We start from the raw sequence: 133,467 nt of genomic DNA, 5'->3' as shown, positions 1-133,467 counted from the left end.
TTAACAAACTAATAATGAGGGCTGGAAGTTTTTGCCGATTGCAGTATTTTACTGCTGATCGTGGAGTAGCTTTAGGGAATGTTGTGTAATACTTGCTTCCTGCTGTGAAGAGCTGGACACTTAGCATGTAATCCATCTGGTCCTGGAGAGCTAAACTGTGTTCCTGTCAAGTTGGAATTCTGCTCTTTGAACTATTAATAACCAATTAAATGGTCAGATAGAACACTGCTCAGAAAAGACTGCAAACAACAGTTGAGCTGTGCTTTTTCTTTGTGATCTGATACCATTTGCTATCTTCAGTGAACAGCTGACATGGTTTCACTTCTCATCCTTTTTTAAAAAAAAATACATACAGTATTTTTTTAAAATACATACAGTATTTTTTAAAAATACAGTATTTACAAAACCCTTTGTTAACTTGTTAACTTGGATTTATTCTGAGCATTTGCTTTCCAGGCATCATCTCCACAAACCCAACTTCCTATATATGCCGTTTGGTGCCTGTCCCTCTTTTGACTTCATGTCATTTGATTTTCTGTTTTTCACAAATTTTTCAGGATAACCACAGTGCCCTGTTTTTATAGGCATCCATTTTTCCTCATTGGAATTGGTTGTGATTGTTTCATTTCAATATTTCATTTTTAGAAATTCCTACCCATCTTTTTCCCATTAGTTTATTTTGTGGTATAGTCTGGTCTGTAAGTGCTCCGAGTACATAAAAATAATGTTTTTTAAAGTTCAAAACTCAGCTTCATTTTTTCTTAACATCAAAAATTCTGGCATTAGATGCTCATTCCCATCCCCAGTTCCTACTCCTTATATTTGCCTACTACATTTTACCTAATGATTAAAATCAAATCAAAAATACCTTTTGAATCCCCTTCCCATTCAAAAGGGAAGGCTATTTTTGATTTGATCCTAATCATTAGGGAAAACTAATAAGTAAATAAGACCAGTCAATAATATAGGTCTTTTATTTCATAGAACGGGTGTCAAACTTAGGTCATGGCAGCATCACGTGATGTATCAGGACTTTCCCCCCTTCACTAAACCAAGTGTGGACGTGGCCAGAGTGTGATGCATCCAGCCCACAGGCCGGGAGTTTGGAGCCCTGTCATAGAAGGTCCAGGTTTAGCAGGGTTTGACATCCTCTTACATCTCTGATGGAAAAAAGATAGTCAGCAAGGCAGGCAAGAAATCTTGGAAGAAGCATGTTTACAGGGTTTGTCTCCCAACAGACGTGAAGATAATGAAATGCAGGTAAACCAACACATAGGCCATGGAGGACATGAGAAGAGAGAAAGAGACAAACAAGATGCACCATATTTCTCTACTCGTCCAATACTGTTTCTCCAGATTTTGTTTCAAACATTGAAAATGTCCTGGATTTCAATTCTGCTAAACCTCAGAATGGTGTGGCAGAACCTCTGAGGCACAATATATTCACAGATAGTCCTCCACTTCCGATCACAATTGGGACTGAAATTTCTGTCTATAAATGATACCGTTTATAAGTGATACAGTCATAAAGCATGATGTCATATGACTGCATTACTTAGCGATGGCAATCCCAGCATTCCCTGTTGCTGTCAGTAAGCGAATTCCACTGTTCATTAGCCTACCACCACCTCTGTTTTTTAGTCATCTTGCACCCTGCTTTGTGGGATGGCAAACAACCCCAGAACTGCATGACTTAGGGACTTCTTGGTGTACCGTATCTCTGTGGTGTTACCACATATATCTTCCTATCTAGCAGAATGTCAGTCTTATGATTATACTTTCTAATAATGGGCCCCTCAGAGTAAAAGTACTTCTAATCCTAGGGGTATGTTAGACTGAACCCTAAGCAGCTGATCAAACCTTTTTAACTGCCTTTTCTTTCAAGTTATCCTTTCATGGGAATATGAACCTGTTGGATTGTTGTTTCATCATTGCTCTGCATACTTACACTTGCTGATTATTTTATATGGCAGTTCTGCCCCTCATTTATTTCAAACACATCAGATTGAGCCCATTTTCAAATTCTAAAGCTGCAATAATCAGAAAAAAATTGCTTTCACTGATACTGAATGAGCCATAACTGTCATTGTTTCTGAACTTAACCAACTAAAATTTTAAATCAAAAATAGGGAGCCTTCCAAAAAATAAAAATCAGACTGAAGACAGTCTTTGTTCATTTACCATCATTTATTTTCAGAAGAAAGTTGTTGCTATGCAATTTATTTTGTTTCATCGTTTTGAAAGATTTGTCAGAATAACAGAATAACAGTGTTGGAAGGGACCTTGAAGGTCTTCTAGTCCAACCCCCTCCTCAGACAGGAAACCCTATACCAGTGATGGCTAACCTTTTTGCCATCGCGTGCCAAAAGCGGGGGGAGCGCAGGGATGCCGTGCGTGCATGTGCCCACACCCATAATTCAGTGCATCCTGCCCCACCGTGCATGTGCGTGCGACCCCCCGCGGTCTCCCTGCTATGGCACGTGATGGCACAGTGGTACCGGAAGGCCCGTTTTTCGCACTCCCCAGGCTCCAGAGCCTTTCTAGGAGCCTGGGGAGGGCAAAAACAGCCTTCCCCAACCCCACCAGAGGCCCTCTGGAGGCTGAAAACAGCCCATTTCCCAACTTCCAGTGGGCCCAGAAGGCCTGAAAATCAGCTGGCCTGCATGTGAATGTGTGCTGGAGCTAAGCTAGGGCAATGCTCGCGTGCCCACAGATATGGCTCCGTGTGCCACCTGTGGCACGCGTGCCATAGGTTCGCCATCACGGCCCTATACCATTTCAGACAAATAGTTGTCCAATCTCTTCTTAAAAACCTCCAGTGTTGGAACATTCACAACATTCACTCCATTTCTGGAGGCAAGTTGTTGCACTGATTAATTGTTCTCTCTGTTAGGAAATTTTTGCTTAGTTTAGGTTGCTTCTCTCCTTGATTAGTTTCCATCCATTGCTTCTTGTCCTGCCTTCAGGGGCTTTGGAGAATAGCGTGACTGCCTCTTCTTTGAGGCAATGCCTTAGATATCGGAACACTGCTATTATGTCACCCCAGCCCTTCTTTTCATTAAACTAGACATATCCAATTCCTGCAACCATTCGTTATATATTTTAGTTTCCAGTCCCCTAATCATCTTTGTTGCTCTTCTCTGTCCTGTTTCTAGAGTCTCAACATCAACAAATGTCAGTTTAAGGTGAAACTGTCTCAAACATCAGTTTTGCTTGTTCATTTTCAGACTAGCCTCTATTGCAACTGAAGCCAGCTTTTAAAATAATAATACATTTGTGTTTGGATTAGCATTCTGCCTGGCATTCCCAAAGGATTATAACACATTAAACAGATGCATGAGAGAGATTAAAAAAAGTAAATAACCTGGTTATGAAATATATGGGGAGCTCAGTTGTTTATCATTGTGCTTTTAAGGAAAGTATGAAATGTAGAAATCAGTAACAAATCTCATTCACGTTAAGTCCAATTCCAAATGATAGTGGATACATTCATTTAGTTTCTTGCTAACAATATGAAGTTCTTTAGATCTGTGGCAGAATATAATACCTGTACAAATAAATAGATGACAAAATGGCTTGCTATTACTTTCTTCCAGGATTTTTTTATTAGTCTAATCATGGATGGCACTTTTTCATTGTGGCTTCTCACCCAAATATTAGGTTTGCCTCTGCTAGATTTCTGTATTAGCCATAGTTGGCTAGGTGTGTTTCCCTAACGGCAGAAATCAAGGCATTGTGAATATGCAGACTGTAACCCTGATATTAGAAGCCTGCTGTAGAATCAAACCATTTCCACTAGTAAAGTTTGGCTCTTGGTCATAAAATGCTGAAGAAAGAAAGTTAGAATATTTTTACAGGATAATAGAATAACAGAGTTGGAAGGGACCTTGGAGGTCTTCTAGTCCAACCCCCTGCTCAGGCAGGAAACCCTATAGCATTTCAGAAAAATGGTTGTCCACTCTCTTCTTAAAAACCTCCAATGTTGGAGCATTCACAACTTCTGGAGGCAAGTTGTTCCACTGATTAATTGTTCTGTCAGGAAATGTCTCCTTAATTCTAGATTGCTTCTCTCCTTGATTAGTTTCCACCCATTGCTTCTTCTCCTGCCTTCAGGGGCTTTGGAGAATAGCTTGACTCCCTCTTCTTTGTGGCAACCTCTTAGAATCTAAACAGGATAACTGAAGAAATGTCTGTAGCAGTTCTCTGTTGAAAGAGAAGATGAAAAGGATTACTGTATGTAAGTATATTGTATATTTTTGTTCTCTGGCATGTCTATCAAATTTAGTCTAATTTTTTATTACAGGAGATTGGCCAAGATGTTAATCATATTGACATGATTGCTTGGGGCAGTAAGCAATTTCTCTGCAAAATAATTTGAAAGTGAATACAGTAAAAAGGTAGTGTCCAGTCTAGGGTGTGGTGCTTATCTCCGTTTCTTGGCTGAGGAAGCCAGCGTTGTCCAAAGACATTTTCTGTGGTCATGTGGCCAGCATGGCTATACGGAAAAGGCTCATGGAATCCTGTTGCCTTCCCACCAAAGTGGTACCTATTAATCTACTCAAATTTGCATGCTAGGTGGGCGGGAATTGGGCAAGAACAAGAACTCACCCTGTTGCATGATGCCAGAGATGGGATTCAGCTAGTTTGGGCGAACCAGTTGTTAAAATTCTGGCCAGTTCAACGAACCAGCTAATCCCACCACTGGTTGGCCCCACCCCCGCCCATTTTTCGGGCTGTTTTTCAGTTGTTTTTGGGCCATTTTTCAGGCCGTTTTTCGGGCCATTTTCAAGCCGTTTTTCAGGCCGTTTTGGATGTTCAGTAGTAATAAATAAAGAGGGAAATTGAGTCAAAGGCCTCAAACAAAGTACAATTTCCCTCTCTATTTACTATTACTGGACATCCAAAACAGCCTGAAAAACGGCCGAAAATGGCCCCAAAAGCAGCCCGAAAAAGGCCAAAAAATGAAGATTTCAAATCTTCAATTACCTCTCTTGAAGCTGTACAACAATCTGGATTTGAAAGGGGAAGAGGAATTCATAGCTTGTGTGGACACACACTTCAGGCCTCTCAATTCCTCACATCCATTGTGCTTTTTCCTGCGCCACTGCACAAATCTTTTAAACATTTGCTGGCAAACACAAAAGTGAGCCTTCACCCCAAAGTATATTCCCCCTTCTGAATTTGGATTATTACACAACCATATGAAATAGTATAAAATCGCACTACTAAGCACAGCAACAACTGGAATGTAGCAAAACTTCGTGAAAAAAATTGATATAAGTTCCCATATCCCTTATATAGATTATGTTGAACAAATGTTTGAGTTCAATTGTGGTTGTAAGTCGAGGACTACCTGTATTTCAGTCCCTTCAGAGATCAATAGTCTATTTAGTATCAGACCTGAGAAATAACAGTGATGCTAGGAAAAGGAATGGAAGAGAGAGCAGGTAAACTTAATTCATAGAGGAAATAGCAGCCTGCCATAACCTGGTGCTCTCCAAATGTGTTGGCCATGCTAGTTGAATAGCCTGGGAACTAAAGGCCAACTCATTTCAACTTGATGAGAAAAGGCTCCCTAAACAATTTTCACATTATGGATGAGGCGGGAAGCATGCTGTGATTAGATTGCTTGATCAGGAATTGTGCTAAGGTTGAGCGAAGATGGAGAATCTTATCCCATATGCATTCTGGATTTTGACAGGATGGATGAAAAAAAGAGCAAATGGTGGTATTTGCAGATGTGCTTGGATTTGCAGAGTGGGGGGGGGATGGGGATATTTTTTTTTAAATCAAAGAGATTGGTATTTTTAAAATCAAAGAGCCTTCCCTAACCTTAAAACTTGGCTGCATTCAATGCTTAAGAACCATGTGCCAGTTTTTAAAATTTATTTATTTTTTAAAATTAGAATGCAGGATGTCACTTGATAGTGAGATATGCGGCATATAAATTAAAGAAATGTGTAAACAGGCCACCTAGCACAAAGATGGCTGGGTATCAGCCAGAGAGAGATGAATGACCAGCTAATCATATCAGAAGCAGTTTGATGTGTTATTGGATGCACTGGACGTGGCTGAGCTTTCATTATGGATAATGTTAGATATAGATCAGAATTACATGTAAATGGTCTGTAGCCTTTTAGATTGTGTGCCTTCTGAATGGATTTCTGTTCCAGAGAAAAATGGCTTTGTAGACTTTAAATTAAACCAGTCTGGTTTCTTCCTGGAAAATAAATCATGAAGAATTATGTCTAATAATTGTGCCTAACAGATCATGCATGCCTAATTAAGCCCATGATTTTTCTCCTTCAAATGTATTGTTCCTTCTTGCATAAAGTATAAAAGTACAGCAGTCTTAAGAATATTAAAAATAAGCTAGCTGAAAACATGAAGAGCAGGCTTGCTATTTGCTATTTGCATGAAATGAATAGCATTTCACTGCAGCTAAGTAATAAATTCATTTAAGACTCTTTATTTATATGGCCAGTGTTTGCTGCAAAGATCGAGCATAAAGATTTTTTTAAATCTTTATTACAGAATAAATTATAGCATAACAGGCATAGAGTAATTTTGTCTTTGAGGGAAACTATACAATATATAACATTGTCTAGCTGAGTCTGTTTTTAAGTTTCCTGATGCTGTCACCTACAACTGTTACTTTCTGCTTTCTCTTTGGCCCTTGTGTCTGTCTCCTTTGTACCAGCTGTGACTACAAAGTCTCCATTCTGTCATTTTGCAGAACAAGGGAGTTTACCTCAGTGATGGGCTGCTGGTGGTTCGGATTGGTTCAGGTGAACCGGTAGTTGTGACCTGTGGGCGCCCCCACCCGCCCCACCCCACTGCTATGCCGTCCTATTTAGCCACGGTTTTTAAGCCATGCACATGTGCACGTTTATATTTTCTGTGCTGGGGCAAACCAGTTGTTAATTCATTTGCCGCCCACCTCTGGTTTACCTGTATGTTTCTACAGAAAACCATACAGTACAGAATTCTGAATGGCACCTCATGGTTCCTTATTCTGGTATCCCTAATTTGGTTTAGTTTGTCGTAACACAATATTGGCTATTGTGAATTTTAAGCCATAATTAATAGTTTAGTGTGATATGAGAAGCGGGATACTATCTTTTTTTCAGTCTCTGGCTTCTGCTAACTATGGCTTAGCATTATTATGAGGCCAGCTATTAAATATTGTATTGAAAAGATTGGCTGATAAAACCAAACTATGCATCTATGCCTTTGCCAATGTTTGGATCCAAGCTTAACTATAATTCTCCATCTACCATCCCATCCTTCATTAGGTAGAAATGAATAGGGAACATAATCTTCCAAAAAAACCATAGCACTGTTGATTTCTCATAAAATATATATCTTATATACCTGTTAGACAGATGCCTCCAATTTCCTAAAGTGCTATGAGCAATGATGGAATTTAGGCTTAAAAAACGTTAGAATGTATTGGAGTAAAAATACAACTTTGCTTGGCTCATTTGAACAGCGAAAGTACTTTTGCAAATAATAGCTTTACAAAAGTGAGAATACTCATTCCGCTCCTGAGCCATTTTTGGTTTGACCTTCTCAAGGTTACCATCCTTGAAAAAGAGATAAATCCCTTGAGCAGAGTAAAAAAAAAAAAAAAAAAAAAGAGCTTGAAAAGTGAATTGCTCTCTTGCTGTGGTGCACTTTTCCTGAGACTTGTGTTGAAATTCAATAAAACCTAAAGAAGGAGAAAAGAAACCTTGACAGCCTTATGTCAAAATAAAATTACAGGGGGACTGCTGTCTGCGTACAGTAATTTTCTTCTTTTCCACATCACTGATTTTAAAAATGCTCTGTCTCTCTTGCAGGGAGCCTGCTGCTTGCACAATTCAAAAATGCAAATATCTGGTGAGAGTGAAGGAAGAATGTAAGAATATTCCACATTTAAATAAAAGTCTTAATGGTAAAAAGAGTTGACTTGAATTAGATATGACCACTCATATTTGATTAAGAAGAAGTGTCCACTGGCCACATGGTGGGAGTGTTGTCTAGAGGTTGGACAAAATTAATATTTCTTTCCATGTTTAAACCACTCCAGTAACCAAAGACTGTAAAAAGAGGACTAAGGTAGTGCTGGATTACTAAGGATGGGTTAATATCCACTAGAAGAGCAATTTGGAGTATATGGTAGGTTTCTTTACCAGTTTTGAATTTTTGAAGGGACTGGAAAAAAAGAAAGGACTAGAGAAAAGGACTAGGAGGGGCATGATACCAGCATTCCAGTATTTGGGAGGTTGCCACAAAGAGGAGGGGGTCAATTTATTTTCCAAAGCTAAGGTGACCAGACGTCCCGCTTTTGGCGGGACAGTCCCGCTTTTGAGCAATTTGTCCCGCGTCCCGCGGCGTTTTAAAAAAGTCCCGATTTTTCATTCTGCTCCTGAGTCCCGGCTGCCTCCTGAATCCCCGCTGATGGCTAGAGGGAAAAAAAAGTCTTTAAACTCTTGCCGCGGGGCTTCAAAGGGCCGACCTACAGCTGATCAGTGTTAAAAAAAAAAAGAGCAGACCCATGCCTGCAAAAATAAAAAAAACAGCCCCTGTTAACAGCTTCCGCTAGGTTAATTAGCTGCAAAAAGCTGCAAAAAGTTCCTGGAGCAGATCCCCCCCCCCCCCAGCTATACTGAAAACAAAGGCGAAAGCGAAACTAAACCTACAACTGACAAAATGAGGCAGAGAGAGATTTCTTTCTTTTTCTTTTTCTTTTTCCTCACCAAAAAAGGTAGGTACAAAACTGCAAACAATGGGAAATTTTGGGCAAAAGAGGAGAGTTCAAGATTTTAAAACACAAAAGAAAAAAAGCTCTATTTAACTAGGGAATTGTAATAATTGAGATACTATTAATAATTGTATATTGTGTTGAAAGCAGAAATGGTTAAGTTGTGGTTTGGAGGAATATATGGGGGAAATTATTTGGTTTATTATTATTGGTAAATATAATTAATTGATTTGTAAGAAATTGGATTGCATGGAAATATTTGGAATATTCATGTTCATATTGATTAATATACAAAAAAGATAGTTATATAACTAATTGATTTATATTAAAATGTTGAATTAAACAACTGTATTACATAATTACATAATTAACCAATGTGAGGATGGATATAAAAATAGATGACAATGGGAAGGGGTATAATATAGAATAGAAGGGAAAAATTGAATTTGATTAAGATTAGAGATGAGGATGAAGGGTAATATTGTTTTTTTAAAAAATAGATGAGGAATAAATATGGCAAAAAGGAAATATAGAAATTGTAAATTTAATTGAAATGACTAAACGCTGTTTAAATTTGTGAACCAGCCAAATATTCTGTTCAAAGAAAATACATTGTATGTTTGTATGTGTGTTTCTAATTATTGCTATTTATTCATATTTGTTCTCTTTTATTCTTTAAAGTTTAACAATTCATTCTTAATCTTAATATCTTTATATTTGCTTGGGGTTGGCTTTCTTCCCTTTCATCTTTTTTATTGTACAGCAATCTTTCTCCTCAAACCTACCACCACTCTCTTTTCTTTCCTTCTTACTTTCTCTTCCCCCCACCCTCTTTTTCTCCTCCCTACTTCCTCTTCCTTTCTCCTTCTCCTCCTCTCTTCCTCCCTCTCTTACCCTCACTCCTACTCTAATTTCCATTCCTTCATCCCTCTCTATTGCTGTATCCTTTAATGCATATGGACTACTCAGAGGGCTGAAAAAGTTATTTTTGACTGGTCCTCACACTTTTGACCAGTCCTCGAACTTATGACTGTCCTCACATTTTACATTTTTGCCCTATCTTGTCATCATGGTGAAGAGAAGCAGTTGTGAAATGAGTCACATGGTTGTTAAGAATGCTGCACGGGCATAAATGTGAGGATGGTCATAAGTGTGAGGACCAGTCAAAAGTGCGAGGACCTGTCAGAAATGACTTTTTTCAGCCCTCTGGTTAGTCCTTTTGTGCATATGGACTATTCAGAGGGCTGAAAAAGTTATTTTTGACTGGTCCTCACACTTTTGACCTGTCCTCGAACTTACGACTGTCCTCACATTTTACATTTTTGCCCTATCTTGTCATCATGGTGAAGAGAAGCAGTTGTGAAATGAGTGACATGGTTGTTAAGAATGCTGCACGGGCATAAATGTGAGGATGGTCATAAGTGTGAGGACCAGTCAAAAGTGCGAGGACCTGTCAGAAATGACTTTTTTCAGCCCTCTGGTTAGTCCTTTTGTGCATATGGACTACTCAGAGGGCTGAAAAAGTTATTTTTGACTGGTCCTCACACTTTTGACCAGTCCTCGAACTTACGACTGTCCTCACATTTTACGTTTTTGCCCTATCTTGTCACCATGGTGAAGAGAAGCAGTTGTGAAATGAGTGACATGGTTGTCAAGAATACTGCACGGGCATAAATGTGAGGATGGTCATAAGTGTGAGGACCAGTCAAAAGTGTGAGGACCTGTCAGAAATGACTTTTCAGCCCTCTGAGTAGTCCCTATACACATAGCCATGGCCACCCGGTCACATGACCAGCTAGCCACGCCCACCCAGTCACATGGCCTCCAAGCCACGCCCACACAATAAGTCACGCCCACAATGGTGTCCTTCTTACCAATGTTAAAATCTGTTCACCTTACCCTATACACATAGCCATGGCCACCCGGTCACATGACCAGCTAGCCACGCCCACCCAGTCACATGACCAGATAGCCACGCCCACCCAGTCACATGACCAGATAGCCACGCCCACAAAATAAGCCACGCCCACAATGTCCCTCTTTACCAATGTTAAAATCTGGTCACCTTATCCAAAGCACTAGAGGGCAGGACAAGAAACAATGGATGGAAACTAATCAAAGAGAGAGAATTAAGGAATTAAGGAGAAACTTCCTAACAATAAGAAAAATTAACCAGTGGAACAGCTTGTCACCAGAAGTTGTGGGCGCTTCATCACTGGAGGTTTTTAAGAAGAGACTGGACAGTCACTTGTCTGAAATAGTATAAGGTCGCCTGCTTGAGCAGGGAGTTGGACTAGAAGACCTCGAAGTCCCTTCCAGCTCTACTCTGATTGATTGATTGATTGGTTGGTTGGTTGATTGGGCTTGATGTCAAAAAGCAAACTGGTTTAATGCAATTAATGGAAGCAACAATAGCAAAAGATTTCCATTACGTCTAGTGACCAAGGTTAATGGAAGTCCTCATCTTCAGGTCAGAAGCTGACAACGCAGCTTCTTGTTTTAAGGATAGGCTGTCATGACATATTTTAGTTGTAAAACTAAAATGTTGTAAAGATATTTCTTTACTTTATTGAGGACCCAGTTTGTGGGGGCAATAAGCTGACTTTGTATAAATATACAAAAGGATGAAGGCTATTGCTGAGCACATTGTAAGCCGCCCTGAGTCTTCGGAGAAGGGCGGCATATAAATCAAATTTAAAAAAAAAAATGCAGAAATATCCTTGCCAGGATTGCTTTCTTTCCACTTAGGTGGGACAAGAAAGAAGATGTGGGACAATGTTGGCCCCCAAGAGTTATGCCATTTTGGACATCATTCTTCTCCAGAGGCTATCTCTCCAGATGAAACCAGTGAAGAATCTGATGAAGAGTAACCCACCGAGAAAAGAAGAGGACGGTATGGACCTCTTGATAGAACTGGCATAGAAGTTAGTGATTGCACAAAAAACAGGTATCCAACTTTACTAACGTGATCTTAATCATGTACTCTGTGGCCTAATTCCATGCATTAAAGCTCTAGCACCATATTGCTGCTCTAAAGATTAATAGTAGAGGCTTACTTTAAACAGATAACGCAAAGATGACTTAATCGATGGTAAAGTTGCTTGAGATCATTAATTATTATTTGTATTATTACATTCAATAGCTTTTGAAGATCTGAATTCAGCACAGGTCTTTGCTGAACAGTTGTAAAAGAGCTTGGCTCTCTGTTCCTTTGGTTTGGGGCAGAGTGTGATATCACACTTCCCTTCTGTAGATAAAACACTACTGTTGTGGTAGAAAAACCTGATAAGCAGGCCTCACTGAACTGATGTCATGTACTTTAGGGGCTTGCCTTCAAGGAGCAGCTGGTGAACAGAATTACTATTTTAGTTTCACAATGAAGGATGATATCCCAAAGTAGTGTACTGAATTTATGTATTTTTTTACCACTCCCAACCAAAGGTAGTCCTCGACTTACAACAGTTCATTTAGTGACCATTCAAAATTACAACGGCACTGAAAAATGTGACTTATGACCGTTTTTCACAGTTACGACCTTTGTAGCATACTCATGGTCACATGATCAAAATTCAGATGCTTAGCAACTGACTCATATTTATGATGGTCGCTGTGTCCCAAGGTCACGGAATCACCTTTTACGACCTTCTGACAAGCAAAGTCAGTGGGGAAGCCAGATTCACTTACAGGTTACTAACTTATCAACTGCAGTGATTCACTTAACAACTGTGGCAAGAAAGGTCATAAAATGGAGCAAAACTCACTTAACAAATACATCACTTAACAACAGAAATTTTGGGCTCAATTGTGGTTGTAAGTCAAGGACTATCTGTACAAACTTGTCAATGAAACCAAACAGTAAGAATCTCCCTTAATACAATCCTTCCCTGTGTTCCTATACAGTATTATACTAAGTTAATTAAATCAAATTGTATGAGTTTGCACAACTGCTTGTGCCACAATTTAACCATATTGTTTGGGTTCATACAAACTAACTGACCATATTTAGTCCATTGTGTTGTACAAACATAACCATCGATTAAAATATTTTAAGCCGTTATCCTGATAGTTCAATTGCATCATGCTCATTTCTTTGTTTTCCTTTCCACTAATCAATTTAGTAACTTTTTCTTTGAATTGTTCTGTCCCTCCCAAAGAATTCAATCACTTAGTGATGGTTCTGCCTGCTTTAATTTATTTGATTATTTGCAATCTAAGTTAAATTAGTTGCATTCTGAGCTGTTATTTATTTATTTATCTAATTTGCAATCACTTTTGGCCTAACTAATATCGGAGTCACCCTGTGTCAGGTAAAGGAAGGCTAATCTTCAGACCTTTTGTTTTCAATTGAAGTGAAAGTAATACACACATAGCCAGGAACTGCTATTTATGCCTTCTTATTTTTCAGAAAGTCTAATGGCTACTTAACTATGAGATAAGAATGGAGGTGTGGAGAACTTGCCAGACTGCAGCTAAGGTAAATTAATTTTTTTAAAAAGGTAATAGTAACAGATACAATGCAGCAATATGTCATAGGTGAGATAGAGCAGCATCTTATTTAGATTAAACCTGGATAACAGTTTTGGTAACTGCAGGAAATTGCTCATTACTTCATGATACATCATTCGATTCTAATAAAATATTTAATATATTTGTGTTCTGCCTTTTGGCTGACAGAAGGTCAAGGTGTCTATATGACATTTAGAGTGTGATACAGAGCTATGATTTTTTTTGTTTTCAAAATGCAGTGGTGATTTTTGAAAACATGGATGCAGGATGGTAATAATGGCAAAGATTATATAACCTTTTCTGTCCGGTCCTGTCCTATTCCTATTCCTATTCCTATTCCTATTCCTATTCCTATTCCTATTCCTATTCTATTTTTTATTTTTATATCCTGTCTTTATTATTTTTCTTCCTCCTATTTTCCCCACAACAACGACCCTGTGAAGTGGGTTGGGTTGAAACACAGATATTGGTTTTTTTTGCCTTTGGTCATAACTGTTCAAAATGTTGCTTTTCAAGGAGTTTATGGAAACTAGAGAAGAGACTAAAATTTCTTCATATGTGTGCTCCCTTATACCCAGGGCAGTGGTGGATTGCCTCCGGTTCGGACCGGTTCTATAGAACCAGTAGTAAAACCGGCAGGAGGCTCTGCCCACCGACCCCGATGTCATCAGGAAGCTAATGTGCATGCGCATAGCCCCGTTTTGAACCTGTAGTAAAGGTAAGTAGAACCCACCCCTGACCCAGGGCCAGCAAATACATGGATCCTTGGTTTTTAGGGCCTGAACAGTCTGTATGATTTGATTTTTGCAACAGCAGTAAACACCCAATGAAAGTTTTATTGGGGTCATCCACAAAGGGAAGTAAAAAAAAAACAAAAAACACCACAAGATCCTGACTGGTCATATTCCTGGTACACTGTTCATAAAGATAGATACTTAGTACTGAAGCAAGAGATGATAAACCCAGACTATTATTTTTCTAGTCCATATTTGTCAGATAATTTTAGAACTGCTAATTATTGAATATCCTTTGTAGATTTAACTGTTTTTTTCTATTTCTATCACACCAAAGATATTTGTGCAGATTATCTAGAAGTTCATAGAAGCAATCCAACCAAAAGTATTATAATTGAATTTATTATTGGAGTTAAGCAAAAAGCACAACACGTAGTACAGTTTAAAATATGGTCCTGTCAGTGCAACTTGATCTTTTAAGTTTTTACACTCTTAATCTTTACCTGACTTCTTTTATTATTAGGCCATATAAAATTAGCAGATTTTTCCACCAGCTGTTTGTCTTCAATTCTTACTAGAATAATTTGAAACAAAAAATTAAGCCTTGGTAAAATGTTCATTTTTACTGTTGCAATTTTTCCAAACATTTTTCTTTATCTTAAGATACCTACCGTTTTACTTTTACTTTACTTTTCTGGGAATAACTGTTGTCAATTAAGCATTATTTTTTGTAAAATACCCAGATTCATTAATTCTAACCCGTTCTTTGCTAAAAACACAATTTTTCATTTTCAGATAGGTTCACAGGACATTCCTATGGCATATTTTGAGTTTTGTTATTAAACTGATATTGAAATAATTAATTATGCTTCTTTGTATATTCCGTAAATAGTTCTAAAAAGTCCTTTAAGCAGATAACTATAGATGGAATATCTTCTGCATATTGTTGTAAATGGTTTTTGACTAGATAACTTAATTCTTGAAATTTTATTTCCTGTCATATTTTCTTTGCCAATAATTTTAATGTCAGTAGAAATCAGAAGGGAGAGAGAGGACATCTTGATTGTTCCTTTCATTGTAATACATTTTTATGAAAAGCCCAATTACTGTTTACCAAGTAAATGGGAGATTATTTTACCCTTAGACTATGTTTTCATTAAACAGATTTAAAACCAAGTGCTGCATTATCAAGAATAAGATAAAAGTTTACTTTACAGCATGAGAACTAGAAACGAAGAAAGCATTTAGATATACAAAAAACCTTACAATGAATGACAAATAATTTGAATTATACAAACCAGTTTAAAGATAGAGGCCTGTCCTTTTTACATGTCTTGTGTACATGAAGCTGGTAAGAAAGAGACAGGGCTTCAACAGCATAGTTACAGTTGCCACCTTGCCTTTTTTTTTTTTAATTACCCTTCTTGCATTCATTCCTGATAATATATAGTGTATGGAAAATGTAGAGCGCAATCATATTAATAATCATCCCCATTCTCAAAATGAACCTATACAGGTAGTCCTTGACTTACGACTCAACCCTTAATGACCATTCAAAGTTATAATGGATCCCACCCCCAAAGGTTATTTACAACCCAGTTCTGAAGTTCTGATGGCTGCCCTCACATTTCAAGTGCTTGGCAGGTGGCCCACATTTATGGCCATTTGCAGTGTCCTGTGGTAATTTGACAGTGATTTACTAGATTTTTGCTGAAAACTGGCAGTTATTTCCAGTTTTTTTTGCCAAAAATGCCCTATAATGAACAATGGATTTGCTCAATGACCTCAGCATTCACATAACAACCACTGCTAAAACAAGTTGTAAAATAGGATAGGTAATGTGATGGCAGGCTCCAATACAGCCATAAGTCAAGCACTACCTGTATGTCTGTTGCTCTCAGTGGTGGCTTTATTTAACCATAGTTTGTGGAACAATACATCATGTCCTGGTTCATGGATAAAGCGCCCCACACCCAGAAAGACGTGGAACAAAATGGATGCCATTGTGCCATTCAAAAATTTAGATATATGCAGGTATTTTCTGTCAAGATATGAGAGGAACTGCCAGAAATATTAGGTGGAACTTTGCAACCAAGTATGGCTTCCTATAGACTCTTTAGTATGGAAAGCATTCACAAGAAATTAGGGTTTTTTTTTCCTGCATAAGATTAACTTTGGACAATGGCCATAATATTTGATTTTACCCAGTTGTAACAGTCATATGCCAGTCTAGTCAGACGTAATTTCCACTAATTGGCTTCATACACTTCATGTAGTCATTAGCTTTAAACTATGTCTAACTATGATTATTGGCTTCAGATATTATGCTAAATCAAAGGCAGGCTATGGATTAGTGTGTTACATGAAGCCAACCAATTGTGATTTCCTTAATGTAGCATCACTAACAAAAGAGTAATTTAATGAAGTACGAAGCCACTAGTTGTGTTAACGCAACTCCCTAAGCATAATTGTCTAATCCTACTAAGGCAAATCTCCTTTTAATTTGACCTGGTGATTTATGGTCATATCCACATGGATGTCTAGGCAGAAGAATAAAAGTGATGGGCCATTGGCTTTCTCCAGGATGTTTTGCTTTGCTTTGTTTTCATTTTCTAATCCAGTTTACAACCATAGGAGTTCCTGATGGTCACCTGTCTTAGTAATATGTTGATCTTACTTAATTTCTTGAGATCAGCTAACAGTTCCCGGAAGCTGCAACCCAGCCGGTTGTAATTAGGGTAGATTTAATATTTTATAGTTGATTAGGTTTACACTGCATAATAGCAACCATAGCATATTGTAGTACATTGTATGAACACAGGCATTAGCTCTATCTACACAATATACAAAGATATAACTTTTGGATGATTAGTGTAAACTGTCATATGTACCTTATTGTGCATGTCTTGGTGTTTCTAGACAAGATAGCAAAATGTTTTGATCCATGCAATACCATACATTGCAAAATGTCAGGTAAAGAGCTTCATGCAGCTGGTGGTAGTATGGAGGGATTCGTCACTGAACTTTACAATGTAATGCATCATGTGAACATAGCCATGGTTAACTTGCAATTGGGTGGCTGGTGTCTCAGTGTATTGTACAAATTAGGTTCATATCGTCCATTGCAGTTGGTTAAACACAGCTGTTATGTTCAAAGCAGTCTCTGAATACTGTGTAAGTAGTACATCTTCAGTTGATTTCTACTTTTAGTTGAGTATTGCTGCATATTAAAAAGCTGGTATAAATTTCCTTCAAGAATTTAAGGGGGATCTGAATTGTGGAAGTGCCCAGTAGAGACTAAGCACGTTCAGTAGCCACGGATTTAAAAAAGAGGGGAAATTGAACTGATGGCAAACAGCGAGAGACCAGTGAAAAGCAGGGGTGGGTTGCTCCAAGTTTGCCTGGGTTCGGGCGATCCTCTAGTGAAGATTCTATGCAGTTGAGCGAACTCCCAAATCCCACTTCTGGGTGGCCGCTCTCACCCCTCCCCTCCCCTCCCAGAAGTCTCCATGTGGCCTGTTTTGGATGCCAGGTAAGTGTAGGGCCTGCGTAGAGGCTTGGGGAGGGTGTAAAATGGGCCTCCCGGAAGCTCCGGAAGGCTGGAAATGGGCCCATTTCCAGCTTCCGATGGGCCTCTGGAGCCCAGGGGAGGCTGTTTTTGCCCTCACAGAGGCTCAAGGAAAGCCTCCGGAGCCCAGGGAGGGCAAAAACTGGACTTCCCGGAAGTTCCGGAAGGCCAGAAATGGGCCTGTTTCTGGCCTCCAGAGAGCCTCCAGAGCCTGGGGAGGGCAAGAATATCCCCCCACCGTGGTGCAGGAGGCTGACTAGGCCATGCCCACCATGGCCACACCCACCCAGCAACCGGGCAGAGAACACGTTGCTAAAATTTTTGAAGCCCACCCCTGGTGAAAAAGAAGGTAAGGAAGACTTCACAATTTCCTGACAGCCAGAAAGAATGCCTGGAGCACAGAAGGGAGACAAAAAAGAAATTGCTGGAGTTGTCCTCTTTTGGCTCAGTTTTGTGATCCTTAAAGAAATGAAGAGTAAAAATGCGTAAAAATATGTTGTAAAGAGTAGAGCTTAAAGAAATCCTACAAAATTCACACTTTGCCAGACAGTAAGTTTCTAGGGATAGTTACCTTTTACTTTTATCCTTCCTCTCTCCTCCTTTAGGTGCAGAAAAGGGATGAGGGTTTGGCTAAATTCTTGGTTTATCTCATGCATAATCCCTATGTAAGTGAACCTTGTTTAGGTTTTGGCTAGGCATGATGTGACAGTTCATGCAAATAGAACAAAGATTGGTGAGTGCTCTACAAAGGGATTTACTCTCGAGTTCTCATTTAGCGTGAAAAGCTTTTGTTTGTAGAAAGTTTTTTTTTATTTTTATTTCTCATAAACATACATAAATGTACAATCTCTTAGCCATTATTAATCATACAGAGGAAGGGTTGTGAAATAAGGGAGATATGGAATGATAGAAGAGCAACCCCAGTATACTTTAAATTTTTAGGATGAAGAACGAACTAATAAGAGCCTTGATGGTACAGTGGTTTAATGCACCCTGTTATTAACACAGCTGCCTGCAATTTCTGCTGGTTCGAATCTCTCCAAGGCTCAAGGTTGACTCAGCCTTCCATCCTTTCTAAGGTAGGTGAAACGAGGACCCAGTTTGTGGGGGCAATAAGCTGACTTTGTATAAATATACAAAAGTATGAAGGCTATTGCTTATTGCTTAACGCATTGTAAGCCGCCCTGAGTCTCCGGAGAAGGGCAGCATATAAATCAAATTAAAAAAAAATAAAAAAATATGAAAGTTAAAAGATATGTATGATTAATAATAGCGTGAAAAGCTTTTGACTATAGTTTTGCAAGTGATCTGCATTCTATAGTCGTCCATTTGAGCCAGGGTGGCACAGTGGTTAGAGTGCAGTACTGCAGGCTACTTCTGCTGCCAGCTGACTGCAATTTGGCGGTTCAAATCTCACCAGGCTCAAGGTTGACTCAGCCTTCCATCCTTCCAAGGTGGGTAAAATGAGAAGCCAAATTGTTGGGGGGAATATGCTGACTCTGTAAACTGCTTAGAGAGGGCTGTAAAGCACTGTAAAGCGGTGTGCAAGTCTAAGTGCTATTGCTATTTGCCCTGTATGGTAGTTTGGAAGGGACTGTGGCCGAGAGGCATTTTATGTTCATGAAGTACAGTTCTTCTGATCAGAATGCCATCCTTAAGCTTCTTACAACATTAAAGAATCTCACTTCTACTTCAATATAGAGAGATAGAACCTAGAGGTTTCTCCTGAGAATGGCTGCTAAGAAGTAGCAGCACATGAGTGCCAGTGTGGCAAACTGTTTTGAGTGGTTAGGACCAAGCAAAATTCAAATTTCCCACTTAATTATAAAGATCACTGATAACTTTGAAGCAATCGTTCCCTCTTAGCTAAGGCTCTCTTGTTTTAAGGAGAGAATCGTGTATCTGCAGTCTCACGTTTTCGGAAAGAGCTGAATGTGTAATAAAAAATTAGACAAAACAGACAAAAAAAAAGAGTTGGCGATTCTTTATTTCCAATTTTATTAAAACATTCGAATAAAACACATTTTTAAAAAATTAAAATGTTTAAAAGGATTGTCTTGAATTTTTTAAAAAATTTGTCCCGATTTCTTCTTCCAATGGGATCTTCATGATAAAACCTGGAATAACAGGAGTTAATTATTTTTTAATAATCTCAGAATGGCTCATACCACTCCCCCAAACTGCTTGCAATCTGTCAATGTTGATAAAGGTCCAAAACAAAGAAGAAGGAAGGGGAGAAACTTAATTATTTATTGTTTAGCATATACTAGTTTTGAGTTGTGAAAAGAATCCTGCCCCCGACACTATTATTAGTTTATTTGAACAAGAAGTCCTAAGCTAGGGAAAGCTATGTCAAAACTCCAAGCAATGATATCCACAGAGTGTGTTTATGCCATGTCCACCATTTTGCAAATTGTAACATATACTACCGATGCTGAGACTCTAAGGCTGCCTTTCCTAGCACAGCCTCTAGTCCCATTTTCTTGTATCGTAGGCAAAAAAAATTGCTTTTCTTGCTATCCTTTCACCATTCACTTTGACTACATTGGTACCATTTCAAATAGGAAAAAATGACTAGCTTCAGTACTTTGCTAAACATGTGCTAACCAATTCAGTTCTAGCTTATTCAACAAGCTATCACTAAGCTAATGTAAATTTAACCGTGTAGCAGCTCAGATATAATGGGAAACTTTATTATTATTAGTTATTATTATTATTAGTTCAATTTATATGCCACCTTTCTCCGAAGACTCAGGGCGGCTAGCCCTGAGTCTTATAACCTCTCACCACATTTAACCTCTATTATGAGCAGTGTTTGGCTGGTGTCAATTCACATGGTAGTCTGTGGTTCAATTTCTTGTGGTACCAATATTATTGGCTCAAAAAAAAAAATTCACCTCAAAAGATGAGCCTTTTTTGTTGCTTGTTATAATTAACTTAGATGGCCTTTGTAATGGCCAAACAACATTTTTTAAAGTGCCATCTCCCCAGAGAAATACCTAGCTTTTACAATTACTCATTAGCAATGAAACTTGTTCGCTTTTGTGGATATATAGGCCTTAAACAATCTGCACCTCAGTATGTCTCAAGGAAACCATGGTTTATAAATCACACTGGATTGCCTGGAACATCTCAAGCTAAAAATTAGAAATTCTATAATAGATTATTTAATTCTATAATATATTACCCTTGAAGTTGTAGATTCTACTTTCTCTGTTCAGAATAGCTATCAGGAAGAAAAATATGAGCATCAGTAATTGTGTACGTCTTAAATTAGCCTCTTCTAACATTCTTTTTCTAATAATAAAATAAAATAAAATAAAATGGACTTAAACAGTTCTCCAAATAACAGTAGAGCAGCTTTCATTCATGCAAATAGGACTGGAATGATACAGTGCTGGGATTCTATGCTTTAATTTGTATGGAAGATTAGATATGCAATTCCTTCTTCCAAAATAGAAATTGACCCTAGGACAACTAATATACTATTTGATGAAGAATTCCCTCTCAGAGTCAATAGGAAAAGAAACAATATCCAGAGATTGAGAGAAGCTATATTTGACATATCATAGATATGTTTGATAACATGTTGGAACAAATATGCTCTGGGGTAGATATAAGGGTATTCCTGTAAGGGAAATACTATGTGGGACGGGGGAAGTCGAAACAACTTTCCATGTAATTTTTGATTGCCCCCTATATTCAGACCTGAGGAAACACCAACTGGGCAGGATCTTTTATACCAGCACCCCTAAGTCTAAAGAGCACTTTTTGTGATATTGTTTGTTTGGTTCCAACTTGCAGTTGGTAAAATGGATTGCTAAATTTGTGGTAAAGTTGATGGGAAGGAGGACAAAGTTGGTGCAGCAAAATACGGTAGATTGTAAGAATGACCACTTGATCTAACAATGTAATTTTAATAGCAGTTAACACTGATTGGGTAGACACAGGGGCGACATTATAATATAATTTTAATTATATGTAAATGGTATTTTAAATGATTGTATTTTATCCCTATTTTATTTTAGATCGTATTTTATTCTAATTGTATTTTAATTGCGAGTTATTCCAATCTCACTTAATTTGTTTTACCAAACCTTTGTAATGATTTGTCTTTGGAATTCTGCACTTGATATGGCCCAATGGGCTAATCAATAAATAAAATTGAATTGAATTGTTTGATAACATGTAGACATATTTGATAACTTTGTTACAGAATCAATTCTTCAAAACAACAACTATCCAAAAACGACTGATGCCTGCCAATACTGACTCTTGCTTTGTTCGTCTTGTTTCCACTACTTTGCATTCTATATGCAGTTGCATTTGTAGACGACTCAGAAACATGTTGTCTAAGCAAAAGCATTTTTAGTATGCAACTTACACCCATTGTAGTATTGTACTATGCTTATTCTCCCTCCATTCCCCATAATATGGCATATTATTACATAGGTCTTTTACACCACAAAACATACACCCTGTTGACATAAAAAGTTGATTGTCCCAGATTTAAGAAACGCTATTGACCTTGCGTCATTTGTTAAACCATTTTGATGCTGAATTAACAGGTGAAATAACAGGCAAAGCAGTTGTTCTGTTGACTCACCTCTTCCCAAAAACAAAAAGAGGAGCAGGACATTTATCAGCATCTTTAGAAAAAAAGAAAAGTAGTAAACAAGTATTCGATGCTGTTTGCATAATTACATAGCCGGGAAGCTCTCTTTTGGGTTTTGCCCGAAGCGCTCAAGTTGATAAGACATGAACTACATACTCTCATGGGATAGTTATGCTTAATGGCACTATTAAAATTATTTTGCCAAAAAAATCAAAAGCATTCTAGATACAAACACAAAAATATTGTTTGGATCTTACCCATTGGTTCAGAATCTAAGAAGCAGGGATAGCCTAAGCAAAAAATAATAGGAAGGGAAGACAGCGAGTATAATACTCAAGCTCCAGTCAGGAGAAAGATGGAGGTGGAGTTGTTTGATCAGTTTCATTAAGTCTCAGGTCTACTTAAGCTCTTTCTTAAACCATTGTTCTTATATCAGTGATGAGTGACCTTGCTGTTCTTCCCATCATCTAGGGCAGCACCCCTGCATGCTGTTTTGAACATTTTTCTCATCAAAGGACAACACTATACTTCATAGAGCATTCCAGACAAACAGGTAAAGGATGCTCTCAAGTTTTCATATTATTTAAATCTAAATTTGTCTCGATGGTTGCAATTCAAAAGTGGAAAAAGACCTCTTGGCCTAAATCGGCAGGAACACTTAATCATTTCGAGAAAGAGATCTGGTTCCTTAAATCTGTTTTAAAATGGGGTTTCCAAGAGGGAAGGAGTTACTGCTTTGTCGTAAAAAAAAAAAGTGTTCAGTTCAATTATAATGTGTTTCAATTTCTGGAAATTATTTCCAGAAATCCATATTTCTGGAAATAAAAACTCACCAGCTTCCCAGTCTTCCTGCGAAGGTGGGCATTGCGCGCCAGTTACCTCTTTGATTCCCATGTTTAGATTGGAAGCTCCTGCAAGCAAAATGTTCAGAAACAGTTATGAACAGTGATATTGATATCAAGCAGTTATGAACAGTTATGTAGAGTGATAATTTAGTTCCCGGGCTGAGCGTGTCTCTTTACGACGTTAGAGCTTATGTTTGTGAATTCACATAATGAGATATTGAAATTCAAAGCAACTCTGTTGCAAGGCAGAGCAAAGGGTAAGATCCTGGTCACTGATAACAGATCAGATCTGATAACCAGTATCTTTATTAGCTTTTAAAAACAAGCTCTTGAAATACATAATTTTGTATAGGCTTTTAACTGCAGACTACAGTTGTTAATTTTAATGATTTTACATTTGCTTTACTCGCTTTTAATGAAATGTTTTTAACGTTGATTTTAAATGTACAATTCATTTTAAACTTTGATAGCTGCTCTATCAAGTTAAATGAATAAAAATAAAAAAGGGGTCGTTTTGTGAGGAAGAACTTGCTTTGGCATCAAATATGAAAATTAATGGAAGCTCTCCATTGTCTCAGGTGAGATCCCTTCTTAAATACATAAACATTTCTTGATTATTTACTGAGAAAGGAAAGGGGAACAGAAGAACAGCTTCTACTTTGTACAACAGATAATTTCAGACACATCTAAGTCAGGCAGTCAACATGGGAATTGGACCATTAAATCTTCTTCCAGGAACAAAGGTTCAGTACTGCCCACTTTATTGCTTCTTGTCCAAGTTTAAATGTGGGGGAAAATATGTTAATTGCATATCTTTTTTACTTCTGTTTGGAGGAACATTGCATAAAATATTCCTAAATTTCATTTCATAAAATCAAAGAACAGAGGGGAATCAAACCCTTTTCCAGAACGTTACTTATTCTACTTAATAATAGTGTATTTTGTATTCTTTGCCCAGGAAAATTTAATTTTATGGCATGTACAGAAATATAGAAAGTGGTCATCTTTCTCTGTTTGAAAAGTTCATTGAACCTCCCATGTCTCCTTGTAGACTCCCATATAATGCCAAGGTTTATATGTAGCTATTGTAATCTTCCTTCACTTATTTGACTGCATTATATGTCAGTCATGTTAGCTTTTCACTTTTCTTTATCTTTATCTTTTTATCTTTTATTTGATTTGTATACCGCCCTACTCTCGAAGGACTCAGGGCGGTGAACAGCCAAACAATAAAATATATAGATACAAAAAATTTAAAAACCAGATAAAATCAAATTAAATCATTTTGGCCCAGACAGATTAAAACACCCCAATAATTTAAAAACAGATTTTGATCTTCTTATTCGCGATGTCTAATTTTTTAAAAGAATGGACTCGTGATCATTTAAAAAAAAATACTTTTCATACCTGCATTGCTAACTATAAATTCATTTCTTCTCTTTGTACCTTATTTTACAACCCATTTGAATATTCAGTGTATAGTTTAGGCAGTGTTATTTATTTGGTTGAAATATTTGGGGATGCTGATTTCTGTAGCCAGCATAACTCTCATCTTAATTCACAAATTTTTGTTAACAACATAACCTATTACACCATGCAAGAGTCACAGCGAGCATTCAAGCAGAAAAAAGAATAAAACTCTTACCATTGGACACATCCAGAGCAATTTTATTCTCACAATTTTCAAGATGGAAATTGAATTCTTCCTTGGGAATTCTATGGCGAGCATTATAGGGGCATGTTGCTAGTTTTTTAGCAATCTTCTCATTGTTCTAGGCAAAAACAAAACAAAACCCAAGAGATGATTATAATGTAGAAATTATGGCTGTCTCCAAAATCCTGTCATCAGTGATACTGCAAGAAATATGTTTTTGAAATATAAAAGATACAGCAGAAAAGTAATTGTCAACCCATTTTTTTTTAATATGGAGGAGCCCTCCTGGTGCCACGAATATCTCGGGAATGGAAAATTAAGGGATTTAGCAATCTTTTGACACTTAACACAATTTCCTAAGGAGCAATGGCATGTGGAACATGAAAATAGATCTTGGCAACAGGAAATTTCAAGATTAAAAAAAAATCTCCCTACTTTAGGAAAAGAGTTTAAATTAAATCGAACAATTGACTGTTCCAAGGAAACTGTATGGGCTTGCTATGGCAAGATCGCAAAACAACACCAGTATAAATTTTCCATATATTTTTCATCCACAATTTTACTGAATTAACATTCTGCTTTGGAACCTGCAAAATGTTCTGTTGTAGGCAGTTGTGAGTTTTCAGGAAGTGGTACGATTTGGAACAGGCCTGTTTTGTGTTTTCATTTTAGGTCTGCTTTGTGTTTTCACTCCAAAAACTCACTTGGAATGAGTTCTGCTTTGATGTTGACTAAGAAAGAAGAGAGAACAGTTCAACATTGGGGACAGCACATCAGGTTGGAACTTTCGGTAATTAAATGTTTTGAACTTCTCTCTCTTTAGTTTTGTCTAGCTTGGCTTTAAATGTCAACACACATTGCCTATATAGCACATTTCATTTTCTCCTTACCTCCTTGCACTTCACCAAGTGATAAGGGAAACGGCTGGCTCTGATCTGATGGTTTTTGTCATAGGGACACTGAACCAGCCGTTCTGGATCCATGAGAGATATGCTGGGTGGTTGTGCTCCTAAAGATGATGAAAAATAAATTGTTGAATAGAAAAGTACTATTAAATAGCAAGATACTCAGATGCATATGCTAAGGCTCAGTAGAAAGCATAACAGATAAAAAAAAGCTTTTTAATGTCAATATTAAAAAGCCTGTAGTGAAAGAGCCTGTAGTACAGTGGACTAAAGCACTGTTATTAACAGATTAACATCTGCTGCTTGCAATTACTGCAAGTTCAAATCTCACCAGGCTCAAGGTTGACTCAGCCTTCCATCCTTTCAAAGGTAGGTGAAATGAGGACCCAGTTTGTGGGGGCAATAAGCTGACTTTGTATAAATATACAAAAGTATGAAGGCTATTGCTTAATACATTGTAAGCCGCCTTGAGTCTCCGAAGAAGGGCGGCATATAAATTAAAGCAAAATAATAATAATAATAATAATAATAATAATAATGTCTAAAACCGTCCTAATTATTTCTTAAATTCTAGATATTTAGAAATTTTAGAAACCATGAAACCATGTTGTTCAGCAGCCTGTAATTTATCTTATTATGCTGTCCATTTTAAAAAAACACAAGGATGAACCCTTGGATTTAATACATTCAGGTTTTATTTAGGAAAGTTGTTACTGCTTCAGTGCCTCCAGGTTGTTGCTGCAGCCACATATTCCTCATTTTGAACATTCAGTGACGTTTACAGGCATTCAATCCCTTACTTCCTACCCCACCTAGTAGTAGCCACTTGCCTACCTGCTGGGAAAGGAAGAGACTTGTGCAATCTTCCTGGCTGATGCCACCTGCTTCCCTGATCCTTGCAGCTCCTTTTGTGCATCCTATGAACCTTCCCTGATCTGCAGCCTTCCATGAACTTTCCTTGACCTATGCATCCTCTGTGACCCGTACAGCACCTCTTACACACTCTATGACCCCATCCACGACTGACACTGCATCCATACCTACCCAACCTAGACAATACTTCTTGCACACCTCCCTGCCCCCTTTCTGACCTCGCCTACTTAGCACCTCCTGTGCACATTTGTGCACTCTTCCTGATCCAAACAGCACCTCTTGGGCACCCCTGTATACCATTTTCGACAAACACTCCTGGGCATCCCCTCGCTCTCTCCCACCTGGCAGCAGCCACTTATCTGCCTGCTGGCCTTGTACATGCAACTTATTGCTAGCTTCCTCACTGACTTTCTCCCTGCAAGCTTCCCACAAGCAAAGTTAATTATGAAGCCAGCAGGAATTCTATGGAGGGAGATATGGAGGAAGGGGGAAAAAAAAAACAATGACAGAATGACGGGAGGAGGGAAAAAAGGAAGGAAGGAAGGGAAGAACTGGAAGGAAGAATTTCCAGTGCTTCCTGCCAGTTTCCCATAAGGTCAATGAGAAGGTGGCAGGAAGTCAGAAGTTGCTCCCATTTCCACTGCTTTTTTGCCCACCTGTGGTCATTCTGATTTCTGTTTAGATAAGAAAATATCCCTGAAACAATCCGATGGGGCATAGGTGGCAAATGCATTGCTAAAACTCTTGTTCCCTACAACCTTCAACTGTGCATCATGGGGTAACAATTTTTGAACCAAGCTACCTCAAATTGGCTAATTTAGAGAATGTTTTCAAAATCTGGGGCCTCTGGGCTCTCATAGGATTGAAATTTGGCAAAAGTTTATAAAACATTTTGTGCTGTAAAAATGATCCTAAAACAGTTTATGACATAGTACAAAATGTCATAAAACATTTCCTGTGCTGAGGTTTGACTGTGTTCAGCTTGGGCTATTTTCAAGACAGATGCATCTCTGTATCACAACTTTTCCAGTCAAGGCCGTATATTAGATGATCTATCATTGTTGAAGACATTGAGGAATCTGGTAAGGAACTGATGATGACCCAACAGGGCATGGATTGTCTAATGATACCTAAGCCTATTATTCAATGGGTGGTTTACAAACTGCACTGACATGGATTTTAAATAATTGGTTGAATAAGCCATAATAGGCTAGATTTATAAATCATGCTAAGCCATGTGATTTGTTTGGCCATGTATTAATCTCACTATATAAATATCATGTCAAAACTGTTGGGATTGGTTCAGTTGGTTCATTTCTGGTTCACTAAATCAGAAATCAAAGTAGGGTTTATAAAGTATAGTGGCTTTGCTCACATAGCAAGCTAAACCATGCTTGATATTGGTTTAAATGGCATAGAAATCAGTATTCTCATATCTTTTTAATTGTTCCCCAAACATATGCAAGTTGAGTAAATTAGAAATTCCCCATTTAATTTTTTTCCAAAGCTACTTTTTAAGGGGGGGGGGCGGGGGAAGGCTATGAATTTTCTTGACCATGTTTGCACTATCAGCTAATCTGCAGCTGTTTGGTTAATTAGCCCTTGCTCTGGGTTCACAGTATATATCTAGCTAACTATATTTTTCATAGTTTGAAGCATGAATCAAACAATGTTTAATTCAACTAACTAGATTTAAACAAATTTTATACTAGTAGAACATAAGCCACATCATAAGCTTACAAAATATTCGTTACAGTCTGAATTCTTTTTAGTATGATGAACACAGCCATTAGGTTCCTTCACAGATCCAACTCAGACTAGATGTATTTATTTTTTCATTCCGTAATGTGTAACGGGGGTGTTATTTTATTGTGTTGTAAAAACACAATTTTGTTTTATTCCCCAAACTGGCTTACTATGATTGATGAAACCCAGTCACAAACTTTTACTTAATAATTAAAGCAGTAACGAAGAACAAAAGACTTACTGTGTGACCCCCGCTTTCCAGCTTATTCCTCCACAGACTGTTAGCTGAATTAAAAAATGAAAAGCTTAAGTTCTCACATGTGAAAAAAGGGAGGGGGCATTTCACATTGCTTTTTATTTATTCAACTTGTATATACCCACCTATCTCAAACAGGTGACACCCTGGCAGACAAAATAATGAAAACAAAACACAAACAAAAAAGGAATTAAATATAAATATCAACCAAGAGATATCTGTTGTTGTCAACATAGCCAGGAAATGTAGCCCTTAACTCCAGACTTGGGCACATAATCACATCTTCAAGGTCAATAGTTAATCTCAGAGAGACACGGCAGAAAAGACATATCATCTGGTCCCCACCAGCCAAATTTCCTTGGCTGGCAGGACGCATAGCATGCCTGCCCTGCAAGACCAGATTGAATGGGTAAAAGCAACTGGAAGAAAGTGGTCCCTCAACCAAATACAGCCCCCTAAAGCAGCAGTCTTGCATGTCCCAAATAACCAACCTGTGTAGCTCAGTGTTTCACCAGCTGAAGCTTCTGAATGCTCTTCAAGGGCAGGCCTATTCTATAAAGTAGCTGGCCATTAATGGAAACACCTGCCTCTCTCTCTGCTCAGCTAAACAATTGGCTAAATTCAAATAGACACAGGTTTCTCCTAATAGCAGTTGAAATGTAGAGTGAACCAATGGTGGGAAACATGGTGGGAAACTTTCTTGAAGAACTTTCTGACATCATTGTGTCCAAGGAAACCATTGTATTGCAAAAGGTGGGGGACTAAAATTGCATTCACCCTTGTCTATCTTTAAAAAGTATTATGGGCACTTCAAAAATCATTCATGTAAAGAAGTTTCTCAATTACAGAATAATAGTGATAGTACAAAACTATTGTAGATAGCACACTGGTTAATGGCTTTAACTAGTTCCTTTCTTACTAAAAACCTAACAATGTGGCTGACTAATTTGTGGCCCAGTGGTCTAGCTAATGGTTCAAGGTTGAGCAAACCCAGGCAACTTCATTAAGTAAGCCATGGATCAACTAACAATGGATTGGGTTGTTCATTGTTTGCTCTTCCCTCAAAATTTCATCTTCATTTTGACTCAAGGCCCAGAGTTAGTACTGTAAGTCAAGCTAAAAGATTCAAAACTCTGGCTGTGCAGAACAAGGTTTTTTTTTTTTTTTTTAATGCACTAGGAAGAGATTCATAGTTGGGAAAAGGATCCCAGTGTGAAGAAAAGCAGGATACCTTGTTTGACGTGTACAGCAAGGATAACTTCCAAGCTAAGATTGGCAGACATCCCACCTCAACTCTTTCCATTTGTACTGGTTCTGGGTAAAGAAGGGGCAGAGACAGTAAAGAGAGTACATCTGTTTAGAGTAATGTTGCCAGAGCCATGAACTCATCTGTTTGTTCATTAGTACAATCGGCATAACATAAGGACTCTTGTGCTCTTCCTTGAAACCTCTTGTAATCAAAAGGAGCCTGAAAAATCCTTTTAGGGCCAGTAACCTTTTGGCAACTCTTGTTCAGGCCAGCGAAAAAACCCATTATACTGTAGCAATTTGGGTTCCTGGTTTGCAGTTTCCTTCTTACCTTGAAGAAGAAAGCTTGAAATGGGGAACCTCTCTGTTTTCCCCCCTATTATCTTTCTTTTGTAACTCTATACCGGGTTTCATGACCCTTAGGTTTGGTTTGGGCTGGTTGTGCCTACGAGTCAATTTTTGACTCCCAATGACTTCAAGACAATGTTGATGACTGGTGACTACCTGGACTAGTCCTACAGTTTTCTTGGCAAGCTTGGCTCTCTTATACAGTTTAGTATTAGGTGTTTGGTTATTAGAGAACCAATTTGTTATGCTATAGCCAGGCTAAAAGCCAGGAATCCATGGTGTCTAGTCCCAGCTGGGTGATCTTGGGCCAGCCACTCAGCCTTAGAAAGGAGGCATGAGCAAACCACTTCTGAAAAACATTGCCAAGAAACTTCAGGGACTGGACCAGGTAGTTGCTAATTGCTAATGTTAACTTTAAGGCACAAAAAACTCATGATACAATCACCTAGTTATTGTATTCTCATGACATAATCCTGGTTACCTAAATACAGGAAGTCCTTGAAAAAACTATAAATACAAAAATTAAAAATGATTAAAGGTAAAGGTAAAGGTTCCCGTCGCACATATGTGCTAGTCGTTCCTGACTCTAGGGGGTGGTGCTCATCTCCGTTTCAAAGCCAAAGAACCAGCGCTGTCTGAAGACGTCTCCATGGTTATGTGGCCGGCATGACTAAATGCTAAAGGCGCACAGAAAGCTGTTACCTTCCCACCAAAGGTGGTCCCTATTTTTCTACTTGGATTTTTTACGTGCTTTCGAACTGCTAGGTTGGCAGAAGCTGGGTCAAGTAACGGGAGCTCATCCCGTTACGCTGCACTAGGGATTTGAACTGCTGAATTGCTGACCTTTCAATCGACAAGCTCAGCATCTTAGCCACTGAGCCACCGCATCCCCTTAAAAATGATTAAGACAGAACAAAAAAGAACCATCAGTGGCAGGCAATCTTATAGGCAGTTTGGTCCTGGAGTACTGTAGTTATTATTAACATAAATACCCAGGGAAATGAGCATGGCTTCAACTGAGCCCAGAATTTATGTTGTTATTTGTTAAGCGGGTTTTCCCCCCATTCTACAACTTTTCTTGCCACCTTTGTTACGTGAATCATTGCAGTTGTTAAATTAGTAGCACCGTTGTTAAGTGAATCTGGCTTCCCTATTGACTTTGCTTGTCAGAAGATCACAAAAGGGGATCACATGACCCCGCGACACTGCAACCGTCATAAATATGAACCAGTTGTCAAGCATCCAAATGTAAGACACGCAATCATGGGGATGCTGCAATATGCAACGGTCATAAATGTGAAAAATGGTCATAGGTCACCTTTTTTTTACTGCCGCTGTAACTTTGAATGGTCACTAAATGAATTGTAAGTCGAGGACTATCTGTGTTTATTCATTTAACCCATGGGCGTTGGGGATGGGTGTTCATGGAGATATCCCCTGTACAGCAGGTGAGTTCACAAGGCTAAAATGCGAATGACTAGACTGTGGTTCATTATGTCATATTATAGGAACAGAGCAGTAGTAAGTAACAAGCTAGACAGAAGTGAAAGAAGCTGTTTAACTGCAGGAAAGGTTAGCAATGTGGCTTTGCCTCAGAACTGCTCTGCTCATTGAGCAGCCTGGTTACAGGAAGTCCCAGCCTCATAGGGGAAGCTGCATTCTCCACTGCCAGAAGAGGAAGCGTTGTGGTGAAGTCTGCACGATAAGCTGAAAGCCCCAAGAGCAAGTCGTGCCACAGGAGTTGTGGCCGGGTGTGGCCTGCTTTTGAATTTCTCCCCTCATCGAGCCTGAAGCCCCAAGGGGCGCTGCCGATTCCTTGGGAAGATGTCCCTGTCCTCCGTGTACGAGCACAAATTTGCCGAGAAGCTGACAATTCTTAATGACAGGGGCAAAGGGGTGCTCATCCGCATATATAACATCAAGAAGGTAGGCGCTGATATGTCCCCGGGGCAGGTCATTCTGCTCTTCGGACAAAGAGGTTTCCAGCTGATCCTAAGGAAGGAATATAGCAATGTCTGGGGTCTATAAAGTGGGGGGGGGGGTGTATCTGACTGGAGCCTTTCTCTGTTTTGTTCTCCTTTTGGCTTACGGCAAAGGTGGGAGGCCCAAGTAGCTGTAGAGAAGATCTCCTAATAAACTTGGTTTTGAGGAAACTGGTGGATAGAGGAAAAAATAGTGCAGCCTACAACTACCACCCAGAAACACTAGCTGAAAGAAAGATTAAGAAAGGAATGGTTCTTATACAGCAAGTATATGGTAGTCTCGATAAAAGGCCCAGGAGCACTTTTTAATTTTTAATTGAGTGATTCTTAGGTGATGCTTTAGAAGAAAACAGTTTGATTTTTTCCCCCCTTGTTGATCTGCAGCTTTATTCTAATTTTCTCCAGCTTCAGACTAGCTTTCCTTCCTGTATCCTATTCTAACTCTTCTTCTAGACCAGGAAGAATATCCTTGTCATTATTTAAGTAGTTCTCACAACACATTACACTGAACGTGATTTGGTGTGCTTTGAGAATCCAAGCCTGGTGATTGGTTTATGGTTCACTGTGTTGTGTGTAGCACAAACTTAGATAGTTGGGTCAATGCTGTAAATCATTGGTTAAATTGTTGCACATAGTCCTTATGCAGTCATTTTCTTCCTTCCTTTCTAGTATCCCTGCTCAGATGATATTGATTCAAACATCACATTGATAAAATGGTTTGTTTTGGTTTAGTGCAGAGGTGGTGAACTATGGCCCCTTTATGACTTAGGGACTTCAGCTCTCATAATTTCTGAGCCAGCATGACTCAAAGTCATAAATCATAAAAGGGCCATCGGTCCCCACCCCTGGTTTAGTGTTTTGTTAGCGCTTATATTTCTTTTTAACATAAAACATGGGTTTATGGCTTTCTATGTTAAATTAATCCAGCCAACTGTGGTTTACTCAAATTATGCCTTAATGCAGTGTGTGAACCTAGTTTGTGGTTTTAACATACTGCTTTTTCTGAGCTGTCTTTAATGCCTACATTCTATTGTGGCCTAATGTTCCCTCTATCTAAGCAGGGACTGCTTCTCACTTATGATGTCTATAGTGCTCAGTGACAGAATTAAGATTATATTTTAAAAGCAGAGGATAGTGTGCTAGGATTTTCAAATGTTTCACGCGTGTCCCAAATTTCTTCAGAAGAGCCTAAAAGCTTGACAGGGGATTTTCTATTTTAACAAAAGTCCTGTGAGCTAAATTTAGAGCAGCCTCCCCCCCTCCCCCCCCCAAGATGATATAATCCACATTTTGGATGTTGTAGTTACACATATCTGGAGGAGATGAGACTCTGGAAAGCTCCCCGAGAAAAGGAAACTGACCACAAATTGACTATGGATGTTTGGACCAAATGTGGATTTAAGCTAATATGCCTTTGGAAACACCATCCCTTGAACTGCTAAGCACTATACCTTATTCTTAGCTGCTTTAATTAATAGTGATTGGAGAAGGCTTTAAGAGGAAGGAAGGAAACAGCAGCTTTAGAGTAAGTAATTCAGATCAACATACAAGAAGCCAGCAGAAGTAGTTGCTTCCTCTTCCTGTTTGGAACTGTTGGGGGAGGGCGGTGACATCTTATGCAAATTAGATTGTGCACCCATGTTTACATTCCTCCCCACCCCGGTCTGCTGGCTACAGACCGTATTTTGATAGCGATCGTAATATTTCTTTGTGACATAGCAATTATCTCCCATTGTACTAAATGACAATATACAATTCTTAATACAGTTAAGAATTTTGGGGAGTTATATATGCTATTAGTTCTTGTTTCTATCAAGAGTTTGCTATCTGATTTTGGTAGATTAGTGTTGCTCAAAGTGTAATTTAAGGCTGATGCATCATCTCAGTGTCCTTTTGCAGTCTTTAGGGTGGGTGGGGCTTCTTTCAATTCTCTTTTTTGGGTTGTTGTTTTTTTACTGGTAATTTAGGGGCCAACTGGATGCTTTAGCCTTAATTTAAGGCATCGTTTTCTTCATTTAATTATTCCTTTACCCCATTCCATTAAATTGTGGCCATGCAAAATCTGGTGCTGACTTTGAGACAAGAGAAATTATGCACTTTTGTGCTAGAAATATCAGGATCACATATAAGTCCTGGTTGAGAAGATTCGTTGCTCAAGCTTATACACACAAAACTAGTACTAAACTGGTGCCAGATAAGGGTCAATGGCATTCAAGACGGGTTGGACTTGGACTGTTTGTGGGAACATAGTGACTCTAGGCTCATGACTCACTTAACTCCACCCCTCCCAGCTCTGACTGCTCTTCTCCTGCATTTGCTGTGGTTTAATGTCATATGGAGATGGAGAGGCAGAAAGAATTTTAGGATGCTAGGAATCTAATCTAACTGTAGTTTCTCTTGCTTGTAGGAATGCTTTCTGCTTTCTCCACCGATGTTCTGGCTGTAAATAAAACAACTAATAGACATTTTAAATCTCCATTGATCCCTCACCTGCAGGGAAGTTAAGCTTAATGTGCTATTTCTGAAGCATTTTTAATGCTTTTGAGGACTGTGTAATAGTGTCCTCTGTGACACATATGCTTTTAGTGTTGGTTTGAACAACACATCTGGAGGGGCCCCAGCTTGAGAAAGGCTGCATTAAGAGTACCACTTTGGAGGGTGTCATTTTAATGGATTGATTCATGAACTTCTATTAAGTTAATATCTTAAAAGGGGACTCATTTGCCTGCGCTTGGTAATAATTGACCAATGATATTGAGGCAGCTTGTTCCATTTCCATCAAGCCATCAAAACCTCAAAGTAGGAGCTAAGGGAACAAAAGATACAGAGCTGACTTTTTTTTTTTTTTGTTCCCTCCACCTTGCTCAATTAACCATTGAAAATAAATAAAGAACTATTCAAATGAACAAAAGCTGGAGAGAAAGAAGAATGTCCTGACAGCAAAGATGAACCAGTCCCTTGAAAATCTGTTTATCTATTGTTTTTCCTGGCAAATAACATTGTTCATTCCCATGTGGGTTGTTTTTTTTTTTTTGTTCTGCCATTTCTCATTTTCATTTCTAAGGAAAGAAAGAGATTAGCTGCATGCTGCAGTGAGTGTGAGATTATGAAAAGCTTAATAATTATGCACACAAACAAATGCAGTTTTGACTTGGCTTTGTTATCTTTGCAGACATGCACGGATTTCCAGACCAAGCTTCCTTTCCTCACGGAGAAGACAATGGAGTCCTCTATCAAATATATCAACAAAAAGTTTCCCAACTTGGACACACGGAGCAGCACGGTGGGACCCTGAGTTTAAAGCAGAGTAGAAAGTTGAACAAGTTATCCTCTTGGAAAAGAAAGACACTTCCCTGGAACTGTCTATGGCAGGGGTCTCCAACCTTGGCAACTTTAAGACTTGTGGACTTCAACTCCCAGAATTCCTCAGCCAGCAAAGCAAAGCTGGCTGAGGAATTCTGGGAGTTGAAGTCCACAAGTCTTAAAGTTGCCAAGGTTGGAGACCCCTGGTCTATGGAGATTCTCATTCATCCAGGTCATGGTTGTCCCAGAAGTGCTTTTTCAAAAGGCAACTGGACTTTGTTTTTCCCTTGAAGACGTTTCGCTTCTCATCCAAGAAGCATCAGAGCTGAAGAAGCCAGTTGCCTTTTGAAAAAGCACCTTGGGGGGAGGGGGAGGGCTTCCCTGGAACTGCCATTCTAGTTTCAGCCAGAGCAATTTCTGCATGCAGAAAACTGCTACCTTCCTGACTCTGTTTTGACAACCGAGTTTTTTTACTCTCAAAGTTGGCTTTACAGCAGTGAAAAGGGAAAAGCAATATTAGCTGTTCTGCCTTCTTGTAATACGTGTGAAAATGTATTTCTAAATCATACTCAATAATCCAGTATTGCCTAGCTCTCATCAAACTCAAACTTAACTTCAAAGAATTTTTTAATTATTATTTCAAAAGCAATTTTTTTTAAAAAAGATTAATTTTGAAATACCCTAGTAAGAAGAAAAAAACACCAAGATTCAGAAACAGCAAGGAGTTCTCTACTCTTTGCCTTAAGTGGGGGGCCCCAAGCCCCAGGCCTCGGTCCATGACCAGGCCACAGACCATTTGGAACCAGGCCATGAAAGTGGTGGGTCAGAGTGTGTGCACATACACATTTCCACTTGCATGAGTGACGGATGAACACCGTTTGCACAAATGGAACCGTGCACGCTTTCACACTTACCTGTCACTTGCACAGAAACATCCCTTCTCCCTCCCTCACCGCTCAGCCAAGCCAGGAAGGTTGGGGACCACTATCTTTAGTGGAAAAAATGGGGATATATTAAGGCTGCTGGTGCAGAGCTTACCCACCACCTTATGCCTGCTTTTTTCCCTTCTTACAGCAACACTTGGGTCCGGTACACAAAGAGAAAGCAGATATTTTTCGGGCACTCACTGCCTACTATCAGACCTTTGTGGATGTAATGGAATTCCGGGTGAGTGTTAAGCCAGAGTTAGATCCATGCTGTGTGAGGTTGAGTCTTTTGCATTTGCTCTGTTTTAATTAGGGGAAAATTTTTGTGTTACGTAAACAAATTTATGGAGAAATATAGAAAACACAGAAGCACTTTTTCTCACTCTTGTGTTGCACTTAAAGACATGATGGCATGTACCAATGCCATCCATCCTATTTTAGGAATCCTAATGAGTCCTGATCAGTAGGTAAATTGTATTTGGAACGTAAGAGTGGACACTATTTTGTTTTAATGTGCAACAATACTATCCTTTCTTTGGAAATAAGCTCCAATGAATCCATTGCATTGACTTCTCACAAAATTAATCTTGGATTGTATTGGTAATATTTTTTTGACTATATGGGGATTGCCTTCAAATCGTATGACATGGATTCTGTTGTAGCAAATAGCAAGACAAGAGCACTTCGACTGATATACTGCTTTATAATGCTTTACAGCCCTCTCTAAGTGGTTTAGAGAGTCAGCATATTGCCCCCAACAATCTGGGTCCCCATTTTACCAACCTCATAAGGACGAAAGACTGAGTCCACCTTGAGCTTGTGAGGATCGAACTCCTGGTGGTTGGCTGAATTAGCCTCCAGTACTGTACTCCAACCACTGCGCCACCACGGCTCTTATTATCTAACATACCATTTATGTTAGCTGAAACTGCCCCCATATTGATTAATTATGGGAGCAAGGAGAGAGAATCAAGTTCTCTGTTTTCATTCTGGAGATGGCAGAATTCTATAGCCTTGAGCTTAATATGCATGGTCCAAACTAAATCAGTTTCAGTGACCTGCAAAACAGGCCTGTATCATGGCCACATTGTTTACTTGTTGGAAAATGTTAAAATGTTAATCACAAATTTCTGGCCTCTTACCCCCACCCTATCCAGTCTTGAATAAAGTCATATCAGTTTTCCCATAAAAGTCTGCTTATTGTGGGTTAAAATAAACCAAATAAATATTTTGGTATCTGAGTAAATTATAATATATTGTTTGTATCTCATAGTTTGTTGGCTTACAAAATGGTTTCTAGATTAAAAAACTAACTTGCAGTTCTAAATATGCTTGGGGTAAAATTGGGCTTCTAGCATGTTGGCCAAAGTATGCTCAAACTGACTGACATTGTCTTTACTGTTAGCACAAAATGCTGCATGTGATTAAGGAGAGACTAAGGTTCGTAGGCCAATTTATTATTATGTTCATTTGGTTTGTTATGAGGCATATGTACAATTGTACAATTGGCATGTAAATAAACAGGGATAAAACTTTCCCATGCTTTAAAGCTATAAAAGCACAGAATTTCCTCCCCTCTCCAAAAAAATCTTGAATGTTCCTATAACAGTGATGGCTAACCTTTTCCAGACCAAGTGCCCAAAGCGTGCACATGCGCCTGAACCTCCAAAATGCAATACGTGCATGGCCCCACGCATGCGCGCATGCCCCCACACACGCCCCGTGCATACGCGGCAGGGACCCGAAGACCAGCTGGCCGGCGGAAGGCATGCGAGCATGCGCGGCATACCTGAACTGTGGCAAAAGCTCACGTGCCCACAGAGAGGGCGCTGCGTACCACCTCTGGCATGTGTGTCATAGTGGAAATGAAAAAGTAGTAATGTTTACAACTATAGATTGGCCAAGAAGGCAAAGATTTGTCAGTCTTGGGTAAAATTAGACATGATTCATGTAGATTTATTTATTTATTTATTTATTTATTTATTTATTGTTTGTTTGTTTGTTTGTTTGTTTGTTTGTTTGTTTGAAGGGACTCAGGGCGGTGAACAGCCAAGAATTAAAATAACATACAATATAAAAGTTAAAAGAATTAAAAATAAATTAAATTAAACGGCCGCCCCAATTTAAAACCCCTAGCAATACAATTAAAAAACCCCTAAAACCTATTCAGGCCAGGCCGGCTTGCTGAAATAAAAACATCTTCAGGGCCTTACGGAAAGTGCGGAGATCAGGAATCAGCTGTATCCTTATTTTAAGGATAAATAAGGAAGGATATAGTAACAAGGCTGAGCCTCTAGCATTCAAGGCTGGAAGTTTTGAATCTCCATTTTGAAAAGCACAATAGACAGATATACCCTGACTCTGATCCTGTTTTGGCATAGCTGCTTGTAGTTACTACTATGCATTTCTCCCATAGGGTATCTCTTCTACTGTCCTCCCCCTAGTTTTGATGTGTAAGAGAGATAAGGCTCCCACACTGCTTTTCTGACATTTAAAAGATAAAAATAGAGAAAAATGAAATAATGTCTACAGCTCCATCTTTTAGCTGTATAGTTTTGAGGTATGTGATTATTTATTTAATTATTATTCATCCAATTTATATGCCGCCCTTCTCCGTAGACTCAGGGTGGCTTACAATGCATTATAGCAATAGCCTGCATACTTTTTTTTGTATATACCTGCTTATTAGGGCTTTCGGGGCCCCCAAGCGGTGTTGTTCTGTACAAAATTGGCTTATTGCCCCCACAATCCGGGTCCTCAATTTACCTACCTCGAAAGGATGGAAGGCTGAGTCAACCTTGAGCCTGGTGAGATTCAAACTTGCACTAATTGCAGGCAGCTGGCAGCTAAGTGCTAGCACTTAACAGCACTTTAGTCTCCTGCACCACCGAGGCTCTTGCCAGATTAGAAGTGCCAGTCATCCTCTCTCTTCTTTCTTGGGAGATAAATAAAATCAGCTTTATTTTTAAAAATAAGTGATAAAATCTAAAAATCCCTTTTAATTTGGACTCTTAATTTCAATATTTAATGTTGATAAAGATGAGCAGAGCTGTTCCAATTAGGAACAGCAACTTAAAAGGGAATTTTCAACGTTAAAAAAAAAAATCCATGCAAACTATAAGATCATAGTGGTCTATTATAAAATGACTTGTTTCCAGTCAGAGCCTAGGAAGAATCCCAAGCTGCAATTACAAAAGTGTTAAAATACAAAAATATTATAACTTCAGGCCCGCAACCTGAGCAAGAGATGCAAGTTGGGATTTAAATATCCAATCCTGTAATTTTTCAGGAAATAAAGGCAATTAGTACCGCTCAGAAAACCAGACCAATTATCTACTGCAGAATTCTAGCTAAATGTTTTTTTAATCTATTCCTACAAAATAGAGGGCTCTTTGAACAGATTTTCCCTTTGCTTCAATCCATCATGTCTCCTTCTCAGTCTCAATTTCAGCAGCAGACTTCCAGGGGAGGTGATATACAGTGCCCCATTTGTTTTCCAATTTCTATCCAACAGTTTCTGCCTCATTTTAAAAGAACTTGCAGGTCTCCCAAGTCTCACCCTATGGATGTGAGCAAGAGCCATGTCCTATTTATGGATGGAGGTGCAGTCATCCTAAGAAGATGTATGTTCTGTGAATGAGTAGCCTGTGCAAGCTACAAGTCCAACAAAGCTTATGATAGAAATGTTTTATTCTCGGTTGTTATTCCTGGTTTACCTGGTTTTGGATCAGCGATATCATAATGTATTTCATGTGAATCCTGTCCAGAGTTGATTGTATAATGAAATAATGGGAGGATTCGGACTCTTATGAAATATGGAATAAAATGTACAGTTGGCTCGAAAATAGAAATCAGAACAAGAAATGTTTAACTTAATATTGATGAAGCTTAAAGTAACTGAACAACATTAAATAAAGAGAGGTAAATATAAACGAATATAAATGTGTAGATAAGAACAAATTAATATTATAATGTGTGTGTATATGTGTATATGTGTATATGTATATATATATATATATATATATATATATATATATATATATATATGTATGTATGTTGGAGTAATGCGATTATTCTACTATTGAGTAGTAAATAGAAATGATAGAATAGAGAAATACAAAAGCAAAATACATAAGTTGATACGAAATGCTGTAAAATTACCATTAATGTTATGTAATGTTCAATATATTACTTTTTGACATTTTTTGTTTTTATGTGTGTTCCCCTTGTAGGACCATGTTTATGAACTGCTGAATACCATAGATGCAAGCCAGTGCTACTTGGACATTGTGAGTGTCATTTTCATATAGTACAGACCAGTGGTGGGATTCAAAATTTTTTACTACCGGTTCTGTGGGTGTGGCTTGGTGGGCGTGGCAGGGGAAGGATACTGTAAAATCTCCATTCCCAGCCCACTCCAGGAGAAGGATACTGCAAAATCCCTATTTCCTCCTGATCAGCTGGGACTCAGGAGGCAGAGAATAGATAGGGGCGGGGCCAGTGGTGAAATCCAATTTTTTTTATTACCGGTTCTGTGGGTGTGGGTTGGTGGGCATGGTGTGGCTTTGTGGGCATGGCAGGGGAAGGATACTGCAAAATCTCCATTCCCACCCCACTCCAGGGGAAGGATACTGCAAAATCCCCATTCTGGGGGAAGGATATTGCAAAATCTCCATTCCCACCCCACTCTGGGGCCAGGCAGAGGTGGTATTTGCCGGTTCTCCGAACTACTCAAAATTTGTGGTACCAGTTCTCCAGAACTGGTCAGAACCTGCTGAAACCCCCCACTGGTACAGATATTACTTTTGAGATGAGGATGGAAAAAACACATTTTAGTACGTCAACAACCGAGTGTCTACTTTTCTAAATTTCTAAACTAGAGGCGAAGAATTTGCAGCCCTTTAGATATTGCTGGCTACAATTCCCAGCTAGCATCAAAAGCTCACCAGCACCCGAAGAGCTTGGGATTCTCCATCTTTGCTATAAACTATGAGCATTATGTTACGGTTTCTTCACAGTGTTGGGCAAAAAACAACTGTTGACCTTTAACTACAAATTTGACTGACTGAGAAATTATCTGGCCAGGCCAGATCTGTTAGTCAGATCACCAGTGCTTTTAGGACTGGAGGGCATATTTGGAAATCTGAAGAGTGTTCATTGGCATCATTGCAAGATGGCAGCTCATAAGATCTGTTAATCACACAAAAAAACAACAACACCTTCATGAAAGATTCCTGTATTGTCTTCAGAGAAGACTGAGGTTGTAAATGACATTATTGTCCTCATGTAGTTCAAAAAGAGAACCATCAAATGCAGGCAAGCAAGTACCGGTAGTCCTTGACCTACGACCACAAATGAGCCCAACATTTCCATCACTAAGCAAGAGAGTTTTTAAGTGAGTTTTGCCCTATTTTATGACCTTTCTTGCCACAGTTGTTAAGTTCATCACTGCAATTGTTAAGTTAGCAAAAATGGTTGTTAAGTGAATCGGGCTTCCCCGTTGACTTTGCTTCTTCTCAGAAGGTCACAGAAGGGGATCATATGACCCCAGGACACTGCAGCTGTTATAAATATGAGCCAGTGACCAAGTGTCTGAATTTTGATCACACGACCATCGGAATCCTGCAACAGTCATATTGTGAGAAACAGTCACTAAGCGAATGGTTGTGTCGAGGACTATCTGTATAGAGACAGATAGAGAATAAAAAAATATTCTTACCTCCTAAATAGGGAATAGAATGAGCTCCACTCTTCCAAAAGTAAGCATGCATAGAGACACCAGTTCCCCCCCCCAAACAGACATCTGCAAACTCCTCTTTTGTACTTTCCCCTCATCCCAAATTATCCCCAACATATTATCTTTTTTCATGATCTTGGTCTTCCTGCTCATCTCTTTATCTCTTCTCCCCAGCTTTCTTTAAGAAAGAAAAAAAGGGAGGGAGGGAGGGAAGAAGGAGGAAGGAAGGGAAGGTGGGAGGAGGGAGGGAGGAAGAGAGGGGGAAGAAGGAAGGGAAGGAGGGAGGAAAAAAAGGAAGGGAAGGAAGGAAGGAAAGAGAGAGGAGGGAGGGAGGGAGAAAGGAAGGAAGGGGGAGGGAGGAAGGAAGGAAGGGGAGGAGGCAGGGAGGAAGAGAGGGGAGGGAGGGAGAAAGGAAGGAAGGGGGAGGGAGGGAAGGAAGGGGAGGAGGGAGGGAGGGAGGGAGGAAGGAAGGAAGGAAGGAAGGAAGGAAGGAAGGAAGGAAGGAAGGAAGGAAGGAAGGAAGGAAGGAAGGAAGGAAGGAAGGAAATGATTTGGTGTAATGGTTAAGATGCTAGTTCTAGTTCTAGTTCCACCTTAGGCATGAAAGCCAGCCAGGTGACTTTGGGCCAGTCACTCTCTCAGCCACCCCACCTCACAGGGTTGCTATTTGGGGGGAAACAGGAGGAGGAAAGAGTATTATGTATGTTCATCACCTGGAGTTATTTAAAAAAAATAATGGAGGATTTAGAAAAAAATCAAATCAATAAATAGCACGGTGGTCTCTCTCAGAATAACTTGACAACTTCTGCTTTTCTCCTGGGAAGTGTGCTGTGCTCAACAGAAAAAAAGGCAGCAGTATAGATAATTAGAAACTGGGACTCTGCTTTCCTGTCTTAGAAAAGAAATGTAAAGTGCTTTTAAAAACAGGGGAAGCAAGGAGGGACTTGATGGGTATCTGAAACTGTGAAATAGATGGATATCATTTGGTGTTCTGCTACAGGCCCCAAATTCCAAATAGTCAGCCCTTTATTTCCAAAACAGAAAAGGAACACATGCTTAAATATAAGGATGTATTTTATTTCTATATTGCTCTTCCTTTCCGTGGACCTCTGAAGGAGATTTAAGACACGAGGGAGGAAAAAAAGTATTAAAAACATTACAATAAAGCAATAATGCTTTAAAAAAAGCCCCATAAATATAAAAATTAAAAATGATTAACAAAGAATAAAAAAGAACCATCCATGTCAGGCAATCTTATAGGCAGTTTGGTCCTGGAGTACTGTAGTTATTATTAACATAAACACCCAGGGAAATAAGCATGGCTTCAATTGGTTTCTAAATGAAGTCAGATTTGGGGCCTTGCTGAATAGAGGTAGTCCTTGATTTAGGACTACAGCTGAGCCCAAAATTTCTGTTGCCAAGTGAGACATTTGTTAAGTGAGTTTTGCCTCATTTTACGACCTTTCTTGCCACTCTTGTTAAGTGAATCACTACAGTTGTTAAGTTAGTTACACAGTTGCTAAGAGAATCTGGCTTCTCCACTCACTTTGCTTGTCAAGAAGTCAGATGATCACATGACCCCCAGGATAATGTGACCATCATAAATATGAACCAGTTGCCAAGTGTCCAAATTTTGATCACCTAACCATGGGGAGGGTGCAATGGTCGTAAGTGTGAAAAATGGTCATAAGTCACTTTTTTCCCATTGGCGTTGTAACTTTGAATAGTCACTAAATGACTAAATGTTGTAAGTTGAGGACTACCTGTACCTATTATTGGGTATATCACTAAGAAGGCTTATATTGTTGACCATTCCCATCATTGGAACTATATGCAGAGACCTCCCAGTTGTCAACCCTGAAGCTGGCCTGGCTGAAGCCACTTTGGAGCTTCAGTGCTGCCACACTGGAGCTGAAGGGTAGGGTGGGGGGATTAGAGATATTTATTTATTTATTTATTTATTTATTCATTTATTTGTTCGATTTATATGCCACCTTTCTCCGGAGACTCAGGGCGGCTTACAATGCGTTAAGCAATAGCCTTCATACTTTTGTATATACCTGCTTAGTAGGGCTTTTGGCCCTCCCTAAGCGGTGTTCTTTTTTATACAAAGTCAGCTTATTGCCCCCACAATCCGGGTCCTCATTTTACCTACCTCGAAAGGATGGAAGGCTGAGTCAACCTTGAGCCTGGTGAGATTTGAACTTGCAGTAATTGCAGGCAGCTGGTGCTACTTAACAGCACTTTAGTCTGCTGCGCCACCAAGGTTCTGTTAGCTGGAGTAGTCAAAATAAATTACTTTCTCTTGGGAACCAAGGATGTTCTCACACCTGGCCGGAGGAAGGAGGAATGATGTCACCAGACCACCAGATGGCGCATTAATTGGACCATGTGACTGATTGTTTGGGGTTGAGGGAAAAACTTTTACTTTTAATTAGGTGAAAACCGTGGGAATCTTCAGAGTCAGTTTTCACCAGATTCATGTCAATATGATATATCCAACAAAGCTATTCTTTGAGGAATTAATCTGCCTCGGAGTTTTGCTTTGTATGGGTCTATTACTTGGAACCCTGACACAGTAATACTAATCTGTTTCTTAAAATTATACATGTATTTTGTACATGTATACATGTACAAATTTTGTAAAAGAACTCAAGGTTATGTTCCAGGTGTTCTTTCCTATTTTTCTCCACGGCACCCTCTCCCATGTGATAGATTAGACTGCAAATGACTGACCCAAAGTCGTCCAGTGTATTAAAACCTGAGTTTCCCTGGTGCCTGTCTTAACCACACAACGCCTAGTATTTACTCTGTATCTCAATGGTACATGTGTATGCGCATGGGTGCTTTGTAACATTTTTGAGCTTAGATTGAAGGTTTGCCAATTTGTAGAGGATGACAAAGTATGGTTTTTGCTCAACTGGCGAACAGAATTCATTCACTGCAGATGATTTGGGGGAGTGCTTCAACTGAGAAACTAGTACGATTTACATGCTGTATTATGCCCTAATGAGGTTTGTTGTGCTTTGACTTAATGCAAAAGGTGCACCCAACCATTGTCCCTGTAAATGCTGATTCCTAGCTTAATATTATAAGTGAAACAGATTACTGTAGTTTGTTCAGCAAATCATGGCTAATATGAATTATGGCTTAATGAAGTATGTGAGTTCAGATTACCTAAGCACAAATTGGAGGAGGAGGAGGAGGAGGAGTCTGTCTTTTGCTGATGTTGAGATTTTGGAAAACGTGCAAAGAAGAGCAATTAAGATGATTAAGGGCCTGGAGACCAAAACACATGAAGAATGGTTGCAGGAATTGGGTATGGCAACTCTAGAGAAAAGAAGGACTAGGGGTGACGTGATAGCAGTATTCCAGTATTTGAGGGGCTGCCACAAAGAAGGGGGTGGGGAAAACCTATTTTCCAAAGTACCAGAAGGCAAGGCAAGAAACAATGGATGGAAACTAATCAAGGAGAGAAGCAACCTGGAATTAAGGAGAAATTTCCTAAGAGTGAGGACAATTAACCAGTGGAACAGCTTGCCACCAGAAGTTGTGGGTGCTTCATCACTTGAGGTTTTTAAGAAAAGACTGGACAGCCATCTATCTGAAATGGTGCATGGTCCCCTGCTTGAGCAGAGAGTTGGACTAAAAGATCTCCAAACTCCCTTCCAGCTCTATTCTGATTGATGGCTGGCAGGAATGAGAAATGTGAAAGGAGTGAGGAAGTGCTAGCTCAGTCTTTCCTTTTTCTTCCCTCCAATTCAGTTATATGTAATCTTTTTTCTGCAGAATGTGAATTATGATTTCACCAAGAACTACCTGGACCTGATTGTCACCTATGTTTCTGTCATTGTACTTCTTTCCCGTATTGATGATCGTAAAGTTCTGATTGGTCTGCATCACTGCACCCATGAAATGATCCATGGAACCAGGTTGGAGTCTATCTACTCAGGCTGTATTACCAGGAGCGAGTTCATTGTATTTTTGCCAATTTTGGTGGAATATTTGCTTTCCATGTTGTCTTATTCTGCCAGGAGCATTCATTCAGCTTCCTATTGTGGGATAGATATACACCAGTCAAGCACTAATGAATAAAATCAATCAATAGATAATCAATAATCAATGGCTTAGGACCTGGGTACCTACGAGACCGTCTTTTGCCACCAATAGCCTCCCACCGACCAGTTCGTTCTCACAGGGAGGGACTACTCAGGGTACCGTCAGTCAAATTATGTCGACTGGTGACTCCCAGGGGGAGGGCCTTCTCTGTGGGGGCTCCAACCCTTTGGAATGAACTGCCCCCGGAGATACGGAATATCCCTGATCTCCGTGCTTTCCGCCGTGCCCTCAAGACCCTGATGTTCCAACAGGCAGGGCTAAACATACAAACATGCAAATGATTTTTTAAATGTTATCTAATTCTGGGTTTTATTTAATTGACCAAACTAAGTAACAATTTTAATTAGCAATTTTATGATGTTTGTGTGTCTATATTTTTCTTGACTGTACACCGCCTTGAGTCCTACGGGAGAAAGGCGGTATAGAAATATAATAAATAAATAAATAAATAAATAAATAAATAAATAAATAAATAAATAAATAAATAAATAAATAAATAAAATGAGAACTATCAGCAGAAGGATTTGTGCCCCCCCCGCCCCAGCTGCCAGTCATGCTTTTCTTTGCTTCATCTGCTATTTAGAAGCTACAGGTGACCCCCATTTCTCCAGCACTAGAGTGTAATTTGGCTGTGGCTAACCCATTCCACTCCCGAACAATTCCAGCATGAAGCTTGATATGGTCAAAACAGTATGACTAACTCTTGATCAGCAAATCTGTAGTCTCATTCTTTGGAGACAAGATTATGTAGAAACCAATGTCAAGAGAAATATAATAGGCTGGATTTATCTATTGTGCTAAAGTACACGTGGATGAGGGTGTGGTGGCTCAGCTCAGCGGTTAAAGACACTGAGCTTGTCACCTAGAAAGCTGACAGCCCGGGTTTGAGACCTGAGTGCTGCGCGATGGGATGAGCTCCTGTTACTTGCTCCAGCTCCCGGCTATCCAACAGTTTTAAAACATTCAAATGCAAGTAGATAAAAAGGTACCACTTTGGAAGGTAACATTGTTCCATGCACCTTGACATATAGTCTTGCTGGCCACTTGACCATGAGAATGTCTTTGGACAATGCTGGCTCTCTAGACTAAGAAACCAAGATGAGCTCCACCCCCTGGAGTCGGACATGACTGGACAGGGGAAATTTTTACCTTTGCATTTTTACATGTAGATAGTGTGATTTTAATGGTTAGCTCTGTATCCTATTCTCTTCTGGGAGCTCAAGGTGATATGTACAATCTTTCCTCTTCAAGTTTTCCACACAACAGTGACCTGGCAAGATAAGTTGGGCTGAGAGATATTGTGATACTGATATTGTATGAAATGTCCAGGCAGCTTCCATGAAGTTATTCTATATTATGTAGGAGTAAGGTGGGCATTGTTTGAAGGGGTAGGTGGTACTGAGTCTGTATCTGGTAGGCAGTTTTAACAGATTGACTGCCCAGAGTCTACAATTGGAGCTAGGTCAATGTTTTGTGTAATAAAACAATGCATTGCTTGTCTGACTTCAGTGAAGCTAGCTTCCGTCGATTGGGTCAGATGATCATCGAGTATGAGAATCCCTTGCGCAAGCTGCTGGAGGAGTTTGGACCTCATACCAAGGTGAGGTGCTGCGGGGTTGTACAAATCTAGTCCTTTGAGGTAAATATTCAACAAACCCTGGTTAAGCTTAAATTGTAAACCCAGCCTTTATGTTTTGGGATCACTGATGGGGTGATAGGTTTTAGCTATTTCTGAGCAGAGGTTATTATCTGGGATTGTGTTTTTGTGTTTATGTCAGTTGTGGTAATTACAGAATTATTGCAACTTCTTTTCCCATTTGCTATTCTCCTCAGTGAATGTCTTTACCTCCATTTGTGGAGGAGTTTGAGAAAAATGAGTATGTGAATGGTCTTTACTCTTTTCTTTTGCTTACCTCCCAGTCAGGTGCCTTGTGCGTCTGCATTATCTCTACTTGTGTGATTTAGGAACACAAATTTGCCAAGATGGCACATAGTCTTGCCCTTTTGTTCTCACTCTCTCTTCATGCTATTCCTTCTTAAACGTGCTAATCCATTTTTTTCTTCCCAGACTGTGAGCCATGCACTTCTTTCACTGCACTTCCTGTTTGCCCGTCGAAACCATTCTGCTGACCAGTGGCGAGGTGACCAGCTCTTCAGTTTGATCAGCAATCCTGCCAACATGCTGTCCCCTGCCAGTTCAGACACTGTGAGTATGAGTGTGGGAAAGTATGTTCAGCAGTCACCCGCTTTGAATGGCTGATGCTAGAGAAGCCTTAGAGATGGCAAGCATCTGACTCTCCTAGTGTGCTGTTTTGAAATTGTCTGTAAAATAAAATATTTGTTGATTAGAGTAATGTATCCCCATGAACATAAAACGGCCATTCTCTCTCGAAATGTACATTACAAAAACATCAGCCGGTCGGTCGGTCGGTCGGTCGGTTGGTTGGTCGGTCAGTCAGTCAGTAGGTAGGTCAGTCAGTCAGTCAGTAGGTCAGTCAGTCAGTCGGTCGGTCGGTCAGTCAATTAGTAGGTCAGTCAGTCAGTCTAGGCACCACGAACTTCAGAAGAATTCTGGACAGCTCACAATGTAACAAAGCAGGATAAAATATAGTGTAAATAAATAAGAAAATGATGAACAAGGTCAACAATACAAAGAGTTATGCGAACAGATCAAGTCACACTAGCTCAAGGCCTGACAAAACAAGAAGTCTTTAAGGCATCTGAAAACTCCATGAGGATAGGAGCCATTCAGATCTTGGGGGAACCACATTCTAGGGAGCAGGTGCTGCGACAGGGGAGGCATGCTTCTGAAGTCCTCATAGATGGCCCTGATTAATCAAACAAACCTGGAGCATGCTAGCTCTTAGATCAGCTGCATAGACGCCACAGAAGATCAGTGGCCCCTCAGATTTGCCCTATGCTTTGTAGGGCTTTATAGGGCCCAGCCAGTAATTTAAATGACACTTGAAGCAAACTGGCAGTGCCCTGCTGCATTCTGGACTAGTTGAAGCTTCCTTGTGTTGTTCTTCATGGCAGCCCTGTGCAAAATTACTACAATTGTTTATACTTGTTGTAACGAGGGTTGGGTGTCGCTTCTTTATATGTTTCTTTTTGTTTATTATATTCTTTTTGAAGAGCCATCTTCAGTCCATTATTTTTCTTCTCCCATGCACAGAGAATTATTAGTAAATGTAACAATTGTGCAATGTCTGTTCATGTTCTCCCCTTCTGAGGTATTTTTTCCTAGCTTAGAATGCTGATTTATGAGGCTGAGCAAAAAGAATAGATTTAGTCCGGATGTCTGTCTTAGGCTCCATTCCCACTTGAAAGCACTATTAAGCTCCATCAACCCTGTCTTGCCCTTGGTTGCGCAGCTTATCCTCATCTTATTCACAGCCCACACCATATGAGACATATAGGCTTAAGTTATCACTAAGTGTACCGATGTAAAAGTAGCCCCCCTCCTTTTAAACCAGTACTATCCCTTCACAGCTTCAGCCTTCAACCAAAATCTATAATGGGTTCATAGTAGGGGTGAAATTCAGTAGGTTCTGACAGGTTCTGGAGAACTGGCAGCAGAAATTTTGAGTAATTTGAGAACCGGCAAATACCACCTCTGGATGGCGCAAAGCCAAAAAGGTTGGGGAACTCTGAGCTAGCCTACTCTACCACTGTTTGCTCCCCAGTGTGCCCTATTTATTAGCACTTTACTTTCTATCTTTCATAGCAATAGCATTTAGGCTTATATACTGCTTCACAGTGCTTTACAGCCCTCTCAAGCGGTATTCCCCCCAATAATCTGGGTCCTCATTTTACTGACCTCGGAAGGATGGAAGGTTGAGTCAACCTTGAGTTGGTGAGACTCAAACTGCTGAACTGCAGGAAGCCACCAGTCAGAAGTAGCCTGCAGTACTGCATTCTAACCACTGCGTCACCACTGTGCTACCCATAACCTCATTTTCCTAGAAATGTTTCCAACCAAACCCTATCCAGGTTTCCAGCAATGGAAAGAGAAAACAAACCTCCATTACAGTGGTGGGATTCAAAGTTTTTTACTATAGGTTCTGTGGGCGTGGCTTGGTGGGTGTGGCTTGGTGGGCGTGGCAGGGGAAGGATACTGTAATGTCCTTCCATTCCCTCCCCACTCCAAGGGAAGGTTACTGCAAAATTCCCATTTCCTCCCGTTCAGCTGGAACTCATGGGGCAGAGAATAGATGGGGGCAGGGCCAGTCAGAGGTGGTATTTACCGGTTCTCCGAACTACTCAAAATTTCCGCTACTGGTTCTCCAGAACTTGCCAGAACCTGCTGAATACCACTTCTGCTCCATTATGTTATTTTTAAGGAAAAGGAGAAATTTTACAGGATTCCTTTTTAGCAGTGTTCTGAAATGATCTAATCTCCACCATGTTGTTTGGTGAAGAAGAAGGAACGTATTTGCAGCTTCTTAGCTGTAAAACCGAGTCCTGTGCTAGCCAGTTTCTTCCTTGTTAAAAAACATTCTGAAATGGCCTCACTGGGGATCTTTCTCTATAGATGTAGAAGCTTTCTTTTCCTCAGGATCTAGAAAACAAGAAGTGTCAGGCTGTTTTCTTTTCATTGCTTATTTTACGGTTCTCCTGTATTTGTCAGATTTTAATAACCTCTTCCCTATGAGAAAGAAAAATAAACGCAGCTATTGATGTTCGGTTATTTTACTCTACAGGACAATCATGCCCAATTATGGCATCTCTCCGTTTGAGACTGTTTCTGCCCTGGCATTTTCCCGTTGTTTTCCTTTATTTTGTATGTGGGAGATGCTTCAATGCAGTGTGTGAAAACAAGTTAATAGAAAGGCTCTGACAGAGTCAGACCCTCCCTGTTCCTAAAACAGTTCTCTGATTGGAGGATGTTTTCATCACTGTCTGAGAATACATCGAAAAGGGACAAGTGCAAAACCAGAGCAGAAAGCCAATCGCCTGGCCTCTAATGAACCATAGACTCATAGGCCAGGCCAACGTGATTCAGCAGTGATTCAGAACAAGCACAGTACACACAGAACTGGAATAGATGGTGGAGATGGCCAGTTTTAAGGTGGCATTATTTCATGCAAAAATAATGGGTGATATTCCTTTTAACTCAACAGGGTGAAAAAAATCTGGTTCTAATTTTCTGAACCGTTTTACTAGCTGGGCTGAAGTTGACAATATGATTGCCAGTGGACATTTTTGTTTAATCCCACTCATTGCCTTACTCCTTCTAATTTGAATTTTAAAAAAATACATACTGAAATTTTAAAAGAACTCAGATATCTGGCAAAGAGACTGTTTTGTAAGAAAAATTAAGTAAACTAGGGTAACTGGAAAGGAGGGGAAGTCATTCAGACTGGGGGAAAAAAGGAAAGTGCAAACACTGAGAAAAGTGCGTATGGCAGCAGTCAAAGAGAGGGGAAGAAGTACCAGTTAAAGCAAGTTAAAGGGAAAGAGAGAGCAAAGCCAGACAAATATGCACTTCTAGACATAAAAAGGAGAAAATTTTCACAGTGATCAAGCCAGAATTTTTTCTTGAAATTCCAACTGTTTGAAGACTCCTGAAGTAGAATGGACTGAATGTGATAATGGATGTCCCAACAACAGTTCTCACTTGTACATAACACAGTTATGAGCCGTGGTGGCGCAGTGGTTAGAATGCAGTAGTATTGCAGGCTACTTCTGCTGCCTGCCGCCTGCCTTCAGTTTGGCAATTAGATTCTCACCAGGCTCAAGGTTGACTCAGCCTTCCATCCTTCCGAGGTTGGTAAAAGGAGGACCCAGATTGTTGGGGGCAAGAGGCTGACTCTGTAAACCACTTGGAGAGGGCTGTAAAAGCACTATGAAGCGGTATATAAGTCTAAGTGCTATTTCTATTATGTTTCTGAAAACCACATGGATACAAAAGGACACTCACCTGCAAGATAAACTCTACAAATCATTGTGTATGTGGCTGTGGAGAGGAATCTTATTTGTTTGTTCATCCCTTTTCTTCAACAGATGGCCTGTGAATACCTTTCATGGGAGGTTCTCGAGCGATGGATTGTGAGTAAGTTACCATCACTTTAATTTTAAGTTCCTGCTTGGATCCTAAATGTAGAGGAGCGATAGGAACTTTTAAGGCACATTCATCATTGTTAGAAAGCAATAGCAAGGCAGCCATTTGGTAGGGCATACCAATCACAAACTGCTTCTACACTGGGAGTGCAGCCAGTAACAACACATTGAAAACACTCTGCTCTCAACTTTCCTCTGGCTTTTTCCTTCCGTTGTAGTCATTGGGTAAGAACAGGATGCAGACATATAGAGGAACAAGCCCATGTGAAAATCTGCACAGATACAGCAAGAGGGACAAAAGGGAATTAACGGACAGAGAAGTAACAGAGAGAGGAAATAGAATGGAGGGGGAGAAACAGGATGGGACAGAAAAAAGAGCACAAACAAGGCAGGAGTCAAGACTAACTTCTCCCTTCTAATTGTACGTGGACAAATTATTACTACTGTTGCTATTATTACTGTTTATACGTATGAGGGTGAAGGTTCATTCATTCTACAAGTGGGTTGGTTGTGGGTTGGTTTCCGAATGTTTTGTTACCAGGCTAGGTAACATCTTCAGCGGAGTTTAGGGGATGTCAGTGTTCTTCTGTTTATAAGGGTGTGTCAAGTGAGATTCTTGTGATGGGCCAGCTGTGAGTCATTAGTGAGAGTCTTATGACAGGTCTGGTGATAGTACTTTTAGTATTTTTACTTTACTTTTAGGATTTAGTACTTTTGATTATTGGATCCTCCTCAAGGAACTAAGATATTTAATGATACCATTGTAATGATACCATGTCCCAAGTATTGCAACTTTTTGTAACAGATGAGTTGAAAAGTTTCCGTTCTTATTTTGTCCAAGTGCAGCATTATTATTATTATTATTATTATTATTATTATTATTATTATTATTATTCCCTGCTTTTTCTGTTTCTATAAACAAGGAATAGGATCGAAATCCTTCTTTTCTCCAAACTCAGCTCAGGGATCTGAAAGTCCATTCCTCATCACAGACTTTTAAGAGCAAAACACTTCCAAAACTGAACGTTATTAGGAAGAGGTAAAATTTTCCTCCTGACAAGAACAGTTTCTGCACTTTTTAGCCAATTTTTACATGCAGGATCCCTCTTCCCTCACTTCCTACAAAAATAGGAAAATATTCCTCCATTATCTTAGCTAGGGTAGATTTGCTTGTCTAGCATCACATTTGGCAAAACTATGTTCCATGCATTTCCACCTGCCTCAGCCTCACTTCAAAGAAGATGTAAGGATTTGCTGCTCTTTGTGATTCTGTGGCTTAACATGCCCTATTCATTCTGCTCCCACCAATTTTTGGACCCCCGCTGGCAACTCTTCAAAACACCAAAGGTTTGTGTTTTCACACCTCAGTAACGTTTCCCCCCCACCTCTTGCAGTGGGGTTCTTGCTCTGCCACAGTTGCCTGGCCTCTACCCAGAGCTGCCTGGATCTTTGGCGGATGGCTCTTCGTGGCTCACTCTACATCACGCTGATACGAGATGAAGTGCTTTCTATTCACAAGGTGACAGAAGAGGCCTTCAGTGGCATTAAAGGGTAAGTAATGTGCTGAAGTGTGTAAGGGCTCATGCGGGAATAGAATAGAATAGAATAGAATAGAATAGAATAGAATAGAATAGAATAGAATAGAATAGAATAGAATAGAATAGAATTCTTTATTGGCCAAGTGTGATTGGACACACAAGGAATTTGTCTTGGTGCATATGCTCTCGGTATACATAAAAGATACATTCATCAAGAATCATAAGGTACAACACTTAATGATAGTCATAGGGAACAAATAAGCAATCAAATAATGATCCTGCACTGGTTAAACTAGGCTAATACCCACTTCCACCACTGGGGAAGGGGCATTGCAAGAGAAAGCAGATGCCAAGGATGTCAGAGAAGTTGGTCATTTTAGGAATTTTAAAAAAATAACCTTGAGATATCCTCTTCTTCAACTCTTTTATACCAGTAATGATTGGTCCTCCTAGGCTAGTCGTAGTCTAATCTGATGTGTTCCAGAATTGTTGGAAATGCAGATCATTGAATTTCTAATCAGCATGGCCCAAGTTGAAGGATGCCAGATAGGATAGGCTAATCTTAATTGTAGAATTATTATCAAATTGCATGTAGAAGTATATAGTTTCCAAATTACTGGAAGTTCCATTCTAGAAATGTGCCATAATCAGATCCAAGTGGACAAAGGTGTTTTGGACCTTAAAGGAGCTCCTGACAAGTACAATGAAGGTGCCCACTTGATATACCTGCATCTCTTTTTCACTCCATTCTCAATTGTTCAGATTACCATTTTAAATATGGCACCCTGTTCCAGCTACTACATTTAAAGAAGGATTCAGATAAACTGAACGTCCAAAGAAGGCAGTGAGGTTGCTCAGGTGACTGGAAATGAGCTCTTCCAAGGAGAGGTTGAGAGAAGATCCTTCAGGAAAAAAACCCTGCTGGGGTAGAGAGGAGATATCTGTGACTGCACTTTTCAGCTACTTAAAGTTGTGTCAGGCAGTGCAGAGGACATGGAATATTAAGATACATTTATCTGGAAATGTAGGTTTTTAGAAAGTTTCTTTTAGCATTCAACAGAGTTTGAATTAGATTCCTAACAGGGAGTTGTACTCAAGGATCCCACTCATTTTTGAACTTTCTAATCTCATGACTTGACCAGTATTAATAAATTTATTGTTTATTTATTTATTGTTTATATTTATATACCGCCCTTCTCCCGAAAGACTCGGGGCGGTGAACAGCCAACAGATAAAACACAAGAAACACAAAATTTAAAAACAATATTAAAATCCGATTAAATTAATTTGGCCCACAATTAAAAGCACCCCTGTATTAAAACCCATAATTAAGCAGTTTAAAAATTAAAACAATTTAAAAGAGTTAGGCCAGCCTAACTGATTACTAAATGATTAGTAATACCTCTCCAAGGATTCAGTTTGCGGCTTCCTATGTCTTCCTTTCAAAATCCTGATTCCATGGATTAAACTAAACATCTTCTATAAGTAAAACTCTTCTTGCTAGACTTCTGCTTCACTGAACAGTGGCTTTATTTAGAGTAGGGATTCTTAAATTGTGACTCATGCCTCTTTAAAGTCCATGAGCAAATCCGAAGGAGTCATTGACGTGGAGGCTTATATTCACAAACCAGGAACAAGGTCAGAATTTGTTCCTGGTTTTTCTGGGTTTGCCCAAGCTAAGCAAGCAGCAAAGCCCACAGCTGAATTTGAGGGAGGGATAATCCCATAGGTTTAGCTGTCTGTCAAAATCATCCACCAATCACAGCAGCACTGTGACTGAGATATGGTTTCTTGCTAGCTGATGACTCCTGATGTGGCATCCAGCATGTTGACAATTTCTGTAGAAGTAAAGTTCTGTGTTAGCAAATTTCAGTGTTTCTGTTCATTACTGTATTTTTTGGAGTATAAAATGCACCTTAGTTTTTGGGAAGGAAAATAAGAATAAAGCTGATTGGTGGGTGGATTGGCTTCCCGGAATACCCCTAATCAGCTGTTTCCAGAGGTGAATTTTAATAATAGGTTCGTTGGTTGTGAGCTCTGTGCCTTGCTTTTTTTTTCCCTGCCTCTGAAAGCCTCCGAAACAGAGCTTCAGGAAAAAAGTCTTTTTTTTCTGAAGCTTCTTTCAGAGGATTTTATTCTGAAGGACTATCTGTATTCTGTTCCATCTCCTTTCTTTCGTATTGGTATGTAGATTAAACTGCTCCAATCTGTAGGCTTTTGTGTCATTCTCCAGATTTGTTAACATAGTTTGGTTAGAACCTTTACTGATTCTTCTTTTGTTGCTTGCCATATTATTTTAGATAAAAGCCTTCAAGAGGCCTTTTTTCTGAAGCTTCCTTCAGAGGCTTCTTTCAGCCTCTGAACTCTCTGTTTGCGAGGCTGGGCGGGGCTACATTCGGAGTATAAGACGCACCCAGATTTTCACCCTCTTTTTGGGGGGAAAAAGGTGTGTCTTATACTCCGAAAAATACGGTAGTTTGGATTTCTAACCTTTAAAAAGAGAAAGGCCTTTTGTGGCATGGTAAAAGAAAAGATGAAGTGGTGGTGATAAAAGTAAGTTTAAATCAAAAAATGTGAAGTAAATTGGGTTGACAAAGAGTTTTGTTATCGGAGAAGAATGTTATCAGTATGCAACTTGTCAGAAAAAAAACTGTCAGTTGAGAGTATGGAGCCAAGCAAAACCAGAATAATACCTGGAAACAGATCAAGCAGACTTAGTGAAAAAAACTTGAGATTTTTCCATTCAAAGGTGGAAAGATGAACTGGAGAAAAAAAAATACTACTTTGATATATGACCATCCTTGTAAAATTGTTTTTCATCAAATTGTATACAGACTCACCAAGGGGAAAAAGTTCCCACACAATTGGAGAAAATTGTTTGGCAATTGTCAATACAGTTGACAATTCTGGCAATTTGGTTATAGCAAAATTGGGCATCTAGTGTCAAACAGTAAGAACTGTTTCTCCATTAAATGACACAATTTCCCATCAAACTACTGAGAGGATGGAAGATATAAATGATCAACTGAACGAAAAACTAAGCAGTAGACCATTTGCTCATCAGACTGATGAAGTGACAGATAGGGCAAAGGATGCTATGTTAGAAATGTTTTTGAAACCAAAATAAATGAAAATTTACTTTCATGTAAAGAAGTGATAAAGATGAGTAAAGCCGAGGGCCTTTTTGAAGATGTGGGTAACTGTATGAATGCAAATCACTTAAAGTGGACAAATTGCATTGTGAGATGTACTGATGGAGCATATTCTATATCACAATGTCATAGAAACTTTTTTTAATATGCCAGAATCTCATAGTTGGATTAGATGTAGGCAAGGTCTTGTTTGGAAGAGGTGAGTCCAACAATTCAATAAGTTTTACAAACTATTACATGAATTGAACAAAAACTAGACCTATAAAGATTGCATGAAGAGATGGCTGACAAATACATTTTTTCACTGTTTTACGGTGAGTCAAGATGTTTGATACCCATTTTCAAATGGAGAAATGAACTCTAACTATGAAAAGACATAGTTATCTACATGTTTATCAACTGTGATTTCAGTATTTATTTAGTATACTTTTGACAGGCTAAAGATTCTTAAGACCTCGTTGCAAGGTGACAATTTCCTTGAACTTGGTGACAAATAAAAATAATGAATGTGAAAGTTAAACTGGAGAAGAGTAAAACTGAAAGACTCAAATTTAGACATGTTTCTTGCTTTGAAACTATTGAAAGAAGTAACATAGAGAATAGTAAATATGATTTATATTTAATTCATCTTTATTTGAAATTCAGAACAAATTTTCATGTGCAACAAATCAAAATATAACTGGATATTACTATTCTTGATAAGGATTTCTATGAAAATAATTCCTGATAATGTCTCTCCCTGAATTACTAATCAGTGTGTAAAAGGAATACATAGAATTAATTGAGCCAGCTATAATCATTCTGATTCAATTTGCAACATCTTGTTTTTGAGAGTCAGAATTTTTCCATTTTGCTCCTATGAAAACCACATATCAATCCAAAATAAATATGGAAAGAATAATGCAAGCAGCTGTCTCAAAAAAAAAAAAAAAAAAAATCACTAGATTTCAAAAATGATGTAAAATTAAGTAAGCTTATCCTTCTCATGAAAAATATGCCTTTGAATTAGTTTCTTTATTGGAAGTGAAGGGTTTTTTAAAACATTGCAGTACATATCATACTTTTGTGTAATATAGGGATTAAATTTTAATGGTTACAAGTAAGTGATACAATTATTACTTGACCAACTGTAGTCCCAGTGAAATGATTAGTTTTTAAGGGGACATACAAATTCAAGTATAATATGAAGGATTACACTTTGATTTTTTTTTTATTGCAAAAGTTTTACAATTACATTTTCACCCCATTTCCCCCCCCCTCAACCCGCCCCAAACTCCCTAACCTCATCCTCCCTAACCCCCCCAACCCTCCCCTCCCCCCCGGACTTCCACAGAATATGCTCACATCACATAAAAAAAAAACCCCTTTATATAAAACTTGAGCCCCTCCATCCCCCATATAATTTTTCATCTTCACAAAGTTAAAATATTTCTATCTTAATATAACATTTTCAATTAAAAGCTATTTGATACTTCCTGGTTTGATATTTGTTCTGCACATAATCTATCCACTTTTTCCATTCCCATTCATAAAGGATTACACTTTGAGTTTTGATAAACTCTGGCTTTGGGAGAATGAAGCAATGGATGAGTTGTGGTGGAATGTAGTCTGGATTCCAGAAGGAAGGGCTGCTTTCAAGAGGGCAAAGAGGCAGCGAAGCTTAGAAAGTTTGGTGGGCAGAAAGAGAGTTAAAACAGGTTCCCCCTAGCGTTTCCCAGAATATATCTATAGTTACGTAAATTACGTAAAAAACAATAAAGAAAACTGTGCCTGTTTTTAAGGCCTGAAAATGTACTTTCTCTTTACAGATATGGGAAACGTATCACTGATATTAAAGATTGTAAAGAGCATGCTCTGCAACAAAGGTAGGAATGTCCCTTCTCTCTCTCGCTCTGGGCTGCTCTCTGCTGTTTACTGTATATCCATTGCTCTGCTTTATTTGCTTCAGTACTTGTTTTCCTTTCAGTCTCATCAGTCTTCAACTTCTGTCTGCCACCTTCCTCCCAGACCCATGTAACCAGAGTTTTCATGATACTACTTTTTTTTCCATATTGCCCTGCAAACATATTGGCCCTCTTATCTTGTATGTTGGACATTCTCTTCTGTGGTTGCAGTCCTACCTATGACATAGTGTGAGCTATTGATGATTATAGTTTATGCTAAGTTGTGTTTTGCTTTAGCAGCACTTGTTCATAAGTTACCTTGAGCTGGTCCGTAAAGTGTGTATGTGGGGGTCTCTAACAATGCTTTGAGCTCTAAGCACACAGCGCTTATAAGCAGTATCCTGAATAACGGGAAGCGAGCTTTCTATAATCTTCTCAGCTGTCCTTACCACTCTCTGTATGGACTTTCTATCTGAGGCACCGCTGCCATCAAACCAAACAGTGATGCAGTTTGTTAAAACACTTTCAATTGTGCCTCTGTTAAAAAAATGGCCAGGATAGAAGGAGAAAGATGTGCTCTCCTCATCCGACGCAGGAAATGCAGATACTGGTTTGCACACATCACTAAGGATGACGTGTGGAGAGACCAATTCAGATTGTTAGTTATCCTGGCTTGCTGTATGATCCCAGCCAATAGAATGACCTTCTAAGATCATGGTTAGAATTCTGTTTGAAACCTGACATGCTGATAATGGTAAATAAGTAGCAACCTGTTCTGCTTCTTTCCTCCACCGCCATCTGTTGTGCATCACAACTAGCAACTTGGCTATCTCATTCTATCATGAGAGGGGAAGAGGTCAGGCTCAGGAGGAGCATGCCTCTGTGCACCAGATGTGATGGAATAGCTATGGGGAAAGATGGTTGTCTTCATGTCTGGAACCCAACAGCATCCTTTTGACCATGGAGAGGAACAGTTTTCTGGCCTAGATAGGACTTTTGTCTTATTCAGTGGAGTTCTAATGAACCATAACAACCCGAAAGGCAAGGATGGAATGAGCTGCCACAAAGTTCCTGCTGCTACTTCTGTCACTTTGACTGTAGATTTAAATAACATTATCCAGTTGTTAGCTCTGCAGTATTACCTAGTTCAGCAGTCTTTTCTCCACTGTAACTGCAGATGCTCCTGGCAGTACTTTTTATAGAAGTACTGATTAAATACTGTCTTGATTGTCAAAAGATAAAGGGAGTTTGCGTTTTTATTTTAATTGGTGAGTGTTGAGATGATTTTACTTCAATTGAGAGAAATCTGCAGGCCTTTCGTCATCGTGGTTAGGTATTGAGAATTGTAGCTCAGCAGTCTTTGGAAAGTAACAGCTCTGGTATGTAAGAAGATTCAAGATTCAAGTTCTGAACGAATGGGCAGACTTTTAGTGTGTACAAAGCATGTCGGCAGAAAATTAAACATTCAAGTCAAGCTTGGCTTCTGATGTTTTTATGGGACACATCCATGTTATTTTCTCAGCAAAAATACAGCTTGGTAGGCTCCCAATCCATGTAATAATGAGGTTCAACCTTCTTAGCTTTATGAGATCAGTCAGCATTGGCCAGATGCTACCACCTAGCTGGGCAATAGATAACTAATACACATTTGCAATAGTGGCAAATTGTAGCTCAGGTGTAGGATGAGGGTGATTAGAAACTAGAAAGCTGTGTCTACCGCATATGGACCAGATCCTCAGCTTCGCAAGCAACCACCCCACCATACACAAAAGAAACCGTGTCCAGAACTGTTCAGACATTTCAGCACCACAACACTAAGAAAAGCAGAAGAGAAATGGCTGCTTGACGTCTTTCTCCGTAATGCCTATCCAAAAAACTTCATCTTCCGACACACAGCACCCAAACCACACCACATCACACAGCACCGACCCTCAACCAACTCACACAGCCCCTCACCACCAGCAGTTCACCTCCCCATGATCCTGACCTGATGTGATGTCCTTATCACAAGACCCATCACAAGACTCACTGATGACTCATAGCTGACCCATCACAAGACCCTTACTTGACACACCCACACCTGAAACCCTTATAAACAGAGGAACACTGACATCCCCTAAACTTTGCTGAAGATGTTACCTAGCCTGGTCATGAAACATTCAGAAACCAACCGACAAGCTCGGAGAATGAACCCCCACCCCCCTAACACACATTTACTTACCTTGATCTAAAAAGGAATAGGGGGAAATTCCTGTTTGGGTTGAGCCAGTATTACAATCTTTTCTTTATGCTGCTTACTTTGGCCAACAACAAAAAAAAATGTTTCCTGATGTTGATGACATACAGGGAGGGCACTGGGAGGAGTGGGATTCTTTTCATATGAATTATTTGGCTGGTTTCTTGACAGTGGGCAATTACATCGAGGCCGGCGAAATTTCTTGAGGAATGCTTTGCGGGAGATGGAGGCTATTCTGGCCAATGAACCTGGACTGCTGGGCCCCAAGGCAAGTTGGTCTGGGAGATATAGAGGTGGGCAAGAACTAAAAGCTGTGAAGGTGCAAGCAGATTTATTTATTCTGTGTGTGAGCTGGGGCCAATGCAGGCACAAGAAAGATTTGTGTACATAAAATGCACCCAGGCCTCTATGTGAGAAGAATGAACCCAGAGCAAGTACAAATTACAACCATTTGTTTAGTAAGTGTTCAAAGTTACAACAGTGTTGCAAAAAAATCACTGGTCCATCACAGCATCCCATGCTCACATGATCAGAATTCAGGCGCTTGACAATTGGCATGTATTTACAACAATCACAGTGTCCTATTTGCAACCTTCCCAGTCAGCTTCTGGCAAACAAAGTCAGTAGGGAAAGCTTAGGAATCAAATAATTCATTTTACCACTGCAGTAATTCTTTTAACAATCATGGCAAAGAAGATGATAAAATCAGGTGCAGTTGTGGTCGTAAGTTGAGGACTACCTGCATTGGCTTACTGGTTCTTGATGTGATGTGCCCCGATCTCTGTCTCTACTAATGGCTTGTGTTTTGTCAGTAACTGAGGCTCAGTTAACAGGGCCTCAGAGGAATGGAAACACGTTTTAAAAAGAGATGGCTTTTGTGCTGTCAGTGCCTGATGCTTTACACCCTTAGTGTTAACAAGCAAATGGAAAAAAAATAATATTTACCTTGGTTTCCTGGGTGAATTAACGATGAAATATTTGGTCAGCCTAAAGACATTTTTCTTATTTGTGTGCTAGATTATACTTACCAGTGGCAAGCTTTTCTAAACTCATTCTTGCAGGAATCCTGGGTAAAATAAGGAAGTGATTTAAAGAGTGGAAAAGAGCTAGAAGAGATTTTCATCCTTGCCTGTCTGTTTTTTATCTTTTTCTGTATTACCCTACCTACCTGCTTTTCTCCAGTTAACCCTTCCTGTAACCATCCTAGCAAACAGCTATTCTAAGGATTATGGGAATTGGTATGAACCCTGGAAAGGCACCAGGCTGGAGAACTGCTCCACGATGCATGTAACAAAGATACCCAAAATAACTACGAAGGAACATATATATTCCTATCTAGTAAAGGAACATTGAGTTGATCTTGGAAAGCTATGAGAGAGCCATTAAAGAGGAAAGAAAGGAGTGAGTCATTAAGGGAGACCTTAAAGGAAGAATTACATAGCCCTAGGATAGAAGGAAATTTGAGAAATTCAAAATCGTCTTCTTCTTTTTTTAGCATAAACTCAAAATAATGCCATGTTGATTTTGTTTAATATAAGATTCTCAAAATTTTGATAACCTTTCAAGATTCTGTTATTCTACCTCAATATTTCTTAAAGTGTAATCCCAGAACTCCTCCCTTTCAGGGGTCTACAAAACCAAAATTATAAAAACCATATAATATAGAAGTCCAATCAAGCCATCATGTAAAGAAGTAGCGGCAACAAATGAATAATTTTTAGTTTCAAATATGATAAATATTGATAAATGTAAACCATTCAAACAAAAACTCTTTTGAGATCCTCCTTAATTTTTAAATTTGGGAAGAGATTCTGAGAAAAAAAAAGTTTAAAAACATTGTTCTACGTTACTAAAATAATGAGCATTGCTGGAAGCTGTGACCTATCATTTCTGTCTTACAAATATTTCTTCATTCTTTCCCTTAAAGTTATTTCCTCTTCTGTCTCTCTACTTGCTTCCCTCCTCCCTCCTTCCTTCATCACTTTAGTCATGAAGAAATCTTTGACACAAGGAGAGAACATGAACCAGAACTAAATGTGTCTCTTTATACTGATTCCAGCAGTTTTAAAAATTGGTCTGCTGATTTCAGGTTCTTCACTTCTTTAAATGTTCTTTTTCACACTTTAAATCACTCTATTATTTTGACCCAGAATTCACAATAGAACAGAGATTTGGGGAAGCTATTTGTAGTATTGAGATATGTTCGCCCGTCTACTCTAAAATCTTTGGAGAAAATGCACGTAATTTTCATAAACTGGGAATTCTACTTGGAATGAGATGCTCAACTCTCTTTTGTCTGATACTTCTCCCTCCCTTTCAATATCAATAGGCTATTTATGTCTTCATGGCTCTGTCATTCTGCCGGGATGAGGTTGCCTGGCTATGCAGACACAGTGAGCACAAAGGCAAGAACCAAGAGGAATTCACTGACAGGTATTGATCAGATTGGGGAAGTGTCATCCAAGGATTGGAAGTTTAGACTTGAGGTAAACTCTAAAGCACGGGTTGCCATCACATGATGCATCATGACGGTTTTTTCCCTTCGTGGAGTTGGGGTGGGCGTGGTCTGCGCGTGATGCATCTGGCCCGTGGGCCGCCAGTTTGACACCCCTGCTCTAAAGCTTTCAAAGTTAATGAACCTATGTGGTTCATTATAGCTGCCAAAATGTTCTTTTCTACACCACTGTTAGAAATGCAAGCTCTAAATCTTCACAAGGGATGGAAAAGACCACTTGAAAATTCATCCTTTCTTCTCTTTGGGGGATAAATGTTCACATTTCATATTGGAGTGTATTCACGTCGTGCTAAATTATGGTTTGACCAATTGGCCATAAGGCCTGATCTACACCTAAAAACTTAAGTCATTAAACAATTAGCCAAAGAGCCTATGCAGCTTAACATGATGGCTAAACTTGTGTTTATGAGGCCTGATACTACTGCCCACTGGATTTGCAACCCAAACTCATAGAACAGTGAGTAAACTCAATCTGCTTTTTCTCAGCATTGTTCTTTTCAGCTGCAGTTTGCAAACTTCACTAATGGGAAGCGGGAAGCAAAGAGAGTGATGAAGAGTTAGTCTCTCCAATCCATAAAGGAAGGGTAGGAGAGGCATATTCAGATGCACATTCATCTTGAGATGGAGGGGAAATGAAAAAATACCTCTCCTCACAATTTTTGGCAGTTTTTTTTTTGTTGCAGGGTATTCTTGCTGCAGGCTGGGATAACGATTTACCTCTGGCAGGGCATTACAACAGATGAAAGATCTTTAGGATGTAGAATAGGACTTAGGACAAAATAGTCCTAAAATAGAAACAAACCAGTAGTTAGCATAGCTGTGACAGGAGAGTTTTGAGACAGGAGAGCCTTGTTTTCAGGCGCATGCATGGCTCCTCTCACATGTATGCATAGGGTCATTTACAGTTCTGTTGTGTCTGTCCATGCTAAATTGTTCAGAGTTCATTGGCTAAGCTTGGGAAGTAAATGCCCCACTTCAGGGTAGATTTGCATACTGGAGGTTACAGCAGTTTTTATACCATACCATAAACACCACTGCAAAAAATAGATAGGAGATGAACTGAATTGAATTTATTCTATTGAAAATCATCTTTTAACTGTTGGATTGTAATGCAATTTTCATTCCCTTGCATCTCAACTAATTACCACGTTTTAAAGTAAATTAAGAAGCATGCAAACCAAACGCAAATCCAGCTTTTGCATGTGGAAAAGATACCCAAACTCAGCATACAGAGAAGGCAAGATCAGGCATAGAGAGGCAACATCTGCATGGGAATGTTTGCTGTTGGGGAACAATTGGTCTGCCCCCCTACCCACTTTGTGTATTCCTTGGCTCCCAGCTTGTGTATCTGTTAAGCTGTTCACATCTGGGCACAGCATGGAAAAGGTTAGGTGAACCGAATATTGTACTGTAGTTCTTTCAAGAGAGTGGATTTTTGTAATAAGGGTCTGAATAGTTTGGCAGATCTCTTTGTTGTGTGTTTGTGCGGGGAGCTGGTAGTGGCAAAAATCGACTTTTTGCCAAAAGCAAAAAGAATCTTGGGCAAGATTGCTATGCTTCTTCCAAAATTCTATTTATTTTCCTCACAGCTGCTTGGCTGAGCTGCTATTTCTGATGGAAAGACTACGCAACTTGCTTAAACAGCACCAAAGTGTCATTCAACGGTACCATGTACAATATTTGTCACGCTTTGATGCCCAGGTGCTTGGTAATGTCATACAGGTACGGAAACAGCATAGAACTGAGGTCAGTGGCGTGATGTATGGGGGACTGGAGCAGGACCCAATGAATAGGCTCCGTCCTAAAGAGATAGAAAAGATTGGGTGGGAAAAAGTGAGAATGTGGAAGAATTTTATGTATTAAATTAAGTATTAAAGTCACCGACTGAGTGACTTTGGGCTAGTCACTCATTTTCAGCCCAGTCCAGTTCATAAGTTATTGTGGGGAACATAGGAGGAGGAATTGACTATCAGATATGTTTGCTGTCTTGAGTTGTTTATACAAATAATAAAGGTGGTATATAAACAAACGGTCAAGGCATGAGGTTAGAAAGCAGAAGATCATGAATTCTAGGTTTGTCTTGGGCACAAAGCCAATTGAGTGACTTTGGGCTAGTCACTTTCTTTCAGACCTAGGAAAGAGGCAATGGCAAACCAAGAAAACTGCAGGGATTTGTCCAGGCAATTTATGAGAATCAAATACGATTGAATGGAAGAAAGAAAAAGTATCTAGATGCTGGCAAAAATCTTTATCTGCTGTCAGAGTGGATGAATTAGATGAAATCAGTCCTATTTTTTCAATAGAAGGGAAGCTGCTTCACAAGTCACAAATTAGAAAAGGGAGTCAGTAAAGCCCTTTAAAATGATTTCCTTGCCTTGAAGCATCTGTTACTTATATTGATGGTTGCTTCTCTTTCTGAAGACACTTCAGGCGAGATACAGCATTAAATCGGACAGCACAATTCCTTTGAATAATTGCATGCGGTAAAGTTCAGTGTAAACAAACCACTGAATAACAAATGGTTGTCTTCACTCTAACCCCTTTTGTTTCATGCAGGACCTGACTGTGTGCCCTGAAGAGGAATCAGTGATTATGTCAGCTTTTGTCAACACACTCACATCCCTGACTGTCAAACAGGGTAATTACACTGTCAGCTAGAAGTTTCTGTGTCTCTTTTCCCTGCCCTCAAAGCACAAGGTTCATACTTCCAAGAGGTCTATATAAAACTCCTTCTATAAGAGTAATTCAGACATGGTGCCAGAAAAAGCCTTGGTAGTACAGGGGCTTAAGGCACCCTGTTATTAAGCTGATTAAGACCAGCTGCCTGCAATTCTGCAGGGTTCGAATCTCGCCAAGGCTCAAGGTTGACTCAGCCTTCCATCCTTTCTAAGGTAGGTGAAATGAGGACCCAGTTGTGGGGGCAATAAGCTGACTTTGTATAAATATACAAAAGGATGAAGGCTATTGCTGAGCACATTGTAAGCCGCCCTGAGTCTTCGGAGAAGGGCGGCATATAAATCAAATTTAAAAAAAAAAAAAAAAGGTTTGGGATTTTATAATAGTCACATTCTACGGATTCTGTGTGTTTGCTTTGTATGCATATTACCTCACCAGGGTGGGGAACTATGGCCCTTTTATGACCTGTGAACTTCAACTCCCAGAATTCTTGAGCCAGCATTCTGGAAGAATTCTGGGAGTTGAAGTCTACCAGTCATAAAGGGGGCGTAGTTCCTCACCTCAGACATTGAAAGAAACATGATTCAAATTTTCTTTAGTTTTTTTTTTTTTTATTTGACCATACTTTCTTACATGTGGGATTTATTGTTTGCTAGTAGGACTATACCAAAGCTACAGATACTGTATACTACCTCCAGAAGCGAAGTCCTTATGTAATCTGTAAACTATTGTGGAAAGAGCTGTCCACAGCAAATAATTCTTCCAGCAGCAAAGCCTCATTCTACTTGACCTTGAATATTTTTTTTCATCCTTAAACAGCAGAAGAAAATTCCCGAGGCTCTTTCAGTAAGTGTTGTCTTTTTTCATGCTTGTCTTTTGCAGTGGATGTCAAGGAAAAATTTGAATTCAAGGGACTGCGATTGGATTGGTTCAGACTACAGGTAAAAACTCTCCAGTCGCCTTTTCTCCCTTTACTTCCCCTTTCTCCTGTAATGGCTCCTGGGATGTTTGGAATATTTTATGCCCTGTTAGGATTTTGTATTGCCTGGAGCTCCATCTATTCATTGGGAGTGAGTAACGGAGAGCTAGGTTGCATATTGTGCTCATGTCAGGGGGGTTCCAAGTAACACCCCCCACGAAAGAAAACTCCAAGGCTTGAGCTTCCTCAAAGTTCCATTTTATTAAGAGATGTCATATTGGCACATCTGGGAAAACCCAAATCTGAAAGCTTCCAGGTTTTCTCCACCCAAAGGAAAATTCAAGTCCCTGCCCAACACCCACATATCCATCACATGGTCCAATCAAAGCACCATCCCAACTGGAGATGCCTTCCAGTTCCAGCCATCCAGGTGCAGGGCAAGATGTCCTTGACTCTCTGAGAAAGGAATGTTATTGTGACTATATATCACCCATGCTCCATACAGTCCCTCCTCCCAATTTCCCATACTAGGAAATGTGGCAGATCTGAAGGCCCAATGCAAAAGATGGCTTCCAGGCCTGACAGCTTGTCACACAGTGAGAATTCTGCAGGCAGAGAAGGAGAACTGACTGGGTAGTCCCTCTTGTATTTATCTTTTCAAAGTGTACATTTCAAAATGTCTTTTCTTATTTGCGTAGGGATAAACGGGAAAAAATGCTGCTAAAGAAAGGGAGATGATAGACAAGAAGAAAAAGTCATTATTCAGTTCCTAACCCTTTCTATCTGCTGGCGGGCACGGGGGAGGGACTTACAGAAGTATACATACAGGACACTTTGAGCTGATGCAGTGTAAATTGCAAGCATTCAAATGCAGTTTACACTAAAGGAGCTTTAAAAACACTTTTGCTCATATTGTTGCTGGTTTGAGAAAGCATTTGAAAGAGCCATGGTGGCGCAGTGGTTAGAATGCATGTTGCAGGCTAACTCACTGCTCACTTGCCAGCAGTTCGATACTGACAAGCTTGAGGTTGACTCAGCCTTCCATCCTTCTGAGGTGAGTAAAATGAGGACCCAGATTGTTGGGGGAAATAGGCTGATTCAGTAAACCATTTAGAGAGGGCTGTAAAGCATATGAAGTGGTATATAAGTCTAAGTACTATTGCTATTTGTAGAGCAAGTTTGAAATTAGTGGCCTATCAGCTTCTGGAGGGTTTCAAATAGTCCCCCTTTTAGTTAGTTGTATCATTTTCAGTTGTCTGTCAAGAATTTGGGCATGCCAGTGGAGAAAAGTTCTTTTTCTAGCACTATCAACATTTCCATTGGTAAACACTTCTTAATACACTGGCAAAATAGCAGCCTTAGACACCAAGGCATTGGTTATGCTTCAAAACCACCCCTAGCATTCTTCCAAATTAAATTAAATAAAATAATAAATAATGCCAAATGTTGAAAGATCTCAGCATTCTTGTGGGAGATTTCTAGATGAGAGTGAGAATTGACAATCTCATAATTTGTTAGGCATTTTAAAATATGGGGAGAGAGTTGCCTGCAACATGAAAAGATTGGAAGCCCTGATATAGCCTAAGGTGTCAGCCTGTTCTCCATTGGTTAACTATTCTGTTTATTGGTAAATTTTATGCATATGAATGAGCTATTCTAGACTAATTGTCCTCAGTTACCAGTATCTTGTTTTATCACTATTATCATCATCATAAGCACTTTTTTATTTTTCTATATTGGCCATCCAAACTCACAATTTTCTCTCAGAATATTACATTGCCCTATAAAGCTACATTACATAATCAAGATGATCAGATAATGGGCATATGCATGTAAGTTGCCCCACCATTCTACAATTTATATCATGTCCTATGTCATGTCCTATTCTGAGAATTTAAGATGATAGATCCTTAATAATGGGTTCTTTCTTCCATCAGGCATACACCAGTGTTACTAAGGCCCCATTGCAACTGCGGGAGAATCATGATCTTGCCAAGGTGATGAACCTCATTGTCTTTCATACTAAGATGCTAGACTCTGTGGAACAGCTCATAGTGGAGACATCCGATCTCTCCTTCTTTGGGTATGTATGTAGGACAGCAGGAGACAATGCTGACTGTACAACAGATTTGGGACATGCAAGTTTATTTTGAGAAAGTTAGAGTTTTGAAAAGGAAGGCTGGGGCAGAATTTCCACAATCTTTAAGTGATAGAAATGAGATGCCAATTCACAGCAACATTCTGATGGCAGTGTACATTCTCACCCACCCATTGGTTCAAGGTGATGAGCAGGTCATATTTTATTGCACATGGGTGTGTATGTATGTGTGCACCTTCCAGTGAGTGTTGACTTCTGACTACTGCCTGGACTGGTCTTTGCAGTTTTCTTGGCAACATTTTCAAAGTGGTTTGGCCTTGTCTCCTTCTACAATCGAGTGAGAGGGATTGGGCCAAGGTCATCCAGCTGGCTTTTTGCCTCAGGTGAGATTAGAACTCACAGCCTCCTGGTTTCTAGCCTGATGCTTTAACCCATGGGTCCTCAAACTTTTTAAACAGGGGGCCAATTCACGGTCCCTCAGACTGTTGGGGGGCCAGACGGGCTGGGTGGGTGTGACTAGGTGGTCATGTGACTGGGTGGGCATGGCCAATCTAGCAGTCCATTAAACAATACACACAAATTAAACTTTAATTTCTTATGCTCCTGCGGGTGGAAAGGTGGTTAGTGAAGGGTTTTGGCTGCCTTGGGGTGTGTGTGAGGGACTTGTGTGTCCATCTCTCTCTCTCTCTCTCCCTCTCTCTCTCTCTCTCTCTCTCTCTCTCTCTCTCTCTCTCTCTCTCTCTCTCTCTCTCTCTCTCTCTCTCTCTCGAGGCTGGGGAGGCCAAAAGCAGGCCCATTTTTGGCCTCCCAAGGCCTTTGCGCATGCTGTTTTTGGCCTCATGGCCTCCAGGAGGTGGGTGGAGGCTGGCAGGTAGGTGGGGTGATGTGGGCGGGGCAGCCTCGTGGTCTCACATGGGCTGAATTAATGGCTTCAGTGGGCTATATCCAGCCCACGGGCCGTAGTTTGAAGACCATTGCACCAAACTGGCTCTCTTGCTGAAAGCTCCTTAAAACTGATTGTATGAGATAATTGCTTGGGAAGCTTAAAGAACAAGGGTTTATATTCTTGCTGGACAACCCCTGATTCTGGCCTAGGTTTGCAATCAGAGGAATTATTAGCAAAGCTACCAATGAGAGGATTTTGTTTGTAGCAGCAGCCCATCTATGCAGCTCCTTTTCTTCAGGAGTGATCTCCATACCTGATTCATTTTTAATTCTTCATTCTTCAATTCTTCAACAGTTAAGTAGGGAGAGGGTTGCGTGTTTTGTTTTAGGTATTATTCGTAACTTGTTAATATATTTTTGTTTTTATGCCAAACTACATGAATGCTTTGCGGAAGAGAAGTGGATAAACATTTCTTAAATAAAAAGTCAGGAAAGTACCATCTGTTGCTAATTGCCTTGATGGGCATTTTATTCAAATTACTCTTTTTTAAAAAAAAAACACCATTAAATAAAAATACAAGAAAGAATGCTTTCTGCAGGCCATATCATTGGGAGCATTATCTTTTTTTAGTAATTGTACACAGTATTCATCATACTATTCATTAGAAGAATGAATGGAAAAGAAACATGTACCTTGAGATTGCTTGCTTCCACTTGTTTGAGCTTCTTCAGTTCCTATCTCTTTGACAGTTTCCACATGCGCCATTTGGAGAAGTTATTTGCCGCCTCCTTAGAGGAACCGTCCATGTTGCGTTATGTCATAATTTTCCCACTTCTGTGTGCTGATTTCAGTAATACGATCCATCCAATGTGCCCTGAGGAGGTATGTACATTTTTGACTCATGAGAAAAAGAAAGACAAACAGCTGGATTGAGAGGTTCTTACCAGCCTACATAAGCTTGGTTTTTCTGCCATTTCTTATAGTTTCTATCAGCCTGTCTGGTTTTAAAAAGTAATGTTTTGTACATATTGTATGTTCAATTTCATAACTAGAAAAAAAGTTTTCGATCCTGTCTACAATACGTACACAAACCAGAAAGTTTCAAATATTTTATCTTAACTATATATGTGATTTAAGAAGCTATGCAAATGGCAGTCTTTTGAAGAACATGTAGTATGGAGAAGTAAGATAGCAGTGGTGGTTAACCATGGTTTAAACTGATTATTATTATTGTTGTTGTTGTTGTTGTTGCTGTGGCCCTGCATTTTATTACAGTAAGCATTAAATTCTTATGAATAGGCAAGATATGAAGGGCTTGATAAATACATAATTTTTAACTTTGGGGGATGAGCACATAATTTAAGATATAAACCTTATCATATGCACTAGGAATCAAGCCCTACTGAGGATAATGAAACCTATTTTTAATGAACAAATGCTACTTTCACTTACCCAAGGAGTTGATCCCAATTGTAATACACAAGCCATGTAGTGAACTAAGGTGATTTTTGCTTCCTATTCCAGTATCCGCATCTGCGCACCTGTGCCTTGGCCATATGCAACAACTTCCTGGAAGAGATTGCAAAGCAGACTTCGACCTGCATCCTTGATGCTTGTGCTGAACACTGTAATCTGAGCGAGCAAGTGAGTAACCCAACTCCATATGGGATGCTGAGGATCAGACGCCAGAGGTAAACCATATACAAGGATTCCAAGAAGGCATAATAATCTGCAAGATGAAAAAAGATTGATCTGAGAAAGATGGAATTTTGGAAGAATACTAATATAATCTTATATAAAGTTCTGGTCCTTTGAAAGTAAGATTAAAGCATGTGTTTTTTGTAACACACTAGACATCACGTGCACTTCTCTGGTCACTTTCCGGTAGAACTGCGGAATAGAAATTATGAATGAGCTGGATAGGCAAATGAATGGGACTATGAAGGGCATAGGCTAGATTCTTAGTATAAAACAAAAAGAAGGCAGCTTGGGGAATGAGTTGGACATGCTCCAATAAAGAAGCATAGTTGTAGCTCAGAGTTGAAATAAGGGGTCCTTGGTGCTCTCTGAGCTTGGTTGTTTTCTTGTGGACAAACTAGGTAACATCATCAGTACTACCCTGTTTCCCTGAAAATAGGACCCAACTGGAAAATAAGTCCTAGCGTGATTTTTTCAGGATGCCCGTAATATAAGCCCTATCCCCAAAATAAGCCCAGTTAAGATTGTCAGCCAGATGGATGCATTTAGTACCATGTTTTCCCAAAAATAAGACCTAACCAGAAAATAAGCCCTAATGCGTCTTTTGGAGCAAAAATTAATATAAGACCCGGTTTTATTTTCAGGAAAACATGGTAGTAATCATCAGGGATATTACCTAGTTTGGGTAATAAAATGTCTGCAAGAAAACAACCAAGCATGGAGAGCACCAAGGACCCCTCACCCGTTTGATTGACAAAAGCACTTGGGTTCTCCAATTGGTCCAACTAAGCCTTAGATATCAGTCTGGATTTACCTGAAGATTGATTCACCATGTTGCTGGTTACACCATAGCATTTTGGGGGGATGGCTGATGGGACAAAGCAAATGACTAATACTTAGGGGATTACCGAAACCTCACTGATAGCCATGGTTGCTTTGATTTTATTAATTGGTTTTCCATGCTGGTAGGAGAAAAACTTCTTCTTGAAGGTGATTTCCCAAACCACCACAGCTCACCACAATCATTCCATATCCTAACCCTTTATCTTTGTCTTATCTCCCAGCTCTTACCCAAGCACTGTGCACCCACCATCAGCAAGGCCCGAACCAAGAGGGTTCAAAAAAAAACTTCCAAAAAGTTAGAGCCAGAAAGGGATAAACCTGGAGCAGAGAGTATTCGGAAGGACCGCAGTCTGGTCACAAAGTAAGATCATAACAATCAAATTGTTTATATTTCTTAAACTGATTAACTTTTAGATAACTTTGAAATCCGATGGTTCTGTTATAAGAGAGCATATACCAGTAGATACCCTGAGATGTTAATTTAATCCTGAATATATCCTAATATATAACCCTGAATTAATATTATCATAATAAATATAGCTAATGTAATCCTGAATATAATCCTGAAAGGTTTTTCATGATGATGAAATTTCTAAAGATGATCTATTGTTTTCAAGATCGCATGTGCTAATTCAGAACTAAGGTTGTTCTCTTGGTCTATTATTTTGTTTGTAAGTATGTATAATCAAAACCAAAATAGGTATGATGAAGGAGATATACTTCTTCATGGGAAGAGAGGGGAGCTGTTTATTTTTATGCTTTGAAGGGTGGGATATGAGACATTTTATAATGTATAGGAGAGATTGGATATGGCTTTCCTAGGTAATGGAATGGAACTATAATTGGGGCTGCAAGTCAGAAGGCTAAAAGAATTAATGGAATAGCTAAAGAAATAAGGCAGGCAACAGAAGAAGTGTTAGTCTAGGTCAGTGATGGCTAATCTTTTTGCCATCATGTGCCAGGAGGGCGAGGTCGGGGGGGGTCGCACGCACGTGCCCACACCCATAATTCTATGCGCCCCGCGCATGCGTGCATGATCCCCCCCGCTCCTGGCACGCGATGGTCCAGTAGGCCCGTTTTTCTCTCATCTGGCTCCAGAGCCTCTCTATGATTCTGGGGAGGGTGAATACGGCCTTCCCCACCTGCCAGGAGGCCCTCCGGAGGCCAGAAAGGGCCCGTTTCCCAACTTCCAGTTGGACAGGAAGTGACGTTTTTTGCTGTCCCCAGCCTCCAGAGACTCCTAGAGAGGTTCGCCATCACGGGTCTAGGTTGTAACCAGCAAATTTGAACAATGACACAGTGCCCATCAGATTGAAAGAGATCAATCAATATTGGTACCCTAACCCTAACCCACCCACCCACCCCCAAAAAAAGAAAGGAAAAAGAGACTTTACAGAGCAGACTATCGCACCTTGTTTTTAATTTCACATGCTAGCAAAAATAATGCTAGGATCTTCCAGAGCAGATTAGAGCTCTACATGCCAGATGTTCAAGCTGGCTTTAGAAAAGGCTGAGCAATAGGAATGTTATTGCCAATACACGCCAGATAATTAAGTAAGCCAAAGAATATATATTTAAAAAGTCAGCATCTGCTTCATTGACTATCAAAAGCTTTTGATTGTGTTGATCGTGTCAAGCTGTGCAATGTACTTAGAAGAATGGGAAGCCCACACTTCTCCTATGAAACCTATATATAAAGCTCAGGAAGCCATAGTACAGACAAAACATGGCAAAACAGATTGGCTCTACATTGGTAAAGCTGTGAGGCAAGGCTGTATATTCTTCCCTTATTTATTCATCTGGAATGTTTATTTATTAAAGGAAGCTGGACTGGAAAAAGATTAATGCGTTTTAAAATTGGAGGAAGATCAATAACTTGCACTTTGCTGATTGCACTACCTGATAGCTTAAAATACAAAGGAACTGCAAGTTCAAGTTATAAAAATAATAGAAAAGTAATAAAAATCTAGATGCACAGTGAAAAACATGGGCCAGAAATTAAAGATGAACAACACCAAACTAAGGACAACGGTAGGATACCAGTCATAGAACTGACAATGAAGACATCAAAGTGGTAGATAGCTTCAGCCTTTTAGGATCAACCATCTTAAGGGAACAAGCAGTCAAGCAATATATCACGGATTAGTACTTGGTAGGGGAGCCATGAAGATCTTGGAAAAGATATTCAATCTTGGAAAACATATTCAGATGCAAGAAGGACTCTACCTACCTAAAAAGATCAGAATAGTGCAAGCCATGTAACTCTCTGTGACACTCTGTAGATGTGAAAGCTGGACTTTGAAGAAGCAGGATGGAAAGAATATCAGGCACTTTGGAACTGCCGTTGGAGAAGACTCCTGAGAATAGCATGGACAACCAAGAAAACCAAATAATGGATCATTGAACAGATCAACTCAGAGTTCAAATGATCCTACTTCAGATACATTATGACAGACCTAGCTCTCTGGAGAAGGGCCTATAGTTAGGAAAAGTAGAAGGGAAGGGAGGTAGAGGATGACCAGCGGCAAATTAGATAAACTCAGTTACATTGGCTATGGGTGTATGTTGCAAGACCTGACTTGGTGGCGTGTAATCAATCAATCATCACAAGGGAAAGGAAACTTTTCTTCCTAAAATATAAAAATAGCAAAATTAACAGAGAAAAAAAAAATAACAATTACTTGTGTGGCACTTTTTGACATCTCCTTAAAACAGCGGCACCTTTTGGTGGATTGCATAGTTGTCCTCTGCAGCTGCAGGTAGCACAATCCCAATCCAGTGCAAGACACATTTGCAGTTTATGAATTGCTGATGTGCTACAGGTGTGCCTGCAGAGGTTCTGAAGCACTTTTTCCTCTCTCTCTCTCTTTGAACCTGAAACTCTGCACAGATATTCTGTTTATATCTGCCAGCTACCCAGGATAGATAGTATGATTAAAAATATATAAAATATTTTGTTGAAACACCTAGGAGCAGGCAGTGGAAAAAGAAATAAACTTTCTCGAGATCTTAGTAATATTCCCAAAGTGTATTGGACTCAAAGTGGTATTTTCTAGAGTTGAGTTAACCCAAGCTTTCCCCAGATCTTTACTTTCTTTTCTCTGCCCTTCCCTGTTTCCTGCCAGGAATGTTTTGGGAAATGCCTTCTATATTATAAAAACACTGATCCATTCTGTATCTTTTTTTTTTCTTTTCCCAGTCTAGACAAGTTGCACCTGACCCTGTCTGAACTTTGCTGGAGCATAAACCAAACAGACAACATTGTTGTCTTTGAGCATATAGTAACTCCAGTGGAGTATCTCAGTAGCCAGTTGGAGATCCGACTCAGCAGGTACAGGAAATAATGGGATATAGTTGCCATGTGAGTAAGGTGATTGTTCTAGAAGTGAGCCGCCATAGTGGAGGTGTCAGCTATACCTTTTGCATGTTATTTTTGAAGAATGGAAAAGAAGTGTGTGTGTGTGTGTGTGTGTGTGTGTGTGTGTGTGTGTGTGTGGTCCCATTCCTGAATTTCTCTCAATTCAGTGAATTGGGCATGATCTGCCTCCCTTCAATCTTACTAACTCTCCCATGCATTTAATTCTTGGCATGTCTATGAATTGAATGGCTGGATTTGTTAGGGTGCCCAGATCTGGATCACAAAAATCCAGGCATCCGCTAGATGGATGCGTTAAGATTTCTATAGAACATTAGTTTCCACGTTATGTTAAGTCATAATCGGGTGTGTTTGTTTCAAAGTCTTTTAAAGATTCTGTGAGTGACCTAGGGCAAATTAACAATGAAAATAAGGTAAATGTTTTACAATATTTCTTTTGTTTGTTAGCCGTCAAGTGTACTGGAGCATGTAGAGAGACCTGATACTGAATTCTTCAGATGATACCTTAACTGAATACAGTGTAAAATCATTTAGATACTAGTGTGTTGTTTAGTAGGGAGCCTGCCATATATGGATCAGGTGTTCTCACTGCTTGCTAAAAGATTCCAAACCTAGTTAATTATGGTTTAAATTAATGGTTAAATCAGTGGCTTAGAATGTTGTGTGCTTCTTTAACTACTGTATACAATACTGCCTTTTTACAAAACTTTTTTTTTTAAACTACCTCTTTAATAAAGCTTATTTTAGTCTGTGGAACAATACTTGACCTTCTCTTTTGGTCCTGCACTGATGAATTCTTTAATGGTTTTCTAGCAGAGGCTGGCAGCTAGTTTTGACCATCAACCCAGAGAAGAGAGCTTTTGCTATACCAGGGGTGTGAAACTCGATTTCATTGAGGGCCGCATCGGGGCTGTGTTTGACCTCGAGGGGGCAGGGGGGGAGTGGCCAGGGTGGGCATGGCTAGCTCAATGTCACTCATGTTGGGGGTGCCTCGATGTCACTCATGTTGGGGATGCCATGTTGGGACAGGGTGTGGTCTGAGTGCTCTGGCAGCGAAAATGGACTCCCAAGCTCTGTTCTGCAACAATCTCCTGCAACCCTCTGCCAGCAAAAATGGAGCTTGGGAGGACCATGCGCAGCCCTGGTGAGCTCCGTTTTTGCTGGCAGAGGCCCTGCGGGCCAGATCTAAGCACCCGCGGGCTGTCTTGAGTTTGACATCCCTGTGCTATACCATCTAATCCAGATGATGTTTCTTCCTGGAACTTCTGACTGGCTTTTGCCTCCTTCTGTAGCTCTTTAAAGAGTAGAGCTGCATCTGCTTTACCATCTGTTAGATCGCTCTATTCTTACCAGAAATATAGAGTGGGGAACAATTGTTTTGTTTTGACACCAAGCTTTTTTATTCAGATAATTATTTTGAATTGCTTTTGTTTTAGTTACTACAAATAACAGCATATTGTATTATTATGATGCTTTCATTTTGTCTTGCTTTGAGGGGAGCCCCTTCAGTTTGAATTAAAGTGTATTGGTAGACATAGCAGACAACAATAAAATGCCACTTTGAAGCTTATGTGAACCCAATTAATAAAAATGACCTGCAAGTGTTTCAGTCCTGGAACTGAACTTGCTAGATCATGAAAATGCACTAAATATCTGATCATCTTGAAGAGGAGCTAAGCTAACTTGTGCAGGGCAGTCAGTAATGCAAAGGAGACGAACAAGGGCCCCATAAACCACAGCATCCATAATTTGTTATTCCTTACATATTGTTTGTTCAGCCAGATTATTTAAGTCTCCTTTGGTAACTAACATTTAAAACTGCTGATATTTTTTTCTTGCTGTTACCCCACCACTCTTTCCATAAGCAAATATCTAATCCAGTTCCAAATGTACTATCAGGCCTGGCTTGTGTTCCTTGGACCCATTTCTTTCCTCTTTGCTGAGGCATTGTAAGCTACATAACAGAACATAAGGGCCTAAAGAGATAGCTGTGCCAGTTGGCTTGGGACTCCAGTGAGGGATCAGCGCAATGGAGGTGGTTGATTTGAGTAATAATAGATCCCACTTCCTCCCCCCCACACACACACACTCCACCCCCACACTCCCCCATGTGTTTTTGGTTTTAATGTTTGTTTTTAACTTTTATGTTTTGGATTTTATGTACCATGTTTCCCCAAAGATAAGACCCTGTCTTATATTTTTTTGAACCCTGAAATAAACGCTTGGCCTTATTGCCATGGGCTCAAAAGCCCGATTGGGCTTATTATCAGGGGATGTCTTATTTTGGGGGAAACAGGGCATCTGTAAGATGCCCAGAGTTACCCTATGGTAAGATGAGTGGCCAATAAATTTTATGAATAAAATAAAATAATAAAATGAAATGAAATGAAATGAAATAAAATAAAATAAATAAATGAAAAGAAAAAATATTGTACTGCAGAATAGTGACTTGAGGGTTGCAAGTTGATATGTTTATGTGTGTTTTTTTGTTGTTTGTCCTTGTTTTCCTGATCTTGCCCATAGGTCTTTGGCGCGACTGGTAAAACCAAACCCAAGTTCTCCAGAGATAGTGCGTCCCACAGAAGTATTAGCAGGCGTGCAGGCCTATGCTACTTTCCTGGTGTCCCTGATGCATCGTGTAGGAGTGGATACTTCGCGCCTCCTCCGTGGGGTGCTCCTGCAGCACACCCAGCCACTGGATGCAAGCGGGGAGCAGACAATCACCACACTCTATACCAACTGGTATGTGGCCGGGGCATAATGGTAACCTGCAGGGAGAAAATACTGCTGTACAACTGTAGGAGCCTGGGCATAATTTGTCCCAAGGTCATTAAGGTCAGTTTTACTATCTCCTTGAAATTTCAAAAGTCAGCCCTGAAATATCTGAGATATTCATTAAAAAATTCTTCTCGAGACTAGATACTCCATTGAGGATTGTCTATGTTGAAAATAAGACTCTATTTTCAGCTATGGATGAACTGTTCCTTCTTTCTGTTAGTACATTCTTATAGAAAGAATATTATGGTTGTGAGGCAAAGCCTTCTTAGGAAGACTTTTTGCTAGTAAGGTTTCCTGGCTCTGTAATTTCCTCTTTCCACATAGCTGCCCTGCAACATGTTTAAGAAAGTTGTACTTAGTTGTTCTTAGACGGAATAGATTTTCTTGGAATTTCTTCCCAGGTATCTGGAGTCACTTCTACGCCAGGCAAGCATGGGATCCATTGTCCTTTCACCTTTAATGCAAGCCTTTGTCAGTGTTCCCAAAGAAGGGGAACAGATCTTCAATGCTGAAGAATTTTCTGATGTCCTAGGTAGGTGTCAAAATGCCTAGACAGAACCATTCAGAATTGGGTTACAATGGGTTACCTCATTTGAATTTAATCCCTAGTATTAGTAAATGAGCTGACAGGTTTGAATTGTACTGCCCATTTGAAGCTCTGGCATTCCCACCAAGCCTAGCTTGGCTCAGGCATATTTTGAGCATGTGAATTGCAGCTGAGGTTTAAATCTGAAGATGTAGCAAATTGTATGAAGCAGAAAATAATGGAGTAATCTTCAGTAATGGAGGAGGAGGAGGAGCCACTTCCATATTGTTCATAAGCAAACTACATGGACCAGCAATTGAGTTTAGTACTAAAGTATTCAGAACCAAGACAGCATCAACACAGGGAACCTTAACATCCAGCCAGTCATTTCAAACATACACTCTCACAGTGATATACAAAGATTAAAAAAAAGAAGATCTACATTTAAGATCTTAAATGTAAGATCTTAAAGACACAACTTAAAACGAGACAGAAGCACATGCTTTGCATATGAGCTTCCTAGTTAGAATGTTCAGTATGTCATAGAGTTTGGATCTCAGAACAATGGAAGTTTTGCAGTTGTCTCTCTCTCTGGCCCCAGCGGTGGTTTCACTTCTCATCCAAGAAGATTCTTCAGCTCTGGCAGGATAGTTGGGAATTTATAGGATTTATATTCCTTGCAGACAGCTGGTCATTTGCATCCTTTTAGAGGGTCATGGAAGCACTTGGAGTCCTCAGCGTCACCTGAGTAGTGCTCCTGGTTCTTGTAGTCTACAATTTTTCCTCAGGAAATCCATTCAAAGGGTGTTCATCTCAAATTGTGTAGCTCTACAGACGTCCAGCGGGGAAATGGCTCTTGGCTGTTTCTCAACCAGTTAGAAGACAGGGATGAACATGGCACATCATACCAAATGGAGATAAAACTCTGCCTACTAAAGTCAAAGTGGATAGATATCAGCCCATGGGCCCTCCGTATCCTTCCTGGCCTTTTTCTGAATATCTCTGAAGCTTTCCAAGACTTTGCCACTAATTTCTGGCAGCAAAATGTTGAAAATCAACAGTATCTTCAACAACAAAAGTAAATATAAATGTATGACAAACATCCACTAAATTTAAGATAATTATTTCAGCAACTCTCTCCATCCCAGACAAGGTCTTAGTGACTAAGCCTGTTTCCCTACTTCTGGTGGGCCCAGAAGGCCTGAAAATCAGCTGTCCGGCGTGCACATGCGCGCCAGAGCTAAGCTGGCGTGCCCACTGATATGGCTTACGCATGCCATAGGTTCGCCATCACGGTCTTAGTCTCTTGAGTGAGTTGTATTCATCATTGCCAGTGCCATGTAGTCTTGGCTATTGCTTTTTTTTTTTTTTAAAGGCCACCAATAGGTTAAATGAGAAGGCTGAAATCTCTGTTGCAATTTCTATAATCGGAAGAGGATGAACCAACATCTGATGTCTCCTTTTCCCTGATGTCTATAGATTGACCCTGCCATGGCTATTTTAAGAATACATACTGTACTATTGTACTATAATAAAAATGAATTCCTTTTGGTTTCCTTGCAGAAATGAGAGCATTGGCTGAACTCCTTGGTCCTTATGGACTGAAGTTCCTAAGTGATAACCTCATGTGGCATGTCACCTCACAGATGGTGGAGCTAAAGGTATAAAGCTCATTTGAGAGGGGAACAGATTGGAATCAGCTATTTTCTTACTTATTCTGGGTTCATGAAGTCATAATATAATTTATCTGGTTTGAGCAGAGTTTTTTGTAAGTCCCCTGCCATTCCTCACAGTGTAGTACAGTATATTAAGTGAGCTGACTGGTCTAGTTAGTCAATAGTGGCTTACTGCGGTGCATGAAGCCTGCCTTTCATATTAGAAGAAAAGGCACTGAGCAGAAGGTCTGGTTCTAGAAATTCTGCTAAGTTTCTTAAGGAGAGATTTGAAGATTGGCATATGGCTACTTCTCAAAGCAAACTGAGAAGCAGGCTGCTCAAGATAAATTTTGTACCATCTCCAGCATCGTCATACGATATCACCAAGTTTCATTCTTTCCAGAAACTTGTGACTGAGAATATGGATACTTTGGTTCAGATCAGATCCAACTATTGCCGTCCAGAGCAGATGGCAACGCTAATGCCCCGCCTATCAGGTAATTCAGTAGTCATCAGTGGGACTGATAGAGAATTCAGGATTTTTTGTTTTTTAAAAGAAAACAGAGAGAAACCACAACTATACAGAAGTCAAATCTGTTTTGACTCTGGGCTTTATTGCTGACTTTTAAATGTATGTTTTCAGACCAAATCTTAGAATGGATGGTACTATGTCTCATTTCTCACTGTTTTGATAATCCCAATATTTTAGAGATAATAAATTCATTAGGTTTAACTCACCTTTCCCCCAAGAGCTCAGGATAGTGAGCATGACATTTCCGCTACCACTTTTTCTCACAAGAGCTCTGTGGCATAATGTGAGCTGAGAGAGCATGACCATTGACCACTCTCAAGTCACCTGGGAAGTTTTTATAGCTAAATGTGGACTTGAAACTGGATTTTTCTTCTTCTATAGCAGGGGTGTCAAACCCAAGGCCCGGGGGCCGGATCGGGCCCGCGGGGTACTTAGATCTGGTCCACGGGGCTGCCCTGGAAGCAGCGAAGGACTGGCCTGCAGTGCTTCTACCAGCACACTCCGGCCACCATAGGCGCCCCCGACACGAGTGACGTTGAGCTGGCCACGCCCACCCCAGCCCCCGGAGGTCAAACACAACCCTGATGCGGCCCTCAATGAAATCGACATAATTTACCAAACTCTTCAGTAAAGCAGACTGGAAACTGGGTGTTGGGACAGAGCAAATTATGATGGCATAGTTTTGTCATGCATTACAGCATATTAGGGCAGCTATCTGGATATATCCTGAGACTAGCTAATAGGTTTGAATGGGGTGAGGTGGGGGAATGGGGAGGGAATGGAACAGAATAGAATATTATATTGCCAAACCTCTCTGCAGAGTTCCACAAAAGTGGCTTCAGATTCTAAATATATCTGACATCATTAGAAACTTACCAGCAGATGCAGTCTTGTAAAAGCTCCTGTTGTTCTAGACATTGGTTTTAAATATTGCAACTGTGTTGTACTCTCACTCTAAGACTGTTTAGACCAGGGATCTCCAACCTTGGCAGCTTTAAGCCTGGAGAATCTAAGAATTCTGGGAGTTGAAGTCTGCCAGGCTTAAAATTGCCAAGTTTGGAGACTCCTGGTTTAGACTATCTATGTTTTCATAGAACTAACTCAACAACTTCTGTTGATGTTGGATAGTCTCTCCCATTTGGATGCCTTCTAAAGGTACTTATGGAATGACGATGGTTCCCAACTAGTGTATCCTATGATAAGATGGGTGATAGGGATTATGGACGTTATACTTCAAATACAATCACACACAACAGCTTTGGATAACCTAAGCTAAAGGTCTTGTGGCTCCTGGAAAATTGTGTCTAATCACAATCTCTTCTGTCCAGGCATAGATAATGTTCTAAAAAGGATGACAATTATTGGGGAAATTCTGTGGTTCCGGTCAATGGCACAGGAGGGACTTCAAAAGGTAAGTGGTGGGACCCTGATACACATAGCTACAAACAGCGGCTTGCTCCTTGCTTTGTTTTTTTGGTGGAGGGAAGGCAATTAAATAGCTTGTAAGCAAAAGGTACTGTAGATCCTATTTGTTGTCTCACCTCTTGCATTCTAATATGGACAGGTGTTCAGCAATCGTTGCCCTTTCCTGATGGGACCCATTCAGTATCTGCAAGAATTTGTCAACCCTGAGATGGACATAAAGGTAAAATTGTCGATGCTTTTCTTTCTCTTCTTGTATGAAGCCTGTGGCCAGGTGGGTCCATTCTCTGCACTTTCTGAATGCTATATTGACAACAATACTGACTCTACCAGAACCATTGTCCTTGCTTTATCAGTATGCAGAAAAAATTGTGGAGGTGTAGGAGAGCATTTACTTTGCAAGTGCCTTTTATCAGTCATCCTAGAATGTGTACATCATGCTCACACAGACAGTAATCTGAAAGGAAATTTCATATCCATATGGAGTCTGCTGATTAAAGTTTAAATGCTAATTTTATTTTTAAAATGCCTTTAAAGATGTTACAAAGAATGTCAGTAGCATTAATTCAATACATATCTTTACAAAAGGGCTGGTGATTCTCTTAGCATAGATTAGATAGGGACAGCATTTGACAGGTTGGGAGCTGAAATTGCCAACACAGTGGCAAAGATTGTTAATCTGCGGCTCACCAGCACCTCAAATTCTCACTGTCAGAATTTGACTCCTTCCCTGTATCAGAATGCCTTTTGGGAGCCGATTTCAGTTCTTTAAAAATACAGGATGTCTTAAGGTTAGGCATGATACCATTCTGGGAAGCCCCAATTTTAAAATCCCCCAAACACTGAAATGGGCTGTGATTTATTTTCCCTAGTGATTCTGAATCAGGAACAGAAAATAGGGTAGCCTACTCTTTCTATGACTTCTTGAGAGCACTTCTTGTGTATTTCTGGGAGGTTAAAAGTCTGAATTACAACTCCCAACCCCTCAAACACTGTTCATACTTGATCTAAAATAAAAGACTCACCAGCTCTTTTGTAAGGTATATATTGAACTAATGCTAAAGATATTGGCATTCTTTGTAACACCTTTAAAGGCATTTTTTAGCACAGTTCTGAAAGTGCCAAATTTAGGAACTTTGTTATTTCAGTGTCCCAAAACTTTGATGCAATCATTGCATCAAAGACTGGAAGAGATGGAAGAGTGTAGCCTACTGGCTCATATTCTATATTAACTTTTAAGGCCCACCTTTCTATGTCTCTGTCCTCTTCCCTTTTTTCTCTCCGTGCTGCTCTGTTAATGAGGCACCTCTTTCAGTAATAGTGTCTGCTGTCTTTTAAATGCATCGTGACTTTCTTCAGTTTAGACTTAGTGGATGTTATGGCTGTGTCATTGCATTTTTTAGCATCTCTGGAGCATCATTCTATCTTGGCAGGTGATGTGCTGATGCATATTCTATCTCACACACATACACATAGCAGGCAGAATTGAGCAAATTGTCTCTGTATCTATTAGATTAGATTTATTAGGTTTTTATCCTGCCTTTATTACTTTATAGGCAGTGGTGGGTTGCTACCGGTTCGCCCTGGATCGGGCGAACCGGTAGCGGCGGCGGTGGGAGGCTCCATTCACCCACCCAGATGCTCCTGCGCATGCCCGAGCATGTGCACACGAGCAAACTGGTAGCAAACTAAATTGAAACCCACTAATGTTTATAGGTGACTCAAGGTGGCAAACATGCATAATTCCTCCTCCTCTTTTTCCCCACAACTATTCTGTGAGGTTGGGCTAAGAGAGCGGACTGGCCCCAAATGATCCAGCTGGCTTTCATATCTTAAGATGGGACTAGAACTCACTGTCACCTGGTTTCTAGATCAGCATCTTCACCACTACACCAGCTCCATTTGTTCTATTTGATTTTTCTTTTATAATCTTTCTAGACAGCTGCAGGCTATGAGTGGTACATAAGCAGACTCTTTTTCAATCTGGCATTTTACTCTGATTGACAGTAGCTCTCCAAGATCTTTAGCCATATTTGCTAAATATTGGAGGGGCGTATGTGTTATGGCTTCTTCCACTGTGACATTTTAATTCTTAAGCCACCCAGAGGAACCATGTGTAAGTTGGACAGCCTTATACATTTGTTTAATAGAAAAGTACATACTGTAAATAGATCTGATTGGTTTTAACTGGACATGCCAGGGATTGAATCTTGGACCTTCTGTATGTAGAGCAGATGCACTTGTTGAGCAATGGTCATACATGAGTATTGTCTTCATACTTTATTGACAGTGCTATTTAAGCCCCAAATCTGTACTGTAGAAGGAGCTACATCAAAGCATTATTCTATCTCTTGCTTAATCCCTTAATCCTCATTCCTGACTGAGATGGACTGCATGAACTGCTGTGCTACTAACTGTGCTTTTCCATTACTTGGAGAGCTTGGCAGAAGTTCACCAGTGTCTCCGGAGAGCCCGCGGCTCAATCTATTTTAATTAGAGATGCCACGGAAGCAAATTTAGATCTTCATTTTGCCTTTTCCATGTGTATGTCCTTGGTTTCTTGTTACTCAGCTTGCCACTTCCTCCGTTTTTTTCTAGAAATCCAATCAGTTTTTGCAGCTTGTAAAGCAGTAAGTGAATCAGGCTTTCAAGTGAATTGGGATTTTCAGAATTCCCTGAGAAGACTCAGGGTTTTAAGTCAGTCTTCCCCAAACTGTGTTCCCATCATCACAGTACAGGTAGTCCTCAATTTATAACAGTTCTTTCAGTGACAGTTCGAAGTTACAGCAGAACTGAAAAAAGTGACTTATGACATTTTTCACATTTATGACCATTGTAGCATTCCCATGGTCACATGATTTACATTATGATGCTTGACAGCTGGTTCACACATATGACGATTGCAGTCATAAGTATGGGGTCCTGGGGTCATTTTCTGACAAGGAAAGTGGCTTCAATGGGGAAGCCAGATTCACTTAACAATGGTGTTATTAATTTAACAACTGCAGTGATTCACTTAACAAATGTCTTACTTAGCATCATAAATTCTGGGCTCAGTTGTGGTTGTAACTCAAGAACTACCTGCATTCAGTGAGAACATGTCTCTGAAGATTCTCAGTCATCCAGGTCATGATTGTCACAAGGTGTTTTTTCAAGAGGCAACTGGACTTTTGGGTTTTTCTTTGAAGACGTTTTGCTTCTCATCCAAGAAGCTTTCTGTTTTTTCTTTGAAGATGTTTCGCTTCTCATCTTTCAGAGCTGAAGAAGCTTCTTGGATGAGAAGCGAAACGTCTTCAGAAAAACCAGAAAGTCCAGTTGCCTCTTGAAAAAACACCTTTGTGACAGTGAGATCATGGAAATTGGCACAGATGAAAGGATGGACCATTTGTATCCTCAAGGCTCTTTGTATGGGGTATCAGATAGTTTTACACATTGAAAAGAAAATGTGACAAGAGGAATGCTAAAGTTAGGAATATAATGTCTGTAAGAAAGTATTCTGGAGGCTAGTACTTGCATGGAACAAAAATAGACAAGCTTTATTTTGGAAATAATAAAGGCCTCAGCTACTTAAGTCTGTCTCTACCTAAGAGCCTCTAGGATGCTATCCTCTAAGCATGTAGAAAGAGTGGATCAGAAAAAGACCAGACGTACAGAGATGAGAAGAGAAAACTGAGCTGAGAGAGTGAAAAAAAATGATGAGAACCCTGAAAATATCGTACTACACAATAGAAGCTATGTAACATAAAGAGTTGCAGTGTTCTTCTACTAAATGTCTTCACATCTATGGCCCTTAACAGACAACATATTAATAGTTATAGAAATCTGATGCCTGAAAAGTTGAATTTCAACCATATGTACTGTACATTTGGAATCTGCTTTATGTAATTCCCCAGAGTCTTCACTGACTCTGACTAATGAATACGGATAGCATAGATTACTGCCATTTAGTAGTGGAATGTAAATTAAAACTATGCTATAAGCCAGTGATGGCTAGCCTTTTTGCCATCGTGTGCCAAAAGCACTGGGGGGAGGGGGGGGTCGCGCGCATGTGCCCATATCCATAATTCAATGCGTCCCACCCCCCATGCATGTGCATTTGACCCCCTGCGTGCTTCCCCCGCTTTAGCATATGATGGTCCGGTGGGCCTGGTAGGCCTGTTTTTCATCCTCCCCAGGCTCCAGAGGCTTTCTTGGAGCCTGGGGAGGGTGAAAATGGCCTTCCCCACCCACCCAGAGGCCCTCTGGAGGCTGGAAACGTCCCATTTGCTGACTTCCGATGGGCCTGGAAGGCCCGAAAATCAGCTGGCCGGCGCAGGTATGCGCGCCATACCTAAGCTAGGGCAATGTTCGTGTGCCCACCAATATGGTTGGTTCCGCGTGCCACAGGTGGCATGCTTGCCATAGGTTCGCCATCACAGCTATAAGCCCTGAAATAGCAATAGCACTTAGACTTATATACTGCCTCACAGTGCTTTACAGCCCGCTCTAAGTGGTTTGGTAAGACTGAGTCAACCTTCAGCTGGTCAGGATCGAACTCCTGGCTCTGGGAAGAGTTGCATTCTAACCCCTGTGCCACCACCTCTCCTGATATAAAAGCAGACTAACTAAATAAATAAATGGCAGGTGAAACAAACTAAAACAATATGTAAAATCACTATTCTTTCTGTGTATGCAGTGTGGCTCTAGGCACATAATTACCTGGATAAAGCTTAAAATGGATAGAGGAGTGGAAGGGTGCTCTCAGTCACCAAAACAATTACCTGGCCTTGTCTCCTGTACTTTGTTTTCTTGCCTTTGTGTTTCCTGGGAACATGGTGCTCTCTGCAGTTGTTCTTCTTAGCACTAAAAGTCTCCCCTGCCAAACCTTCACCCCTTCCCAATAAAAATTCTCACCCCATATTTTGATACATGGAACTAAAGGTAAAGCTTCCCCTCGCACATATGTGCTAGTTGTTCCCGACTCTAGGGGGCGGTGCTCATCTCTGTTTCAAAGCCTAAGAGCCAGTGCTGTCCAAAGACGTCTCCGTGGTCATGTGGCCAGCATGACTAAACGGCAAAGGTGCACGGAACGCTGTTACCTTCCCACCAAAGGTGATCCATACTTTTCTACTTGCATTTTTTACATGCTTTCGAACTGCTAGGTTGGCAGAAGCTGAGACAAGTAACAGGAGCTCATCCCGTTACGCAGCACTAGGGATTCGAACCGCTGAACTGCCGACCTTTCGATCAACAAGCTCAGTGTCTTAGCCGCTAAGCCACTGCATCCCTTTATACATGGAACTAGCATTGTATAAATGATCTATACTATATATGAGATACATGTATGCATGCCCCAATATAGCTCTTTGATATTAATGGTGATTTTTAAGCATTGTGGCTTGATTTTCATTCTTACCATAATCCCCAAATGGGAATCCCCCCACCCCAGTGCTGTTCAGTTTATGAATTAATCTTTGATATAGGTAGTAACCTAATTGCAATTTTGCTAAAGTTTCAGGGGATAGTTAGATATTTTCTCGATATTGTGTTGGGAGCGTATGCCCACACGGGCCAGTGGAAATGAATGATGGAAATATGAGGATGCTACTTCAGTTCATATTGGTATGACATTTCAAAACCAGGCAGAAAAAAATACCCCTAGCATTAATAGCTCAATAAAAGACCCACAATTATGAACAATCTATATTGCAAAATAGAAGAATATTTTTCCCCTGAGTGGACCTGCGCAATAAATGTTCACAATAATTGAAAATGTTGCACATAGAAGAACAAAATATGGAATAAAGTAAATCGTTTTCAGCTAAATCCCATGCTGTTGTGTTTGTTGATGGAAAGGAACATATTATAAAACTATGATTGTTCTTCTGAACCATTTGTCCATGTTCTTTTACTTATTTTTATCCCGTCTTTTTATTTTTAGAAATAACTCAAGGTGTCTGTGGAGATTCTCAGTCATCCGGATCATAGCTGTCTCAAGGTGCTTTTTTCTTCAAAAGGCCTATTTTTTTTTTTCCTTGAGGAAGGAGAAGAAAACATTTCGCTTTTCATCCAAGAAGCTTTATCAGTTCTGAAGGCAGGGGTTCTTCCTCAAGGAAAAAACAGAGCAATTGCCTTTCGAAGAAAAAAAAAAAAGCACCTTTTAGATAACTCAAGGTGGCAAACAAATCTAATACTCCTTTGTGTCCTGGCCAGAGGCTCCCATGTTATGAGATTATTCACAATGATACCACCTTTTATTTTGTGATTCAAAAGAATTCTGAAATTCAAGATCTGTCTGAATGTCATGGATTTCTTTCCTCTCCCTTGTGGTTCACTCCATTAAATGCATATTCTGTGTTTGGGCCTAGTCCTACCAGCTGGGTCAGATATGGTATTAACTACAGTCCTGTTGCCTTGATAAGGACAGCAGCAGCGGACAGAGTGCACACGAAGAATGTAAATGAGGAAACTGATTTAAATTCATAGCTCAGTTAATTAGTGCTGTTTTCTGCTTCCTACATCGCCCCTCCCCCCTGGCTGTATTAGACTTAATTGCAATCATTACCAGTAGCGGGGTCCCTATGAATAAATAGAAGGAATCTTGACTTCATCATTTCCAGCTAGCAAGTGTGAATATAGGAAGAAAGGAATTCGAATCCTTGAACATTTCTGCTGAATGGAGGCACAAATCACAGGCTGTGGGGAGCCACCCAGAAACAAGGGAAGCACAGGTGGAGAAAAATCAGGATCAGAGTGCAGATTCTGCACTCCGGAGGCATTTGCAGGAATTGAATCAAGCCATTTTTACTTGTGTCAGGATTGATAAACCAGGAGCCACATTTAATACGGAGAGCCAGTTTGGTCTAGTGGTTTAAAGAAACAGGCTAGAAAACAGACTGTGAGTTCTAGGGTTGCCAGGTGTCCACTATTTGAGCGGACAGTCCACTTTTTTCACATTATGTTCACTATTTTTTTTTCACAAAATAGTGGACTTTTTTTTATTCAAAAGCTTTATGATGAAATGGTATGTAATCTAAAGCTGTACGGTCTAAGAGAATAAGGGTAGGAGAATCACGTTTTGTCTTTTTTTTCATAATTTAGAATGAGACAAAGATCGAATGCTCATTGCAATAATCACATTTTACACAACAGCGCAAAAAATGCATTAAAGCAGTTATCTTTTGATATCGAAAATGTAGTGCTGAAGGTTTTTGCCGAATTTTCGAATTCTGCGAAGAAACGAGAAGAGTTGAAATCATTTTTTGAGTTTTGCAAATCTGCTTGGATCGTCTGAGGCTTTTAAAAGAAAAAAAGCCTCTGCTGATTAGGCAACTCAGCTTGGATCGTCAGAGGCATTTAAAAGAAAAAAAGCCTCTGCCGATCAGGCAACTCAGCTGGGATCTTTGATGATCCCAGCTGAGCCGCGCGATCATTAGAGGCTTTTTTTAAAAAAGCATTTTTTTTGGCCGAAGAGGTTGTAGAAAAAATGCTTTTAAAAGTAAAAAAAAAAAGCCTCTGATGATTATGCAGCTCAGCTGGGCATGTGGAGGGCAGGGATTTTTGCTACCGGTTCTCCGAACCACCCACCTCCATCGCTACCAGATCGAGCAATCCGGTCCGAACCGGGAGCATTTCACCCCTGGGAGAAGGTATGTTGGATATGTTCACCACCTTGAGTTAAGTAGTATGTCGAATCTCAGCATGGGGCTGATTCCTTCTGGGAGTTATTTTGGTGGGGAAGGCATGAGTGATTGTCTTTCTAAGAAAAACACTAAGCCTTTTCAAGAGGTTAGTGTGTTTCTGTGCTTCCCCCCCATAAAAAAATAAATTAAAAAATTATCAGGTAAAGCTCCATGGTGACATAAAAAGGGCTTTGGATTGCCCTTTCCTTTTTAAAAAGGGCCAGATGGAAGAAGCCTTTATATTACGGATGGGGAACTTTTGGCCCATCCATCAGGCTTCATTCTTTCAATTGGATCCCCTTTAAATTGTTTCACTGGAAATTTCCAAAAGTAATATTTATTGAAAAACATGAGGAAGTTATAATGAAAAGAATGTTAGCAATGATTCAGTAGTTGTTGTCGTGTCCGACCCATTGCGACCCTATGGACAACTTTTGTTTTTTTTTTAATTTGATTTATATGCCACCCTTCTCCGGAGACTCAGGGCAGCTTACAATGCGCCAAGCAATAGCCTTCATCCTTTTGTATATTTATACAAAGTCAGCTTATTACCCCCACAACTGGGTCCTCAATTTACCTACCTTAGAAAGGATGGAAGGCTGAGTCAACCTTGAGCCTGGCGAGATTCGAACCTGCAGTAATTGCAGGCAGCTGGTCTTAATAACAGGGTGCTTTAGACCACTGTACTACCAAGGCTCTTGGTTCCTCCAGGCTTTCCTGTCCTCTACCCTGGAGTCCATTTAAGCTCACGCTGACTGCTTCAGTGACTCCATCCAACCATCTCGTTCTCTGTCGTCCCCTTCTTCTTTTGCCCTCAATCTTTCCCAACATTAGGTTCTTCTCCAGTGAGTCCTTCCTCCTCATTAGGTGGCCAAAGTATTTGAGTTTCATCTTCAGGATCTGGCCTTCTAAAGAGCAGTCAGGGTTGATCTCCTCTAGGACTGACTGGTTTGATTGCCTTGAAGTCCAAGGGACTTGCAGGAGTCTTCTCCAGCACCATAGTTCAAAGGCCTCAATTCTTTGGCGCTCAGCCTTTCTTATGGTCCAACTTTCACAGCCATACATTGCAACTGGGAAAACCATAGCCTTGACTGTACGCACTTTTGTTGGCAGGGTGATGTCTCTGCTTTTTAGTATGCTGTCTAGATTTGCCATAGCTTTCCTCCCCAGGAGTAAGTGTCTTTTAATTTCTTGGCTGCAGTCCCCATCTGCGGTGATCTTGGAGCCCAGGAAAATAAAATCTGTCACTACCTACATTTCTTCCCCATCTATTTGCCAGGAATTGATTCAGTAACTAACCCTATTTCAAACCCAGGTTTCAAACCACCTCACATTTTGTTTATTCTTTCAACACCCCAGTCAACAACTAAAAAGTCATACACAACCAGGCACCATATAAATACCATGCAGAGAATAGCCCAGAGCAGACATTCTGGAGAGAGAAACAGAGAAGTTCCTTGCAGATGGGCTCCAGCATGAGTCCAAAAACTCGGAAGACAAAACCTCTCGTCTCGGTGACCAACCCAGATTGAATCTTGCAACATTTCCTGGGACACTTATATTTGCCTTCGTTCATGAATTATAGTGTCCCTCTTCCCCTCCCAATCACTTCCCATTTTAAACTGTGCCAAGTTCATATTGAAGAGATGTGCGTTTCAAGTGAGAATTCCTGTTAAAGAACGAACCAAATCCTCTATGACTTATGACCTCAGGAATCTTTTTTCACTCTTTCTTTCTCTGTATGCATGACTATTGTACCGCACTTGAATTTCTAGAGGTCTCATCTAATCTGAGATTTTTGTTGTGTATTTTGCTGACTGCTTCTACATATCTATTGTACATAGGTTCACTTCTGCAGCTGCGTCAATTGAAAAATTATCACTTGGTAGCCATTACATGGCTTTATCATGATGAAGTTACTGGCGTATTTTTGCCTCTAGCTACCACAATGGCATTACAGCATTGGCTGAAGATTTTGGGAAAACGATTGACTGACTGATCTTGCTTTGCTGAGTAATCTGCTTAGCTAAGTGTTGGTGTCAGCCCAATCCAGCTGGAAAGCCTTAGTGCTCCTGTTATGTCACTCTGCTCAGCTTTCCTGCAGTTCTGCTGCTATAGTTCTCTCTTTCAACTATTTAGAAACATCACCTCTTCTCCAGGTTTCTTTTGGAGTTGCTTCTCTCCAAAGAGATGGGTAAATAGCAATAACCCTAACCCTAACCCTACCTACCATTCTGTGTCCCCCCTCTCTCCCTCCCTCTCTCTTTCTCTCTCTCTCGCTTCTCTCTCTCCCTGCATATAAGTGTCTTATGCATTTGCCCTGCTTTGCAGTCTCCCCCAGCACACTCACCCATATACATAATAGCAATAGCACTTAACACTTACATATCGCTTCACAGTGCTTTACAGCCCTCTCTAAGCGGTTTTACAGAGTCAGCCTATTGCCCCCAACAAGGTCCTCATTTTACCGACCTCGGAAGGATGGAAGGCTGAGTCAACCTTGAGACTCGAAAGCCAAGTCCCAAAACTCTGTTAAAATCCACCCACACATTTCTCTACTAACATGTCTTGGTTGATGCTTTTGAAAGGAAGTGGTGCCACTGAGTGGCACTGTCACCTATGCCTCCATCATTGAGTTTTGGGAAACTCTACAAGAGTGCTTGAGGCTGAAGAAGAAATAAAGATGGTGGCGGCAGTGATGCCGATGGGGAAGGTCCCTAACTGAATTAACATAAAAATGAATAAGTCTCTACTACCCCCCAACCCCTCATTAAACCTTGGCTTGAAATGTTTCCCTAGTCAATTCCAAGTGAATCTGAGCTTTTCACATTCCATGCATTTCTGTTTTTTCACAATGCATATAATGACTTGAAGTGAGGCAGATAATCTCTATAAATTATGCCATATGGGCTTTTCTGTACTTGAAGTTAAACACAGCACAACCGTGGCCGCCATTTTTTCCTGCCAGGTTCCCATGAAGTTGCCTTCATCTCATCTACTGTCAGTGAGTAAAACAGGCTTGATTGTCCCCTGGTGATGCCAATACTGTAGCATTTAGCATTTTCTGTCTTCCTCTGATGCTGATCAAAGGCGGCATGAAGATTCCAAGTCTGTTGGTCTTTGTTACTCATTATCTTGGAAGGTAGTCAGAAACAGAGGCAGTGGAGGTAGAATAAGGGAGCAGCAATGGGAGCAGAAAAATGTCATGCTAGTAAATAGTGAGCAATTCAACTAGCAATGGAGAAAGGCTCTGTATCAAGCCATCTGTATCCCTCTGATTGGTTGCTTTGATGATTTGTGGCCAAGGAATGGCTTAGAGGACATACAGGACAGTTCTGTTGTTCCAGAAAAGACTGTAGCAATTGAATAGTGTGAGATTGGTTACAGGTAGATTTCCACTTATGAACATTCATTTAACGACTATTCAAAATTACGATATTGCTGAGAAAAGTGACTTACAACCAGTCCTTGTATTTACAACCATAGCAATGTCCCTGTAGTCACATGATCAAAATACAGGTGTTTGGCAACTGGCATACCTTTATGATGGTTGCAGCATCCTGGATCACTATTTGTGACCTTCCTAGACAGTTTCCGACAAGTGAAGCCAATGGAGAAAGCTGAATTCACTTAACAACCATGTGATTTGATTCACATGATTTGATTTCTGATTTTTTATTCTAAATCACATGGTTTGATTTCTCTGTCTTGCCTTCTAGTGCTTTGATTCCTAAGCACCAGGAGGCAAGACAAGAAACAATGGATGGAAACTAATCAAGGAGAAAAGCAACCTGGAATTAAGGAGAAGCTTTCTAACAGTGAGGACAATTAACCAATGGAACAGTTTCCCTTCAGAAGTTGAGGGTGCTTCATCACTGGACTTAAGAAAAGACTGGACAGCCATTTGTCTGAAATGGTATAGGGCAGTGATGGCTAACCTTTTTGCCATCGAGTGCCAAAAGTGGGGGGAGCGCGGGGGGGTGCGTGCGTGTGGCCACACCCATAATTCTGTAGGCCCCGCCCCTTGCGCATGCGTTCACGACCCCCCACGCTCCCCCTGCTTTTGGTACGCAATGGCACGGTGGGCCCAGTAGGCCCGTTTTTTGCCCTCCCCAAGCTCCAGAGGCTTTCTAGGAGCCTGGGGAGGGCAAAAATGGCCTCCTCCCCCCCCCCGGAGGCCCTCCGGAGGCCAGAAACAGCCCATTTCCCAACTTCCAGTGGGCGCGGAAGGCCGAAAATCAGCTGGCCGGCACGTGCATGCGCGCTGGAACTGAGCTAGGGCAACGCTCGCATGCCCACAGATATGGCTCTGCGTGCCACCTGTAGTATCACAGATGTAGGGTCTCCTGCTTGAGAAGGGGTTTGGAGTAGAAGACCTCCAAGGTCCCTTTCAGCTCTATTCTGATTGATTGATTGATTGATTGATTGATTGATTGATTTGTTTATCGACTGTGGCAAAAAGGTAAAAAAAATAGGCAAGATTCACTTAATGACTGCCTCACTTAGTGATAAAGCTTCTGGTTCCAATTGTGGTTGTAACTTGAGGACTACCTGTAGGTTGTTAGGTTGATTTTATTTTAATATATTTGGCAGGTATGGAAACCAAGCATTTGGGGAGCCAGCATTTAAAATCCTCTGCTTGTGAAATTTCCATAGAGACTTGCCATTTACACATAATGCAAAGGCTTCCTTATTTTTGTCTTAGCACAATATGTAAACAGAATCAGTAAATAAACAAGATTAAATTTTAAAGATGAAAGCACAAAAGCAATATTTGCAACTGTGATTTGTTGAATGCAATTATAATTGTAGCTTGGTATGTATAAGCAGAGCACACTCTTTGCAGCTTTCAACCTTATTCCTGATTTGTTTTCTACACAGACCTCTAACAACTCAGAACTGCATCATGATAGGATACACAGTCAAAAAATTGTCCAAGCAGATGAAAATTACTTTGGTCGTCTGTTGTATTAATTCCATATTGTTCTTATTGGATCAATAAATTATGGCTTAATAGGACACGTGATTTCACAACACTTTTATTTATTTCAGGACACACAATGGTGAGAAGCACAGAGCGGGCCATATGTTTTTGAGCCCTGCAGCTGCAGGATAGTCTTTCTTTCATTTGCTTCCAAGAAAATGGAAGGGGATCTCATTCTAATTTGCTCTGGATCCCTACCAGTCTACAAAGTTAACTGAGCTTGTATTTGCGTAGAAAACAGAATGTGAACCAACAGCCAGGAGTTAAGAATTGGGAAGATCTGTAGAAATAAGTCCCTGTGTTTACTGCAAGGGTGCTGAATTGCTACAGGCTACCTAAATGAGAGGGTGGATGCTCTGTCATTCACTATCAGCCTCTCCGCTTAAATCAGCTTGTGTATTTCATAGAGATGCTTGATAGAGTGGGCATGAGATAGCAGGAGCCGACCTGTTCCACTTTAAACAACCGTAAATGTTTTTAATACTTTCTTTAGCCCCCAGCTGCCTTCCCTGTCAGCTTTACACGAAATCAGCAGAAGACTTTCACAGCCAGTTAATTCCTCTTCTCTTCTCCCTTCTGGCTCTTGGAAGTAACCGAAAATTTAAATCCAGATCATATGTTTAGAGAGTCAGTGGCCCCATTTCAGTGATAGAGCAGCAGGAATGCAAAGTGGCCTTGCCACAAGGCAGGGGAGCAGGCAGGCAGCTTGTATGCCTGAAGGACCATCCTCAAAGAAAAAAAATTGCATTTGGCTGTAGTTGTGGAGGCTAGGTTCAGGGAAGATTGAGATACAGGGAATTGAAGTAGCATCCTAGAGGGGCAAGATCTTGCCTGAGCAAATCCAATAGGGGGAATTGTTTCTTTTGTCACTGATCCTGAATTAACCTCATGTGTTTTGCTTCCTCTTCCCACTCAATCTTGTATTTGTGCAGTAGGGAGGCAACATGGGCAGTAAGAAAGCATAAACACATTATTTGCCTTACTTTCATAAAATGTCTACAGCACAAGGCAATGAATAACAGTATTGGAAGGGACCTTGGAAGTTCAATCCCCTGCTCAGGCAGGAAGTCCTATATCAGTGATGGCTAACCTTTTTGCCATCGCGTGCCAGGAGGGGTGGGTGGGGGAGGTTCGTGCGCACACACCCATAATTCTATGTGACCTGCCCTGCACGTGCGCGTGTAACCCCTCCTCCCCCCCGCTCCTGGCACGCGATGGCCCGGTAGGCCCATTTTTCTTTCTCACCTGGCTCCAGATCTTCTCTATGCATCTGGGGAGGGCGAAAGCAGCCTTCCCCACTCCCTCGGAGGCCCTCCGGAGGCCTGAAACGGCCCATTTCCCAACTCCCGGTTGGACAGGAAGTGATGTTTTTTGTTGTCCCCAGCCTCCAGAGCCTCTCTAGGAGTCTCTGGAGCTGGGGACAGCAAAAAAGTCACTTCCTGTCCAACCGGGAGTTGGGAAATGGGCCGTTTCAGGGCTCCGGAGGGCCTCCGAGGAGGTGGGGAAGGCTGTTTTTGCCCTCCCCAGATGCATAGAGAGGATCTGGAGCCAGGTGAGAAAGAAAAATGGGCCTTACCCACCCACCCCCAGGCCTCCTGGAGGCAGGAAACAGCTTGTTTCCCTACTTCTGGTGGGCCCAGAAGGCCCGAAAATCAGTTGGCCGGTACGTGCATGCACGCCAGAGCTGAGCTGGTATGCCCACTGATATGGCTATGCGTGCCACCTGTGGCACACGTGCCATAGGTTTGCCATCACGGTCCTATACCATTTCAGACAAATGGTTGTCTAATCTCTTCTTAAAAACTTCCAGTATTGGAGCATTCACAGCCTCTGGAGGCAAGTTTATTTTATTTTATTTTATTTTATTGAATTTGTATACCGCCCTACTCCCGAAGGACTCAGGGTGGTGAACACCCATAGAATAAAACATATAAATACAAAATTTAAAATAGAATAAAACGAAATAATTTGGCTCAACAAATTTAAAACCCCAATAATTTAAAACCAAATTTAAAATTTCCATTTAAAAAGGGGAAAAACTTAGGTCAGGCCAGCTTGATGAAATAAAAAAGTCTTGCATGCGCGATGGAAGGTACGCAGATCCGGGATCCTCTGTATCTCCAGGGGAAGCTCGTTCCAGATAGTAGGTGCCCCCCCAGAGAAGGCTCTCCTCTTGGGGGCCGCCAGTCGACATTGTTTGGCCGACGGCACCCAGAGGAGCCCCTCTCTATGGGAGCGTACTGGTCGGTGGGAGGCTATTGGTGGTAGCAGGCAGTCCTGTAAATAACCAGGTCCTAAGCCATGGAGCGCTCTAAAGGTGATAACCAAAACCTTGAAGCGCACTCGGAAGACCACCGGGAGCCAGTGCAGCTCGCGCAGGAGCGGTGTTACATGGGAGCGCCACATCGCTCCCGTCACCACCCGCGCGACTGCACTCTGCGCCAGTTGGAGCCTCCGAGTGCTCCTCAAGGGGAGCCCCATGTAGAGAGCGTTACAATAGTCCAGTTGTTCCAGTGATTAATTGTTCTAACTGTCGGGAAATTTCTCCTTAGTTCTAGGTTGCTTTTCTCCTTTATTAGTTTCCTTCCATTCCTGCCTTCAGATGCTTTGGGGAATAGTTTGACACCCTCTTCTTTGTGACAACCCCTTAGATATTGGAACACTGCTATAATGTCTCCCCTAGTCCTTCTTTTCATTAAACTAGACATACCCAGTTCCTGCAACCGTACTTCATATGTTTTAGCCTCCAGTCCCCTAATCATCTTTGTTGCTCTTCTCTGCACTGTTTCTAGACTCTCAATATTTTTTTTACATTGTGACAACCAAAACTGGATGCAGTATTCCAAGTGTGGTCTTACCAAGGCATTATAAAGTAGTACTAACACTTTATATGATCTTGATTCTCTCCCTCTGTTAATGCATCCTAGGAGTGCATTGGCTTTTTTGGCAACTACAGCACACTGCGGGGTCATATTTATGTGATTGTCCACTAGGATGCCAAGATCCCTTTCACAGTTACTACTATGGAGCCAGGTACCACCTATACTGTACCTGTGCATTTGGTCTTTCTTGCCTAAATGTAGTACCTTACTTTTTTCACCATTGCATTTCATTTTGTTAGATAGCATCCATTGTTCAAGTTTGTGAAGATCCCTCTGTATCCTAAACCTATCTTCTAAAGTGTTAGCTATTCCTGCCAGCTTGGTGTTGTCTGCAGATTGGATGAGTTTCCATCTATCCCCTCATCTAAATAATTGACGAAGATATTGAAGAGTATTGGGCTTAAGACAGAACCTTGGGGTTCCTCACTGCTTACTTCCCTCCATGTAGATGGAGTTCCATTGAGGGCTGCACATTGAGTGCGGTTGGTCAGCCAGTTACGAATCCAACGAGTGGTGATGCTATCTAACCCACATTTTTCTATTTTATCAAGTAGTAAGTTGTGGTCTACTTTATCAAATGCCTTACTGAAGTCCAAGTAAATTATATCCACAGCATTTTTCTGGTCCATTAATTTTGTCACTTTGCCAAAGAAATGGACTGGATAGTCATAGTCATATATTTGGGGGAATTAATATAATGAATCTACATTAAAATTCAAACTAAAACCTGCCTCTCTTCCCGATGCTGTAAACCTTCAGGACTTCATCCGCATTTAGAGAGCTGTGTGTGTGTAATGGGTATCATATGGTTACATGCGAAGTGTCAACAGTCCCTATGGCAAATGCAGCAAAAGAAACTCCTGGGACATTATTAGTATAACTTTACTAATAATTCCACATAGGCACAGAAAACGCAAAGCCAGTTCTGAAGTTTATGCATGCAAAGCAGCATAGGTAAAATCCCCTTTTCCCTCCTGGGCCACCCACTATTCGTTGTCCAGTAATCAATTACAGTCAATTTGTTTTGGTCTGAGCATCTTGGAGCTTCCCCATCATTTGACATTTGGCACTAGGACATTGCTAGGTGACAGTCGACTCTCTTGCATTCCACAATTTCCTCCCAAGCCTCCCGTGCATTCCAAACCTGCTCTCCCCCTCCCTGTTTCTGTTGTCGCTTGACAGCGGGGTGCCTAGCAAGTCAGCCATGACACAAAGTGTGGGAGGGCAGGGAGAATGGCCTTGAGGAACAGGAGGACCAAGACAATAAAAGAGGACTAAATCCAGGGCAGGAATGTAACCTGAGTATATGCCTCAAATGAGATCTTCCATAGTTCTCACAAAGATAAAGAGTGGGAGGGGGCACACTCAGACTTGCAAGCCTCTGTTATTATAACTTTACAATGAAAACAGCACTTACTGTACCTACATGACATTTTATTTTAGGTCTACCTTAGCAATTACTCTGAATATCTCTGGTTTTGCTTTTTTTGCTTTGCTTCATTGGTTTTGTTCCTGAATATGCAAATATTACTTAGACAAAAGACTTAACACGGATGGAGCAGTAGAGGCAACCTGTCTTGCGTCCTGTCTAGGTTAACTGTGGACAAAACAATGTTGAATTATCTAATATTTCCTTTTCATCTTGGTGTGAGGAGAAGTGTTTTCTGAGTGACAAAAAGGCAGATAGTGATGCCAATCAAATCTCCATTTGTGAGGTAGTGTCATTACATCATGAGCCTCTGTGTTTCCTACAGCCAGAGCTATAATGCATATAAAATCACTGAGTGTCAAATATAAGCTTTTCACATGTATACATTTATTATAACAATGAAGCTTAAAATAGCATGAAGTGGAAATGAAATAGCAAAGTTCTGAGGGAAAATAAGAAGTTCTCATTTTTTCTGGGTCTCATTTTTTTTATTTCCTTTAAGTAAGAGGATCACACATTGCTTTATATCAGATTCAGTTTTACTCTGTTTTCAACTTACACCCAAACCAAACAAATCATATTTTGATTTTATAAAAAGTGTGAATCTGTACTGTTTTTGTAAAAACTACCACTGGAGTGTGAAGATACGTGATCTTTTTGTTTTTGTTTTAATTATAAAGAGTTATGTTGGTCTCTTTCTAGCAACACAGGAAAATATGTTGCTTTCTTTCTAGCAACACAGGAAAAAAATATGGCCTATTTGCAGTCTGAGGTAATACAGTCTGGAATTCTACCATGTTGTTTGCTTAATGCGGTGTAGACCAGATCCACCATGGTGACAGGGAACATTATAAGAAAGAGAAAAGGGACAAAGTCCGGCAATAGTTCTGTCCCTCTCATAAGATCTGGTTCTGCCATCCCTTTAGGTGACTTTGAGCATCTTTGAACTGGCCACTGCTGCAGGACTCCCCTGTGACATCGACCCAGCCCTGGTCTCTGCACTCTCCAACCTGAAGAAAGGTAAGGATACAGCTTACTAACATTTATCTGGCTTGCCCCATTAAGATAAAAGTGTAGGGCTGCAGCATGCCTTCCTATATCATCTAGGCAAGTTTCCAGATAGGGTATCTTTCCCAGCACTGGGAAAGATCCCCTATCTAGAAAACGTGCCTAGATGATACAGAAAGATCCTGTATCATCTAGCACTGGGAAAGATCCTCTTTTAGGGAATCTGTCCAAGCTGAGCATCAACTCAGCAAAAATATTTCATCTCTTGTCTCCAGGAACTGTCACTGCTTGGATGCCATTGCTGGTTTGTTTCTACTGAAAAGGCCCACTGCCAGATCGTAGCGAAGAAAATGCAGTTATGCTGCATTTTTAACTGTGCCTTTCTCAGTTGGCAGGGACAGTCTAGTATGTGTAATAAACAGTATTTATGGGTTCTGAACATCTCTGTGGGTGAGAGATATGCAATCTCTTACTTAGAGATTCGTTCAAACATGCATGGTTCTTGGCGACTGCCTGGATAAGTCCTTTGTGATTTTCCATGGCCTCCTTCCTAAGACTGAGAAAAAGCTACCAGCCCAAGGTTATCAGCTGGCTTCACGTCTAATGGGGGACTAATATATTTAATAGATATTAGAGAGAGACATTGGGGCACATTTTTTTAAAAAAATGTTTTTTATTTTCTTTTATTTCCTACTTTCAAAGCCTAGATAATCTGGGCAGATGGGATCAGAGTGGACACCTTCAATAATTGAAGGCACTAGAATGCTACAATAAGCAACTACAATTCCTGTGGAAGTGCATACTCTTCTTCGATCAGCTGATTAGCTGTATGACCAGCAGTCTTTTCTTCATCCTCCTTTGCTGCAACATAGGTCAGAGATGAACAGCAGCATCTTTGATCTTCACAGAGAAAAACCTATGATCTGCTTATTTTGCTTATAACAAAAATCATTATATATATATATATATATATATATATATATATATATATATATATATATATATATATATATGTCTTTGGTTATTTGGGTCTTCTCCCACATAAAATTGGAAGTGTCTTGGTGACGTTTCGACGAAGTCTCATTCGTCATCTTCAGGCTGGTGTTCTCGGCTTTGCTCCTGGAAGCACAAAGCCGAGAACACCAGCCTGAAGATGACGAATGAGACTTCGTCGAAACGTCGCCAAGACACTTCCAATTTTACGTGGGAGAAGACCCGAATAACCAAAGACCTACATACAAACACCCGCGAAAACCTGAGAAAACAAATTATATATATATATATATATATATACATACATATATATATATATATATATATATATATATATATATATATATATATAAAATATTATTATATAACAAAAGAAGAAATGGCAGATCATCATCTTCTTATCTTACTCATCTTTCCTTTACCTTTTCCTATTGATATCTTATATAGCCGTAAGAGCCGTGGTGGTGCAGTAGTTAGAATGCAGTATTGCAGGCTAATTCTGCCAACCGCCAGGAGTTTGATTCTGATCGGCTCAAGGTTGACTCAGCCTTCCATCCTTCCGAGGTTGGTAAAATGAGGACCCAGATTTTTGGTGGTAATATGCTGACTCTGTAAACAAGGCTGTAATTAAGCACTATGAAGTGGTATATAAGTCTAAGTGCTTTTGCTATTTATCACTTGTTTGTATCTTATGATTTATTATTGTATCATTTTATGATCTATGATTTATCACTTCATTGCTTGCATGTACACTGAGAGCTTATGCACCAGAGTCAAATTCCTTGTGTGTCTAATCACACTTGACTAATAAAGAATATTCCATTCCATATTCCATTTTGTGAATGTAACAGCACAGCTGACAGCGAGGGAAAAAGGAGCAGAGACCCAGCAGCTTCTTGGTGTGCCCATAAATCCTGCTTTCTCCACAAAAAAAACTGCTGTACATTTCATGAAAGTATCTAAGCAAAACTACAGTCCTCCTATCATTCTATCAGTGGCTAAAAAGACAGTAATCATGCCCCTCTTTATTGCTTCTAAACCAGCTTCTGGCAATAGCCTTGTTCTGTCCTTCATTTTGACACCCCAATGAAAGGTTTTCCTGATCCATGTTCTATAACTTTCTCAGTTTAGAATTTCAAAAATGAAAATTTACTATAGTTTATGTTTTGCAAATGAAGATAAATATACATGTCCCAGGATAACGTTGCCGGATCCAATCTGAGTCAGTCACCAGAACTATAGGTTTATTCTTCCAAGTTTTTGGGCTTCTGCTGGAGCCCATCCTCAGGGAACTTCTCTCTCCAGAATATGTGCACTGGGCTGTTCTATGTAATGTATGTATATGGTGCCTGGTTTTGTGTAGATTTTAGTTCTTAATTGGGGTATTGATGGCTGACTATTAAGTCATTGATAGTTGTATCCTTGTGCCAATATGCCCTCGGCTCCTAAGTATTTGATAAATTGGTGGTGAATCAGCACTCCTGTTGACTGACAAGGGCCCATTTCCCAGGCTGCAATCAGTTCTCTAGCTATTTTTGTTCCTCTTCAGACAACAATCTAGTAGCTGCATAATTGAATGCATGTCCTTGTTCATTGCAGTGTGACGCTACCAATGAGTTAGAGTCTCCTCTTTTAACAGCTCACTCATGTTCTCGCAGTCTGGTGGTTATAGCTTCCTCCCTGTCTGTCCCACATAGTTGCAGGGGCAATCCATGCAAGGAATCTGGTAAATTACATTCAAAGTTTCTCCCACTTCCAAACGAACTTTGTAGTGCATGATTTGTCCTTGTATGGTAGCCTCTGGGCTGTGGGCGATGTCCTCTTGTAGATGTTGGAAGTTGCATTCTACTGCTTCTGTGTTTTCTTCCCTTGAAGGGACCTTGGAGGTCTTTTAGTCCAGCTCCCTGCTCAAGCAGGAGAACCTGTATTATTTCACATAAGTAGCTGTCTAGTCTCTTCTTAAAAACTTCCAGTGATGAAGCACCCATGATTTCTTAAGGCAAGCTATTCCACCGGTTACTATAATTGTCCTCACTGTTAGGAAGTTTCTCCTTTATTCCAGGTTGCTTCTCTCTTTGGTTAGTTTCCAACCATTGTTTCTTGGCCTGCCCTCTGGTGCTTTGGAGAATAATTTCACCCCCTCTTCTTTGTAGCAGCCCTTCAAATACTGGAATATTGCTATCATGTTGCCCCTAATTCTTCTTTTCTTTAGACTAACCAAACCCAAATCCCGCACGTTTTAGTCTCCAGGCCTTCGATCATCTTAGTTGCTCTATTCTGAAATTTTTCCAAGATCTCAACTTCTTTTTTGCAGTATGGTGCCCAAAATTAGTTGCAGTATTCCAGTATTAGTTGTGGTCTTACTAGGGTTTTATAAATATACTTCACATGACCTTGATTCTATGCCTCTGTATATACAACCCAGGATTGTATTAGCTTAACTTCCCTCCAGCTTTTAGGAGAGTCCCCAATGCAATCCCAAATTGCCTCAATATCTGACTGAACCTAATTTGAAAACCTGCGGGCTTCTTTCCAGTCCATCTCAAGACTGTAATTAAATGCAGACTCCATGGCTTAAGCATTCAGTCATTCTTCCTATTTCCCTCTCTCTTTTCTTTACCATTTTTTTTTTTCTTCCTGAAAAGTTCTGGAGAGCAATTTGAAAGCTTGCCTGCAATTTTGTGACCCTTTCTCAGAAAATAAGGACATTTTGTGTAAGGATAATGCCTAATACGGTTCTCGGAAAGGGTTTAACTAAGGGCAATGCTGTGCTTGCTTATATGCATTTCTTCTCTGCAAACTGATCTGCAAAACAGTGAATTTGATAGATCGGGGCTGCCATCTTCTTACAATCCTAAGTGTCTTGAATATTATCCTTTTTCCTGAGCTGTACAGTATTTGTATTAACTAAGCGAGTTATTATTTCCCTGACATCTGCCATGCTAGCTTCAAGCTGAAACTGTGACTTTGTTGTAGTTTGTTATGCATCTTGCTTTTGCCTGGGGTGACTCCCTGCAAGCTTGCTTCCATCCTCTTCCTGCTGGCTGGAGAAACCATAGTTATGTGGCACCATTTACCCGAAGTCATATCTTCCTGCCACAATAATTACATTCCCAAGCCAATTGTGTAAGAAATCCTCCCCCCTGCCCAACATATATAGTACCATGACATGCTTGGATTAAATTATGGTTTGTTGAACAGGCAATAAGAAGAAAAAAACAACCCTGAGGGTTTTCAAATGAGTGGATTTACATATAGTCTCAAAAAGCACAATCCACATTAAAGTTTGGCAGGGCCTGTGAGCCCAGCCTCTTATTCCCTGAGGCTTCTCCGGCATCGCTTTGTATAATATGGTGTCCTATCAAGGATTAGTGGGGCCTGAAGAGGGCAATGTTAATATTCATTTTATAATATGAACTGAATCAAATCAGCTTTCTCTTTCCTCTTGCATATACAAGCTTACAAATACATAATCTGCACCAGAGAGGTACATTGGTCTCCCTCTCAGTCTAAGGAACACTAATGAGATGTGTAGAATTTATTGGGGGTTTTCCCCCTCCTCTCCTCTCCTGTCCTCCATCCCACCACCCATTATTCTAGCAGTGCCTTATTTTTATTTATTTCTTTATGATGCAGATGTGTTGACTGAAGCAGAGCTGAGCAGTGTCCGTTCTGTTCAGCTAGCCAGCTCCTTCCATCAGTTAATTTATTGGCCAGTCAGAACCACCATTTTTTTTTTTTAATTCTCCTTTCCTTGTTTTTCCCCTCCTTTTTTGGAGGGGTGGGGGGAGCAAGCCTTCTGAGCAGCTGGAAAGGAAACTGCTAAAGTAAATCAGACTTATTTCTGAAATCTCATGGTGTACATCATCCTTTTTGTCTCCCTGATAGAGAGCTCGTCCCCTGAGGAGGACTACAAGACAGCCTGCTTGCTCCTAGTCTTCATAGCTGTGTCTCTGCCACTCCTGGTCTCAGATCCTTCCTCTATTTACCTCACTGAGATAGATGGTAAGAGACGTAATACCAGCATGGAGCACCCTCTCCAAATGTCTGCTAATATACTTGTTTGCTATTTTATCTGGTTTGTATGACATGTTAACTTGTACTGTGTTTTGACTCAAGTTGCAGCAATTTAATCCCAATCTGTATCCTGACTTGGGGTAGCTTCCCTATGGCTGCCCTGTCTAAAAATGAGAAACAGGACTTGCAGCACAGCTCTCTTGCCAGATCTAATGAGAAAAGCAATTGGGAAAAACTTAATATTATACTCAAAACACAGTCCAATGTGATGACCGAATCTAGGTTGAGGTCTACATAATGGTTAAGCTTTGTCAATGCTCCGAGAATACAAGTATAGCCACTCCTGCAGCTTCATTTCTCCTCATCATACTTTGTTCCCTTCTCCTTCACCATAGAAGATGCCAGCAGGATCTGATTCACATACAGGGAGCAAAACTAAACAAAAATAAATGTTTGTAGATCTTGCCATCTGAGAATACCTGAAATGCTAATTCCTTTTCTGGTCAAACCAGGCCTCTATTTGGAGGAAGTGATGGCCAGATGATGGATAAAGTGAGATTTCCCTTGGCTTTTCTTGACAATTACAGGTAGTCTCCGACTTACCGCCACAATTGAGCTCTAAATTTCTGTTGTTAAGTGAGACATTTGTTAAGTGAGTTTTGCCCCATTTTACGACCTTCATTGCCACAGCTGTTAAGTGAATCACTGCAGGCATTCAATTAGGAACACAGTTGTTAAGTGAATCTGGCTTCCAGAAGGTCGCAAAAGGGGATCACATGACCCTGGGACACTGCCACCATCATAAAGATGAATCAGTTGCCAAGAGTCCGAATTTTGATCACGTGACCTTGGTCATGTGACCAAGATCATGCACAGGTCTTAAGATCTTAAAAAACGGTCATAAGTCACTTTTTTTCAGTGGCATTGTAACTTCAAACAATCACCAAATGAACTGTGGTAAGTCTGTATTCTGTCTGTAGGCAAGATGAGAGGGAATGGAATCAGCCCTTGGGGCAGTTCAGTGTCTCCCTCTCTTTTCTAATATGTTAAAGGCTAAGCAAATGAGGAGGCAGATCTTAGCTAGAAGTAAGCCTTGATATCTGGGATCACCAAGGTTAGGGAGTAAGATTAACATGAACAATATTGCTGGCTGCAGCTAAAAAGACTTGCACTAAGAATCAATGTTAGGCAATGATAGTCAGAAGGAGCTCTGGGCTACTTCCAGCATTTGATGCCCCCTTGCCATAATATAATTTTTATGATGGTGATTTGAACGCTTCCAAGCATATGTCTAAAATTGAGTTTCTTTTGAGTGTGAAGCCAGGTTTAGTCATCCTACCTTAACCCTCATTGGCCGCACCACAGAAATTCATTGAATTAGGTCACATTGGCTCAAGCAATTGTTGAAAGTTCTTAAAAGCTGCCTCTAGCAACAGTACAATTTTTGGCAGATAATATTGGCCACGCCTCTTGTTTAGCGAAAGCAGCCAAAGATCAGGATTGTAACTGGGTTATGGAGACGGGGAAATTGGGTAACATCCTTGCATTGTTAGGAGCTTACTAATTGCTCTACAGCATATAGGTGCCTCCTCAAATTTTAAAGTCCAGTTGACCAAGTAGAATATGATTTTAATTTTGCAAAAGTAGCTGGAAGATCCCTCTCAAAATAGATGCAAAGAACGTCTACAACCATACAGTTATGGTTTACAACAGGTCATTTAGTGACCGTTCTAAATTACAACAGCACTGAAAAAAGTGACTTAGGACCATTGCAGCATCCCCATCATCATGTGGTTTACATTTGGATGCTTGACAGCTGGTTCATATTTATGATACTTGCAGTGTGATCACTTTTTGCGACCTTCTGACAAGCAAAGACAATGGGGAAGTCAGATTCATTTAACAACTGCATTACTAAGTTAACAACTTCAGTGATTTGCTTAACAAATGTGGCAAGAAAAGTAGTAAAATGGGGCTGTTAGGAGGTTTGGTTATATCCTCAGTCCCTGAAATATTGTCCCCCCCTTACTGTATTTTTCAGAGTATAAGACGCACCTTTTTCCCGCATAAAAGGGGATGAAAATTTAGGTGTGTCTTATACACCGAATGTAGCCCCACCCCCACCATTTGGCCTCTGCCTCGCAGCAGTTACCTCCTTGCAAGCAAACAGCAAGAAAAAACAGCTCCTTTCAGCTTCAGCACAGCCCAATTAGCACAAGTTGATTGGATCGCCTCCCGACTCTCAGCTGATTTGCTCTCAGCTGTTTTGCACAGGGCTCTGCTGCTTGCTGCAAAGAGGTAAATTGCTGGAGCAGATTTTTTTTTTCCCCTTGTGCTAATCAAGCTATGCTGAAAATGAAAATGAAAGTAAAGCAGGCTGTTTGCTGTTTGCAGCAACGAGGCAAAATTGGGCAGAGGCAGAGGGAATTTCTTTTTCTTCTTTTCCTCACCAAAAAAGGTAAGGTGCGTCTTATACTCCGGTGCGTCTTATACTCCGAAAAATACGGTAGTATTTTGGCCAAAGCCAAATAGCTGTAGTATGTCCAACATCACTAAGAATACCATGGTCCACTATGTTGATTGAACCCAACTGTTGCTATTTCTTTGCTGCAGGTTATAGAAACAATATCCACTGCCTTGCCAAAGCTATCATCCAGGTGTCGGCTGCACTCTTCACCATCTACAACAAAAATATTGAGAGCCATCTCAAGGAATTTCTGGTTGTGAGTAGAACCCTTGATCTTTCCTGCATGTGTTATTCCTCCATAGGTTTTCAGGACTCCCCAAGTCTCCTTTATTTCTCTAGATCAGGACAATTAGGAGGTCATAGCTTAATGGAGAACAAAGGTCCCTAGATTGTGAACCATTTCTCTCCCCTCTCCTCTCCTCTCCTCCCCTCTTTTTTCTTTCTTTGCATTTTTTTCACATTTTTTTTTTTACTTTCGTTATTTTTTTCCCTGTCAACATTTATATTGTTTTTATTCTTTTAAAAATAACCTAAAGACTATCTTTTGCTAGGGTTTAATTTAAAAATCAAATCAAAACATGTCTGTTGCATAACAAAATATTTCCAATGTTATTAATCTTTAAAAACACTCTTTTGAAACATCAGAGCATGGCAATTCATTTTCCTGAATTCTGTTTTGAATGATTTTAAAAAATCATTCTGGGAAAGAGAGATCCAAATGTTTTAGCAAATATACAGTAATGTATGACTAAAGATACCGCATTTGTGCTGTGGGCCATTCCCTTCTGTTTCACACAATGGTCATTTTTATAAAAAGGCAACCTCTGAATTGTTCCCTTTGTTCTCTCCTTGCATTTACTTTTGATTTACTCTACGGAAAATTGGAGGTTGGTTTGCTTCTTTTTATTTTTACTGCTAGTGAAAGTAATTTGTTTACTGAGAAAGTCATTTCTCTTTCATTTGCTGCAGAAAGATGGAGACAAATTGTATTTAGTCAGATTTAAGGCTGATAATCATGATTGCATTTTATAAAATATATTCACTACAACAAAAATTATATATAGATCTAATTTTTATGGTTAGGGGAAAAATACATTGTCAATCAATTTCATTAGTTTTTTTTTTTAAGGAACTAGTATTTGAAACTGTGTATATATGCCTATAATGACTTTTGCTTAATATTGTATGTCCAGTCATTGTGGCCTGTTCAATATTGCTTAGAGCAGTACTGTATGTGAAAAACAATAGTACTATAGACAGGCTAGCCAGGAGGGGGAAAAAAATCCAAAAGGCACCTGAAATCTTCTCCACCTGAAGATTTACCAAATAGCTGTGCATGTTCAGGCTTTCAAGTTTCAATGTTTTCTTCATTAATCAAAGTGATTAAAAATCTGGGGAGACAAAAGGAGGGGATTGAAGTGAAAGCTAGATCTACACTGTGCACGTTAAGCCCAATTTGATTTTACCTTCTACTCATTTTTCTTATTTGGAATCATCTTGCCTGATAAAGAATTCTTGAACACTTGAACTTGTGCAACTAGTTTGTAAATTTTCAGTCGCTGTCATAAAAATATTGCCTCAAGAGGAGTTTGGGCCTTTCTGGTGCCCATTATCTCCTGTTAACAGCTGGCCATTCTCTTTTGGTCTTCCTTAAGCCCATATGTCTTTCTGATAAGAAACCTACGTTAAAGTTCTGCTTCCTTCCGATCTGCGAAAGGAAGAAAATTCATGCGGGTCACGCTCAGAAACACTGCCTCTCACAGACCCGACATTTGGGCTGCTACTTGGTAAAAAGAAAACAAAGGAACGGAGAGTCTGACTAAACGATCTTCTTGAGATTTTTCCAGTTGTCAGACTGGACACACATTTGCAAATTGGACACAGCTGTCTGCTACCCCTAATTCAGGGACCAGTTCCACGGTCTTGCAAATTCTCCTTGACCAAAGGCATTTCTCCTTGCTAATATTTCACGTGACTCACATCTTGCGCAACTATATCTTCCCACACAAATGTAAAAAAAAAAAAAAAAAAGGTAAACCCACCGGCTATTAGTGATGGATAGAGGTGCCACTCAGCATGATGGCTTCCTTATTTCTGGCCTCTGGGAATCAGTATACCTGTTGATTAGATACCATGGGAAGGTTGCCATTTCACTTGGCCATCCTGCCAGGTGAAAGGGGATCATGGAAATGAGGAAGGGAGTTGTGGGCACTGGACAATCAGCTTTATTATACAGTTCATGAGCTGGCACTTTGTGGGTAAATGTTGCTACCCTTTTCCACTAGGAGACTGCAATTCAAGAGGGAGAGCACAGTAGAGGAAAATTCTTCACCAGTTGAGTCTCTGTTGTGAATCCCTTAAAACACCCCCCCCCGAGATATTATGCTTTTAAAATTATTTTAGGGTATGAGAAAAGATGAACCCTTGAAGAGGCTGCCCCAATCAAGTAGAAATGCATTATCCCAAAGGTCCAGCAACTGGACTTTCTGGTTTTTATTTGAAGACGTTTCGCTTCTCATCCAAGAAGCTTCTTCAGCTCTGACTGGATGGTGGGGAATGGAAAGATTTGTATTCCTTGCAAAAAGCTGGTGATTTGTATTTTTTTTTTAGAGAGTCGTTGAGGCCACCTGGAGGTTTATCTGTGTCATCAGGGTCCCCTGAGTGGTGCAAATGGGTGTGGAGCCTTCTTGGAACTGCTGAAAGGACTGTGTCGTAGACACCAGATAGATGATGCCGTATCCCTCCCCCTCTGTTGAGAGAGGGCTGTTCAATTTTGACATAGATGGCCTCTTTAACCCCTGTTTCAAACTAGTGGTCTTCTATGTCCAAAGTGCAGACTTTGCTGTCTTCAAAAGAGTGGCCTTTGTTTTTTTTAAATGCAGATGGGCTGCTGAATCTTGTCCTGATGGGTTTGTTCTCCTATGTTGTGCCCCTTCATAAACGCAAACCATCCAGTCAGAGCTGAAGATGCTTCTTGGATGAGAAGCGAAACATCTTCAAAGAAAAACTAGAAAGTCCAGTTGCCTCTTGAAAAAAAAAGCACCTTTGGGACAACCATGACCTGGATGACTGAGAAGCTCCAGAGACATTTAGAAATGCATTAGTTTTTAACTGATTAAATTTACATATCACACAAACGGGAAAGCGTTTTTATGGGGGTTCTGAGAAGAAGATGAATGGGTTTTTTTTCTGCAGAATTTACGTTTTAAATATTTTTTGTTTAAAGGAAGGTGATTTTCAATATTTTAATCACACCTGTGAAAAATGTGCATGCCTTGAACCTTTTACGCTAATTAAAAAGAAAAAAGGCACGTGCTTTGACCTTCGTGAGCTGAAGAGTTTGCTGATTGCCGAATATAGATAGTGCTCAGCTTACGACCACAACTGAGCCCAAAATTTATGTTGCTAAGTGAGACACTTGTTAGGTTAATTTTCCCCATTTTACGACTTTTCTTGCCACCGTTAAGTGGATCACTGCAGTTGTTAGGTTAAAAACCCAGTTTATTAAGTGAATCTGGCTTCCCCATTGACTTTGCTTGTCAGAAGCTTGCCAAAAAGATCATATGACCGTCATAAATATGAATCAGTTGCTAAGTATCTAAATTTTGATCACATGACCATGAGGATGCTGCAACTGTTGTGAGTGTGAAAAATGGTCATAACTCACTTTTTTCAGTGCTGTTGTAAGTTTCAACGGTCATTAAATGAACTGTTGTAAGTTGAGGACCACCTGAATGTTTGGAAATGCAGCCTGGTACAGTATTTAACAACTTACCTGGTAGTCATAATCAACCCAGAATGCAAGAAAGCAAGCGAAAGGACTGACAGAGGAAAATCAAGTTGCTCCATTCTTTCTTCACTGGTCAGCTCCATTTCAGTGCTAGTAAGTGCCTTTCACTACTGACCAGATTGAAAATATAGCAGTGGAGAAAAGGGATTTGTTTCTGCATCAGCCTACTTGGTAAAAGTCCATTTTGTTCATTATCTCAAGTGTAGGCAGTAAGGCAGATGACCTTGTCAAGAGATATTCAGTAACTGTTGCCTAGGTAAAAGAGGCTAAGGCATTTTAAAGTCCAAAGCAATGAGGTTACTTTTGGAAATAGCTCAGGCAGGAACATCTCTCGATTTTCTGGATTATAAAAAGGAAGAGGTCAGGGGTAAGATTGAAAAATTTTAGCAACCAGTTCTCTGCCCAGTTGCTGGGTGGGTGTGGCCATAGGGGCGTGGCCTATTCAGCCTCCTACACCAGTGGTGGGTACCAACCGGTGTTACCACCGGTTCTCTTTGCGCACGCGCTTTGCTCTGCACAAGCGTGTTAGGTTTCTAGGCCAGCTGAGGTGCGGCAATCCACTGTGCCGTGCCTATCAGCTGGGCTAAAAAACAAGAAATAAAGGTAGGAATAAAGCGGGGGCAGATGGGAGGGCCCAGCTCCCAGTCAAAGAGAACCGGTTAGGTGACATCACATCATCACAACTACCGGCTCAGCCGAACCGGGCCGAACCCACCACTGTCCTACACCATAGGCTCTGGAAGCTTTCCTCGAGCCTCCAGGAGGGCGAAAACAGCCTCCTCCAGGGTCCGGAGGCCAGAAACAGGCCATTTTCAGACTTCCGTGTTGCGATGTTTTTCTGGATCGGACTCAATAAATCATTAGAGAATTAAGAGTTCAAATACAACTCTTTTTATTTACATAAAGGCATTCTATATTCACTGAATATTCACAGATAGAAGCAGGGAAACTGTGGAGGGTAGCTCCTTATATACACAGGGGGTGGAGTCATGAGAATGAGTGATGAGTCATGAATACATTAGGAATCAAAGAATGAATTAACCCTTGATGTTCTTATATACATTATTTACACATTAGAGAATAAGGCATTTACATCTAACAAATCCCCCTCTAAATGCCGATTATTTACACAACACCAATTACATTCAGATTCGGGACAATACAATACATGCAATTTGGAAGTTAAATATTTATGTTGTTTGGATGGTAAAGGCTTTGTTAAAATGTCAGCTATCTGTTCCGAAGTATCACAATGCACAGCTTTTATAAAACCGTCTTGAGATAATTGTCTTACATGTTTAAACTTTATATCTATATGTCTGGACCTTTGTCCAATAGCATCAGATCTGGAGATTTCAATGGCTGCTTTGTTATCCTCATTTATGATAAAAGGTAAAATAGGTTTCTTCCAAACCTCTGAAATTAAGTCATTAAACCACACAAGGTTATTTGCAGATTTGGATAAACAGACATATTCTGCTTCTGTAGTTGAAGTAGCTACCAGTTCTTGTTTGCCGGTGTACCAATAAATTGGACAATCATTTAAAAAGAAAATATAACCTGATGTACTTTTTCTGCAAGATGTGTCTCCTGCCCAATCCGCATCTGCATAACATATGAGTCTTGGTTCCTTGTTGCCATTTGGTTCTAATATAAGGCAAAAATCTAAAGTGCCTTTCAGGTACCTCAAAATCCTTTTGACAGCTTCCCAATGGTACATTGTTGGTTTACTGACATATCTGGACAGTAAATTAAGTGGTAAGGCTATATCTGGCCTAGTCCAATTAGATATATAAAGAAGTGAACCTATGATTGATCTATAAAATGTGTTATCCTTAAATTCAGGAGATGATTCATCAGTATTTCTGAGAAAGTCAGTTTGCATGGGGGTATCACATGTTTTAGCATTGTTCAAATTACATTTGTTTAGAAGTTCTACAATTTTATCCTTTTGAGTAAGCTGGAACCCTTTTTTTGTTTTACTGATCTGTACACCAAGATACTTATTTACTTTACCTAAAGATTTTAGTGAAAAATGTTCATTCAGCTTGTTCACAAAAATTTCTCTTCTTCCTTTATGTTTTCCAATATATAAAATATCGTCTACATAAATCAATACAAACTCAATACAGTCATCATTCTTTTTGACAAAAAAACAATTATCAGCAGATGTGGTGTTAAAATCCATAGTCTTGAGCACCTTTACCAAACAATCATACCATCTTTTACCAGATTGTTTCAATCCATATAAGCTTTTGTTTAACAACCAAGTTTCATTTTTATTTGTGTATTGGCTGTGAGGGGCCCTTACATAGATTTCTTTATCTAACTCTGCGTGTAGGTACGCAGTCTGTATATCATATTGAAATACATCAAGGTTAAGTGCTGATGCTACCACCAAAGCTGTTTTGACACTCTCTGTCCTCACAGTAGGGGAATATGTGTCTGTATAGTCCTCTGGATATTTTTGTGCGTAACCTTGGGCAACTAATCTAGCTTTGTACAGGTTATTGCCTCCTTCCAAATTTTTAATTTTATATATCCACCTGGTACCAATAATAGTTTTGTCCTTAGGTGCAGTTGTGGGAGTAAACACATTTAATCCTTTCAAACTTTCCATTTCCTTTTTCATGGCTAGTTCCCATTTCTCTTTTTCTTCGCGAGGAAGTTTCAGTACTTCCTCGTACGTATTAGGTGTTATTGGTTCACTATTTACATTCATTACGTAATCTTTATATTTATCTGGCATCTTGTTCCTGTTGTTCCTAATTGTTCTTTCTGGTTTACTATTGTTGTCATGCATATATCTTGCCTCCTTTTTTGTTAGTGTATCAGTTTTTATTTTGTACTGGCTATTTGTCCAGGTTTTGGTCTTGTTTTCATGTTTGTTAATATTTTGTTTATCTACAGTTCCTTCCTTATGATATTTTGTTTCTATGTGTTTATTTGGGAATATTTCATTTAAATGTAATTTAGACCAGTTGGCCTGTTCATGGAACACGGCTGTTCTGGAAACTATAAATTTATTATTGCCATCAATGAATCTATATCCTTTTGTACCAGTTTCATATCCCATGAATCTAAGTCTTCTGGATACATTTTCTCCCTTTCTTCTCAATTGTTTGGGTATGTGTACGTCTGCAGTGACTCCAAAAATATGCATATGTGCCAATTTTGGTTTTCTATTATACATCACTTCGTATGGTGTTTTATTTATAATACTGGACCAGGTCCTATTTTGTGTATAATTTGAATAGTGTAATGCCTCTGACCAAAATTGTTTACTTAAGCCAGCATCCTCTAATGTACATCTAATCATAGTTTGTAGTGTGGAATTTTTCCTTTCTGCAATTCCGTTCTGGAACGCAGAAAATGGACTGGAAGTGTAATGTAGCATTCCTCTATCCTTTAGCCATTGAGAGAATTCTTTAGACATGAATTCACATCCTCTATCTGTCATAATTTGCTTTATTCTAATATTATGTTGTGTCTCTATGCGTTTATAAAATTCCTTAAATTTTTGAAAAGTCTCATCTTTATGTTTCAATGTGTAAACAAAACCATAACGGCTATAATCATCCACTATTGTTAGAAAATAACGTTTTCTATATGTGATTGATGGAGTAAGTGGTCCTACTAGGTCCATGTGTACTAAGTCAAAAATTTTGTTAGTTGATCTGGCAGATTTTTTTGGTCTGGGGCTAGTTTTTAGTTTTGTAGACTTACATACTGAGCATTCCAAATAGTTTTCACAATTTTTTATTTTGACACCTTCTGCGTGTTCAGTCATTTTTTGTACTACAGGAAAGCTGGCATGGCCTAACTTCCTATGTAAGATGTGAGCACACTCATCATGGATTGGTTTACCTATCTTTGGTTTTTTTATGTTGGGTGCATCATTCTGATCATGTGATATTATACAATCATCATCGTCACTATTGCTAACATTTTCATCATCTATTTCTATACATTCTTCAACATTTGAATCAATATTATGTAGCCATTCTTCTTTTGTTATGAGGTAGGGCAAGCCCCCTTTAATTATCACAGTACCTATTTTACTTTTGTTTTTCTCTAGGATTGCTTCTCCCTTTGAGAAAGTTATATTAATATCAGAGTCCCTACTTAGTTTTATGGCACTCAATATGTTATGAGGTATTTCGGGTATTAACAATACCCCCTCTATTTTTCCTAAACCAGACAAAATTACATTCCCTCTGCCTAGTACTTGAACCTTTTCTTGATTGGCTACTTTTATTACAAACTTATCTTCTGTAAAAGAAGACAATATATCTTTATTGTTAGTGGTATGGTTTGTAGCTCCAGAATCGATGAGCCAATTATTATTTTCACTTTGTTGGGGTTTTGTATTGTCATGTTTATTTAGTCCATTCAGTGAACCAGATTTTTTATCTCTTGAGCTTTCTCTGCCCCCTCTATTTTCTCTATAATTTGGTGGACTCCTATATCTATGCCTTTCTATAGAAGGCTGTCTATGATTGTGTCTGTTCATGTCTGTGCCTTTCTTTTGAAAATCTGGGGCAATCTCTTCTATTATGTTCTTTGGACCCACAATTATGGCATCTATATGTTTCATTATATTTTTCTTGGAAAGCTACTTTCCTAACAGGTCTATGTTCTGTATGATTGTTAGATTGATTTTTTCTCGAATTGTCTTCAGCTATCAATTTGTTGGATAGACTTTCTATGGATAAATATCCTAAGTTAATGGTATCAAGATGTGACATGAAATTGTCCCATGATGAGTCAAGTGAGTTAATAATAACACTTTTCATTGTTTGGTCTGAAATAACTTCTCCCCTTAAATGCAGTTCAGCCCTTATTTTGTTTAAACATATTAAATGCTCACTTATAGAAACCCCTGGTTTTACTCTAGATGAAAAGAATTCTTTGGACATTCTTGTTGTAGTGGCTACACTGTCGCTGTGGAACAAATTAAACATACATTGAATAATTTCTGAAACAGTCAGATTTGATTTGATGCTATAATACATTGCAGGAGATATACTGGCTATTATTAGAAAAAAGGCTCTATGGTGTAATCTATCTATTTTTAAAGTCCAAGGTCTTCTTGGAGGATTAGTGATAAAAAATAATAAGTTCTCTTTCATGAAAATAACCTGAAGCTGCTGATACCATTCTTGTAGATTAATACCATCAACCCTTAACTTTGGGAAGTCACTAGGCAAGTTTCCTATATTACTTTGGCCGTTACTTACAACCTGAGGCAGTTTGTGGTCTTGCAAATGCAGAAAATTGCAGAATGGTGTAGGGATGTCAGCAACGAGTCTGTGTGGTTCCCTCATGAGTTCGAATCTTCCCGGGTTGTTTTCTTGACTTCGCGCATGCGCGTTGCTCATTCTTTCTTTGTCTCCGTCGTGGAAGGTTCTCTCCACTGCCGTTTGCTCGCTCGTCTCCTCTTCGGATGAGTCGGTTTCTGGCTCGGTCTTTGGGGTCCTGGTGACGACGGCTGTTCTTTTCTTTCTCTTGTGAGCGATGTCGCTTGCTTCTGTCCTTGGTGCAGGGCGGAATCGGCAAGGTTCTCTGGGCTCTGGTGTCGTCGCTCTCGAAGTTGGGGTGTAGGCGTGCAGGTCCCGAGGCATCGGTTCGTTCGCTTGCTTCTTCGGCGATTCCCTGGTGATTTTTAGTTTTGGCCCAAATACATTAAAGAGTGTTTTTATTGCTGATTCTATTTGTATCTCTGTTGGTGTTTCTTCAATTTCCGTGTCTGATTCTTCTGAGTTATAAAGTCTTTCCTTTTCGTTTTCAGCATCGAGAGGATCTTTTCGCGCCAGAGATTTTGAATTTTGTCCTTTGATTGGTTCAGTTTCGCTCATCTTGGAAGTCTGTTGAGAACAAGATGGCTGCCATTCAAAATTTTGCGCGGGATCAGTGTTTCTCTCTTTCGTTGTAATTTTATTTGTAGGTAAATCGCTCACCGTTTTCGAGTCCTTATTTTCATTTGCGTGAATTTCTTTTCCTTTTGTCATTCCTTCGCTTTTTATGACGTTTTTGATTTTTGCTTTGAGTCTTAGCAGTTTTAATATCTCAGACCCGAGAGGACTGCTTTTCAATTCCTTTTCTTTTTGTTCATCTATTATTTCTTGATCTTCTTCCATCTCTTTGCTGTATGCCCTGGTGTTGGGCCTATCTCTTTTAGATATGTTTAAGTTCTTATTGAGTCAATCAAACCATCCTCTGCTACCAGATTGTTGCGATGTTTTTCTGGATCGGACTCAATAAATCATTAGAGAATTAAGAGTTCAAATACAACTCTTTTTATTTACATAAAGGCATTCTATATTCACTGAATATTCACAGATAGAAGCAGGGAAACTGTGGAGGGTAGCTCCTTATATACACAGGGGGTGGAGTCATGAGAATGAGTGATGAGTCATGAATACATTAGGAATCAAAGAATGAATTAACCCTTGATGTTCTTATATACATTATTTACACATTAGAGAATAAGGCATTTACATCTAACATTCCGGTACTTCCAGTACTTCCGGTAGGCCCGTTTTTCGCCCTCCTCAGGCTCCGGAGGCTTTCCTCAAGCCTCTGGGAGGGCAAAAACGGCCTCCCTGGGCTCTGGAGGCCCTCTGGAGGCCGGAAACGGGCCCGTTTTCAGACTTCCGGTACTTCCAGTAGGCTTCTTTTTCACCCTCCCAGAGCCTTCGCGCGGGCCCTTCACTTACCTCGCATCCAAAATGGGCCACGTGGAGACTCCTGGGAGGGGAGGGGAGGGGTGGTCAGGGTCAGCCAGTCTTTGCAACTACCGGTTCGACGAACCAGATTAAAATTAACATCCGGTTCACCCGAACAGGTCCGAACTGGCTGAATCCCACCCCTAGAAGAGGTACAATCAGACCTGCACGTTTCTCTCCTCATTTATGATACGGTAGCAATCAAAATAGTTTTAGCCTACCAGTGAATTGGTTCCCTGGCCAGGTCTGCTTAGTGGGTAGGGCAGGGTGCACCACTTGTCTGAGCTTGATGGCTAAGCAATGTTGGGTTTGGTTAATACTATGTGATAGACTATGAAGGCTCTAAGCTAGTCAGGAAAGTTGAACAAAAATAAATATCCAAGAAGGAAGCAGCAGTCAACTTCCATGTTTTGCCTGAACTCAGCTCAATTTGAAGGATGGGGGGAAAAAATAGATGGGGTAGGCAAGCTTTTGTTGATGGAGGCTAGGATTGGGGCGGGTGTGTGTGTATGTGCTGTTAAAAGAGCAAGAATTAGTTTTAACCCATTGGTAGATTCTTTGAATGTTTCCAGGAGGGGGGAAAAAATGAAATTAGGCTGCTAGTAGCTAGGCTGAATCTCTTGACACACCCTTGGACTCGAAATGCTTCCTTTCATTCTTTTTTGACGGAAATGTCAAAGTTCTGACTAATGAGCCGTGGTGGCGCAGTGGTTAGAGTGCAGTACTGCAGACTACTTCTGCTGATCACTGGCTGCCAGCAGTTTGGCAGATCGAATCTCACCAGGCTCAAGGTTGACTCAGCCTTCCATCCTTCCGAGGTGGGTAAAATGAGGACTCAGATTGTTAGGGGGAATATGCTGACTCTGTAAACCGCTCAGAGAGGGCTTTAAAGCACTGTGAAGCAGTATATAAGTCTAAGTGCTATTGCTGTTGCTAACGAACCCAGCCAGTTCAGCACTTCGAGATTCAGCTTTCTCAAAGGACTGTTTTATTGAATACATTATTTCAGCATGAATGAAAACGAAATCAGCTCTAAATATTTTCTGCGGTTTCATTATAATTAAAGAATAGATAATTCCCTCCCTCATGATCACAGGTCATATTGTCCAATTAGGTGTCCTGGCATCTCCTTGGCAACTCCCTTCAGTCTCTGGCCAGCACCTATTGAGATGACCTTGGTTCCCATGGGATGGTTTGTTGTTGTTGTTGTCTGGGCTGACATTCCAGACTCCCCCCACCCCAACACTGTGGCAATCTGAGAAACGGAAAAAAATGGCTGTGGCAGGCCTGATCCGTTTCGAGGTTGACAAGAAAACTATACGGGCATGAAATTGTCTGCCCTTATTGCTAATCTTATCCTTCATCTCTTTCCTACTAGTCATCTGACTTCCTTCCAAAGTAATGGGGATAAATTTTAATGGATTTTACCTTCCTTGGTACCAGAAAAAAAAGGGGGAAATACTACTTTTTAATTAAGGGTGACTCATGGGCATGGGATGACATGAAGGCAATATGGTGTGGAAAATTTTTTGGGGAGTTCTATCGTATTGATGCAAGTTGGGAAAGGAAGATACCTTTCAGAATATCTCTAGAAAAAAATGAAAAGTAAGAACCTAACTAAATCTTATAATCCTAAGAATTAGCAGTATTTCTTGCAGTCTTTACACGTGAGGAAGGTTTTAATGGGAAATGCCCATTTCAATTTACATATGTATTAAATTTATAAAGCTATCCATCTCCCAAAAGGAACTCTTTTGATATAGTCAATTCTCTCAAATATTAAAGGGAATTAACTTGAAATAACGGAAGACAACCCTTACTTACAGAGACCTTCTAATGCAATCAGTGAAGTCAGTCTGACAAAGATTTTAGTTGCTTGAATGGGATCCTGGATTTCAAAACACACACACACAGAGGCTCTGGAGAAAATATTATGTGTGTGAGAGACAGAGAGCATTTGGCTTCTTGTTTGAATGTTGCTGGGCAGTCCTTCTGCTTTCAAAGCTATTCGTAAAGCCATGAAAGCCAGCAGCTTGGTAATTTGGTGGAGCCTTGGTGGCGCAGCAGACTAAAGCACTGTTAAGTAATACCAGCTGCCTGCAATTACTGCAAGTTCAAATCTTACCAGGGTCAAGGTTGATTCAGCCTTCCATCCTTTCGAGGTAGGTAAAATGAAGACCTGGTTTGTGGGGGCAATAAACTGACTTTGTATATAAAAGAACACCGCTTGTGGGGGGGGGGGGGGGGGGCGGCAAAAGCCCTACTAAGCAGGTATATACAAAAGTATGAAGGCTATTGCTTAACGCATTGTAAGCTGCCCTGAGTCTCCGGAAAAGGGCGGCATATAAATTGAACCAAATAAATAAATAAATAAATAAACTTTGGGCCAGTCACTCTCTCTCAGCCCAATTCACCTCACAGGGTTGTCGTTTGGGGGAAAGTAGGTGGAGAAAGATGTGCTAGATATGTTCACCACCTTGAGATATTTTTAAAAATAATAAAGGAAGAATATAATAAACAAACAAACAAACAAACAAACGGCAGGTTTAGCATTGGCAGAGGGAAAATGTTTCACACAGCTCAGGACAGGGATAATAAGAGAGACCTTCCTGCCCTTCCCATGGAGTTTTGTCCTATCTAGGAGGGGAAGAGAAATGGATCTTATCTTCTTCCCCAGGGGAAAGAAAAACAGCTTGGGAAGAGCAACGCTGAGGAGAAAGAAAGCTCATCTAGAAAGCCCTAGTGGTTTTCAGAGCGTTTAAGCTGCAGATAATAGATGTGAAACCCTGGGCCTGAAGTTGAGCTCAAGGGAGCAGCTGAGTTTGTTGCTGCTGTACTGTCCTTCCTGCTACCCAGAGATATCGCTGCTTAAGATGTTTAATTCTGTCATTGAGCTCAGCAGCTATCCAAGATGGATAGTTCTGGGAGACTTTGCTTGTCTTCACGTGACAGAATTTGATGCAGCTCTGGAGATGTTGGCTACATGGACCTGACCCAGGGAACTGAGGACTTAATACACACTGATGGTCACATGGCATATGTGGGGCAACTGTGACATGATCTGAAGTTGGAAAACATCATCATCAGAAATATTAGATTTCTACTTTATAATAGATGTAATAACAGAAAGCCTGACAGCATTTCCTCTTCCCTCATCTTAGATCAAAGAGCGCCAAGGTCAGATAATCTTGAAGTTCTTTCTCACGGATTCCTGTTTTCCTCCTCATATTTTACTAATAGTTGCTGAATACGTACTTCAACACTATCTTTGTGCTGCTCCATAGCATCTGATGGAGAAAGTCGCTTGGTTCCACTCTGAGTTAAATTCCAATTGGACAGGTCCTGACAAACTGGCCAAGACACAATCTTGTCCTGTTAACTAAGAATTGTTCGTTATGGGATTCTTGAGGAGTTGGAAATGAAATGTTAGTCCAGTCACATGCCTATTAGATCTACGTCCCTTGTTTAAGGCTTCATAGGAGGTGACAAGTGGTTGGTTGCCTGTGATGGTAAATTCATCCTTGAAAGAGAGGGTGGTTTTTCCTGCCTTGAAGGAGTCAGAGGCATGCCTCCTCTTCAAAAAGCCATCACTTGACCCAATGGTTCTGGATAAATTTTATCCAGTCTAGCATTCTGTTTTGGGTGAAGGTTGTTAAGAAAGGGGTCAAACCACAGCTTCAGGGTGCCCTTGAGGAGACAGATAATATGGACCATTTTCAGTCAGTTTTCAGGCCAAGGCACAGTACAGACACAGTGTGGAACACCCTTGTTGGTAAAGTGCGGATGGAAATGTTAACAGTTGTCTTCATTCTTCTTGAACTCTTAGTCAGTGTGTCAATCATGACATTCTTCTGGACTAGAAACAGGGCTTGGGAATGAGAGTTATGGTGCTGCTGTGATTGTCTTGCTTCCATTTGGTGTTGACAAGCGGAGAGAGGTCCAGCCGGAGCCTGTGATTTATGGTTTGCCTTGGGGCTCTATTCAACCTCTACGTGAAACTGTTGGGTCAGGTCAAGAAATGACAGGAGGTCAGGTATCATCAGTATGCTGATGATCCACAGGAGCATGAACAGTTAGAGGTGACTCTTGGTATGCCCATGTAACACTTCCAGTACTTCAGCTGCATTAGTTATCAGTTAACTGATGAATGCAACTCAGGATGCTTGTTATCACTTATGAAACCATTCATGACCTGGTTATCTTCCTGGGACCAGCTTTGTCCTATGATTTCTACCTACCATGTAAAATCCGACACAACCGGCACAGATTATGTCTCATCTGTTAAGCAATCTAATATGATGGGACAAAGGGAGACATACCTGCTTTTTGGAATGCTCAGAAATTTAAATTGTTCCAACCCGCACAAGCTTTTAAATTATCTACGAAAAGCTACTATATTTCTTCCAGCTCTGGGGTAGGTTGGGGTGCGCCCAGCTAGTGTGCAGTATCTCTTTCGTTATATGTCTGTTCCTCCGCTACATTTATTTTTGTTATTTCTTTATTTGTTTTAGGTACTGTATCTATTTTTAATCTATACACCACCCAAAGTCAGTGTTGAGTTGGACAGCTTTATAAATCTAAATTACAAATACATAAAATGTCCACTTCTGATTGTGGTTTCCATCTGAAAATAAATAGGACAAACTTTGATACTATGCTTGGTCTTTAAAACAGGGAGGTGGGTTGTCTTTTGTTCAAGCATGGGTGCACTTTGTAACCCACCAAAATTTCAATGTCTTGTTCTGTGAGGTCTAATAATTTCCTCAACTTGACCAATATTCTTTTTTGGGAAAGAGTTTAGATCTGCAGTTTACATTTTAATCATTTCAATTAAATCTTATAGTTCTAGTTTTTGTTATCATTGGAAAACTGGCTGAAGTTCTGTTATCTTTTCTTTATCTCCATAGCTGGCTTCTGCTAGCATCTCACAGGGAGGGCAAGAAGTTGATCGGATGAAAGCCAAAAACTGGGAGTCCATCTCATTGCTCCTGTACCTGGTAAGTGTCTTAAAGGTTAGGCCATTTTAGGCTATTAGATGTGTGTTTCTTTAATACTGTGCTTCAAATAAATGAGAATCAGATTAGATTGCTTTATTTTTTTCCCAAGGTAATATCTGGAGACAGAAATAAAAACTTCTAAGGTAGAAGTGAGTAACTTGTGACCTGCAAAATGTGTTCAATCATCTCCATCAATTAAAACTAATATAAACAGTGGTGAAGGATGCTGTTTGAGGTGTAGTAGCTAGCATGCCAGATAGTCCCTATCTCTGTGCTAAAAGCACAAGGTTGTAGAGACCAGGAGTAAAATCTGATCCAACGTTAGAGTAGAGTAGAGTAGAGTAGAGTAGAGTAGAGTAGAGTAGAGTAGAGTAGAGTAGAGTAGAGTAGAGTAGAATTTTATTGTCACTTTAAATGTACACTAATCAGCATACATTAAAATGAATTTCGTTGCATTCAGTTCTCCAAAGATAGCCATTATGTACAATATATACCCACATACTGTATACACACCTATATGACACAGAGAAACATCACAGTCTAGTTCAGATGTATACATATACATCGCGAGAAAAATGAATCTTGTGAGTTTACCAGACAGATGGCATAGGGAACAAAGCTATTACAGAATCTCATAATCCTGCTAGAAATACTTCAAAACCTCCTTCCAGAGGGGAGCAACAGAAACAGACCATGAAGTGGGGATGTGGGGCCTCTAATAATGCTTTGAGCTCTAAGCACATAGTGCTTATAAGCAGTTTCCCAAATAATGGGAAGCGAGCTTCCTATAATCTTCTTAGCTGTCCTTACCACTCTCTGTATGGACTTTCTATCGGAGGCACTGTTGCCAACAAACCAAACGATGCAGTTTGTTAAAACGCTCTCAATAGTCCCTCTGTAAAAAGTGTCCAGGACAGAAGGAGAAAGATGTGCTCTTCTCATCTGATGCAGGAAATGAATGCTGGTTTGCACTCTTCACTAAATATAACATATGAAGAAGCCAAGTCAAATTGTTAGTTATCTGCACCTCCAGATACCGCTACTTAATGCTATTTACCATCTCCACAGCTGCAGCCTTGATACAAAGTGGAGCATGACTATGCTGGCTCTTTCTAAAATCTGCAATGATCTCCTTTGTTTTGTTAACATTCAAAACCAGGTTATTTTTTTATTAATAACTAACATTATTAGTGGCGCAGTGGTTAAGAGTGCAGTACTGCAGGCTACTTCTGCTGACTGCCGGCTGCCTGCACTTTGGCAATTCAAATCTCACCAGGCTCAAGGTTGACTCAGCCTTCCATCCTTCCGAGGTGGGTAAAATGAGGACCCAGATTGTTGGGGGCAATAGGCTGACTCTGTAAACCGCTTAGAGAGGGCTGTAAAGCACTGTAAAGCGGTATATAAGTCTAAGTGCTATTGCTATTATTCTAAGAAATATCATCAAACCCATCATGGTTGGTTGGTTGGTTTTTCCTCTTCCCTCCTTCTTTCCTTTTGCATCATGTCTGTGAAAGTGTCGTCTTTCTAAAACTCTTAGAAAAGCTGTGAAACTTTAGAGGACATTAATAATCATGAAAAATATTGTTGAGAAATATCTGTGCTGATCAGATCACTTTGCTTGGAGCTTGCTGGTGGCACCCACATTGAAAAAGCCCAGAGAATCACATATATTCATATTTCTGTGTAAGGATTTGTCTGTGTATACATGCAGTAATTGGCTGTGTGTAAACAGATATTTAAGGTTGCAACATTTCAACTTCCTTTCTTTAGTAATCCCTGAGGGAAGATACAAGAACTTCCTGATCAATGAAAGACCCTGCTCATGTGGGAATGTTATATTAGAAAAGCTAGTCTATATTCCAACTTCTCCTTTATAGGGATATTCGCGGAATCTAGATAACAGCCTCCTAATACAAAACATCCCATTTGTACTCAATGTATTATATGTACATTATCTACTTGCAGATAAAGATTTTAATATGGCAGGGGAAGTAGCCTAATTTTATTTGGCAGCCTGCCAGATACAGCTGCTATAAGGAGGAACATAAATCAAGACAGATAAGAATTACTGCTTTTTGTATTGTTTTCATGGACGTTTCAATAATTGACATTTATTTATTTATTTATTTATTTATTTAATTGAATTTCTATACCGCCCTACTCCCGAAGGACTCAGGGCGGTGCACAGCCATGGAATAAAACACATAAATATACAAAATTTAAGATCAAGTAAAAATGAATTAACATTGACCTGTAAGAGTAATAAAGAGACAGATTGTCTGGCTGATAAATCTGGTTATACCTTAAATATTTTAATAATTTAGTCGTGTATTAATATAGCATTTTGGCATTTCAGTAGTTTGGTATATTAGGATTTTAGTTTTTCATTTGTTTAGTAATTTAGTCTTAAGCATTTTAGAGAGTCGTTTCTTTTTTCCCTTTTTAGATAATGTATGAATATGATATTTGAGCTTGTTCTGTGTTAATCTGCATCATTTGTTTAGAGATGTCTTTATGTGTTGTAGCTCTTTATGAACTGTACACAGCCTTGATCAGTGACCATAAAACGAGTGATGAATAAAAATCATTGTACTTGGGGAAACCTACTTTGGAAAGAAATTTGAAGGAGTGTCCTTTAGGCCATTGGGTATGGTTGAATTAAATCACCATAAAGTGATGCACCAAGTATGCTAGTCTTCGACTTATGACTTTAACTGAGCCTACAGTCCTAAATCATAATGGTTATAAACTGGATCGTCACATGACCGATCCAATTTTATGACTTTTTTTGCAGTGATTGTTAAGTGAATGCTGTGGCTGTTCAGCAAATTTATTGTACACTATGGGTATTTTTTTCCCCTACCCAGAAACTGGAAAAACATCATAAATCATAGATACGTGACTGTGGGACTCTCCAAATGGCCATAAATTTAGGCTGGTTGCTAAGTGCGAAAAATGTGGTCGTGTGACTGAGGCCCCTCTCCACTCGTTGTAACTTCAGAATTGGTCATAAGAACTTTTTTTTGGGGGGGGGGGTTCGTCATAACTTTGAATGGTTGCTAAGTGACCAATTGTAAATCAAGGCCTTTCTGTAATGAAAACTGTTGCACCACAGACTGCTGCCCCACTTTCTAAAAAACATTTACCACAGGAGTGGGTTCTAAAATGTTTTACTACCGGTTCTGTGGGCGTGGCTTATTTTGTGGGCATAGCTTGGAGGTCATGTGATTGGGTGGGTGTGGCTAGCTGGTCATGTGACAGGGTGGCCATGGCTATGTGTATAGGGACTACTCAGAGGGCTGAAAAAAGTCATTTCTGACAGGTCCTCGCACTTTTGACTGGTCCTCATACTTATGACCATCCTCACATTTATGTCCGTGCTGTATTCTTAACAACCATGTCACTCATTTCACAACTGCTTCTCTTCACCATGGTGACAAGATAGGGCAAAAAATGTAAAATGTGAGGACAGTCGTAAGTTCGAGGACTGGTCAAAAGTGCGAGGACCATATCGTCACCGCTACCGGTTCGGCCAAACCGGGAGGAACCCACCACTAATTTACCATTGTCATAAAGTAGCACAAAATCTGCAGCAAATAAGCCAAGCTACATGTCATGACTTGACTTACAATATGAGGAAATAGTTGTTAGATGTCAGATCTTTTCGTTTAGAATGAGAGAAACTGATCAATACTTATTATGCATTTTTGGTCATTTTTTTGGTTGTACTAACATCTCCACCACCAGATGACAATGATAGAGACAGCAAATATCACTCCTTCTTGGGCAGTGGGGGGTTACTATTACTGGGCTGGACATCTTGGGTTGGTAAAAAAAGCTGCCCTGGTTGGAAAAGACAACAAAGTGGTCCTTGTAGCAGTTCAGGTGATGCATCTCCATTAGGGGCTCCCTTGGCAGCAGGAGATAGTTATTGATTTTCTTGCTGATGGGAGGAGATGGCTCAGCCAGGTGGGGCTCTGGCTTCCTGGGTGGGATTTGATATTCTTCACTGGCCACATAGCTTTTGCAGCAAAGCAATTTAAATGCAAATATTTCTCCCCTGAGTGTGTGAATGAGTTAGCCTAGCCTGGTATTCACTCATTATCCCAATTGGAGAAGAGGTATAGCTGCTTCATCAGCATCACCTTTGGCAGGGCCCCATTGCTACAGTAACTCCTGCTGATCATCATCAGATGTGCTGGATGGTCAGCAGTATTCTAATTTCTGCTGTGTCCATGGTGGAGAAAAAATGCTGCAGTCTGTATCATACACAGCCAAAAATCAACAGACAAAGAGATAGAATCTCCTTCCCTAGATACCTTCCGAAAAAGATCAAATAGATATTTTATTTTTTAAAAAAAAACAAAGTAAAGCAGCCCTTAAAGCTGTGGAATTGTCATAGAAACAAGGAATCGGGAATAAATTTCACAATCCGCCAAGACTGTAGAATAGACAAAAGGTTGCAGTTGTTTGAGATGGACTTCGTTTGGTGTCTGTGGTCCCAACAGATTTTTGCAGTTCTGAAACAGTATTTTAAGAGTGCCACACCTCTTATAAAGCAAATGAATTTGTCTTCTTCGGGAAACAAACCCTGAATGTGAATGTGATATATATATATATATTGTTTACAAAGATAGCCTGACTCTTTCCGGAGTCCAGAATAGAATCTGGATATTTTATCAGGCAGGATGCTTGATTCTAACCTGTTGGTCAAGTGGCAGTCTTAGGTAACCCAGTAAATTATTTCTCTGACTTATTTCTGATTTTATGTATCTCTTTCAGCTTGTGGAAGAGTCATCCTTCTTGACCGTTGATATGCTGGAGACCTGCTTCCCTTATGTGCTGCTGCGAAATGCTTACCGTGAAATCTCCCGAAACTCACTTTTGAGTCGTGTCTCTGCACATTGAAAAGCCTTCCCTTCTGGCCATCCATCCGGATGGCCAGATCATAAATGCAGAATATTTGGATAGGAAGGATAGTGGATGCTTTGGCCAAGCTGTCTCTTTGACCCTTCAACTTATTGTCTAAAAAGAACCAGTCCCAGCTTCTTGAGTGCTTAGCTAACATTTGATGGCCTTTGTTTTGGCCAGTATTACTACTAGTCTGAAATGTATAACCATTTGATGGTTGCCATCAAAGTTTTCTGGGTACTTATTGGTAGAATGTGCTATGTTTCTCCAGTTGCGGTTTTTGTGGCCTTTGAAAAATGTCTGCTTGGACTGACCAGCCTCCAAATAAATCCCAAAAAGTTCATTCCGGTCACCTGTGGAAAGAAGAAGTCTAAATATTTTTCAGCACACATTAATTCTTTCAATCCACCAATTAGGTTGTAAGCTTCTTAGGATAAGCGCCAATTTTTGTAAATATATATATATTTATATATATTTTGCAAATAAAATTATAAATGAATGATTATAGTAATCACTCCTGGAAAAGAAACAGCCGACAGTCTTGTATTCCAAGTATGTGTCAGAAAATTTAATCAGTCTGATTGTTCTTTTTGGGTTTTTTTGTTTTGAAAACAATCATGGGAATTGTCAACAAGGAATAGGGAAGACATTCCTTATACTATATACCCCTTATGTCCTTCCCAGTCCAAATACCAATTGATGCACTGGCTTGAGATGGAAACTGTAGCCCAAAGCATTAAGACTGAACTAATGATAGGGGATAATAAGTTAGGTTTACACTTGCTAAGCCATGGTTTCTTTAACAAACCACCATAGCTGGATCACACAAAACTAATCTAAAAGCCTTGACAGAAGGATGGCAGGTACCTTGATGATCCTTTAGACATGCTTGATATCTTTGGATAATAATAAACGTGAATCTATCTTCAAATTTCTTCGTCTCTTTCTTCTCCTGGCCTAATAACATCTAGGAAAGCACACAACTTGCCCCACATGATTCTGAGGATGAAGAAAGAACAATATTTGTTCTGTATAACCTGAGAATTCATTGGAATGAACATATACACACACACACACTTGGCAACCTTTTAGAAATTCTTATCTAAACGAGAAACAAAATGATCGCAGCCAGACAAAAAAGAATGGGAGGTTAAGCAATTCCAGTTTCATGCTGGCTTCCCCACTGACTTGTGGAAAGCTGGCAGGGAGTATAATAAATCATTTTTTTCTCCTCCTTGGCTAACTTGTGGAACTTCCTGCCACTTTGCTGAAAGGCGGGGGAACAGGTCTCAGCCCCTCTGGAGCCGCCAGTGCTTCACAGTGCTTCATAACAGGGAGTTATGGACCGTGAGGAAAACTGCACCCCCTCTATCCATTCCAGCATGACCCCAAAGGATGCTTCTCTCCGGGGAGCAAGAGAACACCCCCTACCTCACAGGCATCCCAGTTGAACCCTCATCCTTCCATCCGTGCCCACTGCCCCTAAGAGAATTCATATTTCAGCCTCTGTTTCAAAGCAGCCATTTGCTGTTCACCCTTTGGGACTTACAGCCAGCCATTTGGATGCAGCAGTGGGAGCAGGAGCAATTTCCATCTTCCTGCCGGCTTCCCCACTGACTTTGCTTGTAGGAAGCTGGCAGGCAGCATTGGAAATGACTCCTCGGCTGACCAGTGGAATTAGTCCACTGGTCTAATTTCAGTAAGAGACTTTGCTGAGGAGAGGGGACAATGGAATGACCACATGGACAAAAAAGCAGTGGGAATGACTTATGGCTTCCCCATTGACTTGGCTTGTCCAAAGTAGCCAATCCCTGATTGACTGTTGGACCTTGCCACCAGCCAATTGGATCCAGGGAACAAAGGGTGGGAATATAGCCCAGCCATCTTCCCTTGTGCCATACAGCCTATAGGTTATTATGAAGCATGATTGAAAGGCATGATGGCATTGAAGTGGCCACGACTTCCCCAAATTTCATTCCCACTGGAGTCCTGGCATTCTTCTGTAAGTTAGCCGATTCAAGTTTACCTTGGTTCAATAATTGTTGCCCTATACTTTCCAATACAGACCCAAGAGTTTTGGTAGTATATAGATATATTGTATACAAATCATTCTTGTTAAAAAAAAATTATAAAGATTTTTAAAAAAAACCCAAAAAATAGTAATAAATAGAAATAAATTATAAACGGCAAAAGAAAGGGCGAAGAACAGTGGTGAAATTCAGCCGGCTCTATCTGGATCGTGCGATCCGGTAGCGCTGGCAGCGGGAGGCTCCGCCCACTCACCCAGATGTCACCACGTCCCGTTTTTGACCCTCTTCGCATGTGCAGAAAGCTTTTGCGCATGTGTGGAGGAGGCGATCGCATTTGCAAACCAATAGCGAAGGTAAGTGAATACCATCTCTCGTGAAGAATAACAAAAAAGCAAGAAAAATATCTCTAAATAAGCAACTTCTGATATTTGCAGCACTTACAAACAGGCCAATTACCATCTCTTCCCTCTCACTTTGCCTATCATGGTTCCCTTCTTCCCATAAACAAAACTTTTTAACCAATAAATCCCATTGGAATCTATTTTTAAACAATCATTTCAGTAATATCATTATTCTCTATTGCTTAAGACTTTATTGTGTTCTTCCTGTGAACAGTTTTGGGAATCCCTGGCAGAATCTGCTTCTGAGAAACACAACTTCAGAAAGTCGAATGAGTGAAAGCAGCGAAGCGGGGAGTAAAAGGATGTTTAATTCTTCTGCCTGCGGGGAATTACCTTTTTCCAAGCTCTTTCTTCCTGCATACGGCAGAAGCTCTCTGTTTGTGTTAGCCTTGTTCAAGTGTACTCAAGAACAAAGTTTTATATTAGAAAGGTGAGTCAGAATGAGCCTCGGGCTCCCATGGCAATTTTGCATTGATGTCAGGGGAGGCGGGCATGGAGGGAAATATTCTACCTGTCTTATGTATAATTTTATCCTTTTTTAATATGGTCCGCTGCATAGTCACCTTCCTTGCCACCCCCACCCCTATTCCCCGTCTTCATGGTAAAAAAAAAAAAAAAAAAAGCAAGATTTTTGCAAATGGGTCATCATTGCTCCCTGGTTTGTAAGTCCCCTCAGTGTATAAGCCTGGCTTTTAGAAGGGCAAGAAAGAGAATGGCAGACTTTAAGTCAGTGGTAGTGCATCTTTGACACGTGTCAAAGGTGACACGCCATGACATTTGGGATGACATGCTAACCTTCACCAACACCTGGCTGAAGGCCAAATCTGTCTCTAGGCCAGGGGCGGGTTTCAAAACCAGTCATTACCAGTTTGCGCGTGGGCGCCCGCGCTCTTGCGTGATGCTTTTCGGCGGGTGGGCGGAGCCTTCCGCTGTCGCCGCTATCATTTGCCCGATCCGGGGTGAACCAGTAGCAACCCACCACTGCTCTAGGCTCATGCCTTGGTATCAGGGGTGGGTTCTAAATTTTTTTACTACTGGTTCTGTGGGCGTGGCTTATTTTGTGCGTGTGGCTTGGAGGTCATGTGACTAGGTGGGCGTGGCTAGCTGGTCAGAGTCATTTCTGGAAGGTCCTCGCACTTACAACCCAACTCATTTGTTTGCTTTTAACACTGATCAGCTGTAGGACGGCCCTTTGAAGCCCTGCGGCAAGAGTTTAAACAGTTTTTTCCCCTCTAGTCATCAGCTGGGACTCAGGAGGCAGCAATAGATTGGGGGTGGGACCAAATAAAAGGTAAGAATAACGTGGGAGGGTGGGGGGGTGGGAAGGCGGGGGGAGAACCGGTTCGGTGATGTCATATCATCACCACTACCGGCTCGGCCGAACCGGACCGAACCGGGAGGAACCCACCACTGCTTGGTATGCATGTTTTTCCAATGAAGCAGACCAAGACAGGAAAACCATTTTATTAACAATTTAGGCAGCAACTATTATCAAAAATATGCCTTGTCCTATTTTGAAGATGGTGGAGGCCACACAAGAATGTGGTGTGCTCTTGCACAGCCTCTGGAGTCTGGACCCTCCGGACATCACATGAGGAAGCCATGTTTTTGCGCATCCTCAGCAACCTCCCAAAATCACACAAGAGTGAAGTGTGCTTTTATGTGCAGAGGCTTGGGAAGTCCATTTTCTGAAACAGCTTTAAGAACAAAGGCTTCATGTGACCCAAAGCAGCCTCCAGTAGGCCACAGGGCCTGTCCACAGGAAGGGAACATTGCCTGAAGGTAAGCGGCGCATGGCAGATTCTAGGGAGTGCTGAACTGCATGCCAATTGCACTGTTTTCCAAGGCTCACATGCCTTGCAAAATGGTGTGAAACAGCACTTTGGTTAAAAGCAGTGGCACTGGACTAAAATCGAGGCCCAGGCCTCTTCTTCAGGCCCAGTCTTGGCGCTACCACTGAATGCCTCTGTTCAGGATGGGCTAGATGGGGGAGAGATAGAGAATTGTTTCTCTTTTGGTTTTTGTGTGTGAATGAGTGTGAGACACGCCAACAGATTCAAGTTAGACATTTACCAAATTTTGGACATGCTGAATCCAAAAGCTTCACCATCATTGCTTCAAGTAGAAGTCTATCATCTTCACCTAAAAGATGATAAATTGTCAATCTAGAACTACAAGCATCCTCCTTTAAGTGCTTAAGATACTCCAGTGCCTCTCCAAAGTTGCTACTGGCTTTTAAGATGATGATGATGATGATGATGA

At 40.2% G+C, this 133,467-nt stretch overlaps 2 protein-coding genes across 2 annotated transcripts; one reads left to right on the top strand and one right to left on the bottom strand.

Annotated features, from left to right (window-relative positions):
- Positions 1 to 19,523: 19,523 nt before the first annotated feature.
- Positions 19,524 to 25,671, bottom strand: LOC117666551 (gametocyte-specific factor 1-like). The gene is made up of 6 exons (XM_087885047.1): positions 25,559 to 25,671; positions 24,660 to 24,786; positions 23,003 to 23,077; positions 22,161 to 22,203; positions 20,742 to 20,780; positions 19,524 to 19,671 (listed from the first exon to the last, which is right to left on the bottom strand). The coding sequence occupies exons 1-5, from the start codon at positions 25,649 to 25,651 to the stop codon at positions 20,759 to 20,761; spliced, it is 360 nt and encodes a 119-aa protein (XP_087741173.1). The 5' UTR covers positions 25,652 to 25,671; the 3' UTR covers positions 19,524 to 19,671; positions 20,742 to 20,758.
- Positions 25,672 to 31,714: 6,043 nt separating this feature from the next.
- On the top strand, positions 31,715 to 129,705 carry NCKAP1L (NCK associated protein 1 like). The gene is made up of 31 exons (XM_034419289.3): positions 31,715 to 31,970; positions 35,199 to 35,309; positions 36,404 to 36,496; positions 40,488 to 40,544; positions 45,782 to 45,924; positions 47,621 to 47,711; positions 48,180 to 48,317; positions 52,118 to 52,166; positions 53,569 to 53,725; positions 58,673 to 58,729; positions 61,155 to 61,251; positions 63,313 to 63,416; positions 65,088 to 65,220; positions 66,055 to 66,136; positions 67,057 to 67,115; positions 69,031 to 69,176; positions 70,827 to 70,959; positions 71,602 to 71,721; positions 72,840 to 72,979; positions 75,818 to 75,949; positions 78,518 to 78,736; positions 79,174 to 79,304; positions 80,862 to 80,959; positions 81,357 to 81,450; positions 82,814 to 82,896; positions 83,050 to 83,130; positions 100,790 to 100,883; positions 105,753 to 105,869; positions 108,495 to 108,604; positions 123,774 to 123,863; positions 128,646 to 129,705. The coding sequence occupies exons 1-31, from the start codon at positions 31,869 to 31,871 to the stop codon at positions 128,769 to 128,771; spliced, it is 3,387 nt and encodes a 1,128-aa protein (XP_034275180.2). The 5' UTR covers positions 31,715 to 31,868; the 3' UTR covers positions 128,772 to 129,705.
- The last annotated feature ends 3,762 nt before the right edge of the window (positions 129,706 to 133,467 follow it).

This window comes from Pantherophis guttatus, chromosome 2, assembly GCF_059756535.1.
Source record: "Pantherophis guttatus breed Tessera chromosome 2, ASM5975653v1, whole genome shotgun sequence".
Classification (NCBI taxonomy): Eukaryota; Metazoa; Chordata; class Lepidosauria; order Squamata; family Colubridae; genus Pantherophis; species Pantherophis guttatus.
This window is presented reverse-complemented; position numbering and strand designations above follow the sequence as displayed.

Bases quoted from the DNA above. Each gene is read 5' to 3' on its own strand.
- NCKAP1L (XM_034419289.3), top strand. From the start codon at position 31,869: ATGTCCCTGTCCTCCGTGTACGAGCACAAATTTGCCGAGAAGCTGACA. The intron at 48,318-52,117 runs GTGAGTATGAGT...TTTCTTCAACAG, and splicing joins CCCCTGCCAGTTCAGACACT to ATGGCCTGTGAATACCTTTC. The intron at 70,960-71,601 runs GTATGTACATTT...TTCCTATTCCAG, and splicing joins ATCCAATGTGCCCTGAGGAG to TATCCGCATCTGCGCACCTG.
- LOC117666551 (XM_087885047.1), bottom strand. From the start codon at position 25,651: ATGGATCCAGAACGGCTGGTTCAGTGTCCCTATGACAAAAACCATCAG. The intron at 24,787-25,558 runs GTAAGGAGAAAA...GTTTTTGCCTAG, and splicing joins ACTTGGTGAAGTGCAAGGAG to AACAATGAGAAGATTGCTAA. The intron at 20,781-22,160 runs GTGAGTCAACAG...TCTTCCTGATAG, and splicing joins CTTTTTGTTTTTGGGAAGAG to CTATTCTGAACAGAGAAAGT.